The sequence below is a fragment of the Oncorhynchus clarkii genome, chromosome 4 (assembly GCF_045791955.1).
Source record: "Oncorhynchus clarkii lewisi isolate Uvic-CL-2024 chromosome 4, UVic_Ocla_1.0, whole genome shotgun sequence".
NCBI lineage: Eukaryota > Metazoa > Chordata > Actinopteri > Salmoniformes > Salmonidae > Oncorhynchus > Oncorhynchus clarkii.
This window is the reverse complement of record NC_092150.1, coordinates 29,796,219-29,918,650: the sequence shown is the minus strand read 5'-3', so window position 1 is coordinate 29,918,650 and position 122,432 is coordinate 29,796,219. Positions and strand designations below refer to the sequence as shown.

Here is a 122,432-nt window from a genome sequence, read left to right as displayed (position 1 = left end):
ACAGTTCAAATTTATTTCAATAAATCTAATTTATTTATAAAGCCCTTCTTACATACGCTGTTGTCACAAAGTGTTGTACAGAAACCCAGCCTAAAACCCCAAACAGCAAGCAATGCAGGTGTCGAAGCACGGTGGCTAGGAAAAACTCCCTAGAAAGGCCAGAACTTAGGAAGAAACCTAGAGAGGAACCAGGCTATGAGGGGTGGCCAGTCCTTTTCTGGCTGTGCCGGGTGGAGATTATAAACCTAGAGAGGAACCAGGCTATGAGGGGTGGCCAGTCCTTTTCTGGCTGTGCCAGGTGGAGATTATAAACCTAGAGAGGAACCAGGCTATGAGGGGTGGCCAGTCCTTTTCTGGCTGTGCTAGGTGGAGATTATAAACCTAGAGAGGAACCAGGCTATGAGGGGTGGCCAGTCCTCTTCTGGCTGTGCCGGGTGGAGATTATAAACCTAGAGAGGAACCAGGCTATGAGGGGTGGCCAGTCCTTTTCTGGCTGTGCCGGGTGGAGATTATAACAGAAAATTGCCAAGATTTTCAGGACACCGGATAAAACAGGAGAAATACTCCAGACATAACAGACTGACCCTAGCCCCCCGACACATAAACTACTGCAGCATAAATACTGGAGGCTGAGAAAGGAGAAATACTCCAGACATAGCAGACTGACCCTAGCCCCCCGACACATAAACTAATGCAGCATAAATACTGGAGGCTGAGACAGGAGGGGTCGGGAGACACTGTGGCCCCGTCTGACGATACCCCTGGACAGGGCCAAACAGACAGGATATGTGCATCCTTTTATGTGCATCCTTTCAAGCACACCGTTCTCATTAACCTGTGGTGAGTTATTCACAATTTTCGATGAACAAATAAAGTTTTACATGTAAGATGGCTAAATAAAGTGCAAAATTATTGATTATAATTATATTATTATTTGTGCCCTGGTCCTATAAGAGCTCTTTGTCACTTCCCACGAGCCGGGTTGTGACAAAAACTCACACTCATTCTTATATTTAATAAATGTATCATATGTGTGTGACAGGCTTACAATGATGGCAAAAAAACAACATTTGAGAGTGAGCTGACCCTGGTGCTAGAGGGGGTACGCAGCTGGAGGTTGAATGTTTGAAGGTGTACGGGGGCTATAAAAAGTTTGGGAACCATTGCCCTAGTGGGAAATTTCCTGTTTAACCAAACACGACGTGGACTCGCCCAGACCAGACTTTACCTGAAGATACCTGATCCGTGAACCTCTGAGGGACATGTCTTCTGAATTTCAGTAAGTCAATTTAAAAGAATCTGTAAAAATAAGGTAAGCAAGTAACGCACAAAAAGGCACCCATAGTCTTATAGAGAGAAGGCTATTCACTAGTTTTATGAGAAGACTAGAGCGAAGACATAACGGTACCATGAAAAGCCCCGCTAACAGCTGTCTGTAGGCATTTATAAGAAATGTCTACGTGGTGTGGCAGACCAGGGGGTTTGGTCAAGACGTTTACACAGATCAGACACGGACAGAGCTGGATTAGCTCGGTTTCAACTGTGTTTATTTAAATAACAAACAAAAGAAAAAGAATAGGTCTCCTCCAGGAGACCTCCTCCGTGATACCATCTTCCGGGCTGTATCCTGGGGGAACCAAACTGAGCTCCCTCCGTTATCCCTGTGACTGAGCACGACTATACGGGAGTAACCTCTCTTCCCCCAATCAGCCACTTGATTACTCATCTAGCACAATCAGCTCCAATTACTCCTGGCAGGAGAGCCATAGAGACCTGGCATGTCCAGCAGAGGGAGCCATCGCCTTGAGATGTAGACTCAGTCTGTCACCAGGCCTCGACAAGTCTCCCCCTGGTGGCTGACCTGTTGTACACCACAGTGGACTGCAGCCACAACAAACAACACAAGGTATTTTTGAATATGGGTTGTTATTTATATGTATAGCAGTGTACATATGGTGCATAGCAAGTAATGACAAGAGAATTGTTGAAGATGCACATAGGGAAATGAAGAAGATTACCTAGTGTGTTTGAGAATAATACTAAGTGAATGTGGATGTGAAAGTTGTGTGATTGTGAGATATTACATATTAAGCTGATTGAAATTTGGATAATAAAATGATTGAAATTATTACTATTAAGATTGGAATTTGGATAATAAGAGTGACATTTGGATGAGATTGATTGGAATTTGAATATTAAACTGATTGAAATTCGATAACAAGATAATAAGAAATTTAGCTATAAATACGTTTTTCGATCTGCAACATTCTCTAGGGTTTTGTCCACCAATGCCCGTTGGATCTCCAGGTAGAGGATAACATGTCTCAGAGGATAACATGTCTCGATTAGTAACGAGATAACATCTCATTAGTAACGAGGATAACATGTCTCTGAGGGTAACATGACTTCCGATGACATGAGGATAACATGACTCATCAGTGGAGTTTGATGGTATAATGTTATTATGTAATTGGAGATATGAAAGGAGAAAGTACTATTCCCAAATGTGCTGTTAAATAGAACAACTAGTGTAAATATCTAAACCCCTGTATGAACAGAACACTAGTCTAAAGGAGGAATTGATGAAGGAAAGAACAAATAGTGTATAAGAGGAATTTGACAAAGCAAGGTATGAGAGTATTGTGTACTTGACTAATTTACTGGAGATTAACGGGAGATTAGCTTCAGCGTGAAAGCTGTGGTTGTGAATGTAAGTGTTAATTTGAGAAACATTTCTAGAAGTTTTTTTTAACACTTTAAATATGGGTAATGGAAATAGGAAGAGCAGGATGGACGATCCGAGCTGGGAACCAAAGGGGTTTTGTAAAAAGATGGCTAATAAATTAGGTAGGGGGGTACTGAACCAAATAGAAGATTGGACAAAATGGACAGATGGAGATTTCCCAACTGACGGGACACTGAGCACTGATAAACTGGAGTCAGTGAGAAGTCAACTTGAGAGAAAAGAAAGACGAATGAAAATGAAACTAAGGACCGAATAACACTGAAGAAGGCACAGCTGATGTACTACTCTGGAAGAGGAAGAGAACATCAATGAAATGGCGGTAACCGTGGAAACCAAAGAGGTAGAGGCCAAGGGGCCCCTGCTGGAGCTGACATAGGGAGAGACTGGAGCTGCTACAACTGTGGGAAGTTAGGGCATTTCTCAACAAACTGTCCTGAAGGAGGAGAAAAACAAAACGATTGGCCTAGCCCACACTGTTGGTGTACAGGTTGACAACCCATTTGGAAGAGGAGGAGGTCAAAGGGCCTACCAAACTTAGGATGAGGTGGAAACAGAAGAAGAAACTAATGAAGAAAACAATGATGAAGAACCAGAAGAAACCTGTTAAAAGTTCAAGTTGACCACCTTGTCAACCCAAAAGCCCCTGATTGACATTTAAGATAACAACCATAAAACTATATTTTTGGTGGACACTGGGGCCGCGGTCTCAGTGTTGAAAATGCCTGCCCTGACTGGTTCCTCCATCAAAGAAAACAATGCGCACAGTTGGAGCTTCTGGAATTCCCTCTGAAGAATGTTTGACCTTACCCGGTTTGCCCGGTAAATTTGATGTGTAAAATTAATTTAAATCGGTTGCATGTACTGAAGAAGGATTGTCATTGGGATTGAGAGAAAATTGAATATTCCTGTACCTAATGAACTGTTTCTATGCCTGGCACTTGAATGATCAGCATGTTGAGGGACAGCTGAGAGAGCAATTCCCCTCTTCCCCATTGCATGCTAACTGGGAAGTGTCTGAACACCTACATTGTACTGCTGCTGTTCCCTCATTCGAAAGAGACCCTGAATACCAACAGAGATTGTTAAACAAAAAAAAGAAAGTTGAGAAATCCATGAATGGGATATACGGAGGGGTAGACTTCGCAGCAGCTGGAGTGGTATTGACGGAGTCTGTATGAAGTCCCTGGCTCTGTTCCCCATCGTAGCTTATCAAAATCTCATGGAAAGCAATGGAAAGGTGTGGGTGTTTGGGTGAAGACAGTGATGGAAGCAACTGATTGGGTGGCTTGGGAAGGAGAAGGAAAGTGGTCAGCTTCAACAGCTACTTTCTATTCCTCATTCTGGGCTATTGCAATGACATGACCAAGAAAAGAACCAACTCCCATTGAAACCATGCCTGTGGTATTACAAGATCATTCACACATTGATTGGCGAAAAGACATACCTGAAGAACTGTGGGCTAAATTAAAGACTGACATTGGAAGCACTAAAGGAGCTGCGCCAGTTGTGGTCATTCCAAAAAGCACCCCGAATTCATAGTGCATTGGTTGAAAGAGGCGCTTTGATTCCCTGTCTGAAATTCACCCTGTAACACACCAATTTTACCTGTTAGTAAACCATCTGGTGTTATTGTGTTGTGCAAGACCTTAGACTAGTAAACAATGCTGTACATCCTAGAGCACCCCTGGTGCCTAACACTGTAACCATTTTATCCCAGGTGCTTCCAGGTAGTTATTTTTCGTGTGATTGTTTTGGCAAATGCTTTTTTCAGTATCCTGTAGCTGAAGAGTCAATGGAGTGGTTCTCATTTACATTTCTTGGTAAAAAAAAATGGACTTGGACGTTGATGCCCCAGGGTTATGTTGAATCACCGGCCATCTATGTTGCCCCTGGTGGAAGCATTTTGGTTCATTATGTCAATGATTTGTTGGTTTGCTCACAATCAGAGGAGAGTTCTCACGAGGACACTCGAGCATTGTTGATTTTCTTAGCAGAAAATGGGCATAAAGTTTCCCCAAATAAAATGCAGTTATGCCGGAGCTCCGTTAAATATTTAGGTCATGACATTACTTCTGAGAGTCGCGCCCTCTCCAAAGATGGATTACAGACAATTAAAGTTTTGCCTAAACCTGTTTCTAAGCAGCACATTATGTCTTTGTTGGATGTGGCTGGTTACTGTCATCCATGGTTGAAAGACTATGCAAAGATCGTTTTTTATTTAACTAGGCAAGTCAGTTAAGAACAAATGTATTTATTTACAAAGACAGCCTAGGAACAGTGGGTTAACTGCCTTGTTCAGGGGCAGAATGACAGAAGGTTAACTTGTCAGCTTGGGGATTCAATCTAGCAACCTTTTGGTTATTGTGTGTATGTGACAAATAAAATTTGATTTGATTTGATTTGATTTACAGACAATTAAAGTTTTGCCTAAACCTGTTTCTAAGCAGCACATTATGTCTTTGTTGGATGTGGCTGGTTACTGTCATCCATGGTTGAAAGACCCAATGCTCTAACCTCTAGGCTACCTGCCGCCACCATTGCAGGACTGTATTTATGGGAGAAAGATGGAGGTGAGTGAAGTTGTGGTCTGGACAGATGAGGCTGAGACGGCATTGGTAAAATTGAAACAAACTCTGATGTCTGCCCCTTGCCTTGGCCTGCCAGACCATATGAAATATTTTCATTGATTTGTTTCTGAGATGAGTGGGTTTATGTCAGCAGTTTTGACACAGTATCATGGTGTGGGATATAGACCTGTTGGTTATTATTCTAAACGTTTGGATAGTGTCATCAGGGGAATGGTTTCCTGTTTGAGATCGGTAGCGGCTGCTGTTTTGGCATGTTCTGATATTGTGGCTATGTCTCCCCTAACCATCCATGTGCCTCATGCTGGGCAAGTAATTATTACACTGGCAAGAATGGCTCCTTTGACGCCTGCGAGAATGCTAGACAATCATTACATTCTGTTGACCATGTCCCATGTTACTCTGAAACACTATAATCTTCTCCCCACAGCAGAGGCTGTTGAAGACCATGATTGTGACTTGGCTATTGAAATTGACTGTAGGACTAGGTTGGACTTGAGAGACACCCCATTAGAAAATCAGGATTTTGAGTTTTTTGTAGATGGGTCTGCTCAGAGTAATGATAAAGGTGATGATAAATCCTTTAGTTGGCTATTCTGTTGTGACTAGTTCGGAGATGGTGGAGAGTGCAAGGCTCCCATCGCATTTGTCAGCTCAAGTAGCAGAATTATTTGGTTTGACTAGATCTTGTATTTTGGCTAAAGATAAGCTCTGTTAACATATACAGTGGCTTGCGAAAGTATTTACCCCCTTGGCATTTTACCTATTTTGTTGCCTTACAACCTGGAATTAAAATAGATTTTTGGGGGGTTTGTATCATTTGATTTACACAACATGCCTACCACTTTGATGATGCAAAACATTTTTTTATTGTGAAACAAACAAGAAATAAGACAAAAAAAACAGAAAACTTAAGTGTTCATAACTATTCACTCCCCCAAAGTCAATACTTTGTAGAGCCACCTTTTGCAGCAATTAAAGCTGCAAGTCTCTTGGGGTATGTCTCTATAAGCTTGGCACATCTAGCCACTGGGATTTTTGCCCATGCTTAGGGTCATTGACCTGCTGGAAGGTGAACCTCCGTCCCAGTCTCAAATCTCCTGAAGACTGAAGCAGCTTTCCCTCAAGAATTTCCCTGTATTTACTGCCATCCATCATTCCTTCAATTCTGACCAGTTTCCCAGTCCATGCAGATGAAAAACATCCCCACACAATGATGCTGCCACCACCATGCACCACCATGCTTCACTGTGGCGATGGTGTTCTCGGGGTGATGAGAGGAGTTGGGTTTGCGCCAGATATAGTGTTTTCTTTTATGGTCAAAAGGCTACATTTTAGTCTCATCTGACCAGAGTACCTTCTCCCATATGCTTGGGGAGTATCCCATATGCCTTTTGGTGAACACCAAATGTGTTTGCTTATTTTTTCTTTAAGCAATAGCTTTTTTTCTGGCCACTCTTCTGTAAAGCCCAGCTCTGTGGGGTGTATGGCTTAAAGTGGTCCTATGAACAGATACTCCAATCTTCGCTGTGGAGCTTTGTAGCTCCTTCAGGGTTATCTTTGGTCTCTTTGTTGCCTCTCTGATTAATGCCCTCCTTGCCTGGTCTGTGAGTTTTGTTGGGTGGCCCTCTCTTGGCAGATTTGTTGTGGTGCCATATTCTTTCCATATTTTATTAACGGATTTAATGGTGCTCCGTGGGATATTCAAATGTTTTCTATTTTTTATAACCCAACCCTGATCTGTACTTCTCCACAACTTTGTCCATGACATGTTTGGAGAGCTCCTTGGTCTTCATGGTGCCGCTTTCTTGGTGGTGTCCCTTGCTTAGTGGTGTTGCAGACTTTGGGGCCTTTCAGAACAGGTGTATATATACTGAGATCATGTGACAGATCATGTGACACTTAGATTGCACACAGGTGGACTTTATTTAACTAATTATGTGACTTCTGAAGGTAATTGGTTGCACCAGATCTTATTTAAGGGCTTCATAGCAAAGTGGGTGAATACATATACACGCACCACATTTCCGTTTTTTTAAGAATTTTATTTTAAACAAGTAATTTTTTTCATTTCACTTCATCAATTTGGACTATTTTGTCTTTGTCGATTACATGAAATCCAAATAAAAATCTATTTAAATTACAGGTTGTAATGCAACAAAATAGGAAAAACGCCAAGGGGGATGAATACTTTTGCAAAGCACTGTACACCGACAGTAGATATGCATTTGGTGTAGTGCATGATTTTGGAACATTGTGGAAGAATAGAGGGATGTTGACTTCCTCTGGAAAACAAATTGCTAACAGTAAGCTTGTGTCCTCTCTGTTTGAGGCATGTTCAACTCCCCTCGTCAATCTCGTGATAAAGTGTCAGACCCATACTCCCTCTAAAGATAACATTTCTCTGGGAAATGCCAAGGCTGACTGCAGCTAAACTGGCTGCATCTTCTTCTGTTTCCCCTCTCCTACAGATGGCAGTAGTTCCAGCTCCCACCAACTTTTTCTCTGTTAATTATATTGTTGCTTTACAGGCCACGGCTGATGCTTCAGAGAAATGCAGGTGGGCTGCGTGCTGTCATAAATATGCCTCGGGTGTATGGCTTGATGAATGGAGCAGACCTGCCATGCCCCGTTGTACATTCCATTCTCTTGCAAAATTATCACATGGTCAAGACCATGTGTCAAAAGTAGGGATGGTGAATTTTGTAAATAAATATTGATGTAGGTTTTACTGTGTTTGATTTGTATGTGGCGGCATTTCAATATTCACTGCGTCCCAGCCACGGCCTGAAGGACATTTTGAGCACTTAATGATGGACTTCACTGAATTGACCCCTTGTGAGGGGAATAAGTATTGGTTGGTGATTGTTGACATGTTTTCTTAATGGATTGAAGCTTTCCATTGCAGGAGAGCCACAGCTCGCGCTGTGGCAAAAGCACAAGTGAGAGAGATCATACCCAGGTGGGGTCTGCCATCAAACATATCGTCTGACAATGGTTGCAGATTGATTTGAGAAACCATTTTACCTATCATCCCCGATCAGGGGATAGGTAGAAAGGGCAAACCGATGTTTGGCTGTGCCATGCGGATGACAAATACACCTTTTTCCCCAGAATGCTTCTTAGCCAGATCTAGCAGGTGAGGCTGAACACTGTTTGAACCCAGGTGATTTCGTGGTGGTGATAGACTTCAGGAAAAAGAGTTGGAAGGACCCCCATTGGAGAGGCCTGTACCAAGCTCTTCTGACCACCCTCACTGCGGTGATGGTTGCTGAGAGAGATTCCTGGATTCACGTGTCACACTGCAGACAAGTTCCTGATCCAGAAGATGATGGGCCAGTTCCAGTGGTGCAATCTGGCCCTCCTCTGCATTAGCACAGGAGTGCTAATAAGAACAGTAGGTTGTCCTCTTGTTGGAGACCTGACAGAGGTTGAAAAGTACTGAGCCAAAGGGGCCAACGCCGGCCCGTAGTTGTGGCCCAGAAGGAGATGGTCATCATCGAAAGAGAGCCCTGTAAGGCCCACAACAATGAGGACAACTTGTTCTTCTCTAGAGCAGAAATTGTTGCTAATCTTACATCTGGACAAAAAGAGTGTTGAGTGTGTGGTTTGGGGCCAGTTAAGGTAGGAGCAGGTTTACCGCTTGTGGGAGTTCCCATAGGACTTATCATTCTTAGTGGAGATGCCACGTAACCCTGACCCTATGACGTTCTCTGCATTACACAACCACACAGTCCCATCGTTGTTGGCTAGGACAGATAATGCTTAACTCCCACCTAATTCAGTAGCAGGAGTGATTACAACCCCTTGGTGTATTAGAGGAGGTAATCATTTGGGTGAACTAGAATGTAATTGTATAATGTATTACAATGGATCCAATACCTGTAAGTTAACTGTTAATGCCGACACCTATGGTACTTCAGTCTATAATGACATTATCCCTTTCAGAGGAGCTCCGAATGGAACCTATTGGTCGTGTGGAAAAATGGCTTACTATAGCATTCCCTCAAACTTGGGAGGTACGTGTACTGTTGGGTTTGTGGTGACAGCTATGAGAACCATTCCGAATGATGAGAGGGATCTGAAGGCTTTGTTTAAAGACTACAAACCCCCTGGAATGAAGAGGGATAAGAGATCCCTCACCGACATCACTTGCACTCTGGCACCCGCCTCCAAGTTCAAAGTAACATCTATCCTGGAACCCCAGACAAAGATTTCCCCAAGGCATAATTTCCCCCCAATCAATTTAACATGTAATTTGGGCTACGATTAGCTTGCAGTTTTTTTATGAACGCCCACGAGTCACCACTTAATTCTGGCGCATTATATATTTGAGGAAACATTACGGTTTCATTGATAAAGACTTAAGAGTATGTGAATGTTGCTCATCCAATTGATATTCAGTGTAAAAAAGAAAACCCCATCCATCTATGGTTTTAATACTTTATCAACATTGTATTATGTCCAACAGGATGTAATGTTGCTACATATTACCACATTTTCAAAATAATGTCATATTATTGCACATGTAGAAAAAGTCTTAAAACAGACACCACAGTTTATATTAATCTCTTTATTTATTTTTTATTACCTTTTTTAACTAGGCAAGTCAGTTAAGAACAAATTCTTATTTTCAATGACGGCCTAGGAACAGTGGGTTAACTGCCTTATTAAGGGAATGATTAGAGGAATGCGCTGTAGTGCTGATTTTACAGTTAGTAAACTATCATGGTAAACATTTCATGAGACATGACACACAGCCAGGCAGGGACCCATGATAGTTCCCATCTTGGAGGCCTGGCAGGGTCTGGAATGGTACTGGGGCTCCTCACAAGCTGCAGGCCTGCAGCTTCTTGTCAGCCTGCTTCAGAGACACCCAAGTGTTGAGCATGGAGGCTCGCAGTTTGGACCACACCAGGTGGTCACTGAGCCCGAAGATCTGAGCAGCAAACTGGGCCGCAGCTTCTGGGGAGAGGACGGTGGAGCAGCCAAGACCTGCGGGAGAGGAGCTCACAGGGTTAAGGTAAACACACAGATACAATAAGAATTGAGAATTACCACACATTACTGAATACACACAGCAAGAAAGACCGCATGCAGGGATGTACTCACCGCTTGGCATGCGAAGGGATGACCAGATGTCCTGTGCCCCCCAGTTGGGGGTGATAGGAGGGCAGTTGATGACTGGGTAGACGGTGTTTCCTGACATCACTGGACCAAGGCCGTTGCTTCTGCCCGCCACAGCCACAAACACAGTTGGTACTCCGTCACCTGGGAAAATACTGCACATTAGCTCATCCATCCTAATATAATGTTTTATATTAGATAGCCACTATACTACACAGTTACTCCACATACCAAGCCATTATTTAAAACACTTTCAGAAAAAAAAATGTATAGATCAGAATCTTCCACTCTCAATAAACATAATAAGCAAGCAATGGCTTTTACAATGCATGAACAATCTACGTAGAGGGGTAGCTATATTTGTAGGGGTGCCCAGTAAGCTTAGGGCTAAAAGACTGAGCTCAGCCCACCTTCATATTCAGCTTTGATGCGGAGAGTTTCATCTGGTCCTTTGTGTGCCGAGGTGACTCTGAGGTCACAGGGGATTCCGTAGGAGCCACAGGCCTTCCTGATCTTCTCACAGTGGGCCGTGTCAGAGATGGAGCCCATCAGAACCACCACTCTGCCACTGGCCTGGGGCTCCAGCAGCCGCTAGACAAAAACACACTGCCTGTTAGCCTCTACTGAATGCCTATTCCACTATGGGCTGTACTTGTACCGGGTCTGCATGTCATTTCATGACAGATTAAAACAAACTTGGTTAATTTGACAGAAGTTGTGAAGGTCACCGATGGTTCACCTGATAATGTCTAAGAGATGACACTGGATTGGAACACAATCAACAGACACAACCAGTTAATGTTAAACATTTTTTAACCCCTTTTTCTCCCCAATTTTGTGGTATCCAGTAGTTACAGTCTTGTCTCATTGCTGCAACTCCCGTACCGACTCGGGAGAGGCGAAGGTCGAGAGCACAACCCAACCTACTGCTTCTGCTTCTCGACACAACGCACATCCAACCCAGCCAGACGCACCAATGTGTCGGAGGAAAGACCGCATGCAGGTCACACCTGGTCAGCATGCACTGCACCCGGCCCCGCCACAGGAGTCGCTAATGAGCGATGAGACAAGGATATCCCTGCCGGCCAAACCCTCCCTAACCCGGACGACGCTGGGCCAATTGTGCGTCGCCCCATGGACCTCCCGGTCAGAGCCTGGGCTCGAACCCAGAATCTCTGGTGGCACAGCGACGCAGTGCCTTAGACCACTGCGCCACCCGGGAGGCCACCAGTTAATGTTAAACTACCTGATTCTCTATCAGTATGGTATGTTGATTCAACACAAACACTAGTGCTTGTCCTCCTGATAACAGATACAGCTGGTCAGCTCAGGCTCTTTTAGGCTAGAGGGTAATAGGGCACAGGAGTAGTGGGATATACAAGGTTAGCTTACCTTCACGCTTTCAGAGACCCACTCAAAGTTCCTCTTCACCATCTGCATAGCTTCAGGAGTCACCTCCTTCAGGTCCCGGTACACCTGCAGAGAAGAGCACACAGTTTTACACTACAGCTAATGTGGTGTAACTCAAAATCTGAGGTGGTTAAATAATGGCAACATTAGTTTTTTTCCATTAAGGGATGGCAGGATGGGAGAATTGAACAGAGCAATGCGGGAGATCACCTCACCTGTTTGTCTTTCTGCTGACTCCGATCTCCCGCTGGCCACAGCCTCCAGGAGTCATTGTCAATCACGTCAGCAAGCACTATCTCTTTAGTGCTCACATTCACACCAAACTCAATCTGTCAACAACAAAAAAATACAAAAAACATTCAAAAGCAATGTTTTACGGGAAGACATTAAATTAAAAATGCCCCAACATGACTTCCACATCTAGCTTGTAGCACTGTGCTACCCCCCATGACCAGCAGAGGGGGGTGCTGAGCTGCATACCTTCATGTCCACAAGGGTGCAGTTCTGGGTGGCCCAGGCCCTCTCCAGGACCTCAAAGATGGCCACAGTGCTGCGGTTCATGATGTCCACCTCACAGCGGCCAATGGTGAGCCCAGCCAGAGATAACTTAGTCTCCAGCAGCTGCTCCTCTGACCATTGAGGGTCATTGTTGGCATCGTCCTGGGACAAACACAAATGGTGACCAAGATAGGACATTGATGTAAATTGTAAAACACAGAAATATTTGTATGAAGGAGGATGAGTTGATGCACCTAACTTTCAATGTTGTCCCCTGAGCGGACAATGAATGTGTGCAAATCAAACCGGAAGATTGGATTATGGGAGAGGATATGTTTCTACTGGGCATGATTGGACAGAGAAATACACACACACCTTGAAGAACATTTCCATTTTCAGAGGGTAGAACCTGTAGCCCTCCTTGACCCCTGGGTTCCTCTTGAGAAAGGATCCGGTGGCCACCCTCCGACAGACCCACTCGATTGGTATCATCTCACAGCGGGCCGCCACGAATGCCTTCTCCGACTGCTGCCTCACAAAAGCTGTCTTAATGCCTGAGGGATAGGGACATCACAAGGTCTTACTCAGCCATAATGATTAAATCAAATGCACTACTACTAAGGCCACGAAGCCAATTAACAGCCAGTCAGATATGCCATTGTCTTAGATGAAGGGGAGGAAAGAGGACTAGGGACACATTCTGAGTTGCAACAAATTAATTTCCACAGTTAGGCTTACAACATTTATTTAAAAATAAACGCAACATGGAGTTATTTCTGATCAAGTAGTGTTTAGTAACAGACTACTGTGATTACAATGTCAAACACAGGAATGTAACATGGCCTGGATACTCAGGACAGCTGGCCACTGTGCTCAGTTACAGACAGAACAATCCCTGATAATAGCTGTTTAATTGCATTCTAGCCTGCAGACGAATCCACTCATGAATTGTTGGCACACTTAAATGTCCCAGGACAATGTATATTTCTCACAGATCCAAGAAGCTTTCGAATTGATTACAAAACAATCTGATGTTCTCGACACTTGAAAGGATGAGAGGAGGTATGACGGAGGGCACATCTAAACAAAGTATCACAAGCACCCACACATGCATACATTGCCACACTAATCATAACATTTACATGTCATTAGCACTTACTAACTTGCATAATTGATAACAGTGTAGCCTGACGACTCACCCGCCTCCTGCAGCAACTTGAAAACACAGCTCGTGGTTCTGTTTGCTATCGCGGCCTTGCCCTCCATCTGGTCCTTCCTCGCTGCATTCCCTGCTGTGATTTGGTCCTTCGACTGGACCAAAACATGGCCTGGCTCATCCGCGAGTTCGAAAATCTGCTTGGTCTTTCCCTCGTTTAGTTTCTGTCCCAGTTTCAGCTCTTCAAAACCAGACAAAAATGAAACAGTGAATAACCCCAAACATTGGTTCATCGATTTTTACGATAAACGCGTGTTTACAATAGACATCTGATTGCATCATCATTTCAATTATCCATCTTGAAATTACTTGATGTAGCGTTTTGCAAATGAACAAACATAAGTAATGGGCCTACAAGTTGTACTTTGGTGGAAAACATACCTGATGGAGACGCCATGTTGGAAGACGATCTGCAACCCTGAAAAGTAAAGCAAGCAAAAATATATTAAATCAAGTGTGGGAAATGTACACCCAAAATATCTTATTTATAATTTTCGCAACTTCACCCGCAACCCGTAGAAAAGTCAGCACAGAAAGAGGACTCTGCACTGAGCGAGTTCGTTGTGCAAGGCTTGTTCACTGGGTGGGCGGGGTTTGTTGATTTAGACTCGGTCAAAGTAATGAAGGCCTCTCCACGTGGGGGGAAGTTATGCCTCATCACTACATATATCAGCGATACAATGGTTTATTTTGTCGTTTTTTGATTAGTATCTCTTGAATACTTTCAAATAAATCTCATTGCACCTTTATCACACACAAAAAAAAACCCAGGGCGAATGATTGGAAATCTTGGACTAGCTGACATCAGTCAGTCATCAAATCTATATACTTTTTTTTCGTTTGTAAATTGTCGGCCTAGTACTTTCGCAATCTGCCACGGATGATTCCGTCTTGTCAGGGGCTGTCAACTCGAGGTAACGTTACATTTTAGCGAGTCAATTCAATAGGCTTCATAGCAAGCATCCCCATTTTGTAGCCCTGTACTAGGTTGAGCCCGTCTGTGTGTAGACGCTAACCAACAAGAGGAAGCATACTTTCCCGCTAGCACTATTTTTAACACGTGGTCAGTGTGTAAAACGTGGAATTGCACTGCTGTGAGTGTGAAGTATACAAGCTGAGACGCGCAGGGACTGAAGAATGAGCGAGTTCGAAGAATCTGGCATCGGAGAAGAGTGCGGAGTGTTTGGCTGTGTTGCAGCAGGGGAATGGCCAACACAACTAGAAGTTGCCAAAGTGTTAACTTTGGGTCTTGTAGCGCTACAGCACAGGTGAGTTTGTTTTCTAGCTAGCACGTTTACATAGCGCCGTCAACTATTTTGTATACCCATCCGCTAAGCACAAATTCCGACTATCTTTCCCATAATTGATTATACACTTGCTTTATCAAACCCTCAAACCCATTGTGCAACTTTCACTGAGAAAATACATTGGAGGGAGCGGTCCATTTCTCAGAACAACACATGATGTGACGTCAAACTTTCTTGATCACTTCTTGCTAAATTTGACATTTTAAGTGTTACTTTGTTTCCCGTGAAAGTATGGACATCTCGTCCTTGGATTCCAGACTAGCGCTGATACATTTCTCCAATGGAGACTCAACTCAATATCTTTCGTAAAGGTATTGTGTACCACGACTTCCAGACTCTTATTGTATACAGCAGTCAACTGGTTACTATGATGCTAAAACATAATTTTTCACATTCTGACGCCTACCTGTTTTTCTCGGAATGAGTCAGAGGCTGCCATGGAACAGACTGAGTTGATCTCTATAATAGGAATGTATTGATCCTCCTCTTTGTACTGGAAGTCAATACTCTCAGCACAGCTGCCCCCAGTGTCATGCCTTTTCACAGGTCTATGTGTATCTATAAAAATAAAACAAGGAATCAATAGGGTCAGTACATCAGAGATTGAGTTGAGGGGTTAAATGCCTTTACTCACTTTTTACTGTGTGTAGAAGTCTGTGACACATGGGTTGTGTTCATATAGGGCGAATATATAGGCAGCCCAATTCTGATCTTTTTCCCACTAATTGGTCTTTTGACCAATTTGGATCTGACCAAATATCTGATGTGGTTGATCAAAAGACCAATTTAGTGGAGAAAACAAATATCAGAATTGGGGCTGCCATGATGTACAAAAGAGCTATCTGGCGCAGATTCTTGACCTTGGTCCTCTCAAAATGATCGTGCTAATGTGCTCGAAGAATATTTCAAAATGTGTACAAAAGAATGTGATCTCTTCAGATTTTGATGACAGATTGGTAATCTTGATTTTACTGAAAACACTGTTCTACTTTTTGAACAGATGGGATACACATAAGCCATATTGCAAAGGCCAATGTTGTAGTCTTTTCTCAGCAGTTTCCTGACTCTTTACCAACCCACCCTCTCGTGATTTGATTAGGAGACTCCTTGGCAAGTCACTGGACTGACTCACTCAGTCACACTGTCCATCATTAGTCTGTTACTGAGCCTTTGGTCATGTGTGGATTTTAAAATTAGATAAGACATTCTCGTGATGTGACAAACATAATTGTTGATGGAGGAGGTACAATTTAACCTTGATCCAATGCTTTCCTCTTCAGCCCTCTTTTTGCTGTCGCGTCCTCTCTTTTATCCATCTCAGCATTGCCTGTAAGAAACCAATAGGCATATGACAAATCAGTGTTAATGCACAATATCAGAACCTCTTTTCCTCCACCAGGTTCTGCTGTCTCTGACCACCAGCTTTGGGGCTGATGGGGGTTAATTTTTAATCTGAGAAATTAGCTTGTTATAGGCTATAACATAGAGATGTGGGATATGTCTGAAGATGTAATGGCTTGTCTGTTATCTTTTATATGGTCACCACTAAATTATATTGAGTGACATTCGGTTTAACTACAATTGCTATCTGAGTCACTTTTTATTTTTTTACCTGTGTATGCTCGTTTGTCCTCATTCCTGGGGATAACCTCATAACTTTGAGCTGTGTAAGAGTTAACTGGACGAGTCCTCTCTTCATGTCCCATTCTTGCAGTTGCTCTATCTGACGACATGAAAATGGCATCTTTGCCATCCTCGTACCCCATCATGGCCGCCCCAGCCAAAATGGCACCAGCCTCTGTTTGTTCCTCATATCTCATGGCAGGTCCACTATCCGACCTGGTCAAAATGGCATCCACCTCATCATAGAACCTCATAAGGTGGCGCGGGTCTGTGCCGTCAGCCCTTCCCCTCTGTAAGGAGCGGTACAGGTACTTGAGGTTCTTGTATTTGGTGTGACACTGCTTCCAGTCACGCTCCACCCCTTGCTGCAGTAGTCGGCAGGAGATCTGCACAAAGATGTCCCTCTTCCTGGTGGAGCTCTGCAGCTGCCTGCACACGCCCTCTTCAGACCACACCTGGATCAGTGCACGCACCTCCTGGTCACTCCAGTTCCGTCCTGTGTCAGACACCGTTACCACGTGGAACTGCTCGGCGCTAGACTGGTCCAGTGGTGATATGTGGGCCTCTATTAGGGTGGGAGACAGAATAGTGAGTGGGCGACGGGCATAGCTGTTAAATTTCAGAAGGCATTTCTGCTGTAGGTTATTTGATTACACATACCTAATTCCCTTTGATTTGGGTCTGTGTCCAGCTCATAATCGTCACTATTGTCATCTGAAAGAGACATTTGTTCCAGGACTGTAAAAAGTAGAACTAAGACTATGCAATGTACTCATTCAGTATCATCATTCATTAAAACCTCACCATCTATCTCAATGACCAGGTCTCCTGCAGGTGCTGTTGACTGTGTCTGGCCTCCAAGAGTTTCCAGCCTCCCAGCTCCCTGGTCAACATCAGGTCCTCTCCTCTGCATATCATGGTTCCCATCCTTCCCATCAAGTCCCCTGTCCAGCAATATGGCCTCCAACTCGTCGAAGAATTTCATGTACCTTCCTGGGCCACTGCCGCTGCTGCCTGCAGCGGCCTGGGCGCTCTTGGCCATCTTGTACTCATACTTGAGGTTCTTATATTTCGTGCGGCATTGTTTCCAGTTGCGCACCACTCCGAAACCTCTTTGCATGCGGCGGGCCATCTCCTGGAAGATGGCCTTGTTGCGTAGCGTCCCTTTCAGACGCTGCCGGACGTGGCGGTCAGACCAGACGCACAGCAGAGCCCGCACCTCCTCATCTGTCCAGTGGCGGCCCCCCTCCGGGCCCACGCATTGGGCGTAGGGGAGAGCCCCATGAAGAATCTGACCCGGGCCTCCTAAACGAACACACACATACGCTTACATTTTTAAAGGAATGTGAATCAAGGGATACTTTTTTGATATGGTCTGTTACAGATACTCGGGTTTATTTAGATTCAGTGTAATCCTTTTTCTAGGCTACTGGTATGTGACTCCAGTTGTGTCCGAGTCAACATCTTGGTCACAAAGCAGCCTCTGAGGCTTCTTATTTAGATGAGGGATCATTTAAAGACTGCTAGTTAGACTACTGCTGCATATACTAAACAACTTAAGATTTGGTACTACATTTATTAAGCATAGTCTATGGTCCACTGTTTTTCTGACATTATCTTAACAATCCATCACTCACAGCTAGTGTGTTGGGATGTCGCAGATCGTTTTATTTCATTGCTTCCTATAACCTACGCCAATTGCTATATACTGTAATTGTTTCAAAGTTTCCATATACAAATATTTTGTAAGCACTTGTATATTTCTCTCCCAATATAACACTGTTCCTGTAACTCCGAGTTACCTTCCTGCATTGTGACTAAGGAAGAGTGGGCCTCTTTCTCACTGGTCAGATCTTCCTCCTCTTCCACCAAGTCACTTGGGGTCATTTGGGTGTCCATCATGGCTGCTGCCCCCTGATTGTAGTTGTTGAATGTGCCTGGTGATTCAGCCTTCCTGGCTTGCAGTCCCAGCCTCCTGCACTGGGCTTGACACTCCCTCCAGTCCCGCAGCACGCTGAGCCCTCTCAGCTGCTCTGAGATGCATTCAAATGTGGCTCTGCTGCTGACGCCTGAATGCTGAGCTGCTCCCAGCTCCCCCCACACTGACAGAAGTGCCAGCACCTCCGCTTCCCCCCACTGTCCTGCTGCTCCTGTCTCCTCTACCTCTACCGTGTCTTCTTCACCTCTTCTTTGTCTCCCTGCTCCTCTCTCCATGTTTGAGCTGACCTGGAAACGCTTCTTTCTCTCCCAGCCCCCCTTCCTCTGCTGCCCGGTTCCCTAGGCAACCAGGCGTTTAAGCCTGAGAGGAACGCCCACGCAGCCTCACTACTGGCTTAAGCTTTGTGATGTGGGGGAGGGATGGACTGTAATCCGAGAAGCAGCTTGGCAAATCGTCTGCAGCGCAAGGCCACTCCATATAAGGAAACTCCACTGCAGATACACACAACCCCCATTTCTCCCCCCACACCACTTCTCCTTCACCAAAACGGTTTAGTCTGCCCCAAGGCATTATGCATGAATAAAAGCTGGCCTCAAACATGTTGCATCAAGCAAAGTCGAGTAGGTTTGGCTGTAAGAGATTTAAGGACTGCTGTGTCATTGTTGCAAGTGTTTCTACCTCACTAAAACTGTCATTCAAGCAATCTATTTGTTTTTGTTTACCTAGGGGTCAGGAAAGTGCTGGGATTGTCACAAGCAATGGAGTCAACCCACCAACGTACAACACCCTCAAGGTACAAATGTGTGACAAACAGAACCATTCAGTATGGAAACATGAAAGAGAAATGGCTACAATCCTACTCATTCTAGATTACAAAGATACTCAACTTGTCCTCTAATTTACACAACATCCCATCAGTGGCCTCAAACTAGGCATAATACTATCACCCCCCCCCCCCCCCCCCAAACAACAAAACACATTTTTAAACCCTTCCATCTGTGGGAGATTCAGTCCTATTAGTTAACTAAAATCTCAGAAGTACAAGGAGAGAACACACTGTATAGAAATGAGACACTTGTAGCATAAAAACAGGCATGTGATATCATCACTTAAAGCTTTACTAATCACAGTTTGGCTACATTTATTTTTATTTTTAATGCACAGGGTTTTAGGAGAGCAAAGTTCAGTGTGTGTGTGCCCAAGATGTCCCTGTCTGCCTATGTGTTGTGATTAGCTACGTCTCTTCCCAACTCAGGGAATGGGCTTAGTGAACAACGCCTTCCCACCTGAGAACCTTTTGAAGCTGCGCTACGGTAACCTGGGCATCGGGCACACGCGCTACTCCACCACGGGCATCTCTGAGCTGCAGAACTGCCAGCCCTTTGTGGTGGACACACTGCACGGCAAGATCGCTGTGGCACACAACGGGGAGCTGGTCAATGCAGCCGCACTGCGTAAGAAGGTGGGTTGTGCTGTCATATCCACCGACCTTGTGTGTTTTTCTGTTTTAAAGGTACATTACTGTGTGTGTTATGTGTATGGCAGGTGATGCGTCACGGCGTGGGCCTGTCCACCAGCTCAGACAGTGAGCTCATCACCCAGCTGCTGGCTCTGACTCCACCCATGGAGGAGCTGGATGCCCCTGACTGGGTTGCCAGGTTGGTTCTAGAACCTTCTATTCTAATAATACCCCATCTCTTGTGACACTCTTCTTCATCTTGATTGTTTATTCTCGCCATTGCAGGATAAAGAACCTGATGCATGAGACCCCGACATCCTACTCGCTGCTGGTGATGTACACAGATGTGATCTATGCTATCCGTGACCCGTATGGAAACAGACCCCTCAGTATTGGGCGCCTCGTCCCCATTTCTAAACTCCACACTGCAGGTATTTTTGGTCCTTCCTTAGCGCTGCATGGTATTTTTGGATCTCTTGATTTGTGCATTATCTATGAGCAGGGTTACTAATCTATAATCAAATATATTGGCACCCTTAAAGAGGTGGAAGAGGATGGATGATTGACAGGCCATACTCTGTCCACTGTCAGGTGCTGGCGAGGGGGAGACAGAGGGCTGGGTGGTGTCATCAGAGTCCTGCAGCTTCCAGTCCATTGGTGCCAAGTGAGTGCTCTCATCACCATGGTTACCGTTCTCTTATTGCCATGGCAATGTGTGGCTCACAAGCCTCTTTCTGCTCGGTCTGGTCCTCAGGTACTACAGAGAGGTGATGCCTGGAGAGATAGTCCAGATCTCCAAACACGGTGTGAAGTCCCTAAGCATCGTCCCTCGCCCCGAGGGAGACCTCCCTGCATTCTGCATCTTTGAATATGTCTACTTTGCCAGACCAGATTCCATATTTGAAGGTAGGCATATTTAGAAGTTGGCCTGGCTAATAACACTAAAACTGATTTAGTACTTAGTCGGTGAGAGTAGTGAATAGTTTGACTGGGAGATTATGGCACACAATGTGTTTTTTTATTTTTATATTTAACTAGGCAAGTCAGTTAAAACAATCATCTTATTTACCATGACGTCCTACCGGGGAGCAATGCCTTGTTCAGGGGCAGAATGACAGATTTTCACTGTGTCAGCTCGGGGATGTGATCCAGCAACCTTTTGGTTACTGGCCCAATGCTCTAACCACTAGGCTACCTGCCTTTGACCTGATGCCAGAGCACCTATAGTTTCCTCCTGGTGTTTCAGGTCAGATGGTGTACACGGTGAGGCAGCGCTGTGGACGTCAGCTGGCCGTTGAGGCCCCTACAGAGGCAGACGTGGTCAGCACTGTGCCCGAGTCTGCTACACCGGCTGCACTGGGATATGCTCAACAGGTGAGGCAGCAAAAACACACTGATCAGGTCTTCTGTCTGTTTTCCATGACCATTTAGTAGTCGCCTATACGTTTTGATAAGTTGCATGTCTTCACTATTCTTTCATTTTTTTATGCTTGGTATGTATGCATGTGCTCCTCTTGGGCTTCAGTCTGTACTATGCTGTTCCATCTCTGCAGTCGGGACTGCCGTACGTGGAGGTTCTGTGTAAGAATCGCTATGTTGGGAGAACGTTTATTCAACCAAACACACGCCTCAGGCAGTTGGGGGTGGCCAAGAAGTTTGGGGCACTGACAGACAACTTTATAGGCAAGCGAGTGGTGCTCGTTGATGACTCCATTGTCAGGGGCAACACCATCTCCCCCATAATAAAGCTCTTAAAGGAAGCAGGAGCCACAGAGGTGAGTGGCCCAGAGTTGGATCATTATCAGCCCTCTTTCTATCAATTATACTGCAGGTAATCTCTCCTTGTTATAATGGTTGAGTACTATACTAAGTTTGGTCTCGCGTTGTCTGTAATGACCACCCATTTTGGTTGCTTACCTCCCTCCTATAGGTTCACATCCGTGTTGCCTCACCACCCATCAGGTTCCCATGCTACATGGGCATCAACATCCCCACAAAAGAGGAGCTCATTGCTAACAGGCCAGAGTTTGAGGACATTGCGGGCTACATTGGTGAGATTTGGAACGCTACAAAGTTCATGTTTTTGAGAGTAGTCCCCTCTACATTCACATTTTGATCTGTGACTTGAGACATGGTTGGCTAACACCAGTTGTGTGTGTGGCAAACTGATGTGTTCTGTAGGTGCAACCAGTGTGAGGTATCTGTCGGTTGAGGGCCTGTTATCAGCGGTGCAGGGAGGAATCCCCTCCCTCCAGGGGAAGGATGAGAGGATCAACACCAATGCCAGCAGGAGAGTGGGCCACTGCACCGCCTGCCTCACAGGCAAATACCCTGTGGAACTGGAGTGGTGACCGTTGACCACAACCCTCTCAACAAGTCATCAGACACAGCTGAAGCTGCCATAGATGACCACAACCCTCTCAACAAGTCATCAGACACAGCTGAAGCTGCCGTAGATGACCACAACCCTCTCAACAAGTCATCAGACACAGCTGAAGCTGCCATAGATGACCACAACCCTCTCAACAAGTCAGACACAGCTGAAGCTGCCATAGATGACCACAACCCTCTCAACAAGTCATCAGACACAGCTGAAGCTGCCATAGATGACCACAACCAAACTGTTCTCGATCACACTACTGCTGTTTATTGTACTTAACCCTGAATCATTTGGGGGCATTAATGCTGCCATTCTGGCAACACAACCGTATGCATGTCAATGTATTACATTTGAACCCAGCCTTTTAATTCCACGTAAGATTACATTCCATTGTTACTGAAAAGCAACATTTTGTGAGGTGAAAGTAGCTGTGGAACACGGAACGAACGACCCCTTATTTCTATCCTCTCATAGGAGAGATGTTACAAGTTGCCTTATCAGCTGTAAGACGCAACAATGTTTAGTGGAAACAACTTGCCTTCGTTTCATATAGCCAAAAATCTTTAAATAGGAAAATACATATGCAGACCTGTTTAAAGTAGTTGAATCCTTTGTCTCCCTTATTTACATGAATCCTCTTGTAAAGTACATTTCAGATTCTTTTCTATGTTGATCATAATTAGATTTTCCCTATTGTGATATGTGATAAAATAAATGCATACAGCCAAAAAGTTTTCAAGCTTGTTTTATTACAAAGTCATTTAGTATGTATTTTATGTATCTATCCGTTCAAAAAACAGCTATTGTTATCCCAAGGGGGCATAAAAAAGACCTCGTGGGAACACTGTTCATTGTAACTAATGAGTAATTGGAACATGTTTTAAAAGCTGATATAAAACAGCAACATATTTAACAGTCATATCATCTAGAGGTGCAGGCCTTTCTGTGGGCTGACATCATTTATACAGAAGCTGTCTCCTAGAGAAACTGGGGAAAGAAGGGAGGCTGGTTAACATGAGAAACAAAATGAATCTTCAACGACAACACAGAACAGACTGAATAAGGTCAAGGTTACCTTGGCGAACAGCCACATTGGCACTCTGCCTTGACAGGTGACTTTCCTGGGGGGAGAAATGGTCTCATCAGAACTGAATACATTCATTGCGGTGGTCAAAGTTCAGAATTTTATTTTCCAAGAAACGAACCTGGATGAATCCCAACAAATCTGTTGTATTTCGCTCTCTAAAACAGGAGACAGGACAGCAATGTTACAAAATATAAGGAAACAAAATACTGGTATTCTGTGTGTACATTGTTTCTGTGGAAGACCCTTACACAAGCAGGAGAGGGCTGATCAACATGCAGGCGAGACCAGGAGCCTGCAGCTTTCCTGACTGCTGCGTCTGAGTGGTGATGGGGGCTGTGGCGGATCTGAAACAGGCTGGCCCTATGCGGGCTCCAGGTGTGGGAGTCACAGGAGATGTCCCTCTGGATGGAGGATAGATGCGTGGAGGACAAGTGGCTGTCTAAGCGATTCTGGCACCTGATCATTTCTCTCCTCTGGCGGAGAGATCCTGGTGAGTACACGCAGGAGTTGTCTCTGAAGCGTTTGGACTCTGGGGAATGTTTCTGGACCAGCTCCCTGCGACGCTTCCTCATGACAGAGTGGTGAGGAGACAGGGCCAGGGCAGCCAGAGCAGAGGAGGAGGGGCCTCTGGTGGTTTCTGCTCTCCTCTCACACATGCGACAGGAGGGGACCGATTTGCCCTGACAGACAAGCTTGTGGTATTTGCCCTGACACACAAGCTTGTGGTAAAGCTTCTGGAAGTCCTCATCGATCTGCTTAGTGGAGTTCCTTAGACTGATGGATGGGGAGAATGAATCCAGGGAATAGTGTCGCTGGAGCTTTGGCTGAGCTGCCCCAGCAGTAGACTCCTGATGTGTGACTCGAGATGAGTGGACTTTCAGTTGGGAGGTACTGCAGGCGTCTAGGTGGTGAAGCTTCCTGGGTGACATCAGAGGACTCTGAAAAGAGGGGGAAAACGCAGGGGAAGATCTGGGTTCCACCGTCACCATGTTTCTCTGATGATATCCAGCAACGCCTGATTTGAGGCTTCTATGGTCAGTGTTAGGAGATGCACGCTGGCCTTCCCAGCTCAGCAGTCTGGCTCTGTAGGGACTCTGTGCTGCTGAGACAGACCTCTCTGTGTCTGAAGACATGTCCATACTGACCACAGGGCGTACTGCTGTGAAAATCCTCTGACTGGGGACGGCACACCTCAGAGATGGGCTGCTCAACCCTCCTGCTGTGAAAGGGCCTTCAGATCTGTCAGGACTGAAGACAAGGGTAGTATACCTAACCCTGGTGGGTGGGGCAGAGGACATAGACACCGTGAAGGTTTGGTTTAGGGGGGCCTCATCTAGCTCAGGGTTCTCCTGTAGGGAGGAGTCTGCAGAGGGAGGGGAGGAGGCTGCAGAGAGAGGGGAGGAGGGAGCAGAGAGAGGGGAGGAGGGAGCAGAGAGAGGGGAGGAGGGAGCAGAGGAGGCTGCAGAGGGAGGGGAGGAGGCTGCAGAGGGAGGGGAGGAGGGAGCAGAGGAGGCTGCAGAGGGAGGGGAGGAGGGAGCGGAGGAGGCTGCAGAGGGGGGAGCGGAGGAGGCTGCAGAGGAGGGAGCAGAGGGAGGCTGCAGAGGGAGGAGCAGAGGGAGGGGAAGAGGGAGGAGCAGAGGGAGGGGAAGAGGGAGGAGCAGAGGGAGGAGCAGAGGGAGGGGAAGAGGGAGGAGCAGAGGGAGGGGAAGAGGGAGGGGAAGAGGGAGCAGAGGCGGCAGGACTGGAGCATGCAGAGGAAGGACAAGAGGAGAAGTCCATCAGTGGAAAAGAGCGAGACGGTTGTCCATTTCCTGAATTTGTCCGCTTCCTGGGTGACTGCCTCTCTGCTGGCCACTTCTGGAGGATGACCTTGGTCTGTGGAGGAGGATGGGTGCCGTTTGTCCTTTTGAGGTTAAACTTTGGACTCTTGGGATTACTCACATTCAGTGTGGTGTTCTGAGATGTTGGGAGGATGGATTGGCTAATGTTGAGGTCAGGTTTTCTGTGAGCTGGTCTCAGGGTGCTGTTGAAGTTTCTGTTAGACGACCACCTGAGTCTGTGGTACCTCCTTAGCACCCCTACAGCCGCGTCGGACACATGTTGGCGCCTCCAGGCCTCTCCTATCTGACTGAGCATGCTGGGATACAGCTCCTGTAGAGTGCTCCGTTGACCGCTCAGAGAGCGCTCCAGCTCCCCATCCTGCTCCTCTGGTGCCCCCCACAGGTTACTTCTAGTCTCATTCACCTTGGAATTGTCCACCCCTGTTGGAGGCGATATAAATCCAATTTATTCATCAGAAATGTCAAAAACAAAAAAAAAGTGCTGCAGTTGTATTTCATAAGTCACTGGGGTTTATGTTGAAATCATTAACGTACAGTGGCTGTTCTCAGCAGCCTGATGCATAACAGAATCGTTACTGGGGGCAGCGACAGCACTCGTGTCTACAGCACCCTCATCGACACAATCACTGTTGGCATCATACTGGTGGTATGAGATGTCCATCTGTTGGAAAACACGAGAAGTACAGTAAGATTTATTTTTCCATGGGGTTTTGTTATGTGTATTTAAATATTATTCTTGACAAACGCTACTATTATTTCTACTAGTATAACATTGCATTTTAACTACACTGCTTATATATTTATATACTGGATTCTTGACATATCTGGATTACTGTTACGGTGCCACTTGGGTTAATTGACTCATTCGGACATTAAGATTTTATATGTATTGATTATTCGCATAATTGTTGACCTTTTACTACATTGTTAGGAGCTAGTAACATAAGCATTTTGTGGCACTCGCTATAACATCTGCAAAACGGTGTATGTGACCAACAACTTTGATTTTATGCTATAGTAATGTGAACTGTTAACATCTGGTTGGACTCTAGTCTCCAAACAGACAGATCTGTTCTGTCCACAATCAGTTTTCTGTGTGTGTAGGTCATTGCTCGATAGATTTTTATTTATTTATATATTACCTTTATTTAACTAGGCAAGTCAGTTAAGAACAAATTCTTATTTTCAATGACGGCCTAGGAACAGTGGGTTAACTGCCTGGCTACCTAGGCTACCCTGCCGCCCCAGATTGGGAGAACTCCAATTAGATGAAGTAAAAGCAATTTACCTTGAAGTATCCAGTGGTGTCATGTGGCCTGTGTATTTCAGAAATATCTGAAATAACAAAACATAACGTGAATATAGATTTAGATCAATTGAACAAGTGCACATCTCAGAGAAACAACATGTTGTAGTTCCCTACCTCCTAGTGACAGCTCTGCCAGGCCAACATCACTCTAAAGAGAAGGTAGATAAGAGGTGTGATCCAGAAAGAGATTCCTCAGAAAAATGTAAAGTCGACATAAACAGAAAATGTACAAAGTGGATGTAAAATAATTAGCCACAGATCATTTACAAACCTTTGACAATTCCAGCTTTGACAGCGCCAACTCTGACTTGAACATGCAACGGCTCACATCTTCTCCATCCAATGACAGGATACATGAAAAAAAAACAAGAAAACATCAAGGCATGGAGCCAATTCTTTTGAGTCCAGATGGTTTACCCATCAACATAAAGCTGGCTACTTGTTGTTGACAAGACTAAACAATTATTCTTCAAGCACTGAAGGTCCACAGTGACACCATAAACTGAATTGTGTTTACCTTGGGGAGTTATGTCCTCCAGGTTCACCTCAGTCCCATCATCATGCAGCTTTGAATACTGTTGAGCCAGAAAGAGTAAATACAGGCACATTTGGATGTTTCCCTATAGGGGGGAGGTCAGAGACCTGGCCGTGTGGTGCCAGGATAACAACCTCTCCCTCAATGTGATCAAGACGAAGGACTACAGTCGTGAAGAGGGCACGACAAAGCCTATTCCCCCTCAGGAGACTGAAAATATTTGATATGGGTCCTCAGATCCTTAAAAGGCTCTACAGCTGCACCATCGAGGGCATCACTGCCTGGTATGGCAATGGCTTGGCCTCCGACCGCAAGGCACTACAGAGGGTAGTGCGTACGGTCCAGTACATCACTGGGGCCAAGCTTCCTGCCATCCAGAATCTCTATACCAGGCGTGCCAGAGGAAGGCCCTAAAAATTGTCAAAGACTCCAGCCACCCCACCCATAGACTGTTCTCTCTGGCTGGTACCGCCAAGTCTAGGTCCAAAATGTTTTTTAACAGCTTCTACCCACAAGCCATAAGACTCCTGAACAGCTAATCAAATGGCTACCCAGACTATTTGCATTGTCACCCCCTACACTGCTGCTACTCTCTGTTCATTATCTATGCATAGTCACTAACTCTACCTACATGTACATATTACCTCGACTAACCTGTGCCTCGTTATGTTATTTTACTGCTGCTCTTTAATTATTTGTTGGTATTTTTTACTCATCCATCTTTTTTTTTCTTTTTTTTTACTTTTTTTACTCTTATTTTTCTTAAAACTGCATTGTTGGTTATTAAGGGCGGGCTTGTAAGTAAACATTTCACTAAGGTCTAACTAAACCTGTTGTATTCGGAGCATGTGACAAATACAATTTGATTTGGTACATGCTTAGTAGTCCTGAGTGCCATTGATGAGGGGTGTGCATTGTTGGAGCATTTCGTCCCGTGGCCATAAGGGGGATGTTGGCGAGAAAGACTAGCTACTACCAAAGTGAGTCGCTACATACGGTTTGAAAACTGCATCTGCTCTGCTACTACTAGTTAGTTGGCGAACACCAAAAGAGGGTGTCTTTTCTAACTATGATCATCATACAAAATCGTCAGAAGAATACGGTCTACAAAATAAGCAAGCTTCTAGTTACAGTCACGGGCTCACGGCAGAGTTACAAGTTAGCCAACGTTAGCTAAACTAACGTTCCCTAACGTTAACTAGCTACCAGTCCATTTCCACCTACCTTCTGAACGATTCTCTCCAGATTATCAGTGTAAATCTTGACATTGTTCTGAAATTTATTTTTTACGAAGTCGTCCATGTTGTCAGTCTTTATCAATCAAAACACTAAAACGAAAAAAATGTATTCCCCTCATTTGTTTGCTTCTCTCCGGGTCAAGGGCTCTGACTAGCGGAATACAGCTTCGACCGGAAGTCGTTTTTTTTGTAGCAGGTTAGGAGACAGGTTTAGGTTATGAACATTTTTAGGTTTTATGGTTGGCTAAATTGATATCCTAACCTGATGCAAAAAGTCCCTTCAGGTCGTAGCTGTACTCCAGCTAGTCACGAAAATATTTTTAAATTTCCCGCAACAACATACTGAACTATGATTGGATGTTTCACTATGTGACACGGTTTTTTTCTACATGGTGTGATGTCATCTTCATGCGACAAAACATCGACCAGCCAACAACAAAATCAGTAGTTCTGTAAAGTAACTATGTAACATGAATTTGATAGTGAATAGCCATACTTTAGATTTTCCGTATTCACCCGGAGATGGCAACGAAAACACTACAAGACATGGTGCTCGCAGCTTCCTCTTTGCATAGTGGCAAAATAGCTGTCACATTTGACAATGGAATAACAGAAGGATGTCCTATGTTGCTTTATTACCACGAACTTGTTGCTCTTGGAAATGAATTAACACTTTTTCTACAGATACAGTGTGTGCAAAATACAAGAGCAATTGCATTATATTGTCAGCCAGATATCAACCTTCCTGTGTGGATTCTGGGGTAAGTTTAGTATTGGAAATCAAAGCAATTGTCTATTTATACAATAGATGATCTGGAACAGCACCATCCAATTAGCCCAAATTAGATCCATCTCTATGGCAAGATATTATTCACTGCTCTCTTTTTAATGGTGTGCAGATAGCGAATGACTCAATGGGGGTTGATCCATTTGATCAGCTGTTGCATACCATAGATTAGTATTACCCAAGTCTACTGTAAGTTCTCGGCTTGGACTACTGTAAACACAGCTCTCAAGGGGATCCTCTGTCTGTCAGCATCCTCCAGTTACCTGCTGCGTATGTACCACTGGACCCAGATGCCCCAGCACTCTTGTCTGCCCGTGTCATGAAGCAGTGTGGGCTGAAGTACTGTGTTCTACAGAGTGACCTGTTGCAGGTAAGAGTGGACTTCACAGAGCATTATGAGAGTGGTTTATATTACAACTGTGGCTTACAATTATGATTACTTGCTGACAGGTTTCACCTTCTGACTATTTGACTCTATCTTTCTCTCTCTTTCCCTAGCAATTCCAGATGGCATTTTCCAACCTCATGTCTATAGAGGTGTGTGCAGTGTGGTCTGCTCACAACCTAACCCTCGTACTAGTACAGCACAGACCAACTGCAGCCCGTAAAGAGGAGCCGAATGCTGACCTTTTTACTCCTGCTGCAGTTCCAGAGAGTGCCAGCCAGGGGGCACTGGCATATATATTACACACATCTGGAACCACAGGGCTTCCCAAGACCGTGAGGGTACCACATAAGTGTATAGTGCCCAATATACTGCACCTCCGGTATGTCCCTTTGGTTGGATTGGTGTAATGCATGTATTCCTGTATATCAATGTCCAGATTACTGATTGCATTGAATGTTAAGAATTTCATTAAATGTTGTTTGTTAAACAGCATTCTGTCTTTATCTCTTCAGATCTCTGTTTCAGATGACACCAGATGATGTGGTGTTCCTGGCCTCTCCCCTGACTTTTGACCCTTCAGTGGTGGAGATATTTTTGGCGTTGTCATCAGGGGCACGTCTCCTCATCGTCCCCACTGTGATTAAGAGAATGCCCAACAGACTGGCTCATGTGCTGTTTAAGAAACACAAAGCGACCGTCTTACAGGTAACTATGACAGTGGGATGAGAGTAACTTATCAAGCCTTTTGTTGCTTTTTGTTGTTGCGTGTGCTAATTTTTTGTCTCCCTCAGGTGACGCCCACTCTGCTTGGGCGTTTTGGAAGGCGTGTCCTACAGGAAGAGGTCCTCTCTGCTGGCTCTTCTCTACGTGTGTTAGCCCTAGGGGGCGAGGCCTGTCCCTCCCTAGCCCTGCTCCGTAGCTGGAGGCAGCAGGGGAACTGCACTCACATCTACAACATCTACGGCATCACTGAGGTTTCCTGCTGGGCCTGCTGCTACCACTTACCAGAGAGCCTCCTGCAGTCTACTGACATGTGAGTGACCACTGAACCCTAAAACCCTGACTGTGGCATCCAACTGCTGCCTAAACCAGCACCTCATTTTATGAACCTTTTATCCAATTCTCTGCACCGTGGACATATAATTGATTTGACTCTGTTGTTTAACGGGATGGATATTTCACAGGGCTGAATCCTCTGTGCCGCTGGGTCCTCCCCTGATGGAGACCACCGTGGAGCTAAGAGATGAGGATGGCTGCGTCATCACTCAGGGGGAAGGACAGGTGTTTATAGGTGGGATGGACAGGGTGTGCCTTCTAGATGACGAGGTGACTGTTGCTCCTGGTACAATGCGGTCTACAGGAGACTGGGTGCAGATTAGAGACACACATCTCTACTTCCTCGGGAGGCGGGACCGACTGGTCAAACGCCATGGACAGCGGCTGCATCTGGACACCTTACAGCAAGTCAGTACCATTTCAGACAGCATGTCATGTCAGGCACATATCACCAATTTTCCTGTGCTATCCCCACCTCCAGTCATTTATCTTTCAATCCTCCATATCCCCCTTCAGGTTGTAATGAGTCTACCCCAGGTGGAGGCATGTGCTGTGGGTCTGTATGAGGGGTCTCGGCTGGTGGCCTTTGTCGTAGCCTGCTCTACGTCTGGAGAACAAAAGGCAACCCATTCCTCCTCCCCTGTAGAGCACCAGGTAGAGCATCTTGAAGAGACTGCCCCCTCAACTAGAGGCCTACAGAAGGCCATCCTCCACAGGTTGTCTCATGTCCTACCCAGTCACAGTGTTCCAGACACCCTAGTCCTGGTCCCGGCCCTACCACTATCCTCACATGGTGAGTGACACTGTCCTCTGTAGCTGAGCATCGCTAGACTCTACTGTAGATGCTGCATTCTAAAACATTTTCTATCAGGGTTTTACCATTCGTTTTTGATCTTGGTAGTATCTGAAGTCTGGTGTAAATGAAATGGTGTTTCTTCAGGGAAAGTGTCTATGGGTGAACTTATGAAGATCTACCAGAGACAGAGAGCAGGTTCAGAGTCCCATAGTGCACTGGGGGACATGGAGACACTGAGAGAGAGACTCCAGTCTCTGTGGAGGGTACAGACAAGCCATTATGTTGTTTTATTATGGTCACATACAAGTCAGTATCCCCTTTACATCAAGAGTTTACATATTTGTACCTGTATATTTGTGTGTGTCAGGAGACTTTAGGTCTAACGGAGGATGAAGCCATCCAGGAGGACTCCAACTTCCTGTTAAGTGGAGGCGACTCTCTGCAGGCCCTGCGTCTCTGTGATGACATCACCACTGCCGTTGGAGTGACCTCATCAGGGCTTCTGGAGGTTATCCTGGACGGATCCTTCTCAGAAATACTGCGCCATGTTGCCATAGCAACACTGCCTTTCCCATCTGAGCACAGCCGGACATCCCATCCTGTGTCCATGAAACGCCCAGCAGACCCTGTCTCCTCAGCACAGCCCAAGAGACAGCCCTACTCTAAAACAGCTGCAGAATGGCCTCTGGGAGTTGTAGTTTCTTCTTTGAAGAAGGCTGTAAGATGTACAGTGGTAAGGAGAGCAGGGGAGGTTGTAGAGATGGGTCAGTCACACTCTTTGAGGACCAATGAAAACTCCTACTCAGACTCAGAGGGACCAATCAAAAGAACGAGAAATACACAGGAAAAAGGAGCCAATGAGAGTATAGAATCCAACCACTCCCAGACATTTGGATCCAATAAGTGGACAGAAAGCAACCATTCCCAGGCTGTGGAAACCAATGATCCCAGTGCTAGCAGTGTTACCCCTCCCTCCAGAGAGGCTGGTGGTCTGGGGCTGGTGGTGAGCTGGGAGTCAGACACAGGGAGGTGTGTAGACGCCTCTCCAGTCCTGCTGGTCCAGAGAGGAGCGGACGGATCCTCAGGAGGCACCAGGGCCACAGTGTTCATTGGCTCCCATTCCCACAGGATGCAGGCCCTGGACCTGACCACCGGGGGTCTGCTGTGGGAAAGGGTTTTAGGGGACAGGATCGAGTCCTCTTCTGCTGTGTCCCGATGTGGAAGACTCGTCGTGGTTGGTCAGTATCCACATAAAGCATCTGCTTTTTTTGGTTATGATAAATTGTTTAGTCTATTCTACTCTACAGTGTATATTTGGGGGCGGCAGGTAGCCTAGTGGTTAGAGCGTTGGACTAGTAACCAAAATGTTGCTGGATCGAATCCCCGAGCTGGCAAGGGTAAAATCTGTAATTCTGCCCCTGAACAAGGCAGTTAAACCACTGTTCCTAGGCCGTCGTTGTAAATACGAATTTGTTCTTAACTGACTTGCCTAGTTAAATAAAGGTTAAAAATAAATATTGAGGGTCTATGTTGTGTGTTTGTTCTCAGGGTGCTATGATGGTGGTGTGTATTTCCTGTGTGTGGAGTCTGGGGAGACACAGTGGGTGTTTGAGACTGGAGACGCAGTGAAGAGCTGTCCTACTGTGGACCCTCTCACAGGCCTAGTGATGGTGGGGTCGCATGATGGCCACGTCTATGCCCTCGACCCACAGGTGTGTGTATGTGCATACCTTTCCAGTGTAAATCTTGCATCACATGCTTAATAGTTATGTGTATTCTAGGTTCGGCAGTGTGTTTGGAAGCGCCACTGTGGGTGTGGGGCGGTGTTCTCCTCACCCTGTCTCCACCCCTCTCTCAGGCAGCTGTATGTAGCCACCCTCGGAGGACATCTCCTCTGTCTCAATCCTGTGAGTGTCCATGCTTCCTTACCTGCACAAATCACACTTAGTAGTAATACCCGCGCTTGTTTACTGACATGGCTCAGAAGCACTAGCACTGTTTGAGTGAAGACAACCGACTGACTCAATGTTCTTCTGTTAGGACACTGGTGCTGTCCTGTGGACATATTCCAGGAAGACTCCATTCTTCTCCTCACCAAGTTGCTCCTCGGGTCACATCATCATCGGCTCTGTGGATAGAAACATCTGCTGCTTCAGCCACACAGGGGAAATGGTGAGAGGAAGAACTGGCACTAAGATAATGGCAGTTTAGTGTCTTGATCATCTTCATTTTCCTCACTGAAGTGTTTCATTTGTGTTAATGCTTTGTGTTTTCACAGGTCTGGCAGTATGTGACCAATGGACCAGTTTTCTCATCCCCATGCATCACACCAGACAAGCAGAGGGTTGTGTGTGGGTCACATGACGGGTGTGTGTACTGTCTGAACTGTACTGACGGCTCATTGGTGTGGCGCTATCAGACCCCCAGCAGGGTGTACTCCAGCCCCTGTGTGTTTGAGGGGTCAGCATGGGGTAAGGAGGGTACATTGGTAGGCCTGGCCTCCACAGACGGGACCCTGTGCATTTTGGATGGAGAGGATGGGACTTTGAGAGCATCTCTCTCTCTGCTCGGGGAGCTGTTCTCCTCTCCTGTGGTGTGGGAGCGCTCCCTGGTGGTGGGATGTCGCAATGACTTTGTGTATTGTGTGGCGCCGACAGGGGAGCTCAAATAGATTCCTGAGATGATATCGTGTTTTTGTACCCTATTATAATATTAAAGAATAACATAGGAAACAAATGCGTTGACACTCATTTGAAGGAGGAATATGATTCTAAGCTTTGAGTTCAGACATCAGTATTTAATTTACATAATTCATAACATTTGCATCACTTTAAGATGTTCTCATGAATACCTTTTAAGTCAGACAAAAAAAGTGCAAATATTATCAAACAATATGTTGTTACATACAACACTGTGTACACTACACTATTGCACACAATCAAAGTTAAACAAAAATGCCAAAGTGACTGAGCCTTGGGGTCCTCTTTTTGACCAACGTTCTGGTAAAACCGCCTCTAACAACACACATACAGGTCTTTACATTGAGTAGTGAGAGCAAGGTAGTGATGGGAGAAATAGCCATAGGATGTCTGTCATCAACAGACAGCCCAGCAGATGTTCTCATAGCAAGGCTGGCTGGTTCACATGACGTTGAGGAAAATGGAAGAGGATGTGATATAGCTGTAAGCTTATCCCATGATGGGATTCACAGAATGTGACTTTCCAAATGCTGGAGGAGAAAAGGCCTTATTATAGGTCAACACATTAGCGGTGACATGACATATGTTACAGCCGGTAGGTTGTCTCTTTCCACAGCAAAGCAAAATACAGGACACAATTAGAGTGGTAAGAGCATTGTGCAATTCACAACCACCTGAAACCTGGTCTTTAATGGTTTGTTTCAGTACAGTCGACATTTGATTATGACAGACCTAGTGTTATTGTACAAACTGCGGTGAGATTCAAAACAACTCTGTAATGGCAATGTATTTATCTTTTTTACAATATAGCATCTTTGACAGCTGTCACAGTCATCACGGACACAGTGAGAATAGTTCTATACTAAGTACTGCTTTTGAATACGTGTTTGTTTGTTTTTTAAGAAAAAAAGAAGCTTATTCTGTACATTGCAGACAAGGCTCAGAGATGACAAATATATTGTTTCAACATTGTTAAAACCAGTGCTTGAAATAAACCCCACGAGATCAGGAAATGTTTTTATTTTAAGGGAGATAAACCAGGGGTGATCATCTGTCATGTTGGGTTATTGGCTACTGGTAGCCCTTAAAACACTGTCCCCAAAGTACCCTTGAAATGAAGAATCTTTATCCTTTTTCAGACCTGTCAAGACACATCTTTCCAATACATCAGCATTTTTATCTTGTATTATGTTTAGTGTATGATCTATTTACAGCTGTGGAGCTTTGATTGGCTACTGAAGGGAAGGAAGGGTTGGGATTGGCTAATGCAATGGCCAGCAGTGGCCATGATTGGCTGCTATAGGATCTTTTGACTTGTTGGAAGATATTATATAGTTGATAGTATACAGCCAGGTAATCTTGAAAAAATAATTGAGTTTGTGTTCATGTTTTCGTGTAAGAGCATGCTTGAACTGAGTGTTCATGTTTGTAAACGTGTGATCATATTTATATTATGAATGTGAAACACACTTTTGACATAATCAAACAAGTGCATGGTTATTGTGGCATGAGAGGAGAATGACTTGGTCTGGTGGCTGAGGTTAGAATGCAAGGTCAGGTGCACACCAGAGAGGAGAGGTCAGGGGATGGTTTGGGACAGGGGTCATAGTTCATGGGCAGTGTGTGTGTGTACTGTACTGATGCAGTGTAGAGGTTAGAGAGTAGGTTATTTGATGATCTGAGGGCAGTCACTCCAGGCTTTAGCCTTGCGCTTGGCCAGAGCCAGCCAGGCCGGCTCAGTGGACACCTGGGGAGAGTCAGTGGATGGGAAGCGCTTGGTCAACTCCTTCACTGCAGGGGGCGATGGAGTGGGGTCTGTAATCTCAACTGGAACACAAGACCCAGAGAGAAAGGGTTATAAAGCACGCCGAGGACGCCATAAAAGTGTAGTCATCCATGCAATTTACATAACAGATTGGTTTGATTATGATGATCCAGATGTAATAGATGTGAGATATCCTAACTGTCCGATCTGATCTTGGGAAAGTGTGATGTCAAACACTTGTGAATATGCTAGCTCTTACCTGTGACAGAGCTGGGCAGGGTGTTGGCTTTCTTCAGGAGGTCCCGGCGCTCCAAGCGGCCCAGGAGGGTGTCTGGTCTCTTAGCTTCCTCCGGTGTCTGTGGTTTCGGAGGGTTGGTGTTTCTACTCCCCTTACCCTCCATAGGACTAAGCAACACATCCTATGAAACACAGTTACCTTTCAGCTGTGCTCTCCTACTGTTATTAGTACAGGTGACTACTGAGAACGTGCATGTCTTTCTCTACATAAGCACATGTGTGTGTATGTGCGGCATTTGTGTATGTTAAAGTGCAGTAACATACGCTGTCTTTGTCCTTGGTTTGCTTCTCAGACAGTTTGTGGCTGCGGCGTTCGTCTCGGCTCTGCTGCTGCTCCCTGAAGCCTTTCTGTTTCTGCAGCGCTAGCGTGATCCACAGAGGCCCTGACTCCTTGTCCTGGACCCGCGTACTGTCCAATGAGTGCCTACTCTGCAGTGATGGCTTTCCCTCTGTAAGGGGCGAGACGAGACAACTATCATATACTGAGACATTCACACAAAATGACTCAAGTAATTAAAATGCAGGAGTGACTTTCCTACTCGCTTAAAAAAAGAAATCCATCAAATCTCTGTCTTGGACTAGCAGCACAGGCGTTTCCCAAGGTGACACTGACCTCTTCTGATGAGCTCCGTCTTCCTGTCAGCTTTCTCCCTCCAGGGGATACTGATGGAGGGGAAGAAGGACCTCTTCTCCTTGGGCTCCCCCTCCCCCTGGCCCTGGCTCTGTCCCTGGCCGTTCCTGTGGAGCTGGGCCACAGCTGAGGTCTCCTCCCTCCTCCTCTCACCTCGCTCCTCATGGCCAGCTGAATCAGCCTCCACCCAGCTCCTCTGGACCACTGCGTCACTGGAACTCTCTCTGCCCACTTTGGGGAGTGGAGAGGGGGGAGGGGTTGCAGGTTTAGGGGATGTGCTGGGTCTCTGGTAAAGTGAGGGTTTGGACGGCAGCTTCTCCCCCTCGCTGTGCATGGAAGGGGTGGGAGACTTGCCTGCTTTGGCCCGGGGCTCTGGAAGAGATACAATCACATGTCCAGGCTTGACCCCAGGAATGCTCTCTCTGAGTGGAGATGCAGGGCTGGAGCTATTAGAGAACACTGAGGTGTCAGAGTCGCGGTCAATGGGGGTCAGAGGTGAGGGGACCCCATCAAAGCTGTCGCCGGCACTGTACCTCTTCTTCCTCTTGTCTGTCGACTGATCACTGTGGAAGCGGAGGGAGTAGTTGGTCCTCCTCAGCTTGATCCCAAACGGAGATGGCTGGCCCTTCTCCTCCCCCTCCTCCCGGCCATCAGAGTCCTCTGATTCTCCTCCCAGGCTCCCAGTATCTGTCTCAGAGCCCTTGGGTCTGGGTGAGGCCTGGGAAGAGCTGGGGACTATGAAAGACGGGAGGTCTTTGGCAAACATGCACTCCCCTGTTCCATCTGCAATCCGGACAGTCTTACCGCCCCGGCTCTGGGTCTTGCTGTCTGGGGCTGGTGAAGCTGCAGGGGGAACAGAGGCACTGGAGGAGGTGTCGGAGACAACAGATGCTGGCCTTCCTCCTTCCTTCTCTTCCTGACTCAACACCTCAGAGTTCCTGTTTGAGTCGGCAAACTTCTTCCTGGCCGGGGTGATGGAGAACTTGGCGCTGGCGGACATGGTCTTCCTGAGGTTGCTATGGAGGAACGGACTCTGGTCCTCACTGCTGGGTCGGCTCTGGCTCTGGTGGTCTGGGTATTCCTCATACTTTCCCTCCCCCGCCCCCTTGAATATCTTGGAGCGGATACTGGCCCACTCTGCAAGGACGGCTGCACTGGACTGGTCTGTGGACTCGCTGAGGGATTTGGTTTTCCCAGACTTGCGGTCTGGTGAAGTCTTGCTCTTGGTTGGTGGTGGGGTGCCCATGGCAGCTTTCTTTTCATCTGCCAGACCCAGGAGAGACTTACAAGCTGTTTCTTTGATATGGTCCAGGTTGACAGCAGTCCCACAGAGCTGGGCACCCGTCACCAGGATGGCTGTGTGGGGGACATACTGAGAGGACGGGAGGGTTGGGGAGTCAGCTCCTCCAGGGGACAAGGCCTTGACTCCCTCTTTTTGTTCAGTCACAGCGCCCCCCTGCTGGCTGGAGGCCGGCGTAACAGGCGTCAGGTTGACCTTCTGGAACAGAATCTGCTTCTCCCCAGAGGACACTTTAAAGGTGAACGGCCTTTGTCTCTCCTCCATCTCTCTCCAGCGCACCTCCTCCGCCCTCCTCTTCCTTTCAGGGTCAGAGCTGCTCGCAGCCACTTCTGCACACAGTCTCTTCTCCTCCTCCTCCTCTGCAAGCAGTTTTCTCTTTTCTTCCACCTGCTTTTTCTTCCTTTCCTCCTCTTCTTCTGCCTCTTTCAGTATCTTTTCCTCCTCGACACAGAGACGCTCTGCCTCCAGTTCGTGCTGCTTCCTCTCCTCTTCCTCTTTCCTCATTCTTTCCTCTTCCTCTTTCCTCCTTTTCTCTTCCTCTAGTGTCCTCTGCTCCTCCTCTCGCTGCATAAGCTCCAATTCCTCCCTCATCCTTCTCTCTTCTTCTCTCTGTATCCTCTCTTCTTCATCTCTGATTCTCATCACTTCCAGTTCTCTCTGTCTCCTTTCTTCTTCCTCCCTAATCCTCCTTTCCTCTTCTTCTTTCATCCTCCTCTCCATCTCCTCTCCCTGCCTTCTTTCCTCCTCCTCTTTGCGTATAAGTTCCTCCTCCTGTTGGCGACATCTCTCCTCCTCTAACTCACGCAGCCTCCACTCCTCTGCTTTCCTCTTCCTATCCTCTTCTTCCTCTCTGTGCCTTTGTTCTGCCAGCTCTCTCTTCCTCCTGGACTCCTGTCTCTCGTCCTCCTGCTGTTTCTGCTTCTTCGTTTTCTCTGGGGGTGTCTCTTCCTCAGCGGTTCTGTATTGGACGTCGGCTGCATCTGTTTCCTCCTGCAGTATGCCAGGGAAATCCACCTCTTGCAAATCCTGGAAAAAAGTATGTATTTTGATTTCTATTGTTGAGCTCCATCTCACTCTATTCCATCTACATGACAATTCTATGCATGCACATTCATACCAAAGAAAGACCACCAACTGTAAGGAACCTGAACCCCTCTCACCTGTGTGAATCGGCGGTGCTTGCGGGAGATCCTCTGGTTTTTGGGTTTGACAGACAGTTTATGCTTGGCAGCGGTGTTGTCCAGCCTAGGGACAGACTGTGGGACTCCGTCCAGGTCGATGGACTCGATGGTACCGGTGGCTGGAAGAACTCGTTTGGACCTAGGAGATTTCACTGGAGTACTTGGAGTCCCGGTCTGGGCAGCTCCGTGGCTCTGGCTGGGCCCTTGGCTCTGGCTGGGCCCTTGGCTCTGGCTGGCCCCCTGGTTGTCATGGAAAGAATACATTGTCAATCTCTTCCTATATTTCCAACACGAATTCTTTAGGTTACTACTGTAGCATTATAAGCTAACAGTGAACCAAAGAGTATGCAATTAGTATGTATACCAATGGTGCCCAGTCCTGCCATTAATAATCCTGCCTTTACCTTTGTCTCTGTGTCCACTGGCTCAGCTTCCACCTGGGCTAAGACCTTCAGGGGGCTCCTGGGCACCTCCTCTTCATCTGAGCTGCCCTCGTCTCCCTCACTCTTCCTCAGAGAGGGGGGCCTCTGGCCAAACTTGATATTCTGTGCTATCTGCCTCTGCACATTCAACACATACACACACATTTTGGGTTTGGTGTTAGACATTGACGAGAGCAGTAACGCTAAAGTGTCTGTTAGATTGTTAGATAGATTGTTAGATAATTGATTGTTACCTGGGGCAACGGTTGACTTACGAGTCATCAACCAAGACTGTGAACATACATCTGAATGTGTGTGTGCGCGTGCATGTGCGTGTTTAAGTCCCACCTGCAGGTTCCTGACTTTATCGGAGACGTTTTCCTGGGACATGGTATGTTCTGGACTGGGCTCCTGTACTGCTTCCTCTGGGATAAACACACTGTCGTGGGAGAGGGCTCGGGAGCCAATGGGGTTCAGCTCCCTGCAAAGACAAAACAGACTCTACAGATATAGTATGTTATTACAGTCAGTCATTCATTTCTGACAGGGTGTAGTGTCCCTCACACACTCTAAACTCCATAAATTAAAAGCTAAAAGTCAGTCAAGCAATTTATAGACCACATTTCAACTGAACCGCACCCCTTTCTCACCAGACCTTGAGATTTAATCGACTCTGCTGACATGAAAATAGATAAACAGATCCATTGCAATCGAGAAGCCACATGGTAATACAGTGTCTTCAGAAAGTATACATACCGCTTGATCTATTCTACATTTTGTTGTGTTACAGACTGAATTCAAAATGAATGTAAAAAAAAAAAAGAATCTAACCAAACTACATACGATACCCCATAATGACAATGGGAAAACATGTTTTTATACATTTTTGCAACTTTATTGAAAATCAAATACAGAAATATCTCATTTAGATACATAAGTATTCACACCCCTGAACCAATACTTTGTAGAAGCTCCTTTGGCAGTGATTACAGCTGAGTCTTTCTGGGAAAGTCTAAGAGTTTTGCACACCTGGAGTTTACAATATTTGCACATTTTTTATTTATTTTTATTCTTCAAGCTCTGTCGAGTTGGTTGTTGATCATTGCTAAACAGCCATTTTCAAGTCTTGCCATAGATTTTTAAGCCGATTTAAGTCAAAACTGTAACTAATCCATTCAGTCAGGAACATTCAATATCATCTTAGTAAGCAACTCCAGTGTATATTTGACCTTGTGTTTTAGGTTATTGTCCTGCTGAAAGGTGAATTTGTCTCCCAGTGTCTGTTGGAAAACAGACTGAACTAGGTTTTCCTCTAGGATTTTGCCTGTGCTTAGTTCAATTCCATTTATTTTACTCTTAAAAAAACTCCCTAGTCCTTTCTGATGACAAGCAACCCATAACATGATGCAGCCACCACCATGCTGGGAAATATGAAGAGTGATACTCAGTGATGTGTTGTGATGGATTCGCCCCAAACATAACGCTTTGTATTCAGAACATCAAATTCATTTCTTTGCCACATTTCTTGCAGTTTTACAAACAGGAATCACAGGATGCATGTTTAGGGATATTTGTATTCTGTATAGGCTTCCTTCTTTTCACTCTGTCATTTAGGTTAGTATTGTGGAGTAACTACAATGTTGTTGAGCCATCCTCAATTTTCTCCTATCACAACCATTAAACCCGGTTTCCTTCCTCTCCGGCAACTGAGTTAGGAAGGATGCCTGTATCTTTGTAGTGACTGCGTGTATTGATACACCATCCAAAGTGTGATTAATAACTTCAGCATGCTCAAAGGGATATTCAATGTCTGCTTTTTTAAATGTATTACCCATCTACCAATACGTGCCTTCTTTGCGAGGCATTGTAAAAACCTCCCTGGTCTTTGTGGTTGAATCTGTGTTTGAAATGCACTGCTCGACTGAGGAATATTACAGATAATTGTATGTGTTGGGTACAGAGATGAGGTAGTCATTCAAAAATCATGAAAAACACTATTATTGCACACTATTATTGAGTCCATGCAACTTATTATGTGAGTTGTTAAGAACATGTTTACTCCTGAACTTATTTAGGCTTGCCGTATAACAAAAGGGGTGAATACTCGACTCAAAACATTTCAGTTTTTCATTTTAAATTAATTATTAAACATTTCTGAAAACATATTTCCACTTTGACATTATGGGTTATTGTGTGTAGGCCAGTGACACAAAATCTCAATTGAAATTCATTTTACATTCAGGCTGTAAAACAACAAAATGTTGAAAAAGTCTAGGGGTGTAAATACTTTCTGAGGGCACTGTGTATATGTGGGATATAAGTTGAGTCTTCGTGGGAATAGTATCATAGGCTTTCTCTGTGGTCTGGGTAAGTGTGTCTTACTGAAAGGGATTAAAGACATAATGTGCTCAAGGCCATGCAGACTAAATTATTGATAAGACCTGTGTTTAGAGTTTGTTTCATTTTGAGGTGGAGGCCTGTACAAGCAATAGGGAGGAAACTGCAATGGCGGTACAACTCAACTCTTTATGACAACATTATGAGCAATGTATAAATGCAATCTTGACTGCTGGAGTATTTCACAGCATCAAACAGAATGCATAAATGTCCTGTTTACCTCAGATGTTGATTGGTCTCCTCATCATCTGAGACGACTCCGTTGCACACTTCCCCTGTGGAGAAGCTAGCTTTCAGCTCTACTGCATCAAAGCCCCTCTGCACTGCCTCCCTCTTCTTCCTCCTCCCAAACAGGCGTCGGAACGGCTGGAATTTGCCCTGCCGTCGCCTCTCTGCACGCAGAAAGAGAAATTATAACCAAAGCCACTAGCCACACACTATCAGCTTATCTCTCTTTATATCACACCCATGAACATGTTTGATTACATATAAATGTGTGGGCCGGAGTGTGTGTGAATGTGTGCAATTTACACAAGGTGTGTGAACGGATACAAAAGAACTCCACAGCAGATGAAGTGAAGAGAAAACCTTGGCTCGGTTGATAATACTTACCTTCAACAACAGTATGTTTATGCGAACGCCTATCTGAAAGCCTATGTACAGTAGTAGGACTACTCAGGAGGACATGGTTGAGAACCAACATTCTGATCACATAACAGGCTGAATCATTCTGTCCTGACTGGACCTTTGGGAGTCACTCAGTAAATAAATCACTCACTCTGACTGACTGACTCTGTCCTTCCCATATCCAAACATATACTGTAATCCGTATGTCTGCATATAATATCACGTGTTTCACTTGAATACTGAAACGCTCTTTGGATAATGTAGAGACACAGGTGAGGAGCACTCCTTTGGTTATAATCCATGAGGTGATCTTTGATCAAGGGATGAAATATTATAAAACAGAAATACTATAAAACAAAATGGCTGTTGTAGCCTCAACGGTGCATTTTTTATTCTTGCAATGCATAAGCCGAGAACAATAAAGTTTTTTTTTTTTTTATCCACAGGTGTTCTAAAAACTTTTGGCTGGTATTGTATATTTGTGTTCTTTTGTTGAGGAAGTATTTTTTTAAATCAAATAAATGCACTATTATTGATTAAAATCACACAATTTAGCTCTATCCCTCAGTGTACACATAAAAATGGTCAGTCCACCCTTATGTGCCATCATTAACAGGAAGTGACATTATTCAACCATTTTTAACTGCATGGTACAGAAACAGATACGTAATCACATTCTTTTATATCTTTGTTTTCTTGTTTTTTAAAGACAGGTGGGGATTGTTGAGCAGACCAACACAACCCCATTACATGAAATACAGATGGAAAACTAGTACTTATCAAAATGATACTTTAACCCATAAAAACATACAATAAATTCATTTCGTTGCACACCATGTGGTCTCCTGTCCTTCACCACATGAGGAGCCATTTTGAGCCCCCCCAAAATTAAACCCCGTCACACTCAACCCATACACGTTTCATTGTAACTGTCACGCCCTGACCTTAAAAAGCCTTTTTATGTCTCTATTTGGTTTGGTCAGGGTGTAATTTGGGGTGGGCATTCTATGTTCTATTTTCCATGTTTTTGTATATTTTTGTTTGGGCCGGGTATGGTTCTCAATCAGGGACAGCTGTCTATCGTTGTCTCTGATTGGGAACCATACTTACAGTAGGTAGCCCTTATCCCTCCTTTCTGTGTGGGAAGTTTTATTTGTTTGTGGCACTATAGCACTTAAGCTTCACGGTCGTTTTGTATGGTTTATTGTTTTGTTGCCGTCATTTTAAATAAAGGAAGAATGTAAGCTCACCTCGCTGCGCTTTGGTCTTCCTTCAATGACAGCAGTGACAGTAACAGGGGTTGTAAACCTGTGACAGGGTTGAGTTATATACTTTATTTATGAATATTGCATCTAAACAAATTCATTTTTTAATATATTATACATTATATATAGTTTATATTCACTTATGAAACATGCTGTAATGTGTTCCATGTGAACAAAAAATATATTTTAAGGCAGGTATACTAGGGGTAGGAGAGTTGGCCAAGGCTCTTAACTTCCGTTGTTCCTTTAAGTCGCTCTAGATCCTAAATGACTCAAGGATTATAGTGTAGACATGCATATATTCTAAGAATCTTTGATTTAACGTTATCCACTGAAACATCTAGGGAATGGTGGCACCCACATCAACAGCAGAAAGACAAAGGCAGTGTCGAGCACGTCAAAATGCTGACCCAGAAAAAAAGGAACAATACTTTGAGAGAGAGCGTCAGAGATGGAAAAGAAATGTTGAGGCAGGGAAAAAGAAAAAGATCAGTGATTTAAAGTGAGAGAGACCAGCGTCAAAAGCGTAAACAGTGGAGAACAGCATACAAAATAAGCAATGAGGGGAAAGGAGCACTGAGGAACTTGACCACTCCTCCACAAAGTCCAGATCATGTTCCAGAGCAGTCCCCACAGACAGGATCTTCAAGGTCAGGGCAATGTGGCAATGGTACATGGAACTTTTTTTTGAGTCAAGCCATGGAAAAGGGGCTCCTGATGGTGTGGGAGGAACGTTGAAGAGAACGGCGGACGGGTTGGTGGCTAAGGGCCGTGATATCAGTGATGCATAGGAGCTTTACAAAGCCCTCCGTGAGACAAACACGTCAGGGAAGCTGTTCTTTGGGAAGTGTGCCGATGTCGAACGTCTGATGGAGATGATGTCAAGCCCGATAAAAGCGGTTCCCTCCACCATGAGAATACACCAGGTCATCACCCTTTCTCCTGGTGAGCTGATGTCTGGGGATACACCAGGTCATCACCCGTGCTCCCGGTGAGCTGATGTCTGGGGATACACCAGGTCATCACCCGTGCTCCTGGTGAGCTGATGTCTGGGGATACACCAGGTCATCACCCGTGCTCCTGGTGAGCTGATGTCTGGGGATACACCAGGTCATCACCCGTGCTCCTGGTGAGCTGATGTCTGGGGATACACCAGGTCATCACCCGTGCTCCTGGTGAGCTGATGTCTGGGGATACACCAGGTCATCACCCGTGCTCCTGGTGAGCTGATGTCTGGGGATACACCAGGTCATCACCCGTGCTCCTGGTGAGCTGATGTCTGGGGATACACCAGGTCATCACCCGTGCTCCCGGTGAGCTGATGTCTGGGGATACACCAGGTCATCACCCGTGCTCCTGGTGAGCTGATGTCTTGGGATACACCAGGTCATCACCCGTGCTCCTGGTGAGCTGATGTCTGGGGATACACCAGGTCATCACCCGTGCTCCTGGTGAGCTGATGTCTGGGGATACACCAGGTCATCACCCGTGCTCCTGGTGAGCTGATGTCTGGGGATACACCAGGTCATCACCCGTGCTCCTGGTGAGCTGATGTCTGGGGATACACCAGGTCATCACCCGTGCTCCTGGTGAGCTGATGTCTGGGGATACACCAGGTCATCACCCGTGCTCCCGGTGAGCTGATGTCTGGGGATACACCAGGTCATCACCCGTGCTCCTGGTGAGCTGATGTCTGGGGATACACCAGGTCATCACCCGTGCTCCTGGTGAGCTGATGTCTCGTGATGTCAGCTGCCTTTGTTCAACAAAGAAGGACCGAAACTGTACATGCTTTAACACACCCTACTTCAGTTTCAGGCAGAAGTTCCTGGCTGCTCCAGAACAGCCAGCCAATGAGGAAAATCCACAACCTGTGGACGAAATCCAGTGGGGAAATCCAGGTCTTCTTAGGCAGTGGTGTATAGTGGAATACGATGATGACCTTTATCCAGGCTTCATCCTCTGCACAGATGAAATGAGTGTACAAGTGAAATGTATGCATCGTGTAGGACCAAAAACATTTTTCTGGCCTTTTGGAGACGACTGGTCCTTGAGATGATTCCACCCTCACAGCGTGTGACATCCCGCCACGTAGAGGTTGAGAGAGACGTGTGGATCAGACTCTCAGGAAGAAAACCATGAATGAATATGGTGCTCCTGAGAAGAAGGATAGTCATGCTGACACTAGTGCTGTAGTTACAGCTGTTCTAGCATTCTAAATGCCCTTGGAAAATGTTCCTACAGTTTGATGACACGTTGAACTTTTCTGATGAAACGTGTTAAATGTTATTAATTACTCTAATTACTCTTAAATTCCTTTTTAGATATTTACTGCAGTTTGGTTAATAAAAACCAGATTGTTCTAAATATATCTAAATGTCCTTATTACATGGTTGCATCCAATGAAGTGCAATGTTTCCGGGTAAATCTTGAAGGGATTTTGATAGTAAACTAAACTAGTTTATATAGAAACCGATGTGTCTCTTCAACCCTGTTACAGTATCCAACCATCACCCTAGTCTCAACCCTGTCACATGACAATATTTGTTTAAAGAAATGTGAAAGATGAATAAATATGAATTGAATGTTTTCTGAGCTCAGTCTGAAATGTTAAGGACAATCCCAGGGTGATTAGATTTATGTTCAAATTCTGACTTGAAAGCATTCTTTTATTTAAATGATGAGTCCCGTTGACACGTGTCTATTTCAGGGTTTACTATAGCAACATTGCGATTTTGCATACATTTTAACGTGTTTTTGCTTCGTCATTATGGGGTATTGTGTGTAGATTGATGAGGATCATCAATGATCGGCTATGAAAAGCCAACTGACATTTACTCCTGAGGTGCTGACTTGTCGCACCCTCGACAACCAGTGTGATTATTATTATTTGACCCTGCTGGTCATTTATGAACATTTGAACATCTTGGCCATGTTCTGTTATAATCTCCACCCGGCACAGCCAGAAGAGGACTGGCCACCCCTCATAGCCTGGTTCCTCTCTAGGTGTCTTCCTAGGCTTTGGCCTTTCTAGGGAGTTTTTCCTAGCCACCGTGCTTCTACACCTGCATTGCTTACTGTTTGGGGTTTTAGGCTGGGTTTCTGTACAGCACTTTGATATATCAGCTGATGTAAGAAGGGCTATATAAATAAATCTGATTTGATTTGATTTAAAAAATATATATATTGTAGAATAATACTGTAACGTATCAAAATGTGGAAAAAGGAAAGGGGTCTGAATACTTTCTGAATGCACTGTATTCCAGCTATTTATATATCAATTCCAGTTGTACTTTATCAAAAGCCTTTAAGTCAGCTATGAATACCAGGCCTGGTTTCCCTGATTATTCATAATGTTCTATTTTTCCCAGTACTTGTTTTATATTACCTCCAATGTATCGTCCATGTAAAACATCTGTCTGATTAGGATGAATAATATCCAACATTTTCTTAACACCTTTTTAATTCTATACGCCATGGAATTTGTCTGAATTTTTGCATCACAACACTGAATTGTAATGGGCCTACATTTTGTTTTATGGACTGGATCTTTATATTTACCACTTGGGTCCTGTTTCAGTAGTTGAGGTTGAGTATCTGATAATCTACCATTTTTATAGGAGTGGTTAAAACGGTCCTCTGAGTACATCAAAAAAGGTTTGGTATATCTCAACTGGTATGCCACCTATCCCTGGATTTTCCCCAGACTTAAATGCTTTAATTGCATCAATAAGTTCCTCCTCTGTAGTTTGGCCTTCACATTAGTCTTTCTGTACAGTTGTTAATTTTACATTATTAACAGAAAAAAAAATCCATACAATTAACTTCAGTTAGTGAAGATGGAGGAGACTGAGATGAAAACATATGCTTAAAATAATTAGCTTCCTCTTTAAAAACATTGTTTGGTGAATTATGGATGACTCCATCATTCGTAACAAGTTTCAGTAAATTATTTTTGGTTGCATTTCTATGTTGAAGATAAAAAAAAATATTCTCCCATATTCCATCAAGTTCACTTAATTTTTTTAATAATATGTTGCATTTGATCTTTCTTGAATAAGTTCCTCTATTTCTTTTTTCTATAACGTATCTGTGCCTCTATTGCTCTCTATCTGTACTGCTAGTCCTTTTTACTTCGTTAATATGAACTATTTTGACCTAAATTGCTTTTGTTTTAAAGATGAGTACGAATTGCATGGCCTCTAAAGGCACATTTAAAAGTGTCCCTTACAATAAGGGGATTTGCTGTACCTATGTTATGTCGGAAAATGTCAGTTACAAATTATTCTGTTCTAGTTAAAAACAAGTTATCATCCAATAGGCTTTGATTAAAGTTCCAATATCCTTTCCCACATGGAAATTCTGTAAGAGTAAGGTATATGCCAATTATTTGATGATCCATTAAGCCAAGATAGTGCAGGTCCACTTAGGCCATGGCCCAGTGAGCCCCAGTAGCCGGGCCATGGAGGTGAAAACACAAAAGTCTGAGGCTTTTTGGTAAAACACTAGGGTAAATCCTCAGTGGAAATGCAACATTATTAAAGTGTAGGGAGTTCCTAATGTGAACATTGGTGCTCAGCATGCCCACGGAGCATTTTAGATCTGCCAAGTGGTAGAATGCTAGCACACCAGACCAGCTAGGCCACAAACAAAACAAACCAATATGATATCTACAGAATCCCCTACTATAATATTGAATGATGAAGCTCTACTACAGTGAAGACAGGAAATGACATTGACAGCCATGCTCAAGAGAATTTCCTGTTTATCAGATAATAAAATGCGGTTCCCTGAGTGCCGAAGCTTATCTCTGGAAATGTCAATGTCAGTGTGTAAAGGACACACATCTAATTTCTTCTCTCTACAAAATTCATTAGAGATTCGCACCCTGAGACCTAACCTCATAATGCACTTATGGACAAGAACGTCTCATGGACAAGGAAGCTTGTTGTTAATTTATCTACAAGGCAGTTGCTTACTGCTACTATAACAACATAATGATTACAATATAATTTTGCTGGTATTGGCCATGTGAATTATAGACCAGTATCCAGGCTTGAAATATTGATTCAGTAAATTACCTTTGTCCAAAACATAAATCATAGTGTACCTACCTACCACACAACCACGGACGATGCAAACCCCTCCACTGGCTCACACTGATAGGGCATGATTTCAGTTGGTCATGATTGAGTCATGGCAACAGAGCAGTTTTAAATGCCACAGTGTTGAATTGAAGATAAGACGAGGACCTTTGATTCCAATCTTTATCGCCTTGTTAGCTTTCCTTGCCAGTCAGATATAAACTTGAAGCCATATAATCTAAACATTCCCACATCAGGGGTGGTTAAGGGGTGTGTTTTCCTGGATTAGTGCATGTGTTCCCATGTGTGTCTGCATGAGCAAAAGCTGAAGAACATACGCACATCCAGGTACTTTTTTTGTATGTGCTGGAGTTATGGTTGAATTGATAAAAATAACAAGGAAAACGCTGCTGTTCATGCTCCCAGGTGATTTTATTGTTACACTGTTTCGACCCTTAGGTCTTTATGAGCGGCCATGTGTCTGTACGAGCAGCTATGTGTGTATCTATGTCCGTGTGTGTGTAACTATACTAGAATAGTAAACTTTTTTTGTTGTCGACATACTGTGTACATGTTGTTAGTCCCCACAATATGAAATGCTATTTCTAGGGGGTTTAGGGTTAAGGTTACAATTAGTGTTAGAATTAGGTTTAGGGTTAGGAGCTAAGCTTAATTTTTGGGTTAGAGTTTGGAGCTAGGGTTAGGTTTAGGGTTAAGGTTTTCGGGTTAAGGTTAGGGGTTCAAATCCTCCCTGGATTTTGTGTTAAAAGCTCTACAACAAAGCTTTCTTAGTGTCCAACAAGCTTTCTCTGCCCTTAACCTTGTTTTGAACACCTCCAAAACAAAGGTCATATGGTTTGGTAAGAAGAATGCCCCTCTCCCCACAGGTGTGATTACTACCTCTAGAGCTTGAGGTAGTCACCTCATAGAAGTACTTGGGAGTATGGCTAGACGGTACACTGTCCTTCTCTCAGCACATATCAAAGCTGCAGGCTAAAGTTAAATCTAGACTTGGTTTCCTCTATCATAATCACTCCTTTTTCACCCCAGCTGCCAAACTAACAATGATTCAGATGACCATCCTACCCATGCTAGATTACGGAGACGTCATTCTCAAGTGGCTAGATGTTCTTTACCATTCGGCCATCAGATTTGCCACCAATGGTCCTTATAGGACACTGCACTCTATGCTCCTCTGCAAACTGGTCATCCCTGTATACCTGTCGCAACACCCACTGGTTGATGCTTATTTATAAAACTCTCTTAGGCCTCACTCCCGTCTATCTGAGATAGCTATTGCAGCCCTCATCCTCCACATACAACACCCGTTCTGCCAGTCACATTCTGTTAAAGGTCCCAAAAGCACACACATCCCTGGGTCGCTTGTCTTTTCAGTTCGCTGCAGCTAGCGACTGGAACGAGCTGCAACAAACACTCAAACTGGACAGTTTTATCTCAGTTTTATTCATTCAAATAATCAATCATGGACACTCTTACTGACAGTTGTGGCTGCTTTGCGTGATGTATTGTTGACTCTAAATTCTTGCCCTTTGTGCTGTTGCCTGTGGCCAATAATGTTTGTACCCTGTTTTGTGCTGCTACCATGCTGTTGTCATGTTGTGTTGCTACCATGCTGTGTTGTCATGCGTTGCTGCCATGCTATGTTGTTGTCTTAGGTCTCTCTTTATGCAATGTTGTGTTGTCTCTCTTCATGTGATGTGTGTTTTGTCCTATATTTTTATTTAATACGTTTCATCTGTCATCCCAGCCCCCGCCCCCGCAGGAGGCCTTTTGGTAGGCCGTCATTGTAAGTAAGAATTTGTTCTTAACTGACTTGCCTAGTTAAATAAAGGTTAAATAAATGGGAAAACTAGGATTTTGAATGGGACTGAATTGTGTCCCCCCACAAGGTTAGTTATACAAGACTGTGTTTGTGTGTGTGTTAGTGGGAGGTCCTGTGATGAACTGAAGTGGGTTAGAGTTACCAGGCTACTCTACACCACTGTGAAGACAAACACTTTCTGGGCTCTCTGAGTATCCCTTTCAGGGCTATAAGTAGCAACCAGTGTGGGATTTCACTCAGTGTGTGTTGCTGCACAGGGGCATTGTGGGAAATGATACAGTAAACTCCATATCATCATCTCTGGCAGCTGTGTGAGTTTGAGTAGTGTGTTATGCTAAAAGCATCAGCAACTACATCCATCTATCCTTAGTGATTCAAATACTATACTGTATGTTGACTCTTCACTCGTGACCATGTAAATCTTATCAAAATGTCCACCTTTACCAAGACCTCAGCCAAATCATAATCTGTCCTCATATCCAAGTGGTATAAATCAATCATAGAATTTGTGTTACCTTATCATTTATTAACAATGGTGCAATTTAGAAAAACAAAGGCCTTAACAGAACAGTGCACCAACCGTTTACCAACAGGATGTCAACAGTGTGCCAGTCTGTTGAACCAGACTGCTGACTGAGCCAACCCTGAGAGTCTACTGGACTCAGTCTATGTGTTTTAGCGTGTGTTATTGAGTAAACTGATGAGCTTCTCTAGCCTATTTATCTCTGACTGTCAGACTGTTTCTCACTCCCTCTGTGGAAGTGCTGAGTGTTATTGTACTGTGGCACCGATATCCTATTTCCCCACAACGTGCTCTGCTCTCCCAGCATCAGGACCTGTCCTGCACTGCTTCTGCTCTGTTTCGCTAGCCGGCCCATACTGCACTCACTGCCTGTGGCGTGCTCACACACTCATGCGTGAAACTGTAAAGGACAAGTTTTCTGCAGAGTAGAACACTCAGCAGCACTCCACACGTCTACTCTAGCTAGCCGACTCCCGGGTTAAGTCTATGAATGGTCCACATAAAACATCTTGTACATAGTAAAGCTATTACTACTAATATTCTGCTCCCAACACATACCGACATTTTGAACTACAGCGCAACATTACATTAGACTGTTAGTGATAGGAGAAAGGAAATGCTTAAAGCCCGAGCATAAAGTGGAGAGATGTGGGCCGTGTATTGATTTACCAAGGCCTGAACCATAGTCAACTAAAACGATCCTATTGATCCATTTTTGTTATTTACCGTAGCTCGTATATCAACAATCTACTGCCATTTACTGCTCGCTGTCCTGATTCCTGTTGTTTTCATCCCTTTTGTTTTTGTCCTGACAATTCAATCAATTCAGAATGTATCAGTTCACCATGGTACATATCAATAGGAGATAAAAGAGCAGCTCTTCGAGCGGGAGCATAGTGCAGAGAACACATAGGGTCAAGCAGAGGCCTTAGCACATCACACACATCTAAGACAGGCCTATGTAAAGCTTTTGATATCAGTTACTGTACTACACATCATCACACCATGCCTTTCTTAAAGAGACACTTAAAAAGAGCTCTAAATGTAACCCCATAAGGCCTCGTTGTATCCTGACGTTATCATTCATTCTAGTCTAAGTCCTGTCTCTTTAAGGCTGTGTCTAAAATCACTCTTGTTTTCCTATTTACCTGGGCTTTCGGATACGGTTACCTCTAAATGAGTTTCACTGGCGTCCGTAGCCATGGTAATGGCACACCTTGTCTGTGGTGAGAGAAAAAGGGAGTGAACATGGGGGTTGTAGTTGTCTTTAGTGGGAGAGTCCCTTGTCAGGAAAGAAAAAGAGAAAATGCTGTGGACAGAGCAGCACTCACTTAGTGAAGGGAGAAACATGAGAGTTCACGCAAAGGGCGCACTTTGAATGGCACACTTGTCCCTTGCTCTCCTCTATCTAGCTATGCTCCTCTCTCCCCTCTTTCGGAGAGTCCCTTGGTGACTAGCTTGTTAATGGCAAGGGGAACCGCTCAGAGACCACTGTGCTACACACATTTTGTGTACCAACATCACTGCTATTATGAAGCCAAACAAACACCCAAGATAGCTGGAAAAAGTTTGGCAATTATATGACACTAACACACCTTTCAAATGACACCTAACGCACCTTTCAAATCAATATAATCCCAACCGAACAAAATCACAGGATACTCACAGTATAATTTCCCTCTGCCTCTCCTCGCCCCACTGCAGCTGTGAATAATGTGTTAACCCAGCAGGGAAGCACTTTGTTGCTCCAGACCTGCATTTGATTACAGACCCTCCACGTAAGCACAACGTGGATATTACTCGTCACACATGACTGCAGTGCTCCCTCAGATCAAAACCACATGGTACACCCACCAAGACCACCGCCACTTCTAACAGACACCATTTAAGAAACATAATGTATGGACATGAAAGATGCTGGTGTTATCTTGCACCAGAGAATGGCTGCAACACCTCCATCATACACATGGCTCTCTGGCTGCAACACCTCCATCATACACATAGCTCTCTGGCTGCAACACCTCCATCATACACATAGCTCTCTGGCTGCAACACCTCTCATCCAACACCTGTCAGTCTCTAGACACCATCACGTTGTTGAGCCACAGATTATCAGATGTACAGTGGAAACACACGGTGTGTAAAATTCTAAGCACTTGGGCCAGAAGCCTGGCATGGTGAGACAGTCCTGAGAAAGAGATGGGGAGAAATAGAGACAGACATATAAAGACGGGGGGGGTAGAGATAGAGGGAGCGAGAGGGATAGAGACAGAGAGAGCACAAGGGAGAGAGAGAGGGAGGGATAGACAGAGAGTGAGATCAACAACGTGCTGTACTCTCTCTGCTACATGCTTCTCCTTTCTGAGGATGACAGGGTCTGACAGAGCCTCTCAGAAATGTCTCACCAAGAATGGCTCTTTGTTCTGACTGACTATAGTTAGGGCAGGACAAGGAGCCAGCAATCACGTGTGGAGATGTATAAGAGGGAATGTGTATATTGTGTGTATTGATGTGGGTGAGAGTATGCTATTGGTTGTAAGGGAGTAGTGACTGTGTTAGTGTATGCCGGTATTCATGTAATTGGTGTGGAAGTGTGTATGAGTGTTTGCATACGTGTACAGTATGTGCGTTGTTATGGATGTACAGTGCCTTCAGAAAATATTCATACCCCTTGACTTATTCCACATTTTGTTGTGTTACAGCCTGAATTCAAAATGTATTAAATATATATTTTGTCCTCACCCATCTACACACAACACCCCATAATGACAATTTGAAAATATGTTTTTAGACATTTTGGCAAATTTATTGAAAATGAAATACAGAAATATCTAATTTACATAATGTGTCTTTCTGGGTAAGTCTCTAAGAGCTTTCCACACCTGAATTATGCAACATTTACCCATGATTCTTTTCAAAATTCTTCAAGCTCTGTCAAGTTGGTTGTTGATCATTGCAAGACAGCCACATTCAAGTTTTGCCATATATTTTCAAGTAGATTTAAGTCAAAACTGTAACTCAGTTACATTGTGTCTTCTTGGTAAACAACTCCAGTGTAGATTTGGCCTTGTGTTTTAGGATATTGTTGTGCTGAAAAGGTGAATTCATCTCCCAGTGTCTGTTGGAAAGCAGACTGATCCAGGTTTTCCCCTAGGATTTTGCCTGTGCTTAGCTCCATTCCGTTTCTTTTTTGTCCTGACAAATTCTCCATTACTTAATGATTACAAGCATACCCATAACATGATGCAGCCACCACTATGCTTGGAAATATGGATGGTGGTACTCAGTAATGTTTTGTATTGGATTTGTCCCAAATATAACACTGTGTGCTTTGCCATATTCTTTGCAGTATTACATTAGTGCCTTGTTGCAAACAGGATGCATGTTTTGGAATATTTCAATTCTGTAAAGGCTTCCTTCTTTTCACTGTCATTTAGGTTAGTATTGTGGATAAACTAAAATGTTGCTGACCCAGCCTACATTTTCTCCTATCACAGCCATTAAACTCTGTAACTGTTTCAAAGTCATTATTGGCCTCATGGTGAAATCCTTGATTTCATTCCTCTCCTGCAACTAAGTTAGGAAGGACGCTTGTATCTTTGCAGTGACTCAGTATATTGATTCACCATCCAAAGTGTAATTAATAACTTCACCATGCTCAAACAGATATTCAATGTCTGCTTTTTAATTTTTTTTTATCTACGCCCTTCTTTGCGAGGTATTGGAAAATCTCTCTGGTCTTTGTGGTTGAATCTGTGTTTGAAATTCACTGCTCGACTGAGGGACCTTACAGAGAATTGTATGTGTGGGGTACAGAGATTAGGTGGTCATTCAAAAATCATGATAAACGCTATTATTGCACACAGAGTGAGTCCATGCAACTTATTATGTGGCTTGTTAAGATGTTTTTATTTTTTTACTCCTGAACTTAATTATGCTTGCTATAACAAAGGGGTTGAATACTTATTGACTCAATACATTTCAGTTTTCATTTTTTATTAATTTGTACAAATTTCAAAAAACACAATTCCACTTTGACATTACGGGATATTTTGTGTAGGCCAGTGACAAAACATTTGAAATTCAGGATGTAGAATAACAAAATGTGGAAAAAGTCAAGGGGTGTGAATACTTTCTGAAGGCACTGTATGTGACTGGGCATATTTTGGGTGTGTGAGTAGAATAGCTTTAGCTGAGCTGACCATATGGGTGTATGTTGAGCATGTGTCTGCATGGCAGTGTGTGTGTGTGTGTGTCTGCCTGTCTATGCTGTGGTAGACAGACTTGAGAGCAGAGCTGCAGATGTGATGAGAGAAGCACGAGGAGCGGCCATGTGCTCTGCAGAAGCAGAGAGAGAGATGCCTTTGACAAGGGTACAGCTGCAACACAGTGTGACAGTGGCATAGCATCACGATGCTGTGTTGCAGTGGAGCTGCTGTGTAGCCACTGAAGAGCTCAACATCACTCCACTGTGACACAGCCCTGTGCAATGGCTTAATAGCACAGCTCATTGTCATAAGCACAGTGGGACAGCTAACAGCTAACTGCCATAGCTCAATGGCATAGCTCAGTGCCATGATAAATAGCGCAATGGGTTGGCTAAAGTGTCGTAGCTTGACAGCGTAAACAGCTTGTTGTCGAAGCAGACAGACGAGGTGGAACTGTGCAACCCTTTACCTATTTTAGCGGCACAACTTGACAGGGCTGCGCACCACTGCAGAAAAACCTTAGGGAACATCGATCTGCCCTTCTGCACAATGTTTTACCCAGACCAGCGGCGTTGCTGCTGCTGCTTCCTCTCTCTGCGGCTTTGGGAGAAACAAAGGGAAATCAAATACAAACAGAAAGATAAACAGCAGCTTTGGGGTTGTTATTAAAAATATAGGATGGCGATCAGGTATGAAATGGAGGGCAACTAAGGTATTTGAAGGTATGGATGAGGATGAGGGTTGGAGCCAAATTCCCTTACTTTAGCAGATACCTGTAGCCTCAAGGCAAGTTTTTAATTGGATTACAAATGTCCCTTATATTGAGGAAGCAAACCTAATAAGTAGTACTACATAGCAAGGTGGGCGTGGGGGACAAGGACATAGAATCCATAGATTCAGGTCAGGGCCTCTAGTTGGTTACAGAATATTGGTTGTTATTGACTAGAGTGCCAATAACGTCTGCAATGCATTACAACAGGGTTGTTATTGTCACATTTACCCCTCTCTTTGTCTCACTCTCTCTTCTCTCCATCCTCTGATGAAAAATATCAGAAGTTTAGCAACCACAGGTTCCCATGGCAACAGAGTCTTGGCAAATCAGAACCGAAGGAGACGCCAAAGGGATCTACCACCACAAGAGGCTTGTCCCTCCTCACTCCAAGGAAGACTCAACTATCACCACTGCTTCCGTAACACATAGAAGCTGACGTCACAATGAGATCGTCAGGAATATGATGGCCAGATGATGTTCCCTGTCACCATACTGCAAGTCTTACCATATGCAAGAATATATCATCTATAAAACCGAGAGCAACAACATCAGCTATAATGACAGCAGGAGTTGGAGTGAAAAAGAGGATGATAGAAGGGATCAAACAGAAGATGGACTAAATTGAAGTCTAGATGTGAAGAGTAGCAGAAGACAGAGGAGACAAGGTTGAATGGTGGGACAGAGCGTAGATACACAAAGCAGCAGTCACATGACCAACAGGGTTACACTTACCCTACTGACCACTAGTGAGGTAATAGGCTTCCATCCTGTGCCATGCAATAACAAAAAAACTAAACAAATTGGCCTTTTTTCCCCCTCACACTTGCCATCTCACAATGGCACAGTGATGTGAGGCTGACACATCATGTGCAAACTGTTAATGTTACCTACTGAAGCATATTTGCATCCTATAAACTTGGACAATACAGTATAGCATTATTCATTTACCAGGAAGAAATGTAAAATGCTGTTCCATTCAAATATGATTGAATGTTTTTGGGTGATGAGCATTACACCAACCTGCTACAAGTTGAATTCCGTCAGGAGCAAGCTAACAGTAATTATATCATTCTACCATTGTGCTCCAGTACTACACATACAGGACATGTACTTTACAATTGACACAATGGATGTTTAAAGAGAAATAGTGTTCGTTACTGTGTAAGAATGCAGTCTTACCTTGCTGCTATTGTGTCTGTGTGCAGAGATACTGTATCTCTATGCGAGTGGTGTGTGTGAGCGTGGCCGTTCAACCTGCCTGCTGTCACTGTGCAACTAGGGCATTACCTGGAGTCAGGTGTCATTGCGCAGATGCAGTGAGGGCTTGAGTGTGTCCGTGTGTGTACCCCTTGCATGTGACCGTGTGTTTTTGTTTCCAAATGTTAAGACTGCACAAGTGCACGCAGTGGCTATTTGTTGTGATTGTCGGCACATGGCATCTGCAGTATGGTTGCATGCATATAGAACATTCTGTGGGACTGTGTGTAGACACGTTCATGTTTAAGTGGAGGTGTCTCTCTGAGGGAAGGGCGTGAGGAAGGGGTGGCCTGTCAGCCTGTGATAGGAGAGACGCTGGGTATCCTGCTGTGTCAGTTGCTGCTGTGCCAGTTGCTGCGAGCCTAAGGAGGAACAAAGTGATACTTTGTTTCCTAGCCTGATCTGCCAGTGCAGGAGGAGAACAGAGTGGCATTTTGTCATTTCAACTGGCTGACGCACACAAAGCCAATCACTGTGAATGAACTGCAAATGTGTGTGTGTAACTGTGTGTGTGCCTATTATAGTACATGTGATACAGTGGGTCTCGTGTTGTAGCAGTATTTCAGAGCTATACAAGTTTTATTGAGAAATACGTTGTATTGCAATCTGAGATCATGTACAGTAATCGCATCAGATAAAAAAAATAATTGTATTTGGCTAGCAGACAACTAGCCATCACTATTTCAAAGTTAGAAGGGTCTCCCCCAGCAGCATAATGGGGTGTCGCGTTACAGCCTAATAGGCCTGTATGAGTCACCTATAAAGCCCCTCAGAGCATTGGCAGTATTATCACACTGCAGTCTCATAAGGATATGGTAATGATGGGGCTTTACCAGCCTGGAGGCTGGCTTCATTACAGCAGTATAACACATCAAAGACTCACTGCTCTCGGACTGGCTTTATTAATAGAAACTCCCACAAAACACACACACACAGGGGAAATGTGAGGAGAAATAAGTCTAAATCATTTAACATTATACGAGCAAGGAGATTTATCAACAGCCTGCAGCGATGACTCTCAGTCATACAGTAGCAGCCATTGCTCGTATATCGTAAAATGTGGCTTTTAATTTGAATGCAAATGTGTATTGATCAGAATGAAATTCCTCCAGTATGACTGGCCTGTTAGATGATGCTTTATGAAAAACTGGTCCAATTCTTATTCAGGAATATCATGTCCTGATGGATTGAACTATGTGGTTCTACAGGAATTGTGCAGTGTTTGAATAGTGTGATTGGATCGGATGCTGTGGTAAGAGGCTCATGGATAAAATTGTGAAAATTGACTAAAATCTATTACAGGAATGGCTCAGATCCATTTATGGAAGAGGAAGCCAGTACTGAATGCAGACAAAAACAACCCTTCATAGAGTAGTTTGTCGACAACGCTGGGAAAACAGGATGCATATCAATTCATTCCATTCATTCATTCCTAGAATTCCCTCGAGGATGCTTTCTCTGACTGCTATTTTAGCTTGAACCAAATCTATGAAAATGCACTATCATACTATACTTACAGGCCAGAGGGTCAAATTACAATTTGGACAGACCTGGGAAGGAATCAAGTGATTCAAGTGATTAAACATCACTGATTACACTGTGTGACACAGAGACATGTCCTCATCCTCCCAAAAAGATGCTGTTTGAGCACATTTCCATGTGTAATTTCTTACAGTATATCAACAATACTTTTTGTTACATGTAATCTCTCTCACCATAGATTGCAGGGAGTACACCCTGTTTATATGGCAAAGCCAAATGTATAAACAAACAACATACCAATACGGTATGGTTTTGACAACGGATTTGATTTCTGTCTATTAGCAAGAGACGACTTGACTAAGCTACTGTATCTGAGAAACCACAAAAACCTGTCAAAAGCGGAGGACCTTACACCGTGGCAAGGTACCAAATACCAATGCAGTATTTTATGTTCTTTCTAAAAAATAAAAAATGTATCCCCTGCCCCATGAATTATTGACGGTGAAAGCGACGCTTTGGGAAATTGTTTCTCTAGTTCCCACTGCAAAGGGTACAGTACAGACTACAGGGCTACAAAATGCAGCAACTCATTTTGATGACTCCAAACATTCAGTGCTACAGTAGGGGGGGAGCATCCATCTGTCTATGTGCCCACTTATCACCTACCCAACCATATACCATAGACTTTGAGCAGGGATATAATTACTTTTGCCAAACCACTTTGGTCTCATTTAAGACATGGAAGTAGGCACTCAGAGCTCATTTAGGGTTAGATGTATGAGCTATGAGACATGTAACCCTCTCAGAGGTCTATTGTCAACAATGCTCCCCATCTGGGAGACAAACAAGGCTGGGCAGTTAAAAAAAAAAGTCTACACATCCAGGCATGGGGTTTTACTGGATCTTCTTATTGCTCATTCTGCAATGAGTAAGCTAATGAGATACTCGAAAGAAGCCAACCATACCTGATACGTAGACAACGCAGCATGAGCCAACTGTATCTTTACTAGAGATAATAAACCTGAATGTCAATTTTTGGCTAAATTCATGGCCTAAAATCAAAGGAAAATTGCAATACATAACGGTAAATGCTGCATTGGAGAACGAGGCCAAAATCTTTGACTGAAACACCACAGATCCGTTGTTACAACGTTTGAGACAATGATTTCTGTTTTATACATATATAAAATATAAAATATATATATATATATTATATGGATAAGGATCGAAACAATAGTGTGTGAAATGCATAATGGTATCTCTCGGGTCCATGGCAAAATAAGATATGTCACAGGTAGGCCCTACGTCATGGAAGTGATGCAGGGATGGACCCAAGAGACCGTGGGGGGTCGGCAACATAGTAAAGATTTTCACTATAACAGAGGCGCTGCATTCTTGGTTATATATACATTGCTATAAGAAGGCGCATGTAAGCATGATATGGAGCACAAAGCATCTATCTTTTATGTAATATGTTATCACAAATATGCCGACTGTATATTGAGACAGTAGCCAACAGACGAAAGCTGTAGGATGAACATCCAATTGATGCAATCATCGAAAATATAATGAAAATGACAAATAGCCAATTATCGGCGCAATTCGAGCCATGCCAAATATGTTCACGCATTTATAATTAAATAAAACAACATTGCCCATTTCCAGCGCACAAACACATCTGTAAAGGATGGAGCAATCGTCAGCAGGTCAATGAAAACGAGAGGCTGTGACAAGGTCAGCAGCCTATTGAAAATAAAGACACCATTTATGACAAAGAAAATATGCCAGAATAAAGAACAAGTTCCACCACCTTATAAGTGATCTCGTTTCCCCCGCGAATCGGCCTTGAAGTTGCCGGCGGCGCCTTGTATCTCCAATCTAACAGCTCATCGACCCTCTTTGTGTTGCTGATGCTGCTGGTGCTCGCGACAGACAAGCACGCATGGCCAAGCGTACAGACGGCTCTGGTGAGAAATAGAGTCCCGCACAGTTGCACGCACGTGAGGGTGTGGCTGGCGGAGGCTGCGCTTGGCAAAAAATCACCCAACGTCCACAAGCGATCTCCTTCCTCAAGGCTCTCCTGTTTGTTAAAAATCGTTGCCTAGCCTAGGCCTATATAGTATATGTTCACACAATAGCTTTGGCTATTGATCTAGTGTAAATAATGTCTGGATAGGCATAGTATATGTCTTTGATTTGATTCGGAGTGGAGGTGCTTGTTTGTCATTGACAGTCTTCACGGTCTGTCACAGTGAAGTGGCCTATCACATTCTGTCTGAAAATGATTACTATATTAGTATAGAAAATCTCACTTCAATTAGCCGCAGTGCGATGGATCTCAAATATTGGGCTAAAATTTGATGTGACGAATATGCGCTCTCTCTGTATTTATATATGGAGGACATACGTGACACTGTTATTGTTCGTTGGCTGTGGGGCAAGACTGGCATGACTGACTTCTTTGTGCATCTTGAGCCAGCACTTGCAAAATGACCAATGAGTGGGTGCTTCCACAATTCACGAAGCATAAAGGCTTCCATAGTTGGAGACGATTCCAATGATTTAGCACCACCCTAAAAAAAAATAGGCCTAAAAATAATACAAAAATGTTACTTCTTTATCAGAACAATGTGCAAAACTGCTGTTGGAAAGACAGACATTCATAATGCAGTTATAAACTGAAAACGAGTTACAACTGTAGGTAGGCTGGGCTTCCAGTAGGAGTCGGCATAGAATTCGTAAAGTCCTTCCCTGCTCCCTCCCAAACCCAGCGGGACAAAATATACTCCACAACTACAGTTCCCACAATCCCCACCGACGCTTTCTTCTTTTTACAGGAACAGGAGTATTTTTGGTAGTAGTAGCCTACTTTACTGAGAATACGATATGTGTACGTGGTAGTTTACACACTTTTTTCTCCTCATAAAAACAATATATCACATATCCAACGGACATCATTCAGAGATCGATGATGCCTCCGCGAAACCAAGATTTCGGACTGAAAAAGGCTGGAGGGGCCAGGAGCGGGTCCGTGATAAACTTCAGAAAAACTATTAATTCCGGCTCTTTACGCCGCAGCTCTGCTGTCTTGCCATCTGTGCTGACGTTCGCTGTGATCGTGGCGTCCGGGGGCCTTCTGCTCATGATAGAGAAAGGAATGCTGAATAGTATGGAGACACCACCACCTCTGGGATACAGCAAGAGGTCAGGCTACCCCAGACAAGCCCGAAATCTCGATCCAGCTGTGGACGCAGAATCCCAGGTAAATTGAAGCCACGGTGTGTAGATTCCCAGTAGCCCACCACTCGATTTGGCTGGACATGTTTTGGAAGAATATGACTTTAAAATACCTTAGGCCGACAAATGTATTCATAACCAAATAACTAAAGGACTTATTACTCCATTAATGTTTTTGTCACAGGACACTTTGTGTCAACAAATAATGTAGGCTATAACTTCAAAGTCATTTTATTTATATAAAAGTACATGATGCCATCTCGTGATGAAATGTTAGGCCTTGCTTGAGCACTACAGATATTTAATAGAAATCAAGTGCCGTTTGCCCATGAACATTTCATGGGAAGCATTATCTTAGTGGTCTACTCTGATGGAATGCATATCATAACATGTTGTGTAGGTATTAGATTGATATTGAGTGATATTGTACTATTATCTTAAATGTCTTACATGAACTCAGCAAACAAAAAGAAACATCCTCTCACTGTCAACTGTGTTTATTTTCAGAAAACTTAACGTGTAAATATTTGTATGAACATAACAAGATTCAACAACTGAGACAAACTGAACAAGTTTCACAGACATGTGACTAACAGAAGTTTAATAATGTGTCCCTGAACAAAGGGGGGAGGTCAAAATCAAAAGTAACAGTCAGTATCTGGTGTGGCCACCAGCTGCATTAAGTACTGCAGTGTATCTCCTCCTCATGGACTGCACCACATTTGCCAACCAGTTCTTGCTGTGAGATGTTACCCCACTCTTCCACCAAGGCACCTGCAAGTTCCTCGAACATTTCTGGGGGAGAATGGCCCTAGCCCTCAGCCTCCGATCCAACAGGTCCCAGACGTGCTCAATGGGATTGAGATACGGGCTCTTTGCTGGCCATGGCAGAACACTGACATTCCGGTCTTGCAGGAAATCATGCACAGAATGAGCAGTATGGCTGGTGGCATTCTCATGCTGGAGGGTCATGTCAGGATGAGCCTGCAGGATGGGTACCACATGAGGAAGATGTCTTCCCTGTAACACATAGCGTTGAGATTTCCTGTGTAACGGATGTGAAACGGCTAGCTTAGTTAACGGTGGTACGCGCTAAATAGCGTTTCAATCGGTGACGTCACTTGCTCTCAGAACTTGAAGTAGTTTTCAAGTAGCGGCTTTTGTGGAGCGATGGGTAACGATGCTTCGAGGGTGACTGTTGTTGATGTGTGCAGAGGGTCCCTGGTTCACGCCCGGGTGAGGGGACGGTCTAAAGTTATACTGTTACACCTGCAATGACAACAAGCTCAGTCCGATGATGCTGTGACACACCGCCCCAGACCATGACGGACCCTCCACCCCAAATCGATTCCGCTCCAGAATACAGGCCTCGGTGTCAACGATAAACATGAATCCAACCATCACCCCTGGTGAGACAAAACCGCGACTCGTCAGAGAAGCACACTTTTTGCCAGTCCTGTCTGGTCCAGCGATGGTGTGTTTGTGCCCATAGGTGACGTTGTTGCCGGTGATGTCTGGTGAGGACCTTACAACAGGCCTACAAGCCCTCAGTCCAGCCTCTCTCAGCCTATTGTGGACAGTCTGAGCACTGATGCAGGGATTGTGTGGAACTCAGGCAGTTGCTGTTGCTGTTCTGTACCTGTCCCACAGGTGTGATGTTTGGATGTACCGATCCTGTGCAGGTGTTGTCACACGTGGTCTGCCACTGCGAGGACGCTCAGCTGGCAGTCCTGTCTTAGGCGTCTCACAGTACGAACATTGCAATGTATTGCCCTGGCCACATCTGCTGACCTCATGCCTCCTTTACATTCACACAGATGAGCAGGGACCCTGGGCATCTTTCTTTTGGTGTTTTTTTAGAGTCAGTACAAAGGCCTCTTTTAGTGTCCTAAGTTTTCGTAACTGTGACCTTAATTGCCTACCGTCTGTAAGCTGTCCGTGTCTTAACGACCGTTCCACAGGTGCATGTTCATGAATTGTTTATGGTTCATTGAACAAGCATGGGAAACAGTGTTTAAACCCTTTACAATGAAGATCTGTGAAGTTATTTGGATTTTTACGAATTATCTTTGAAAGGCTGGGTCCTGAAAAAGGGATGTTTCTTTTTTTGCTGAGTTTAGTTTTAAAATGTATTTTTTCTTTTACATCTCCCCCAAACCCCATTCAGATTCTCCAGGAGATCCGTAACCGCACCATCCGGACCATGTGTGGTCAGAAGAACATGCCTCACAGTGTGTGGTCCCTGAGCCCCCTGCAGAGGAAAACCCTGCTGCAGCACATCCTGGTGAACGACGAGCACCGCTTCCTCTACTGCTACGTCCCCAAGGTGGCCTGCTCCAACTGGAAGAGGGTTCTGAAGGTCCTTAGTGGGGCTCTAGAGAACGTGGACGTCAACATCAAGATGAACCACAAGAGTGACCTGCTCTTCCTGTCCTCCCTGAAGCCTGAGGAGATCCGCTATAGGCTGAAACACTACTTCAAGTTCATGTTTGTCAGGGAACCCATGGAGCGCCTTCTTTCCGCTTACAGGAACAAGTTCGGGGAGATCAAGGCCTACCAGGAGAAGTACGGTGCCGAGATCATCAGGCGCTACAGAAAGGGCCATGCCAAGGATACAGCAGTGGCTGGGGATGATGTGACTTTTGCTGAGTTTGTGCGCTACCTGCTGGATGAGGATGTGGACCGCATGAATGAGCACTGGATGCCCATCTACAACCTGTGTCAGCCATGTGCCGTGTCCTATGACTTCATTGGCTCCTATGAGCATCTGGAGAGTGATGCGGACTATGTGCTACAGCGTATTAGTGCACCTCCACACGTCCACTTCCCTGAGCGACAGACGTGGTACAAGCCTGTCACCAAGGAGACGCTGCACTATTACCTATGCAGTCTGCCTCAGAAGCTTCTCAGGGAACTCCTGCCCAAGTATATTCTAGACTTTTCCCTGTTTACTTACCCCTTCCCCAACACAACCACTGAGTACTGCAGACATTAACTGCAAGATGGTATTTTATACTTGGAAATATTATTTTTCTACAGCATCTTGTTACACATTTGCCATGCCTTTTTTTATTTTTTATTATTCTGAGGGAACAAGCAGTATTTTGATATGTTACTTTTTACATTAGATGTTACAGCATTGGGAAATATGAATTGTGTGTTTGAGTATATGCATAAAACCACTGAACTCGAAAGGAATTGTATTTTTAGAAGGAAAGAGGATGTTACTGAAGCAAATCAATTAAGTAATTAAACTGTTACTGTCCAATTGCTCTAATTACTGTGCACTCCATCTGGGCTTCAACCAAACAATGACCCAACAAAGTATTAAAGCCCCAATAACACATTTGTATTTTGTATATACATTTTCCTCTACACTTTTATGGAAATCTCTTATGTGTTGTCTCTGATGTTAGGTACAGACGAGTTCAGTGAATTTGTTTGTACAAAACTTTATTTGAAGGAATAAGTTATTAATTTAGGCATAATGGGAATAATATGTAACATTAAACATGTAAAAATACCACAGAACACAAAGCTGAACTAATGACCTATTCTCCTATCAGTGGTCTAATAACCAAGTCCAGTTTCTTATAAATACATTTGGTAAAAGTATCTCAGTCCAATCACCTATGGATCTCCCAAGTATAAGCAGAAAATGTACAGTACCTCCAAGGCACACTTCAACTTGACAATACTATTAGTAGCTCAATTAGTCTATTTTTTTCCATGGAGAAACATAATATAGACAATCAAATTCTTCAAACAATTGGCACTGGAATTATCTTTTGGTGAGAGGACGGCATGATTTCAACTTTGATCCAAGTTATTGCATCCTTCATAGAGAAGGACGGTGGCATTTTAGACCATTAGAAGCATTTTTGTTGGACACAAGAGTTGCTAAGTTGTGTGTGAATCGTTTGTGTGATGCGTCCAAACTGATACCCTTACAGGCTTCTCACGCACTCACTCCAGCTCCTTCATTTCCCGGTCTGTCGGGTGTCTCTACTCCTTAAAGCTCACAATTCTGTGGAGGAAAAGGGAAGTCGCATCAATTACAGGCTTGAATACAAATCAGTGTGATCTATAAAGTCTGTTTTATAGATGCTAGGGGATTGCAGTGATTGCAGAATGGATATAAAAGTAGGAAGTGGTGTGATGTGTCTGTGCAAGCACGTACGTAGTATTGTGAGTGTAACTCACTTCTCTGGTGACCGGTCGGTAGAGCGCTCTGGAGTTCGCAGGATGGACCGTTCCGGGGAGGGGGGACGGGGACTCAGAGATCTGCTCAGGGGGGAGGAGCTCCGCAGTGAGGAGAAAGATATACCTTGCCTGCGCATCTCCTGCACAGCCCTCTCACTGAGGTAGAGACACAACAAGGGCATGAGGGACAGATAGTAGCTCTCAGCCTTTTCAATTACACGCAAACAAACATTTGGATAATTGAGGTAGGTGACTGATAAGCTGGGCACATAGAGTCATTCAGCTCACCGCTCAAAGCGCTCAGTGGTCAGCTGTCTCTTCAGCACGTCCATCTCTGTTTGCAGCTGAGAGACTTTCCCTCGGAGTAGTGAAACCTCCCTGGCATGCCCTGCCCTGCACACACACACAGTTACTTATCTTTATTAAATCAGTAAGACTCAAGATTGTGTGTAATCAGTGGGTCTGTGAAGAAGTACATTCGTTGGCTCAAGGATTCTTTAGGACCTTCACTTACGTTTTGCTGTCAGCTAGGGCGAGTCTGTCCCGCAGAACCTTCAGCTCCGACTCCCTCTCGCTGGCGCTCAAATGCGTGTGGAACTCCTTCTGCCGATTGGAGGAGAGAAGTGTCTCTAGGTTACGGACAGTCAGCCTCTCACTGGCCAGCTGCTTCTTCATCAGCTCTGCCTCCGAGCGCACGTCCTCCAGCTCTCCTGTCACCTACGAGAGCATCACAAGCTCATAGACAGACATAATGCACTACACAGACAGGGCACATTTTCTTATAGCTGAGGTTCCTGCATTTAGCCTGTAAGGCCTGTATCGCAAATTATTGGTACATGCATTGTGTGTGTGTGTGTATGTGTGTAGTCAAAAGTTTGGACACACCTACTCATTCCAGGGTTCTTTATTTTTACTATGTTCAACATTGTAGAATAATAGTGAAGACATCAAAACTATGAAATAACACATATGGACTCAAGTAGTAACCAAAAAAGTGTTTGAAAAATCTAAAATATATTTTAGATTCTTCAAAGTAGCCACACTGATGACAGCTTCAAATCAAATCAAATTTTATTTGTCACATACACATGGTTAGCAGATGTTAATGCGAGTGTAGCGAAATGCTTGTGCTTCTAGTTCCGACAACGCAGTAATAACCAACAAGTAATCTAACTAACAATTCCAAAACTACTGTCTTATACACAGTGTAAGGGGATAAAGAATATGTACATAAGGATATATGAATGAGTGATGGTACAGAGCAGCATAGGCAGGATACAGTAGATGGTATCGAGTACAGTATATACATGAGGTGAGTATGTAAACAAAGTGGCATAGTTAAAGTGGCTAGTGATACATGTATTACATAAGGATGCAGTCGATGATATAGAGTACAGTCTATACGTATGCATATGAGATGAATAATGTAGGGTAAGTAACATTATATAAGGTAGCATTGTTTAAAGTGGCTAGTGATATATTTACATCATTTCCCATCAATTCCCATTATTAAAGTGGCTGGAGTTGAGTCAGTGTCAGTGTCAGTGTGTTGGCAGCAGCCACTCAATGTTAGTGGTGGCTGTTTAACAGTCTGATGGCCTTGAGATAGAAGCTGTTTTTCAGTCTCTCGGTCCCAGCTTTGATGCACCTGTACTGACCTCGCCTTCTGGATGATAGCGGGGTGAACAGGCAGTGGCTCGGGTGGTTGATGTCCTTGATGATCTTTATGGCCTTCCTGTAACATCGGGTGGTGTAGGTGTCCTGGAGGGCAGGTAGTTTGCCCCCGGTGATGCGTTGTGCAGACCTCACTACCCTCTGGAGAGCCTTACGGTTGTGGGCGGAGCAGTTGCCGTACCAGGCGGTGATACAGCCCGCCAGGATGCTCTCGATTGTGCATCTGTAGAAGTTTGTGAGTGCTTTTGGTGACAAACCAAATTTCTTCAGCCTCCTGAGGTTGAAGAGGCGCTGCTGCGCCTTCTTCACGATGCTGTCTGTGTGAGTGGACCAATTCAGTTTGTCTGTGATGTGTATGCCGAGGAACTTAAAACTTACTACCCTCTCCACTACTGTTCCATCGATGTGGTTAGGGGGGTGTTCCCTCTGCTGTTTCCTGAAGTCCACAATCATCTCCTTAGTTTTGTTGACGTTGAGTGTGAGGTTATTTTCCTGACACCACACTCCCGAGGGCCCTCACCTCCTCCCTGTAGGCCGTCTCGTCGTTGTTGGTAATCAAGCCTACCACTGTTGTGTCGTCCGCAAACTTGATGATTGAGTTGGAGGCGTGCGTGGCCACGCAGTCGTGGGTGAACAGGGAGTACAGGAGAGGGCTCAGAACTCACCCTTGTGGGGCCCCAGTGTTGAGGATCAGCGGGGTGGAGATGTTGTTGCCTACCCTCACCACCTGGGGGCGGCCCGTCAGGAAGTCCAGTACCCAGTTGCACAGGGCGGGGTCGAGACCCAGGGTCTCGAGCTTGATGACGAGCTTGGAGGGTACTATGGTGTTGAATGCCGAGCTGTAGTCGATGAACAGCATTCTCACATAGGTATTCCTCTTGTCCAGATGGGTTAGGGCAGTGTGCAGTGTGGTTGAGATTGCATCGTCTGTGGACCTATTTGGGCGGTAAGCAAATTGGAGTGGGTCTAGGGTGTCGGGTAGGGTGGAGGTGATATGGTCCTTGACTAGTCTCTCAAAGCACTTCATGATGACGGAAGTGAGTGCTACGGGGCGGTAGTCGTTTAGCTCAGTTACCTTAGCTTTCTTGGGAACAGGAACAATGGTGGCCCTCTTGAAGCATGTGGGAACAGCAGACTGGTATAGGGATTGATTGAATATGTCCGTAAACACACCGGCCAGCTGGTCTGCGCATGCTCTGAGGGCGCGGCTGGGGATGCCGTCTGGGCCTGCAGCCTTGCGAGGGTTAACACGTTTAAATGTCTTACTCACCTCGGCTGCAGTGAAGGAGAGTCCGCATGTTTTCGTTGCAGGCCGTGTCAGTGGCACTGTATTGTCCTCAAAGCGGGCAAAAAAGTTATTTAGTCTGCCTGGGAGCAGGACATCCTGGTCCGTGACTGGGCTGGATTTCTTCTTGTAGTCCGTGATTGACTGTAGACCCTGCCACATGCCTCTTGTGTCTGAGCCGTTGAATTGAGATTCTACTTTGTCTCTGTACTGACGCTTAGCTTGTTTGATAGCCTTGCGGAGGGAATAGCTGCACTGTTTGTATTCGGTCATGTTACCAGTCACCTTGCCCTGATTAAAAGCAGTGGTTCGCGCTTTCAGTTTCATGCGAATGCTGCCATCAATCCACGGTTTCTGGTTAGGGAATGTTTTAATCGTTGCTATGGGAACGACATCTTCAACGCACGTTCTAATGAACTCGCACACCGAATCAGCGTATTCGTCAATATTGTTATCTGACGCAATACGAAACATGTCCCAGTCCATGTGATGGAAGCAGTCTTGGAGTGTGGAGTCAGCTTGGTCGGACCAGCGTTGGACAGACCTCAGCGTGGAAGCCTCTTGTTTTAGTTTCTGTCTGTATACAGGGATCAACAAAATGGAGTCGTGGTCAGCTTTTCCGAAAGGAGGGCGGGGCAGGGCCTTATATGCGTTGCGGAAGTTAGAGTAACAATGATCCAAGGTTTTTCCACCCCTGGTTGCGCAATCGATATGCTGATAAAATGTAGGGAGTCTTGTTTTCAGATTAGCCTTGTTAAAATCCCCAGCTACAATGAATGCAGCCTCCGGATAAATGGATTCCAGTTTGCAAAGAGTCAAATAAAGTTTGTTCAGAGCCATCGATGTGTCTGCTTGGGGGGGGATATATACGGCTGTGATTATAATCGAAGAGAATTCTCTTGGTAGATAATGCGGTCTACATTTGATGGTGAGGAATTCTAAATCAGGTGAACAGAAGGATTTGAGTTCCTGTATGTTTCTTTCATCACACCATGTCTCGTTAGCCATAAGGCATACGCCCCCGCCCCTCTTCTTACCAGAAAGATGTTTGTTTCTGTCGGCGCGATGCGTGGAGAAACCAGTTGGCTGCACCGCCTCCGATAGCGTCTCTCCAGTGAGCCATGTTTCCGTGAAGCAAAGAACGTTACAGTCTCTGATGTCCTTCTGGAATGCTACCCTTGCTCGGATTTCATCAACCTTGTTGTCAAGAGACTGGACATTGGCGAGAAGAATGCTAGGGAGTGGTGCACGATGTGCCCGTCTCCGGAGTCTGACCAGAAGACCGCCTCGTTTCCCTCTTTTTCGGAGTTGTTTTTTGGGGTCGCTGCATGGGATCCATTCCGTTGTCCTGGGTGAAAGGCAGAACACAGGATCCGCGTCGCGAAAAACATATTCTTGGTCGTACTGATGGTGAGTTGACGCTGATCTTATATTCAGTAGTTCTTCTCGACTGTATGTAATGAAACCTAAGATGACCTGGGGTACTAATGTAAGAAATAACACGTAAAAAAACAAAACACTGCATAGTTTCCTAGGAACGCAAAGCGAGGCGGCCATCTCTGTCGGCGCCACTCTCTGCTAGCTTTGCACACTCTTGGCATTCTCTCAATCAGCTTCATGAGGTAGTCACCTGGAAATATTTTCAATCAACAGCTGTGCCTTGTTAAAAGTACATTTATGGAATTTCTTTCCTTCTTAATGCATTTCAGCCAATCAGTTGTATTGTGACAAGTTCAGGGGGTGGTATACTGAAGATAACCCTATTTGGTAAAATACCAAGTCCATATTTGCTGAGTTAAATATATAATGGTGGAAATATACACCACACACACGTGTGTGTGTGTGTGTGTGTATGTGTATATATATATATATATATATATATATATATATATATATATATATATATATATATATATATATATATACACACACACATACATACATACATACATACATACATACATACATACATACATACATACATACATACATACATACATACATACATACATATATACATACATACATACATACATATATATATATATACACACACACACACACACACACACACACACACACACGTGTGTGGTGTACATTTCCACCATTGCTAAATTCATGAAGGGAAAAGAAAAGGGTGGAGGACTGAGATGCAGTCAGTTTGCTCACCCTCTCCAGCTCCATGCTCTTGGAGGTAAGCTGGCGCGTGCTGAGCTCTTTGCTTGAGTCCAGTTTGACACAGAGCTCCCTGACAGAGGCCAGGTCAGACAGCAGGACAGTCTTCTCCCCCCGGGCCGCCTGCAGCTCCTCCTCCAGCCGGGACATGCCCCGGGCCAGGGACGACACCTGGGCCTCGTACGCCTGCAGGGCATTCATGTGCTATAAGGTTGGGACAGAACAGGCATCCTCGTCACCAATTGCAGCAATGCAAGTGAATTCAGTACAGTAGATATTGGGTAGAGGTAGGCAAGAACAGATATCATAAGCTATTGGACATTTTAAACAAAACTCAAACTCTACCCATTTTAAGCTTTATCTACAGCATTTTTCTCCACCCACATTGCCCCCCTCCCCCAGTCTCACCTCCTGGATCTCTCTCTCCTGATGACCCACAGTCTCTCTGAGGTGTCGTCTCTCTGTGTCTGAGGAGAGCAGCTCTAGGCGGATGGAGTTGTTGAGGCCCTCAGCGTGCTGCAGCTTCAGCTCCCGGTCCTCTGACTCCCCATGTGCCATCCGGAACCGCTCCAGCATCTCCCTGTTCTCCTTCTCCTGGAAGACAACATTATTTAAATCAGTTAAAAACTATTGGAAGGACTCCATAGCAACTGGAGGATGGCTAAACACTGGAAAACAGCCATTATCAATTCCAGTAGATACATAATAATCCAATTGTAATATCTACACTAGAATACAATCCCTTTGAGGGAAACATCTAGTGTGAATATACTACTGCTGTGTAGAGTGTTACTGCTTACCTTCGCAAGCATTATATTCTCTATCCTGGCCACTTCTGAGATGTAGGAGTGAACTCTCATCTTCAGCTCGTCTTTCTCATGCAAGGCCTCTTCCATCTCGGCATGCACAGCCTGGACACACAACACGTGCAAATGAGACCCATGAAAACGGAGTATGTATGAAATGTTTGCATCCCAATTAAATAAAATAACTTGTAGGGTAAACGTGCCCCCAAGTTAGATACGTCTATTGTGGTTCACAAAAGCTCTGTTATCCAACTGTGCTCTGTACCTGGTTCTCCCTGGTCATAGTGGCTAGGTCATCCTGTAGTCTCCGGTTCTCTCGCAGGGCGATTTCTCGGTCTCTCCCCACTCCAGACAGCTCCTCCTGGGCAGAGTCAAGTTGTCTGCGTAGACTGGCTATCTCCCGCTCACGGCTGCTCAGTGCCCCCTTCAGCTGACTGCAGGTACAACACAATATCACTGATCCACTCGCTCGCCACACACACACATATTCGGTAGACATGCCTCTCACACAAATGCACGAACAGACAACTCAAAACACACAAGAAGAGTGTACACTTACTCTAGGGAGTTCTCCATGTCTTTAACAGTAAGTCTAACTTCCTCCAGTGTCTTTTCCTGCAGAACGAGAGACGGAACAGTGCTCACTCTGCAGGACTGCCTAATCCTATAGTTCTAGTCCCTCTAACATGTACAGGCCAGTCACTGGTATCTAGTGCCCTACCTTCCTGGACAGCTCGTCCTGCAGCAGGGCCAGGCTCTCAGTCTTCTGGTCCACGTCATCCTGCAGAGCATCCTTCTCCCTGTCCAGAGCAGAGACAGTCTTCTGGAGCACAGTAACTCCGTCTCTCTGGGTGGAGCCATGGCGACTCAGCTCAACTGATGGAATTATTTATTTATTAAAAAAAATATATTTTAAAAAGCATCTCAGTATAAACAAAGGGAAACAGTGTGTAAGATATCCAGGTCTAACTAACCCCTGCATCCACAAACCCCTCACCTATTTTCTCCTCCAGTTTCTCCATCTGCTGGTGGGCAGCATGGAGCTCGTTGGTCTTCACAGAGAGCCTGTGTTGTGTGTCAAACAGAGACTGTTCCATCTGCTCCTGCAACAGCCTGAACATAGAGCGGGAATTAGCCATTTCCCATCACTACATTACATAAATGACATCACATCCACACAAAGAAAGACAGACGGACACCGACAGACAGTACCGTAGTGCGCTGGACTCAGCTCTCTGCTGGGCCGTCTCCTCTGCAGTGTGGACCAGGGCAGTGGAGCGAGCCTTCAGCTCCTCCTCTATAGCCACCCTGCCATCCTTCAGCACTGACACCTGAGACCGCAGGTCCAGACGCTCCCTCTCCAACTGGGGACCAAAAACACACACCATAACACACTCTACTCCTGGTACATCATGCATGTAAGATCAGCTGAGGTGGTAATAATGGCAGAGGCAGACATGATTGACAGCGCAGTACACGGTGGTTGTAAAATCTGTGTAAGGTGTTCTATCTACAAAAAGTAATATGATCAACTGCGACAGGATCATTTGGCTTTGATTTGGTGAGAAGTTGATCAGTCTCACAGTCTTGATGGTGTTTTCCAGGTTCAGGATCCTCCGCTCCTCTTCCTCTCGGTCTGTGAGAGCACAGGTCTGGGCAACTTTTAATCTCTCTCGGAGTGTGTCCCTCTCGGAGGTGATCCTTTGTAGGACAGCATCAGCCTGCTCCCTCTCCTCCTTCAGCCTCAGGACCTCTGTGGACAGCTCTGATCCTGTACGGACCCGCCTCAGCTCTTCCTGAACCTACAGTAAAAGACATAGATATTAGAGGTTGACCGATTAATCGGCATGGCTGATTAATTAGGGCCGTTTTCAGATTTTCATAAAACGGTAATCTTCCTTTTTGGCTGCCGATTATGGCCGATTACATTGCAATCCACGAGAAAACTGCGTGTCAGGCTGACCACGAGTGCATCGTCAAAAGGACCTTGTGGCTGCAAGGAGCCAAGGTAAGTTGCAAGCTAGCATTAAATTGATCTTATAAAAAACAATCAATCTTCACATAATCACTAGTTAATAACACATGGTTGATGACATTACTAGTTTAACTAGCTTGTCCTGCGTTGCATATAATCAATGCGGTGCCTGCTCATTTATCATCAAATCACAGCCTACTTCAACATCGCCAAACGGGTGATGATTTAACAAAAGCGCATTGGCGAAAAAAGCACAATCGTTGCACAAATGTGCAGTTTAAGTCGGAAGTTTCCATACACCTTAGCCAAATACATTTAAACTCAGTTTAACTATTCCTGACATTTAATCTTAGTAAAAATCCCCTGTCTTAGGTCAGTTAGGATCACCACTGAGTCAGGTTTGTAGGCCTCCTTGCTCGCACATGCTTTTGCAGTTCTGCCCACAAATGTTCTATAGGAATGAGGTGAGGGCTTTGTGATGGCCACTCCAATACCTTGACTTTGTTGTCCTTAAGTCGTTTTGCCACAACTTTGGAAGTATGCTTGGGGTCATTCTCCATTTGGAAGACCCATATGCGAACCAAGCTTTTAAGTTCCTGACTGATGTCTTGAGATGTTGCTTCAATATATCCAAATAATTGTCTTTCCTCATGATGCTATCTATTCTGTGAAGTGCACCAGTCCCTCCTGCAGCAAAGCACACCCACAACATGATGCTGCCACCCCAGTGCTTCACGGTTGGGATGGTGTTCTTTGGCTTGCAAGCCTCCCCCTTTTTCCTTCAAACATAACGATGGTCATTATGGCCAAACAGTTCTATTTTTGTTTCATCAGACCAGAGGACATTTCTCCAAAAAGTACACTCTTTGTCCCCATGTGCAGTTGCAAACCGTAGTCTGGCTTTTTATGGCGGTTTTGGAGCAGTGGCTTCTTCCTTGCTTTCAGGTTATGTCGATATAGGACTTGTTTTACTGTGGATATAGATACTTTTGTACCCGTTTCCTCCAGCATCTTCACAAGGTCCTTTGCTGTTGTTCTGGGATTGATTTGCACTTTTCGCACCAAAGTACGTTAATCTCTAGGAGACAGAATGAGTCACCTTCCTGAGCGGTATGACAGCTGCGTGGTCCCATGGTGTTTATACTTGCGTACTATTGTTTGTACAGATGAACGTGGTACCTTCAGGCGTTTGGAAATTGCTCCCACGGATGAACCAGACTTGTGGAGGTCTAAAAAAAATGTCTGAGGTCTTGGCTGATTTCTTTTGATTTTCCCATGATGTCAAGCAAAGAGGCACTGAGTTTGAAGGTAGGCCTTGAAATACATCCACAGGTACGCCTCCAATTGACACAAATTATGTCAATTAGCCTATCAGAAGCTTCTAAAGCCATGACATCATTTTCTGGAATTTTCCAAGCTGTTTAAAGGCACAGTCAACTTAGTGTATGTAAACTTCTGACCCACTGGAATTGTGATTAATTGAAATAATCTGTCTGTAAACAATTGTTGTAATGTAAACAATTGTTGGAAAAATTACTTGTGCCACATGGCACAAAGTAGATGTCCTAACCGACTTGCCAAAACTCTAGTTTGTTAACAAGAAATTTGTGGAGTGGTTGAAAAACGAGTTTTAATGACTCCAACCTAAGTGTATGTAAACTTCCGACTTCAACTGTACCTAACCATAAACATCAATGCCTTTCTTAAAATCAATACACATAAGTATATTTAGTTAAAGAAATTCATGTTAGCAGGCAATATTAACTAGGGAAATTGTGTCACTTCTCTTACGTTCAGTGCAAGCAGAGTCAGGGTATATGCAACTGTTTGGGCCGCCCTGGCTCGTTGCGAACTGTGAACTAATTTGCCAGAATTTTACATAATTATGACATAACATTGAAGTTTGTGCAATGTAACAGCAATATTTAGACTTAGGGTTGTCACCCGTTCGATAAAATATGGAACGGTTCCGTATTTCCCTGAAAGAATAAACATTTTTGTTTTCGAAATGATAGTTTCCGGATTTTACCTTATTAATGACCAAAGGCTCGTATTTCTCTGTGTTTATTATATTATAACTAAGTATATGATTTGATATAGCAGTCTGACTGAGCGGTGGTAGGCAGCAGCTCTTAGCAATGCTTGAAGCACAGCGCTGTTTATGACTTCAAGCCTATCAACTCCCGAGATTAGGCTGGCAATACTAAAGTGCCTATAAGAACATCCAATAGTCAAAGGTGTATGAAATACAAATGATAGAGAGAAATAGTCGATGCATAATTCCTATAATTAACTACAACCCAAAACTTCTTAACTTCTTTGGGGTACCCCCCTTCTTCTCAATTTCCACCTAAAGACATACCCTAATCTAACTGCCTGTAGCTCAGGCCCAGGAGCAAGGATATGCATATTCTTGGTATCATTTGAAAGGAAACACTCTGAATTTTGTGGAAATGTGCATTGAATGTAGGAGAATATAACACAATAGATCTGATAGAAGAAAATACAAGGAAATAACATATGTTTTCTGTTCTTTATTGTTGCTGCATCGTATTTCAAATGACCAAGAACAGCCAAACATATAGATAGGATGCTGGGGATGATTTTAATTAAGAACTTTTTTAACCTTTATTTAACTAGGCAAGTCAGTTAAGAACTAATTCTTATTTTCAATGACGGCCTAGGAACAGTGGGTTAACTGCCTGTTCAGGGGCAGAACGACAGATTTGTACCTTGTCTGCTCGGGGATTTGAACTTGCAACCGTTGCAATCTTTCGGCAGGGTAGCCACTAGGCCCCAACATAAGATGGCAACAATAGCCGAGCAAAGTTTTAGACAGATAACTTGAGCGAGCTACATGACATTGAAAATGAGCGAGCTACATGAAAAAATGAGCGAGCTACATGACATTGAGCATGAAGTCACCCAGGTGTCCCACACAAATGTAACCAAATGTACCCAAGTGGCCGAATTGGTACAGTGATACATTTTGAAGGTAATAACTATATACAAAATACATAAATGCTATTCTAACACACACCAAAAAATTACATATAAAAACTATTATTATTATAATTTTTTAAATAACAAGGGTAAATATTTACTCGGTCTCGCTTTCTCTATCAATTTCCTCTATAATTTGGGTTAAATCTGTATACCTAAACTTTGTTTTAGCTTTTCCTGATTTATTCGCCATAATTTAAAATTTATATAAAACTTGCTGAAAATGCAGTTGACTATGTACTGCTATGCGTAACACTCAAGTAGGATTTGCAATGGCGAATGAACCTCTTTTACGTCAGAGATTACGACAAAGGCTGGTCTTCGAACGTATAACCATTACATATTGCCCTTTACCTCAACTCATTGGCTATCTTCCAAGCTAGATTTCAAGATGATCAGTGGTCATTGGGCCAAAAAAACAGTCAATCAACGATAGACCGGTCCTACCATTGGTGCGCAATGAGGTCATTGATTGGTGTCTTCAAATCGGTTTGTTTCGGTCAATACGTCCCGGGAAAAGAACCATCACGTATGGTTGTGTTAGTAACAACTAGAGGATTACAATGAAACCAACCATGACTGGATAAACGTTTGTTTAGTGTGTGTAATTACCACGAACGCTTCGTCCAAAGTTGAATGAGACGGAAATCACGACGCAAGCTTTTACAAATGTTTTGTGTAAGGCTATAAAAATGGATGTTATCAAACAAAACGAACATTCACTGTGTAGTTAGGACACTTGGCATTGCCACCAGAGGAAGATCTTCAAAGGTAAGCGATTTATTTTATTGTTATTTCTGACTTTCGTGACGCTAATGCTTGGTTGGAAAATGCTAGTAATACTTGTGTGTGCGGGGAGCTGTCCTCATAAAATAGCATGGTTTGCTTTCGCAGTAAAGCCTTTAGGAAATCTGACACAGCGGCTGGATTAATAAAATGCTCATCTTTTAAATGATGTAAGATACATGTACAGTGCCTTGCGAAAGTATTCGGCCCCCTTGAACGTTGCGACCTTTTGCCACATTTCAGGCTTCAAACATAAAGCTATAAAACTGATTTTTTTTGTGAAGAATCAACAACAAGTGGGACACAATCATGAAGTGGAACGACATTTATTGGATATTTCAAACTTTTTTAACAAATCAAAAACTGAAAAATTGGGCGTGCAAAATTATTTAGCCCCCTTAAGTTAATACTTTGTAGCGCCACCTTTTGCTGCGATTACAGCTGTAAGTCGCTTGGGGTATGTCTCTATCAGTTTTGCACATCGAGAGACTGAATTTTTTTCCCATTCCTCCTTGCAAAACAGCTCGAGCTCAGTGAGGTTGGATGGAGAGCATTTGTGAACAGCAGTTTTCAGTTCTTTCCACAGATTCTCGATTGGATTCAGGTCTGGACTTTGACTTGGCCATTCTAACACCTGGATATGTTTATTTTTGAACCATTCCATTGTAGATTTTGCTTTATGTTTTGGATCATTGTCTTGTTGGAAGACAAATCTCCGTCCCAGTCTCAGGTCTTTTGCAGACTCCATCAGGTTTTCTTCCAGAATGGTCCTGTATTTGGCTCCATCCATCTTCCCATCAATTTTAACCATCTTCCCTGTCCCTGCTGAAGAAAAGCAGGCACAAACCATGATGCTGCCACCACCATGTTTGACAGTGGGGATGGTGTGTTCAGCTGTGTTGCTTTTACGCCAAACATAACGTTTTGCATTGTTGCCAAAAAGTTCAATTTTGGTTTCATCTGACCAGAGCACCTTCTTCCACATGTTTGGTGTGTCTCCCAGGTGGCTTGTGGCAAACTTTAAACGACACTTTTTATGGATATCTTTAAGAAATGGCTTTCTTCTTGCCACTCTTCCATAAAGGCCAGATTTGTGCAATATACGACTGATTGTTGTCCTATGGACAGAGTCTCCTACCTCAGCTGTAGATCTCTGCAGTTCATCCAGAGTGATCATGGGCCTCTTGGCTGCATCTCTGATCAGTCTTCTCCTTGTATGAGCTGAAAGTTTAGAGGGACGGCCAGGTCTTGGTAGATTTGCAGTGGTCTGATACTCCTTCCATTTCAATATTATCGCTTGCACAGTGCTCCTTGGGATGTTTAAAGCTTGGGAAATCTTTTTGTATCCAAATCCAGCTTTAAACTTCTTCACAACAGTATCTCGGACCTGCCTGGTGTGTTCCTTGTTCTTCATGATGCTCTCTGCGCTTTTAACAGACCTCTGAGACTATCACAGTGCAGGTGCATTTATACGGAGACTTGATTACACACAGGTGGATTGTATTTATCATCATTAGTCATTTAGGTCAACATTGGATCATTCAGAGATCCTCACTGAACTTCTGGAGAGAGTTTGCTGCACTGAAAGTAAAGGGGCTGAATAATTTTGCACGCCCAATTTTTCAGTTTTTGATTTGTTAAAAAAGTTTGAAATATCCAATAAATGTCGTTCCACTTCATGATTGTGTCCCACTTGTTGTTGATTCTTCACAAAAAAAATACAGTTTTATATATTTATGTTTGAAGCCTGAAATGTGGCAAAAGGTCGCAAAGTTCAAGGGGGCCGAATACTTTCGCAAGGCACTGTATTTACAAGAATGTTTACTATAACAAATGGTGTATTTAGAATGTTAGCGCTCTGCAGTTTCACCGGATGTTGGCCTGGTGGGACGTTAACCTCTCTAGGGTAGGTGAGACGCTAACTGGGAATATTGAAGAACTGGGAATATTGAACCAGCAGCTTTCATATGTTCTCATGTTGGGGAAATTGGTGAGAAAAAGTGTAAAAAAAAAAACATTTAAAAAGGGTAGATTTGCAGGAAATTAGCTTTAAAACAAAATTCTCTCCGCCAACAAGAGGGGTGTGAACAGTTTGGGGTCGCGAGGTTGGAGTTTGTTACTATACCGATAAACATGATTATTATATGACAATATAAGATGTGTATTTGACACCTGAATTGATAAGTATGTTTAGACTTTAAAATGTTTGGTACTACACTGAAACAATCTTTTTCATTTGATATGCCACGTCCTGGCCTGTCTCACCTTTTTGCACTGTAAACTAAGCTGGTCCCGCTCAGCAGTAAGGGCCTTGACGTTGGTTTGGATGTCCTCCATGTGTCTCTCAAAACCCAGCAGTACAGCCTGGAGCTCATCTCTCTCCTTCACTGTCCGGGAGAGCTCCAAATCAACATTGTCCCCCTAAATAACACAGAAAAATAAATTATTTACCATACATGCAAACAAAATAATGATATAAGAGGCTTACTAGTACTATGAGTTTATGTACGTATGTATATACAGTAAATAAGAACATAACTATGTATTCTTTGCATTAGTATAAATGGCTGGCTCTTTCACCCTGCCATGCCAGCCTGTTCTCCCCCTGGGGCTCCTGCCCCTGCCTGGGCTGCTGCGGGTGTTGGTGTGGTCCATGACGCCTGGTCCCCTGGCCCTGCGGTAGCGCTCAGCCTCCTGTCGGTAATAGTCCCGCTCCTCTTCCAGGCTCCTGACAAATGCGTCCAGGCGAGATGGGGAGCGGTCCTTCCCACACACACCATGTTTAGACCTCATGCTCTCCAGCTCAAGCACCAGCTCTTTATCTAGATACAGCAACCAGAGTCAGTTGGGCTTAGGCCAGCTCAGGCCAACTATAATCAATGAGAGACATATGAGTCCCAAAGTTCCAGTGAAACAGGAGAAAAACACTGCTACTCACCAGCATCAGTCATTTTCTCTAGTTTGTCCTGAAGCCTCCTCTTCTCTTCCTCCAGGAAGTTCATCAGTCCCTCCATCTTCTCATTCTGCTCCCCGAGCTCCCCCAGCTGGTTCCTCAGACGGTCCTTCTCGTAGTCTCCCTCAGCGTGGTCCTAAAACATCCAGTCAGAGGAGTCAGATACAACTATGATATTGTGAGTAAAATGCTGCACAGATTCAAGTTTCCCTTTAACAACTATCTAATGTGGTACTGTAACAGATAGACATTCTCTAGTCATTGAGACGTTAAGTTTTAACAGGAACGTGAAGGCTACAAGCCTTTATAAGCCCAATAAATAAATAAAAAGTCATACCCTTCTTAACTTTGTGATTACATCTTCCAAGTCCTCCAAGGCTCGGTGTTGCTTTTGGATTTCTTTCTGAGGAGAAAAACAGGCCACAGATTTTCCTCAAATTGAACCCCCTGTCTGTCTTTATACAGTACTCCTCCTGTTCCCATTTATCATCTTCCTCCTTTCTCACCTTGGCCTCCTGTAGTTCCAGGTCAGCAGTCTCCAGCACCAGGTCCTTGTCCTTCTCCAGCTGCTTGGCCAGGTGGTCTATGTGGGTGAGCTCCTGACACAACTCCTGGTTCTTGGCACTGAGGTCCGCCACCTCGGTGGATGCATCCTGCTTTCTCTGCTGCAGCCCCTGAACCTTCTGCTCCAGAGTCCTGTTAGTCTCCTGCAGGTACTCGATCTGGGAACACGACACCGAGAGGTCAATGTGTGGTAAGTGCTCAAAGGACTTTGGCAAGCCTGAGTTGATGGTTGTTGGTGTTGACAGAAACAAGTAAGTTATTTGTGGTCAGTTTCAATTTGAGGGTAGGTTGCGGAGATCAATTCAATGTGTGGGTAATACCCATTGTGTGAAGTGGGTCAGGTTTCAGTTCTTACCTGCAGGTTAAGGTGGGCAATCAGTTTCTCATTGCTGATGGTCTGAGCCTCTAGGGAGATGACATCATAAGGACGCCCTCCATCAAGTGCTCGACTAAGACGCTCAATCTCTTTGTCTCGCTCCTCAACCTGTATGTGCAGGTGTTTGATACCGCCCTGAGCTCTTTCAAGGTCTAATTTCAGTTTGGTTACGTCCTGCTGCAGCTCCTGGATCCTAGGGTAAAATTAATCACAAGTTATTACTAGGAGTGTAATGGTACACATATTGTATTGGACTGGGGGTGTATATAGATAGATATTCTAAAATGGATTAAGAAATATATATCCTCAATCTACACACAATACCCCATAATGACAAAGCGAAAAATATAAAAACAGAAATACCTTATTTACATAAGTATTTAAACCCTTTGCTATGAGACTAGAAATTGAGCTCAGGTGCATCCTGTTTCAATTGATCATCCTTGAGATGTTTCTATAACTTGATTGGAATCCACCTGTGGTAAATTCAATTGATTGGACATGATTTGGAAAGGCACACACTTGTCTATAAGCTGACCGTGCATGTCAGAGCAAAAACCAAGCCATGAGATTAAAGGAATTGTCTGCAGCTTTGAAGGTCCCCAAGAACAGTGGCCACCATCATTCTTAAATAGAAAAGTTTGGAACCACCAAGACTCTTTCTAGAGCTGGACGTGTGTGTGTAATCCATTTTAGAATAAGGCTGTAACGTAACAAAATGTGGAAAAAGTCAAGGGGTCTGAATATTTTCCGAATGCACTGTATGTATGTACACACACACTAAGACCTGCTTTTTCCATGACAGACTGACCAGGTGAATACAGGTGAAAGCTATGATCACTTATTGATGTCACTTGTTAAATCCACTTCAAATCAGTATAGATGAAGGGGAGGAGACAGGTTAAAGATGGATTTTTAAGCATTGAAACATTGATTGTGTATGTGTGCCATTCATAGGGTGAAGAGGCAGGGTGAATAGGCAAGACAAAATATTTAAGTGCCTTTGAACAGGGTATAGCAGTAGGTGCCAGGCGCACCGGTTTGTGTCAAGAACTGCAGCGCTGCGAGAGTTTTTCACGCTCAACAGTTTCCCATGTGAATCAAGAATGGTCCACCACCCAAAAGACATCCAGCCAACTTGACACAACTGTGGGAAGCATTGGAGTCAACATGGGCCAACGTTCCTGGGGAACACTTTCGACACCTTGTAGAGTCCATGCCTCAAAGAATGCAACTCAATATTAGGAAGGTGTTCTTAATGCTTTGGACACGATCGATAGTGTCATGACTCTCCTGGCTGAGGATCCAAGGCCTCAGATCAGCTTGGCAAATGGCTGACGATGACCAGACCCCTCTCACCACAGAAGTGGGGGGGCTGGGCCGGTTTTATGACACCTCACGGCAATCGTAAATTTTATGCAGCAGAGAACCCGCACTTGCTCTTTAGTATCAAGATTGGAATGTGCTTTGTTAGAGACATTTTGCCACCAAAAAACTCTTAACGTCCAAAAGTGAACACTGCAACAATATTTCTAACATCCAAATGTGGGAAGTGGTCTATGGAACATGTCTGTTTTGTGATGCGATTAACAAATTGTATATGGTATAACAAAAATACTGTAACTTGGAAAGTGTACGCACTGTTTATGTCAAGATTCCATCCAATACGTGGTGTAGACAATATGCAAAAGGTTGAAACTATTTTTGTAAAGATAGGAATGTGATTTTAGTTCTCTAACGAGATCATAGTTTTTGATTATACTTTGCACAGCAACTAGCCATGCCCCGAATAAGGTCAGAGAGCTTGTCAGCATGATGGAACCGCCCTTTTCAACCAGAGCGCTTAAAAGGACTGGGTAAGAATGAACATTTCATACCAGAAGACGTGAGACCGTGGTCCATACGTTGAAATGGTTGGAAACTCTAAGGAGATAACCTCACCTACCAGACCAGAAAAGCGTGGAGCGTTAGCTACATGTGGGAAATGGTTGAAACGTTGAACCAACACGAGGTGAAGATAACCTCACCTACCAGACCAGGGTACCGCCAGTCTGCAGCTGCGTGTGTAAAGTGCTTCAAACTCTGACTAAAGACATGAGGTGTGAAAGAGAAAAATCGCATCTTAGACAACCATTGGTGCATCTAAGTAGCTGCTCTGAGGAAACAGCCCATTGAAGCCAGGACAACTAAGAAGGACATTGTGACCTCTGGTGGACAACCAGAGCCTTACACCAATCGACCCCTTCCTATAGAAGAATTGATTGGTTTCAACAAAGATATACAACGAACAAAGACATCCACACGTAAATACATTCATTACTTCTTATTCCAAAACAGGCGGTGGTTCGTGTGCAAAGTAAATGGTTACTGTGAGCGTAGTTTCCAAATGTACGATAAGTGTCTCTTTCGCTCTCACCTTTTCCCCCTTCCCATCTATGATGTAACAAGCCGTCATGTCTTGTCAGTCCACTTGGAACTTTTGTATCGTAAGTGTGTATGTGTATTCTATTATTATTTAGTTAGTAAATAAATAATTAAACCAATTTGTGTAGTACTGAATAATCAGCAAAGGTTGGGGTTCATGCAGAGCCAAGAAGGTTACGACTGTTCAGAATGAGAACTGATATAAGGTAATGATTAATAAGTGACAGTTATCAATATACTGTTTTAACTTATATCTTCTAGATTTTCGGGAGATGGTAACTCGTTAAACAACCTCTTCGTAGTGCCACAAATTCCTAATGAGTTAATTGTTACATTATTAATTTAATCGGGTAACAATTAAACATAGTTAGTGGATTGAATAAATAACAGTCATCACATTAATGAAAGTCACATCACGACAATAGATTAGATAGTCAAGTGCGCTCCTTTGTATGCCGAGTAAATCTCAGCTGAAAAATTAAAACAATTCAGGCTATTCCGTTAAAACAACTAGAGCCTATGTGCTGATTGCAATTAAAATTAAAATCTTAAAATTGGTGCATTTCAAACTGTCCTTTTGTGACACGCAGCCGGGAACTAGTTCTGTACAATGGCGAGTGGTGGGGTCGTTAAACCAGGAGAATCCTCCATCATCGTTTAGATATCCAGTTTGGGAACATTTTGGCTTCCCAGTAGATTACAACAGTGATGGACAGAGAGTTGTGGATAAAATGTAACAGTATTTGCCAATGTTCAATGACAATAGATTGTGCAGCTGCCTACATTTCAGTATTCCTACCACTGGAGCAAGACGGAAACAACACAGCTTCGTTTCCCCTTTGCATTCAAGCAGCTCGTCGTAGCTGATTCTGCGCCAAAGAAATTACAAGAGGGATAGGTATGTTTATAGCAGTTGATACGCGCCCATTCTAGGTGGTTGAGAATATAAACTTCCCCCAAGCACCCATTTCAGCACACAGGTATTACACTCAATAGCCTAGAAAGCAAGCCAAATTCGAAGTTATCAATGAATTGGCCAATGCACCCTGTGTTGCGCTTACTACAGATATATTTATATATACAATTTAAACTAGGCAAGTCAGTTAAGAACAAGTTCTTATTTACAATGATCGTCTAGGAACAGTGGGTTAACTGCCTTGTTCAGAGGCAGAACTAGAGATTTTTACCTCAGGGATTCGATCTAGCAACCTTTCGGTTACTGGCCCAAATCTCTAACTATTAGGCAAATTGCTGCCCCTAATGGATGTATGGACCTCCAAGGCTACAGAGAAGCTGTGACAGCCCCATTACATTACCCCGGAGTGGGAGATGAGAAGTACCGTGCTACAGACACGCCTCCTTTATGAGAGTCACAAATGCACATATTTTTCTCTTTGTAAGAAAACATTATAGCATAAGCCTATACAATGTCTGAATCATGTTTACATATTGATTTCACATGCATATTGCACATTATTTTAGTGTTGTTATTGAGTAATTGTGCATTTTGATTTAAGAAAATACTAAGTGTTGATATGGCTCCATATACCTGATGAGAGCACAATCAGGAACACCAATACTTTCTATTTTCTTAAATAAATAAATATTAACTACAGTAACGTCTGGAATTGAATTTTCCACTGTACCGAAAGCGAATCGTGACCCCCAAACCCACAATACGTACTGAACCGTGGCTTTGGTGAACTGTTACACCCCTAGTTATTACAAAGTTAAAACATTGCAAATATCCCTTTGATGCATCTTGATGTGAATAGCACCAGCATACTATTTAATTGTACATTGTTAATATGTTTAAATAAATACAAAATAAATTGCTTGAAAGTGATTAAACAGCTACAAGGAGTATCCCACCTGTCATCAGCCACCTGCAGAAGATCTGCAATGTACGGGTCATCAGGCTGCGCCACAGGTTGAGTGGGGCCAGAGGAGGGCGGGATAAGGTCATCAATCTGCATCCGCTGACGTCTGAAAGGAATGCTGTGCTTTTTCCCTCCTGCCAAATCATCATTAATGGAAACATCCTGGTGTGTGGTTGTATAGAGGCTGGATGTACACGTTAGAAAAACAGGACATGTAGTGGTGCTCTAGCTTAAGAACTTGAGTGAATAACTTGTGGGTGAGTAATAGAAGTATGAGGTGGATGCCAGTGGATGTTGGGTCTATGTCCTACCTGGTGTCTGCACCACAGCCTGCATGTTCTTCTCCTGCAGCTGCTGAATGCGCTCCGTCTTGGCCTTGCTGTCCTTCTCCAGGGAGCGGACCTTGTGCACATACTGGTTGTTAAGGAACTTCAGGTCTGATGTCTCATGGTCCAGCTTTCTGATGTAGGCTTTGAGCTCTGAGACAAAGGGCAGTGATAGGTTTCATATCAAAATATATGTATTGCCAGTGATAACAGAAGGAGTAAAAATGAATGGGTTAGACCAGTTATTTATGTTACGAGAGGACAGTGGGATTCATATATGAATGGACTACTGCTTCACTGAGTGGCATTGTGTGGACTGATACCTCTGCTTACTCGCTCTTTCTCCTCCCCGAGTTTGAGGAGTCCAAGGTGCAGCTCGTTGTTCTCCCGGACCAGCCGGGCATTCTCCGTCTTGTATGGCTCCAGGAGGGCATCTAGATTACGGCTTTCTTTCTCAGTCTTCCCTGCATTGAGCTTGGCATTGCGCAGACTTTCTGTGGTGTGGACCAGATCACTGCAATAGAGGCAGAAACACACAAACCTCATTCACTATAACATGGGACGCAATATCTCCCTATACAACTGGTAATTTACTATCATGTCCCAGAGGTGAATATGTATTTACCTGAACAATCTTTCCACCAGTGGCAGGGTCTCGATTCCCAAAGGCTGTCTGTATCCCAGTTGATCCAGACGTTTCCGAAGGTTGATAAACTTCCTCTCTGCATTGGTGCTCATTGTTGCTGCAGCAGTCTACAAAACAGGACATAGTAAAGATTCGGAGACAACTCCATCTGTGGTTATAGCTAGTTTATTTGCTGACTACAGTTTATTGACTACATAGCTAGCCAATACTATTGGACTAGCCAAAGATGGACAGGTAGTGCATTGACAACTGAAACGGGCTACTATTGCACCAGAGCAAGTAACGTTAGCCAGCTCATTCATCCTATCAACCTGCAGCTAGCTAGCTAACGTTAGCTAGGTCGTTCAGGCCAGGTAAAGTTATGGCAAAAGGAAAAACAGGATTTCAGTGACAGTCTAGCTTGCTATAGCTAACTTATATATTCTTGCCAGTAAACTTTCATCAATTGTTAGTCGCTAAATTATACTCACAAATCTACGGTCCGGTTAGCTAAATAGCTAACTTAGTTAGCTAACGTTATCTGTGATTGTTGACATGACTTCTGTAAACAAAGTTATAGAACAAACAACGCTGAAAAGACTGCATGAGACTCTCACGTATGTGCCAGGTGGAACACCGTGTAGAGGTTTGCGAAGGTGGTCAGTCAGTACATGGATTTTTCATGAATGCAAAGCTGTCGTTCGACTCGCCCTGATCTGAACTAGCTAGCTAGCTTGTTCTCTGTCGGCGGTAAAGTAGTTTGAAAATGGCGCCGAAGCTCATCCCACTTCGCTTTAACTTCTCCATGGAAACGAGACACATGTCACCTGAACCTGTGCCAGTGAACATCTCCAAAGTCTCCAACGAGTTCAGTAATAGCCTACATTCAGTTCTACTTCGCAGTTGTAGTTATCACTACATAATGAATGAGCTCAGTGCTTCTAATCTAATGCCAACTATAAAATAGAAATATTAAACAAATCCATGAAAAATTTGACATTTTAACATTTATTTGGCAATATGGCATTCTGTTGAAAAGTTTGCAATCACACAAAAATATTCCAGTAGAAGACTGACATTATGTGACTATACAAAGTTCAAGACATCAGTGTGATGAAGGGGGCTTTAGATTTTGAGTAGTGTCAAACAAGCTAACATGTATTTGGCCCACAACATCATAATTTTGAAGAGTTTATCATGTACAGAGACAATGTGCGTTATAACAAAGGAAAATCACTTACAGAAGAAATCAGTAACATTGTGATCTCTGTGCAAATAAGATCTCACTCACTCATTCACTCACACACATTTACATAGGAGTCATTTAGCAGATGCTTTTATCCAGAGCAACTTACAGGAGCAATTAGGGTTAAGTGCCTTGCTCAAGGGCACAACGGCAGATTTTCACCTAGTCGGCTAGGCTTTTGTGCCTGCTACACACAAAACTTTTTACAACTGTTAATTCATTCCCATCCATACCAGTACTGCAGACAATTTCAAGTGCCATTTATTCAATTTCAATTAATGTACTTCGTATTGGCCACACAGCAATGATGGATTGGTTTCAGTAAATAGTGTTTCTTCTGTGTGTGGCACTATGAAGCAATAGAGAGCATGTGTAAAGTTATAATGGGACATATGAGCAATGAGAGCATATGTTTGTAATTAATGGGACTGGGCAATGCTTGAGAAGTACTCCAACATGTCTCCAATGGTAAACTCCATGGTGATACCAGACCCAGGGTAGCAACGGCCAATCAAGCCTTCAAAGTGTTTGTACTGACGAATGAACTCATCCTGCATGGAGTGCCACACCACCTATTGGAGAAATGGAAAAGTACACAACAACAAAAAAACAAGACCAGGATCAACCACTGAAACTACCAGCTGTTAAGTGAAACTAGTGAAACTACCAGCTGTTAAGATAACATATCTACAGATCTATAATAGATCAATACAATAAATGATCATTATAATAATCTATAATAGACACACTGCAAACTTCCAGTTTCTCTATCACTAACCTGTAACAGGCTCTCCTCCTCACACAAGTGCTTATCCACCTTCTTGTACAGGTTGTCCAGGCCCTTCTTCACCTCCTTGCCGGGGTACTCCTTGATAACTTTACGCAGCTCCTGTTTATTGAAAGCCAACTGGTAGCTGACCTCCTCCTCACGCACCCCCTGGGCCACACGCGCCTCCACTCCCTCAAAGAAGTGCTGCAAAGCATAGAGGCGTACTTGATCAACTTTGTGCATTTTTATTTCTGCACATTCAAGTATGCATGCCATGTAATATGTGAAATCACAATGCGTTACAGTTATCATATAACATGTATGTTACATATAAACATGAATCAAATGTACATTAGCTTTGTCAAGTGTAAACCCCCTCTCTTACATTGAGTTTCTCCAGGGGCTGGCCCAGGGAGTTGATGACGTAGGACTGCAGATGGTCTGTGTACTTGTGTTTGGCCTCTCGCCTCTCTGTCTCAAGGCAGGAGATCTTCAGGCGGGACTGTGTGGAGAAGATGTGGTGGAAGTTCTCCATCATCACCACGTCCCGGGGCGTCTTCTGACTCTCATTGGCCACTTTCTCCACTGGATACACGCCCAGCAAGACAAACACCAATCAGAGCACAGACTATCAGCCAACCACATTACTCAACATACACACAAAACAGTCACCAATCATAATATTCGATCTTCCTGACAACACAGGGCAAGTATTAGACCTACCATTCATAAAGACGGCTCTGATAAGCTTGACATATGCCTTGTCCAGATCCCCTCTGCGCTCTGCATTACGGAAGATGGTTTCAGCCAGCTCTGCAAACTCCTCGAACCCAGTGACAAAGGGCAGGATGCCCACCTTGCTCTTCTTAGAGATCTTCACCTCCTCCATCTGTCTGATCTGACCAGACTGAGAGAAACATGAACAGCTTCACACACACATCCAACAGTCTGTAGCAGTACTAGATACACAGATCAACAGACTCAACTGTTAACCTGAACTCTACTCACAATGCACTTGTCAAAGTTTCTCTTGACGGTGACCAGCACATTGCCGAGGGTGGTGCTGAGGTAGGAAGTGGGGTCCACATTCTGGGCTGTCCACACGTGGTGACTCATCTTCACCAGCATGTACAGGGAGTGGAAGCTGTCGATCTTGTCTCCCAGGGCGATGAGGCTGTTGAGTTCCGTCTCAATGCTCTGGAAGATCTTGTTCATCATCAATCGCACCATGTCCTTCCTGAGGAGGACCAGACGGGTGATAAGACACAGAACAAAAGATCATAATATGGTAAAAGTGAAGAGGAGGATAGAAGTGGACCATGAAAAATGGTATTTGGACTTGTCATATTTGTCGCATGTTTACTGCCCCAAGTACAGTGGTTACCAACCGGTTGATTGTGATCTTCAAGGCATTCCTAGTCGATCACCAAACATTTCTGAAGAAAAGCCAACAATAAAGGCTTGCGCTCCTTTTTCAATGTATTTTTTCACTGCTGGCGGGAGGTGCACATGATTCAGAAGCCATGTGCACCGGGTAGGCAAAATGTCCCAATTTTGAACCTTTTCAATTGTCTGAAAATACAAAACTCTGGGAGCTCTGTGGCTAAATCAAGTGTGCCTACTGCGCTGGCCAATCGGATAGCTCACAGCCTACAGCTTCCAGCAAAGTGTGATACTAGCCTACATGAGATTTCGTAACATTTTAAAAGCCATGACTAGAGAGAGAATACAGCAAAGTGCTGCTGTTTTTAAGAGTGAGTTCATGTTTACGTTTTTATTCAGCATTGACAACACTTTTTATTCAACACTATTACATAACAAAAAACATGCTTCTCCATACTACCACTTGCGCTGCACTGAATTAGTAGCCAGGTGTATCGATAGCCCTGTATTTGTATTATTTTGTGCATGAGGCAGATGCGGTGAGACTCGAGTTTTGCCATCAGGTGGAAGACTGTGTCCCCTCTGGTCAGTCTCACTGGAGAAAACGATTGAGAGAACAGGGACCGTGAGAGGAACCGTGAGAGGTGAACCCTCTGCTGCGCTCTCCCTCCGCTAAGACTAATAATGTGTTCAAAACAACTGTGAACTAGGACATCTCCGACTCGTTTTGAAAGGTCATCCAACTCGGAATTCCAAGTAGGAAACTTGTGCATCTTTCTAGAGTTCCGACCTGAAGATCACTGACATGATTTTACCTCCTTGTTTTCCAGAGTTCCCAGTTCTTGAAAGAACCATGACCATCAGATGCAGGTACCACCAGTCCAGTAAAATAAAAAAAGCGAATTATTTGCAAATTATTTCAAATTATACTCAGCTGTGCCTCACACGTGCTAACCAACTGATCTATTTTGTTATCAAAGCTGGAGTTTTGAAATATGATATGGTCTGAGAATAAAAATATTGTAAGGACAGGCATATAGCCAATATGCTGTGATAATGTATTTGGCCTACTGCACAAACCTCATTCCTACATAACTGTTATAATTAGGTTAATGTTACATTTTTTTAAGTCATGTTAAAAAATACAATCTGAGCAGTCGATCATGGCTTACTTTTTGACTGAGAAAGTGATCTTGACTCAGAGAAAGTTGGTGACCACTGCCCTAGCACTATTGATGGACATTCAGAGCATACAGTAAATGTCAGTAAGAGATGAGAGGCTAGCTACTCACTCAGTCAATGACATTGAGTGTCTGTGTTCCCCTGGAGGGGGCTGTCTGGAGGGCACCCCTCCATCAGACTCCACTTCTCCCTGATAGAACAAAAAAACTGTGGTTAATCATTTAGAAGTTACTCATAATCTCACTTGCAAACACTCAGCCAGTCAGACTAGCATGGAATTCACCTGAGCCAGGGTGGGGTGCTGCTGTAGCTTGAAGAACTTGCTGATGAAGTCTTGTTCTGCTAGACATAGAGGCTCCAGCTCACTAAGAACCTGCTCAAAGATCTACAGAAAGAGAGACACCTACATCAATTGATCAAACATAAATAAAACACACAAAACAAATGGTGCATCTAAAACGATAAAGAGATCTACAAAAAACCACGGGTAGTATGTGCAATATATAGACTGTAGTATGGCCCTGTCTGTGAGCATCACCTTGTCGAACTTGGTCCTGTCGGCCACATCCAGGTCTGAGGCAGACATGTTGCCCATGTCCAGCAGAGAGGAGGACTGGGAGCGCCTGCTGCTGGAGCCCTGCACTGCCAGTTTATTCAGACTGGAGGTGGAGCCCGTCAGCTTCCCAGAGCTACCATGCAGGCCTGGGGCACCAGAGGGGAAACAGTTGAAGGCTCGTTCTAACCACAGGCTAAATACTAGTCTGTGGAACATTTCCCTATCTATAGCCCATGAGACCAAAGCTGCATTCACATGGACTTATTTTCAAAGCAGAGCAACTGTGCTGTTAAAAATAAAGAACTTTGTGGCATCTCAAAAAAAAGTGTGCCACAAAGCCCACGTGAATATGCATCTTTAAAACATGTTAGTTTAGCGGTAATTACACATAACATGAACAGCTGAAAACAATTGAGAGACAAAAACATATGCAACATTGAAACGTTGAAAGGCGTGCTCGGTGATAAAGACCATTAAATATCTTATTATGGATGTTGGACATTCATTATCAGAGAACCTCGCTGGATGAGTAGGATCCTATGCCATACAGAATGTACATGCTCATTGTTTTTAAATGTCTGATCGGTGTTAGTTTAGGTGCTCTTTAAAAAGTGGCCTGTAGAACGTTCTATGGATGGCAGATTGGGGTTACTCTAGGTGGAAGGCTGAGGGAAGGGCCCTGGCTGTGCAACAGTATCAGGGACACAGTAGTGGGGAGCAGGTGGGGTGGGTGTGGGTGGGTGGCAGGTTACAGGGGTCTCACTGCGTGACCCGTATGGGATACTTACTTTCCGTTTCCTGTTTGAGAGCACTCTCTTTCCGTGGAAGCGTGGCTGGCGGCCAGTTAGAACGACAGGCATCAGAGACAGAGACATGTTAGGCTCATGACATGAAGAATGGGGGCACGTTAAGGAGGTGAGAGTCAAAGGTAACAGACTGAAATGCACTGCAGAGGCTGTGGTTGGCCTTAAGAAAGCCTTTTTGAAAACAAAAGTTTTGCTCATTTTGTTAACTAGAGAGAAAAGCTAAGACTGAAATTCAGAATTCAGGAAGCAGAGCCTTATATTCCTCCCAAATGAAAGGACCGTTTTTAGAGCATTAAATACAGTATATTTCAGTTTACTTTACAGGTAAACTTAAATGAGGGATTTCATTCCCCATGTAATGTTTAGGCTCCCCAGTTAGTCTTAAAACACTAAATTAGTGAAGTCATACTCTGCAGTTAAAATGAGTAGCAGGGTTAATTTTAGGCTCTTCATACAGTAAACAGACAAATAGGGAAATAACAATGAGCAAAACAATGACATCACACAGGGGCCTTTCCTAGGCAGTGAAAGCTATGACACAGGAAGCAGTACAGGGCAGTTAACTACATGTAGTTGTGAATGCTGTTACCATATAGTCCAGGAATACCGCAAGGGGAACCATGCAGAAAAAGCTGGTGATGTTAACAGTATAGATGGACAAATATTGAACAGAATTACACACACTTACCTCAAAACCAAATCACATAAATACAGTACACACACACCACAAATACAAACCATACGCAAAAACCCAAGGGGAAAAAAACAGCACCTAATTGGCTAAACAACACCACAAACAAACCCCACAGCAACTACAAGCTCTCATAGGGAAAAGAAAAGACAAACAATCACATAAACATCACACATTTAAAAACACGCCAAGGTCTTACCAAACTTATTTCCCTTCCCCTCTTTGGTTGTGCCCGCCATTTTGATCTTCGCCACCTCAAAGAAATCTTTGATTTCTCGTTCATATAATCTGGTCATGTAATCAACATAGGTCTGAAAACAGAGGGAGAAAAATACCTGTCTACTTGTTATGAGACACAGTAAGCAATGATGGTAGGGCTGCTGGTGATGGAGACGTTATAGTAGTGGTGGTAATGGTGATAACAATAGAATATAGCTAGGGCAAGGGCAGTAATAATGATGATGATGATGATGATGATCTTTGAGAAGAAGCCACTCACCCTGGACAGGCCGTCATACTTCTCTCTCTGGGTGTTCTTGAGCCACTCCATGAGCTTGGCGTATCGCAGCAGGTCCCTGTGCAGGGGGCTGTGTTTAGGCAGGGTCAGCTCTGCCGTGTGTTGGGAAAGCGTGGAGCTCTGGTCATGGCCCTGGATGTAGGGAACACAGGTAGTTAACACAGCTCATATAGAGAAACACCCTCTCAAACACACACACACAGGCAGGGAGAGACTTTTTCTTGAACCATCTTGGTCCCTTTAAGGACATCCCCTGCATTCATAGGGACAGGTTGTGTGGCCCGATGGACCACTGAGGTAGTATAAGATTAACTGTTCAGATATTCAACCTCAACATTCAAATAACCTCATCGACAAGAACATCCCGGCATTTGTAGATTTTCAAGCTTTTTTCCCTTTCTCAGTTAACTTATGGCTGGGGGCAGTATTGAGTAGCTTGGATGAATAAGGTGTCCAGAGTAAACTGTCTGCTACTCAGGCCCAGTTGCTAATATATGCATATTATTAGATTTGGATAGAAAACACTCTGAAGTTTCTAAAACTGTTTGAATGATGTCTGTGAGTATAACAGAACTCATATTGCAGGCAAAAACCTGAGAAAAAATCCAAACAGGAAGTGGGAAATCTGAGATTTGTAGTTTTTCAACTCATTCCCAATTGCATACACAGTGTCTATGGGGTCATATTGCACTTCCTAAGGCTTCCACTAGATGTCAACAGTCTTTAGAACCTTGTTTGATGCTTCTACTGTGAAGTGGGGGCGAATGAGAAGGGAATGAGTCAGAGGTCTGCCAGAGACCATGAGCTGACCACGCGCGTTCACGTGATAGTTAGCTTGAGTTCCATTGCATTTCTACAGACAAAGGAATTCTCCGGTTGGAACATTATTGAAGATTTATGTTAAAAACATCCTAAAGATTGATTCTATACATCGTTTGACATGTTTCTACGGACTGTAATGGAATTTTTTGACATTTCGTCTGCTCCTAGTGAACGCGCGTCATGAATTTGGATTACTGTGCTAAACGCGGTAACATAAAGGAGGTATTTGGACATAAATTATGGACTTTATCGAACAAATCAAACATCTATTGTGGAACTGGGATTCATGGGAGTGCATTCTGATGAGGATCATCAAAGGTAAGTGTATATTTATAATGCTATTTCTGACTACACAACATGGCGGATATCTGTTTGGGTTGTTTTGGTCCCTGAGCGCTGTACTCAGATTATTGCATGGTGTGCTTTTTCGGTAAAGCTTTTTTGAAATCTGACAACAGTTGCATTAAGGAGAAGTGTATCTATAATTTCATGCATAATAGTTGTATCTTTTATTAATGTTTATTATGAGTATTTCTGTCAATTGATTGCAAAATCACCGGATGTTTTGGAACTACTGAACATAACGCGCCAATGTATACTGAGATTTTTTTATATAAATATGAACTTTATCGAACAAAACATACATGTATTGTGTAACATGAAGTATTGTGTAACATGTAGCATCAAAGGTTAGTGATTTCTCTCTATTTCTGCTTTTCGTGACTCCTCTCTTTGGCTGTAAAAATGGCTGTTTCTCTGTGACTAGGCACTCACCTAACATAATCGTTTTGTTTGCTTTCGTCGTAAAGCCTTTTTGAAATCGGACACTGTGGTGGGTTTAACAGGAAGTGCATCTTTAAAATGGTGTAAAATACTTGTATGTTTGAGGAATTTTAATTATGGGATTTCTGTTGTTTTTAATTTGGCGCCCTGCACTTTCACTGGCTGTTGTCATATCGATCCCGTTAGCGGGATCTCAGCCCAAAGAGGTTAATTCACTTGCTTCTAGGGCTGCTACCAAGCATGCAGACAGGCAGCAGTATTATGACATGGCACCCCAGCACAGCAAAGTCACAGCAGCACTCTGACACAGGAAGGAAGCAAAGTGCAAGGGGAGCCCAGTCAATCCTTCAATGGAGGTGGTGGAGCAAGGTCTGAGACGTTTCTGAGGCGTTCAGACCCATTGAGATGAAAGAGAGGAGGGTTAGCTAAGAAGTCATGAGCAGCACAACTCATGCGGTCAGTAATGCATTTTGTGAAGAAATCAGGGGCGTGTAGATAAGTAGGAAAGGTCAGCGGTAAGAGGGGAAGGGTCAATGGGGTTGCTGTGAGGGTACTACTCACTGGAAGCGACATACAGGAGGACCTATAGAACTGAGGGATGGTCATTTTGAAGTGACTGAAGTGGTTGAACTGACAGGGACAGAGAGCAGAGTGGGGTGGTTCAGAGTGAGGCAGAGAGTGAAGGACAGGAGGACCAGAGTAGTACAGGAAGGAAACAGCATAGAGACAGGAAGTGACACGATCAGAGGAAACAGAGCTTAAACTAGGAAGTGGATGAGGAGGACAGAAAAAGCCGCCTGCCAAAGGCAGGAAACATTCAAATACTGTAACAAGAAATGTGTACAGCACTCTGTTATGCCTCATTTCTAGTCATAAATGTTGTTCAATACGAATCTGAATATAAATCTTGAGACCATGTTTAAATTACCTAGAGGACTAGTGAAGTGTTACTGTGTTGTGTGGATTACCTGGTGGACGAACACGTTGTTGAGGTGATTGGTGAGGCGCCGGGCAAAAGTATCTCTGAGCTCAGTGAACAGGTGCTGCTGCTGTTTCACAGCCATCAGTTTCTCATGACCTGGTCTAAGTGCCACGTTCATGCACTGCAGTAGAGCCTCAGAAGCATTGATACAGGCCTCAATGCCTTTGGGCGAGGACAAGTCTCCATCCTGCAGGGCCCTGATGTGTCCCTTCGACAAGTCCATATAATTCTGAGGGACAGGTATTCATCATTTACATTTAAATTGTAGTCATTTAGCACACTTTTTCACTCAGTCCCCCTTTCCAGCATTGGGGAACATCCTCCATCCTCCCTGTGCGAGCGCACCATGTCTATTTGTATGGTCACAAGCTCTGTTCATGACACAAACTGTTCATACATGACACAAAATGTTGCAGTTTTGAACCTACATTTTCTTGCAATTCTATAACATGGCCATGTCTAATGTTTATTCATGTGATATCTGAGTGACTCAAACATCACAACAAAATCTATGGGCTAAAAAACCTAGCTAAAAAAAACATTAGCTGACATGGGCTAATTGATCTTTATAACTTTCTGACAAGTTATAAACAGCTCTCTAAGTAAGGTTTGCAATGAGTAACATGACAAGACGAACTGATGCTGCACTATCCAATTTCGAAATCGCACCTTGTGCATTCTACTATTATAAGCCAGACTGACTTTTGAAAAAAAAAAAAAACATTGAACCACCGCTTTAGCAGATGCTCTAATCAACCATGTACAGCATCAATTGGAGTTAAGTGCTTTGCTCAAGCGCAACTCAAAAGATTTTTCACCTAGTAGTCTTGGTGATTCGAACCAGCAACCTTTCGGTTACTGACCCAACGCTGTTAACCGCTATGCTACCTGCCCGCCCCTCATCATTCAACATCACCTCATTAATTCAAACCAACAAGTCAAAGAAAACGAGCCATATCTTGTGGTACTGCATTGTAATCGTACCAAATAGAGGCAAACCATTCATCCAAACAAACCAACAGCAACAGGAAACCTCCCCCCACATCAACCACAATGCTCACCACCAGGAACTGGATCTCGTCCAGCAGCTTGCCATTGTTGGTGTTGCTGATCTGGATGAGGCGGTTGCTCTGGGAGATCTGGTCCATCTGCTCCTTGACGCTCTGCAGCATCTCCTCATAACTGCTCAGCTTGCCCTCGATGGTGTCCACTTCCGACAGAGCCTCGTCCAGCAGCTGCATCAGGATGTTCACCTGCTTCTCAGATGCCATGATGGACTGGATGTTGGCCTGGGATTGGGGGGATTATTGGAGGTGGTCACTTTAACTACACTGTTCATCAAATCACAGTGAGCCAAACCACACTGTAATGTGCTCAACCATAAATCACAAAGGGCAGTAGTCTGCACATGTCAGGCAACTCAAGTCTATGTTGTCCTCAAGAAGACCCAAGTCTCAATGGCGCTGTCTACTTACCCCATCCAGAACCTGTAGCTCCCTGGAGAGTTTCTCAGCAAAGGCCTCTGCGTTAGAGATGGCATACTCGCACACCTCCATCATGCCTTCAATGTCTTGCTCCTCACGGGCATTCAGCTCTTGGTAGTCATCCAGAGCATCCTCGTCACCCCCGGCAACACTCTGGCTCTCACCACTGGGGACTGACTCTAAACCAAGGACGGAGAGGATGGTTTAACATTGTGCACAGCGCATACAGTACAGTACACACACATCCACACAAACAAACGTCACCCTTCCATTTGAACAAATATACAATCAAAAACACACACTACCGGTCAAAAGTTTGAGAACACCCACTCATTCAAGGGTTTTTCTTTATTTTTACATTGTAGAATAAAAGTAAAGACATCAAAACTGCAAAAGAACACATATGGAATCATGTATTAACCAACAACAAAAAAAGTGTTAAACATATCAAAATATATTTTATATTTGAGATTCTTCAAATAGCCACCCTCTGCCTTGATGACAGCTTTGCACACTCCTGGCATTCACTCAACCAGCTTCATGAGGTAGTCACCTGGAATGCTTTTCAATTAACAGTTGTGCCTTGTTAAAGGTTCATTTGTGAAATTTCTTTCCTTCTTCATGTATTTGTGCCAATCAGTTGTGTTGTGACAAGGTAGGGGTGGTATACAGAAGATAGCCCTATTTGGTAAAAGACCAAGTCCATATTATGGCAAGAACAGCTCAAATAAGCAAAGGGAAATGACAGTCCATCATTACGTTAAGACATGAAGGTCAGTCAATCCGGAAAACTTCAATTTTGCAGTCGCAAAAAGCATCAAGTGCTATGATGAAACTGGCTCTCATGAGGACCGCCACAGGAATGAAAGACCCAGAGTTACCTCTGCTGCAGAGGATAAGTTCATCAGAGTTACCAGACTCAGAAATTGCAGCCCAAATAAATGCTTCACAGAGTTCAAGTAACAGACACATCTCAACATCAACTGTTCAGAGGAGACTGTGTGAATCAGGTCTTCATGGTCGAAGTGCTGCAAAGAAACCACTACTAAAGGACACCAATAATAAGAAGAGACTTGCTTGGGCCAAGAAACATGATTAATGGCCATTAGATCGGTGGAAATTTGTCCTTTGGTCTGGAGTCCAAATTTTAGATTTTTGGTCCCAACCACTGTGTCTTTGTGAGACGCGGTGTGGGTGAACGGATAATCTCCGCATGTATATTTCCCACCGTAAAGCATGGAGGCGGAGGTGTGATGGTGCTTTGCTGGGGACACTGTCAGGGATTTATTTAGAAATCAAGGCACACTTAACCAGCATGGCTACCACAGCATTCTGAAGTGATACACCATCCCATCTGGTTTGGGCTTAGTGGTACTATCATTTGTATTTGAACAGGTCAATGACCCAACACACCTCCAGGCAGTGTAAGGGCTATTTGACCAAGAAAGAGAGTGATGGAGTGCTGCATCAGATTGAGATGGTTGGACCGCAGAATGAAGGAAAAGCAGCCAACAAGTGCTCAGCAAATGTGGGAACTCCTTCAAGACTGTTGGAAAAGCATTCCAGGTGAAGCTGGTTGAGAGAATGCCAAGAGTGTGCAAAGCTTTCATCAAGGCAAAGTGTGGTTATTTAAAGAATCTCAAATATAAAATATATATTTGTTTAACACTTTTTTGGTTACTACATGATTCCATATGTGTTACTTCATACAATATAGAAAATTGTAAAAAATTAAGAAAAACCCTTGAATGTGTAGGTGTTCTAAAAAAAAATGACCGGTAGTGCATACACTATAGAAAATGTCTATACAAAAACAGGACATACTAATATTCATACTGACTTGCCTAGTTAAATAAATGTTAAAATATTTAATAAACATCTAGTAACACCCATTCAGAAGCCACTCACTCAATATCCAAATAAGGCAAACAATAGCAACAACTTTCAAAGATGTGCGAGTCTACTATGAGAATAGTGAATCAACACCATGAAATCACAATGAAGAGGAAATGGGAAAAGAAGTTAAGTGCTACCAACCTTCCGCTTTAGGAAGCTCTGGCCATTGACAGTTTAAGAGAGAAGAGTGAGAATAAAGACGTGTTAAGCCACAGAAAGCCACACCAAAGGCCAACTCACAGGTTAAATAGATTTATCTGGAAACACTTCAGGTTGAGTTCAGGAGATTGGGAACAGGCAAGAAAGAAAAGTATCACAGATGCAAGGTACAGGGATCAGCGAGGGTCACTAGAAAAACATACATGCTTTTGATCCTACCCCATAGTTAGAGAGCTGTCATACCTTCGAGCAGCTGGGAACTGACATTCACAAACTCCACCTTCTTCCGCAGGTAACGCTGGTTCAGCTTCCAAATGCAGGAGATGAAGGAATTCTTCTCAGCTGTGCTGCTGGCCACCCATCGATACACCTTCTCAAAATGGAGGTCAAACTCTGGATTCTCCTGAATGACAAGAGCAGAAGAGATGCCATATGTGAATATCAATACAATTAGCAGGAGGATAAAGCATATGAGGAAAGGAAGGAAAAGAAGAATACCCACGTTAGGAGGAAGAGAGGGAGATAGAGACAAGGTTCTATGAGAAATTACATTCAGGCAGTGAGAGGAAGTTGAGAAAAATGACTCTTTCCCTGACCTTGCTGGCATCTTTTGCATCCACTTCAGCCAGATCCCTCAGTTCCCAGGCCATCTGCCGTTTGTAGAAATCCCCTTTGTCTGACTTCTTCACTTTGACCACTCTCACCTGCACCGGCCTCTCTGTGGTGACTGATGTAGAAGCATCAAACCGTTATAATAGTCTAATAATGGGGTAAAAGTGATATGTGGATCCATTTCTGTAAGCCTTATCAGTGAAATCACTGTTTCTGATGTTAAATCTCTGACAGTGGTTTTCAAGTCCGGAATGTTTACATCATGACACTGGTGAGATGGTGAAAATAGCTGATTTGTGTTAGACTTTAAAGGCATTTATGCCACACCTGTGGCACACAGGAAGCAGTTCTTCTTCTTTTTCCCCGCCTTGCAGACGTTGACGATGCTGAGGAGACGCTCATCATTGGGCGTAAAGATGTCCCTCTGGAGGGCGTGCTTGATGGCTGTCATTGTTGTTACTGTAAATACAAATCAGGCAGACATAATGCTAGCCTGACGGCTCGCAGTAAATTCGTCTGCTACAAGAAACGAACGTCCGTGCGCGTAGCGTTTGGCCGGAGCAAGAAGTCTGGGTAGCCAGGCAAACTCAATGCAACCTTTATATAATTACGTTTTACTGCAGGAAAACACACATCATTGTATTCCTCCCAGAGGGACACAAACTATGACACTATAATTTACAAATAAGTTACAACTATAGTATAGTACCATATTACTCAAGATTTGTACCTGTCTACCTGATCATTTTCCGACCTTCCTGCAGTATACATTAACACTATGGTAAGAACGTTTGCACCGTTTACATCACAGTATTGCTGGTCAATGGTGCAGTCAAAATAAGTAAACAACGGTTAGCTAGCATGATGTAGTTAGCCAAAATGGTTCTAGACGTGTCTAGCGATTGACAGCTAGCTAGCTATACAGGCCAGACAGCTAGCTACATGGAAACAAAAGGGCCATCCTGTTGGCTATATCGTTCTGCAAAGTGAGGACAGTGTCCTTCAGACAGCTAGTTAGCTGTCTCGAAAAGCATGAGAAGCAGGCCATTCCTCCTGGCTAACTGCTAACGTTACTAGGTTAGCTAGCAAAGTTGTTAGGCTAGCTTGGTGTCTTATACAGAACATACGTACCTTAAATTGGATGTTGATAGAGAATCTAATGCACTAGGGATGTTCTACACTCAATCACTATTTATTTTAATTTAAACGTTATATATTTTTTAGCGCTATTAAAGCAAAAATATTAAGCAATCTTCTCCACTGCTATAAAACAGGCAAGAATAACTAACTACTTCCGGGTCACGTATTTTTGGAGTCCTTCAGAATATGTCCCGTTCTGTATACTTTATAAATTAATAATGAGGGTGAAATTATGGAAAATATGCACAATTATCTATATATTTATACTAGCTATCATACATATAATAATTATAAGTATTTATATGAAATATTATGTGATTATTTTTTATAAAAAAACGTTGAACCCTAAATGTTTTTGGTGTGTAAACTTCTATCATGTATTGCACTGTACATACTTTTCTGTACAAGGGGGTCCATTCTGAAGTACATTCATGAAGAAACATAGTGTGAATAAATATGTAGGACATTTTCTATTTTTAGTGTGTAGGCTGTACGTTTTCTGTAGGTTACATATGCCTACATGTAGTTTACAGACATCAATGTGAGGAATCAATCCCCAGAAAATCTAATCAAATTGAGATTTACACATACTGTAATTGATTTATGGAAATAAGTGGGAATTATTTACTTTTCCATGTTATTAGTGAAGAATCACATTTCAGTGGTTGTGAGGAATTAGGAGGTTTCATAAACTGGCAAAACCTCAAACATGTAGCTCTGATGTTACTCAGTGAAATCAAAATGTATAAGTGTGTCTTTATTGAGTATGGTTGTGTGCTGGTGACTGTTCCTGAATCTCTATGACTGGCATGGTCCAGGTGCTGGTTTGTTTGGTTTCTGCTGAAAGTGTTAGAATGAACCAAACAGACACCACTTTTACAGGCTAGCTCATCCCTGTGGAAATGACACAACACATTACTCTCACCTCTCTACCTACACCTCTGATAACTCACAACAGGACCCAATTACCATCTAAGAACACCAGGTGGCAACATTCATCTGTTTCCGCACTCATATTGGGTACAGATGTCAATTCAATGTCCATTCCACATTGGTTCAATGTATGTCATTTAATTGAAATGACGTGGAAACAATGTTGATTCAACCAGTGTGTGTGCCCAGTGGGTTATGTCATATTGTTAACTATCTACAATAACAAATGTCTTATTAATTATCTATAATTTCAAATAGCTGAATATGAATATTGAAATATCTCAAAAACACATTATTTTATCTCTGTGCCCAGGATACACTAGACAAGCTATTATATATATACCAAATCAAAGTGGGTGGTCTGCATCATCTTTAGTTTAGGGGGGGGGGGATCTGTAAACCCCATCCACATACTGTACTTGTCCCTCAGAAACATCGCTTGATTCAATCAGTTGTGTGGGTTGGTCAGATAGAGAGTGTAATATAGCAAGGTAGTGCAGAGGTTGCTATGTTTTGTTTTCTACAGACACAATTGTGTCTTGTCTCTGTCATTGTTTCATCGGTGCCCATTATCAATATTCACCATAAGCAAGGTGGCTGACTGTGTTAATTTTGTACAAAAATACGTTTTAGATCATTTTGTAATTTGATGTATTGCTGCTATGAGCGTGTTTTTTGCTCTTTCACAGTAATTAGTTTAGACGTTGTATTAAACATGTCCTATCTGTCATGGCGTTGCCCTCTTTGGTTATAGCAAAAAAAAATAATAATAAATAAATAAAGAAGACTATGGATCAAATATGAAAATATCTGAAAGGTTATATTAGGAAATTATAACCTTGTAATCTGAATATTTTTCCTTGGTGCCCCGACTTCCTAGTTAATTACAGTTACATGATTAATCAGTTGATCGCGTAATGCTAATTACAGAGAATCTTTGATAAAAACTATAAGTCTTCAATTTAATGATAGTAAAGACACAACATATCTAAAACATAGATATGTGTCCTTATAGATCCCGACAGTGATCTAAGGATTTGCACTTCTCACATGTTGACCCAGAAGGTTATGTTTACATCTGTTTCTTTGGTTACATGTACATATTACCTCAATTACATGTACATATTACCTCAATTACTAACCGGTGCCCCCGCATATTGACTCTGTACCGATACCCCCTGTAAATAGCCTCGCTACTGTTATTTTACTGCTGCTCTTTAATTATTTGAAACCTTTATTTTGAATTTTTTTCTTAACTATTTTTTACTTAACACGTATTTTTCTTAAAATGCATTGTTGGTTAAGGGCTTGTAAGTAAGCGTTTCACTGTAAGGTCTACTACACCTGTTGAATTCGGCGCAAATTAATTTGATTTAATTTGATTTAATTAGAGATACATAGACATAGGAGATAACAAGCTGATAGCCCCAAAGGACTGAAGCAGATTCAGGGAGGTGAGTAATTCAGAAGTGTGTGAGAGAGGTCAAGACTCTAGGGTAAGGGTTTTTAAAGGGAACAACCACACTTTAAGCAGCAGTTTTTACCATGGTGCCTGTGTATACTGTGTGTTTTCTCGACAAGTCATTTTCAGCTTTCTGGCATCGTTCTGGCCCCTGGGTACCCATGACTCTCCTGGAGCCTTTAGAATGATGGGAAACTAAAGGCCTAGCATGGCTGTTTGAGATAACTGGATGTTAGAGTTGGCAGTGTTGGAGATTTGATTATAGGAGTGCACTGAGATGTACGGAGCTTCTCACATCCCACAGCAAGGCTTTGAGAACAGTTATTGCTTTAATATGAAAATAAACATTTTGTGTGATATAACATTTTCTTCAGAGAAGAAGTGAAGTAGAACAGTGTTTATACAGTAGCCTATGCGCGTTTATCATGTAAAGTGCCTTCAGAAAGTATTCAGACCCCTTTACTTTTCCACATTTTGTTACATTAAGCCATAGTCTAAAATGGGTTAAATTCAACATTTTCCTCATCAATCTACAAACGATACCCCACAATGATACATTTTGCAAATGTATAGAAAATAAAAAAGATTTACATAAGTATTTAGATCCTTTGCTATAAGACTCGAAATTGAGCTCAGGTGCATCCTGTTTCCATTGATCATCCTTGAGATGTTTTTACAACTTGATTGGAGTCCACCTGTGGTAAATTCAATTGATTAGACATGATTTGGAAAGGCACAGTCCTGTCTATATAAGGTCCCACAGTTGATGATGTTGAAGGAATTGTCTGTAGAGCTCCGAGACAGGATTGTGTCAAGGCACAGATCTTGGGAAGAGTACCAAAACATTTCTGCAGCATTGAAGGTCCCCAAGAACACAGTGGCTTCCATCATTCTTAAATGGAAGAAGTTTGGAACCACAAGACTCTTCCTAGAGCTTCCAGAAGGACAACCATCTCTGCAGCACTCTACCAATCAAGCCTTAATAATAGAATGGCCAGACAGAAGCCACTCCTCAGTAAAAGGCACATGACAGCCCACTTAGAGATTGCCAAAAGGCACCTAAAGGACTCTCAGACCATGAGAAACAAGATTCTCTGGTCTAATGAAACCAAGATTAAACTATTTGGCCTGAATTCCAAAAATCACGTCTGGAGGAAGCCAGGCACCTCTCATCACCTGGCCAATACCATCCCTAAGGTGAAGCATGTTTTTCAGAAGCAGAGACTGGGAGACTAGTCAGGATTGAGGGAAAGATGAACAGAGCAAAGTACAGAGAGATCCTTGATGAAAACCTGCTCTAGAGCGCTCAGTACCTCAGACTGGGCCAAAGGTTCACCTTCCAACAGGATAACGACCCTAAGCACACAGCCAAGACAAAGTAGGAGTAACTTCGAGACAAGTCTCTGAATGTATTGAGTGGCCCAGCCAGAGCCCAGACTTGAACCCGATCGAACATCTCCGGAGAGACCTAAAAATAGCTGTGCAGCAATGCTCCCCATCCAACCTGACAGAACTTGAGAGGATCTGCAGAGAAGATGGGAGAAACTCCCCAAATACAGGTGTGCCAAGCTTGTAGCATCATACCCAAGAAGACTTGAGGCTGTAATCACTGCCAAAGGTGCTTCAACAAAGTACTGAGTAAAGGATCTGAATACGTATTTAAATGTATGATGCATTTTTTTATAAAAAATACATTTTCAAAAAATTCTAACTACCTGTTTTTGCTTTGTCATTTGGGGTGTTGTGTGTAGATTTTAGAATAAGTCTGTAATGTAATAAAAGGTGAAGTGGTCTAAATACTTTCTGAAGGCACTGTAAATACCGCTACACAATCATTTATTGTACCAATAAATCTCCCTACAAGGATGAAGAGATTGCAGTAATTGCATAAAGGACGTGTGCATGCGTCAAATGAGCAGCTGAATAGGTTGTCCTAAATAACTGCATGCCTGATGATCATATTTGGCGGTGTCACTTTACATGGTCTTGACTCTTTCAATGTGACATGCTGACGCGTGTGTTTGGCTCAGAGCTTTCGAGGAAAATGAGCCTGTTTTAGCCCAACATGTTTAATGTGTATCCTGTGGTATTGACAGCCCACACATACACAGCCATTAGCTTTTACCAACGCACATGTCTTTTATTCCACAAACTCTGCTTGCCTTTGGTCATGATTCACTCACTGGTCCTGCTATTTTGGTGCTTGATCTCACTTGTCCACATATTTATTTATTTAGAGAAAGTCAAAGGAAGATGTTAGTGCCCACGTAGACAATCTGTCGATCGAAGCGTTGACACAAAAACAAAACCCCAGGTGGCTAGAGGTTACAATCAATGCCAGCTAGCTCCACTCCATTTTCCCATCATTAAGAGTGTGATAAGGAACTTCCCACAGTGGGCTCGACCACCACGACTCCGGGGACAAGAGGTGTCTCTAGTAAGTGAACCTGTCAGGAGTGTACTACGGTGCTGAGGGAGCCCCCTATGACACGCACAGAAAATGACGTGCAGATGTGACCTGCAAACAAAAGAGCTTTTCACACCGGAACTGCAGCGTCGAGGGAGAATGGTGGCATCTGTGTAATCTACATTGACATTCACAATGGTGATGAAATCATTGACAGCCTTTCAATATTTGATAAAGAATCAGAAAGGTCTCTAAATATGCATTTTAAGCAGGTTGACATTTTGGGTAGCCTTGTTTTAGCATGCTTAGAGTCAAATCTGTTTCACCCATGTCTTGTTCTATTGCCAGGACTAACATAGGGGGTAGTAAACCAAATTATCTTAATAATTATAATTAATAACCCTAATAATATGAGTACTCTGATACTATGCTGCAGACCTAAAAGAAGAACATATACAATTGTTCAAGAGACCAGCACAAGATTCATTAGATGTGTGAAAGTTGTCCAAAACATGTACTTTCTGTGTAGGAAATGCAATGAGTAGAGCATAAAATCAAGTCTAAAAAAAGAATTACACTCACAAAATAGGAAAGCAAGTGTAAGTACCATTGGCGCCTGTGGTCTTGGCTTCGTGGGTGATTAGTAAAGATTTTTGTTGATTATATGAATCTCCACTTCACATTCTGGATGGAAAGTGATCTGGCAGATATAATAGTGGACTTGTATCTCCTCTCATCATTTATATTGAAACTGTTGCTTCTCGAACAAAATGTTCTGTTGAGGGTCTATTTGTGATCCAAAACACTGTTGAATGTTGTAGCTTCAGAATTACATTCATGTGGTCCGTTTTTGACCTGATGGAGGGTTAAAAACGTGCTACTTTTGCAGCTCTGTTGACCATGGGTTCTTATTGCTCTCTTCAATCAACAGGTATAGTAAAATCATAGTTGTTTGGGGAAAATTATTATTGTACTAGTGCAATTACTCTATAATTAAGTGAGACCAAGATAAAGGATATTAGTCTGACCATTAACAATGATTTCAAAACAATGAATGTCTCTATCCTGGAGTCAAGAATGCCCTATGGAAAATCTTAGAGCTAAAATAATATTTAAGGTATAATATACCCTGTTGTTAGTAGGATGAACTCGTAAATGGAGATCAGCGGGTAAAGGATGAACTAGTGTTGATATCTTATTATAGTGATAATAATCAATCATATTCTATGAGAGTGAAATCTGTTATTTCTCTGTTCTTTGGGTTCTTTGTATTGAAATCCCTCATCAGTCAAATGGCTCTTGATAACAGCCTTCTCACCCCAAAGAGACAATGAGGGCTAAATTATCAGTGTTGAACATCAGTATTTACTGGCTCACAAGGAGGGGCTTTTCCACAGATCACTAAAGACGGAAACAGACGATAATTGCAGATACTCACAGGATACTGGTACATGAGCTATGTACAGAGGTTTTCTAAGCATTGATTTTCCTGATTTGCACAATGTGAAAAAACACAGTGACTTGCCATATGCACTCTTCTTTCTATGAAGACAAGACCCGTCTGTGGCCGATTTTTTCATCGCGTTTATTTATCCTTGTATTTATTGTTTCTAATTGTAAACAAGAGGTCAGGGAAAATGGGTTGAATGGAAACATCTCTGCTTGTTGTAGAATTATTGCAGAGTAAAATTATATTTTTATTTGATTGAGAAAATCACCTTTCTGTATCCTATGATGTCAATTTACTGGCTTACTGCTTATAAAAGCAACATGTCTGCATATAAAAAGTTTTGGTTCACTTTATGACAATCTCTCCCATGTGGTTGTCCTCTTTAATACTGAGGTAAACCATGTTAAGCCCAGGCCTAAATTGAGCAAGCCTAATTACTCCAGTGATACAAGCATTTCGCTAAACCCGCAATAACATTTGGTAAATATGTGTATGCTAACCATTAAAATGTGATTTGATACATCACAGGGACAGTAACCTTCCCACAATACCTCTGGGTCCCGTCTCAAACAAGCCAATTAGGGCTGGGCATGCAAATGCCAATCTAGATCCCCCTACCATCCCCAAACTCAGACTGCAGTGTGATCTAAAAGGTCATGACATTTCACCACTTCTTCCATGAATGGTTAGCCAAAGGCATCTGTCTCAGACAAAAACAGGAGGTTTTACAAGTCAGGTTTGGATGAAACAAAAACTGTAGGCCTCCACATCAATATCACATCCAGATACAGTGCCTTGCGAAGGTATTTGGCCCCCTTGAACTTTGCGACCTTTTGCCACATTTCAGGCTTCAAACATAAAGATATAAAACTGTATTTTTTTGTGAAGAATCAACAACAAGTGGGACACAATCATGAAGTGGAACGACATTTATTGGATATTTCAAACCTTTTTAACAAATCAAAAACTGAAAAATTGGGCGTGCAAAATTATTCAGCCCCTTTACTTTCAGTGCAGCAAACTCTCTCCAGAAGTTCAGTGAGGATCTCTGAATGATCCAATGTTGACCTAAATGACTAATGATGATAAATACAATCCACCTGTGTGTAATCAAGTCTCCGTATAAATGCACCTGCACTGTGATAGTCTCAGAGGTCCGTTAAAAGCGCAGAGAGCATCATGAAGAACAAGGAACACACCAGGCAGGTCCGAGATACTGTTGTGAAGAAGTTTAAAGTCGGATTTGGATACAAAAATATTTCCCAAGCTTTAAACATCCCAAGGAGCACTGTGCAAGCGATAATATTGAAATGGAAGGAGTATCAGACCACTGCAAATCTACCAAGACCTGGCCGTCCCTCTAAACTTTCAGCTTATACAAGGAGAAGACTGATCAGAGATGCAGCCAAGAGGCTCATGATCACTCTGGATGAACTGCAGAGATCTACAGCTGAGGTGGGAGACTCTGTCCATAGGACAACAATCAGTCGTATATTGCACAAATCTGGCCTTTATGGAAGAGTGGCAAGAAGAAAGCCATTTCTTAAAGATATCCATAAAAAGTGTTGTTTAAAGTTTGCCACAAGCCACCTGGGAGACACACCAAACATGTGGAAGAAGGTGCTCTGGTCAGATGAAACCAAAATTGAACTTTTTGGCAACAATGCAAGACGTTATGTTTGGCGTAAAAGCAACACAGCCCTGAATACACCATCCCCACTGTCAAACATGGTGGTGGCAGCATCATGGTTTGGGCCTGCTTTTCTTCAGCCGGGACAGGGAAGATGGTTAAAATTGATGGGAAGATGGATGGAGCCAAATACAGGACCATTCTGGAAGAAAACCTGATGGAGTCTGCAAAAGACCTGAGACTGGGACGGAGATTTGTCTTCCAACAAGACAATGATCCAAAACATAAAGCAAAATCTACAATGGAATGGTTCAAAAATAAAGATATCCAGGTGTTAGAATGGCCAAGTCAAAGTCCAGACCTGGAAAGAACTGAAAACTGCTGTTCACAAATGCTCTCCATCCAACCTCACTGAGCTCGAGCTGTTTTGCAAGGAGGAATGGGAAAAAATTTCAGTCTCTCGATGTGCAAAACTGATAGAGACATACCCCAAGCGACTTACAGCTGTAATCACAGCAAAAGGTGGCGCTACAAAGTATTAACTTAAGGGGGCTGAATAATTTTGCACGCCCAATTTTTCAGTTTTTGATTTGTTAAAAAAGTTTGAAATATCCAATAATTGTCGTTCCACTTCATGATTGTGTCCCACTTGTTGTTGATTCTTCATAAAAAAATACAGTTTTATATCTTTATGTTTGAAGCCTGAAATGTGGCAAAAGGTCGCAAAGTTCAAGGGGGCCGAATACTTTCACAAGGCACTGTACAGTGTAAAGAAGTCCATGGTCATTGTATCAAATTTGTGCCACTGAGTGTTATGGGTAACCCTTCATTTAAAAAAAGGTTAATTATATGAATTTACGAGGTAAATACTTAGTAACAATTTAATCTTAAACAGACTAACTAGGAACTAAGAAAGTAAGTACTACATACTTGTTTAGTAATAATATAGGTAAGTACAAGTAAGGTAAGTAGTAAGTACCAGCACATTACTATATAAATACATGGTCACTCCAGTCTCTTTTAAAGTATACCTAAGAAACACAACAGAACATGCATGGTCATTTATCATTAATTACCAAATAAATACCTTCAAGCCATCCTCTGGTGTTGATATTCTCTCCCATTGTTTCTATGCAATTTCCTTTTAGTTACTGTGTATGTTCATAGTAACAGGGCTATAAAATTAAGTGGTGTCTGTTTCCCCTTAGACCCTTTGACTATTTTCAAATGTTGTTCATTTACAGCCTTATTCTAAAATCAAATCAAATCAAATCAAATTTATTTATATAGCCCTTCGTACATCAGCTGATATCTCAAAGTGCTGTACAGAAACCCAGCCTAAAACCCCAAACAGCAAGTAATGCAGGTGTAGAAGCACGGTGGCTAGGAAAAACTCCCTAGAAAGGCCAAAACCTAGGAAGAAACCTAGAGAGGAACCAGGCTATGTGGGGTGGCCTGTTCTCTTCTGGCTGTGCCGGGTGGAGATTATAACAGAACATGGCCAAGATGTTCAAATGTTCATAAATGACCAGCATGGTCGAATAATAATAAGGCAGAACAGTTTAAACTGGAGCAGCAGCACGGTCAGGTGGACTGGGGACAGCAAGGAGTCATCATGCCAGGTATTCCTGGGGCATGGTCCTAGGGCTCAGGTCCTCCGAGAGAGAGAAAGAAAGAGATAATTAGAGAGAGCATATGTGGGATGGCCAGTCCTCTTCTGGCTGTGCCGGGTGGAGATTATAACAGAACATGGCCAAGATGTTCAAATGCTCATAAATCACCAGCATGGTCAAATAATAATAAGGCAGAACAGTTGAAACTGGAGCAGCAGCACGGCCAGGTGGACTGGGGACAGCAAGGAGTCATCATGTCAGGTAGTCCTGGGGCATGGTCCTAGGGCTCAGGTCCTCCGAGAGAGAGAAAGAAAGAGAGAAGGAGAGAATTAGAGAACGCACACAATTCACACAGGACACCGAATAGGACAGGAGAAGTACTCCAGATATAACAAACTGACCCTAGCCCCCCGACACATAAACTACTGCAGCATAAATACTGGAGGCTGAGACAGGAGGGGTCATGAGACACTGTGGCCCCATCCGAGGACACCCCCGGACAGGGCCAAACAGGAAGGATATAACCCCACCCAAATTGCCAAAGCACAGCCCCCACACCACTAGAGGGATATCTTCAACCACCAACTTACCATCCTGAGACAAGGCCAAGTATAGCCCACAAAGATCTCCGCCACGGCACAACCCAAGGGGGGGGCGCCAACCCAGACAGGAAGATCACATCAGTGACTCAACCCACTCAAGTGACGCACCCCTCCCAGGGACGGTATGAAAGAGCCCCAGTAAGCCAGTGACTCCGCCCCTGTAATAGGGTTAGAGGCAGAGAATCCCAGTGGAAAGAGGGGAACCGGCCAGGCAGAGACAGCAAGGGCGGGTTCGTTGCTCCAGAGCCTTTCCGTTCACCTTCCCACTCCTGGGCCAGACTACACCCAATCATTTGACCCACTGAAGAGATGAGTCTTCAGTAAAGACTTAAAGGTTGAGACCGAGTTTGCCTCTCTTACATGGGTAGGCAGACCATTCCATAAAAATGGAGCTCTATAGGAGAAAGCCCTGCCTCCAGCTGTTTGCTTAGAAATTCTAGGGACAATTAGGAGGCCTGCGTCTTGTGACTGTAGCATACGTGTAGGTATGTACAGCAGGACCAAATCATAGAGATAGGTAGGAGCAAGCCCATGTAATGCTTTGTAGGTTAGCAGTAAAACCTTGAAATCAGCCTTTGCCTTGACAGGAAGCCAGTGTAGGGAGGCTAGCACTGGAGTAATATGATATTTTTTTGGGGTTCTAGTCAGGATTCTAGCAGCCTTATTTAGCACTAACTGAAGTTTATTTAGTGCTTTATCCGGGTAACCGGAAAGTAGAGCATTGCAGTAGTCTAACCTAGAAGTGACAAAAGCATGGATTAAGAGCATGATAAACTGTAAACCACACTATCTACCAAGATAATTTTCATTTCTATATTTCGTAGCCATCTATTTACCACAACAAACCGATTCAGGCACTAAGGCCACACTCAACGAGCTGTAAAAGGTCATAAGCAAACAAGAAAATGCTCATCCAGAAGTGGCGCTCCTAGTAGCCGAGCTGCCTCTCTAGCCTTTAGTGGGACATTAATCTGGGCGCTTATAAGAAAACCCGCTATGCCCTCAGACGCAAGGCCAGACGGATTACCAGGATGTGTACTCAGAGCATGCGTGGACCAACTAGCAAGTGTCTTCACTGACATTTTCGAACTCTCCCTGACCGAGTCTGTGATATCTACATGTTTCAAGCAGACCACCAGTCCCTGTGCCCAAGAAAGCGAAGGTAACCTGCTTAAATGACTACCGCTGTCACATTGTATAAATGATTGGAGACAGGCGCAGGAATTCATAATAGGGGGGTTTAATACTCCACCCAAAATATACAACATGCCATGGAAAGGCATGGGGAGGAAGCCCAAAACAAACACGTACACAAAAACACAGGGATGTAAGCCAAACAAAAGAGCGAGGTAAAACCTGTAATAAATACACAGGATGAGCCCCACAATACACTACACGGGGGGGGGGCGAAACCTGTAATAACAAATGCACAACAATATATGGGACGAGACAAGTGCACGCAGCACGAAAGCCGAAATAACAAAGCACAGGTACTCACAGGCCAATGGACATGGGAACAATAACCGACAAGACAACAGTGAACAGAGGGCACATATATACGGTTACTATCAGTGGAATTGGAATCAGTTGTGCATAATGAGACAGTTCAGTGATGCCTAGAGGCCTGTGGCATAGACCTCTGGAACTGATGCACAGAATGAGCAGCATTACCGGGGGAATCTGTGACAACCGGCCCTTAGGAAAAGAAGGGCTGAACACGCCCCCATTCACATCAACGATGCTGTAGTGGAGCGAGTCGAGAGTTTCAAGATCCTTGGTGTCCACATCACCAGCAAACTATCATGGTCCAAACACACCAAGGGTGTCGTGAAGAGGGCATGACAACGCCTTTTCCCCCTCGGGAGATTGAAAATATATGGCATGGGTCCCCAGATCCTGAAAAAGTTCTTCAGCTACACGATGGAGAGCATCCTGACCATAAAGCGCTATAGAAGGTAATGTGTACAGCCCAGTAAATCACTGGAGCCAAGATTCCAGCCATCCAGGACCTACACTACCGTTCAAAAGTGTGGGGTCACTTAGAAATGTCCTTGTTATTGAAAGATAAGCACATTTTTTGTCCATTAAAATAACATAAAATTGATCATAAATACAGTGTAGACATTGTTAATGTTGTAAATGACTATTGTAGCTGGAAACGGCAGATTTTTTTATGGAATATCTGCATAGGTGTACAGAGGCCCATTATCAGCAACCATCACTCCTGTGTTCCAATGGCACGTTGCGTTAGCTAATCCAAGTTTATAATTTTAAACGGCTAATTGACCATTAGAAAACCCTTTGCAATTAAATATGTTAGCACAGCTGGAAATTGTTGTGCTGATTAAAGAAGCAATAAAACTGGCCTTCTTTAGACTAGTTGAGTATCAGTATTTGTGGTTCAATTACAGGCTCAAAATGGCTGAAACAAATAACTTTATTCTGAAACTTGTCAGTCTATTCTTGTTCTGAGAAATGAAGGCTATTCCATGCGAGAAATTGCTTAGGATTTGAAGATCTCGTACAACGCTGTGTACTTGTATGGTCTTGTATGTAATCATTTCACGGAAATACCTGTTGTATTCAGCGCATGTGACATTTTTTATTTGATTTGATGTATTTGGATGGATGCTCTAGTAATCTAATGGCACGTCCAAAGTGTTCCTGTGTAATACACTCAGGTAGGCCATTTTGATTCACTTTCTATTGTTTATTTTGGGATTGAGTGCTGAAGTGTTGCAGAATAATATATTTTTTAAGTGCTCCTAGATGCCAGTGGGGAAGTTAGATCTTCTTAAAGAGTCATTGGTTGAAACAAACAAACAAACATTTTAATCATATTTTTCTTTGATTTTCTTTAACTACCTCTTATTCTTCTTGATCAATATCTCCTTCCTTCATCCTTATCAGTTATAAATGCAAATCATCAATGTGACCTATTACAGCTCAAGCAATAATCCTCTTTTAAGGGTTCTTCTCATATTTATTAATTCATTTGACATTTGAGCTGTATTTCCCTGTGGCTCTGAACATATTGTGTGTATCAGATATTGTTCCCACGTGTGTCAGTTACTGTATAACTGCAGTGAGACAGTGAACACACACACACAGACACACACAGACGTAAATGCCTTAATCTTGTTTGGACTCCGGGAAGAGTAGCTGCTGCCTAGGCAGCAGCGAATGGGGATCCTAAATACATACAAAATACACACGCACACACGCACACAAACAAACAAAGGTTAGAAATGTTTGCATCATTAGTCACCTGAAATATTTAACGAGGATAGCATTGATGAGTTGTAGTTTAGTTTGACATGTGGCATGTTCAGTATATGCATAAGGGTTATTTAGACCACTGTGAGCCCAACATCCAGAAGAGATCATACTAATGCATCTGATTGCACATTTTTCCCTCATGATCTCCTGAGGCATCTGACACCAATTAAATATTAAATCACTATGCAACAGTGTTGTGAAGATGAACATTTCTGGTCTGTCCTTTTCCAGTAGTTGTAGCATACTATTCAGTTGGTCAATGACGCGCAGTGGGGTCGGTGGCTGGGTAAGCACAGGCTATTATCAAAGACAGATTTATTCACAAACAAACCTTGATGAAGCCAAAGTTCACCATACAAGCGATAGCCTCTGATGACAGCATATTTCATATCATCCAGCAAAATGGCACACTTCTCAACTCAGCTCAGCCATAGATCGATGTAGCATCCACAGTTACAACTGATAGGTGGCACTAAAGACCAATATATGGACACATTTCATCTGAATAATTTGCTATGCAAACTCCATAGCCTTTCACAATGGATTTACAATTCTTCCAGCGCAAACACACACACACACCACATAACATTAACAGCTAGCAGTGAGGGAATTGGTGGTTGCCTTGCCTGTCATGAATAATGTCATGTTTTGTATGCTGTATGCTGCTCTGTCTGGTCTTAACTTTCATTATAGTTGACGTTCCACTCTTTGAATCCTCCAAATGGTGCATTACATTATTTCAGGTGCAGTATAGTAGTGTCCATTTGTCAGATTGTTTTTGTTAGCTAGCTTTGTTCACTTCAAGGGAATGCAATGGCAAATTATGTAGACACAACATTGCCCTGGGGACTTGCTTCCATTCAGCCACAAGAGCATTAGTGAGGTCGGAAACTGATGTTGTGCAATTAGGCCTGGCTCGCAGTCGGAGTTCCAATTCATCCCAAATGTGTTTGATGGGGTTGAGATCAATGCTCTGTGTAGGCCAGTCAAGTTCTTCCACATTTATCTCGACAAACAATTTCTGTATGGGCCTTGCTTTGTGCACGGGGGGCATTGTCATGCTGAAACAGGAAAGGGCCTTCCCTAAACTGTTGCCACAAAGTTGGAAGCACAGAATAGTCTAGAATGTCATTGTATGCTGTAGCATTAAGATTTCCCTTTGATTGGAACTAAGGGTCCTAGCCCAAACCATAAAAAACAGCCCCAGACCATTATACCAACTCCACCAAACTTTACAGCTGGCACTATGCATTGGGGCAGGTAGCATTCTCCTAGTATCCACCAAAACCCGATTAATGGACGCTTCCAGATGGTGAAGCGTGCGTGATTCATCATGCCAGAGAACGAGTTGCCACTGCTCCAGAGTCCAATGACGGCGAGCTTTACACCTCTCCAGCCAACGTTTGGCATTGTGCATGGTTATCTTAGGCTTGTGTGTGTCTGCTCAGCCATGGAAACCCATTTCATGACGCTCCCAATAAACAGTTCTTATGCTGACATTGCTTCCAGAGGCAGTTTGGAACTGAGTGTTGCAACCGAGGACAGACGATTTTGACACGCTACGCTCTTCAGCACTCTGCGGTTCCGTTCTGTGAGCTTATGGCCTACCACTTCGTGGCTGAGCCATTGTTGCTCCTAGACATTTCCACTTCACAATAAAAGCACTTACATTCGACCGGATAGCTCTAGCAGGGAAGAAATTTGACAAACTGACTTCTTGGAAAGCTGGCATCCTATGACTGTGCCAGGTTGAATGTCACTGAGCTTTTCAGTAAGGCCATTCTTCTGCCAATGTTTGTCTATGATGATTACACGGCTGTGTGCTCGATTTTAGCAACAGGTGTGGCTGAAATAACCAAACCCACCAAGTGTATGTATTAAACCTAACCCTAGCCCTAAACTTAACCTTTATCCTAACCCTAAACCCTTACCCTAACCCTCTAACCTTAACCCTTACCCTTATTCTAAACCTCACCCTAACCGTAACCTTAGCATTCAGTTGATTATCAACAGATAGTTGGACCATCTGTAGAGTAAATTTTCCAGATGGACTATCCGTAACATAAAGTTATCTTACACAGGTCAACCATAACCTCTCACATTAACTTACAGTAATATACAATACATGGCTATGTCCTGGTGACCCTTGGGTGGTGGTATGTGAGAGCTAATGTATATTAGCTTATCTACCTGTGTTTAATTACTTTCTCTGTTCACCTGGCTGCCTTGTTATTTGGGTTCCTCAGTTGGCCTGTATCTTTGCTTAGGTCTCATGTTTTATTAGTGTGCGGTTGGCTTGTTTCTGTTAAGACTCCAAGGAAATGTTTTAGATTTTCCCTTATCTCTGCTTGCTGTGTTTCTCTGCGCTTGGGGACTATATCGCACTAGCGTTATTGTTACAGTATACCGAAGCCAACAATGGACCCAGCAGAGATTGCTCAGTCATCCAAGGAACATTCTGAAAACCACCATTTATGGTCGGCTCTCACCCACCATGGATCTGTGATTAATCGCCATGAGGCGCGGCTGCAGACATTGTCAGATTATTGAAGAACTATTGTGTCCGCTCTGTAGGCAGGACAGATGGGAGCAACAGCTGCTGTGGCTGTTCCTAATCCTCCACTCCCTACCAGCTCAGTGTTTTCCTCCCTTCGGAAGCCTCATCTCCCGGCACCAGAGTGAGGGAAATCCTGGGAGGGGCATCCTGGGAGGTGTCGTGGGTTCCTGCTCCAATGCTCGCTGAAGCAATTCACGGTGAAGCAGCGCTCGGTGAAGCAACTCACCATGCCTATTCAGCTATGGGTTCTGGATTATCATGTGGAGTTTTTCCAGTTACATTTGGTAGACTCTCCTGAGCTTCCCCTGGTTCATGGATATCTGTGGCTTTCTATCCATAATCCTCAAATTGACTGGCCCTCGGGAAGAGTTCTGGGATGGAATCCTTCATGCCAGTCCACCTGCCAGCAACTCTCTCCACATCTTTCTGGCCCTGCTTGTCTGGAGGCTTCCGATTCTCCTGTTCCCCCGGCTGAGGATAACAAGCCTGATCTTTCACACGTACCTCGGGATTACTGGGATGTGGGTCAGGTCTTCAGCGGCTGGTTTTATTCGGCTGACCACTTCACTTGCAGAAGCAAGGGTTTTTCTTTGTTGGAAATAGGGATGGGGGATTACATCCCTGTATTGATTATCGGAGTTTAAATAACATTACCATCAAGAACCGTTACCCTCTTCCTCTTATGTCGTCAGCCTTTGAGAGACTCCTGGTTTTCTCAAAATTGTATTTACAGAACACGTTTAATCTGGTGCACATCAGACAGGGAGACGAGTGGAGACAGCGTTCAACACCCCAAATGGACATTATGAGTACCATTTGGTACTCATTAACCAGGGCCTGCCATTTGGACATACAAATGCTCCAGACGTTTTCCAGGCCCTGGTTAATGATGTGTTGCGCGACTTCCTTCACCAGTTTGTGTACCTGGGTGACATCATCTTCTCCGGGTCCATGGTTGAACACATCCAACATGTTTGCCAGGTTCTTCAAAGACTCCTCTCTCCCCACTTGTTCGTGAAGACCGAAAACTGTGAGTTTCACGTTCCTCAGATCTCCTTCCTGGGGTACATCGTGCCTCAGGACTGTGTACGGATGGACTCCCAAAAGGTAGAAGCGGTGGTCAACTGGCCGCGGCCCAGCACAGCCAAGCAAGTCCAGCATTTTTGGGGTTTTGCTCATTTCTACCAGAGATTTGTGAGAGACTTTAGTTCTGTGGCTGCGCCATTGACAGCGCCCACCAAGGTCTCGGCTGGGCATGTAAGCTGGGCCACTGCTACTGAGAAGGCGTTCCAGGACCTGAAACGTCTTTTTTCTTCTGCACCCATTCTAGTTCATGCGGATCCTTCTCTTTCCTTCGTGGTAGAGGTGGATGCCTCTGATGTTGACGTTGGCGCTGTTCTGTCTCTGCACTCGGCTGAAGACCAAAAGCTTCATCCCTGTGCCTTCTTCTCCGGGCGTCTCACTCCAGCTGAGAGGAACAATGAAATCAATGAAATCGGGAGCTTCTTGCGGTCAAACTGACTTTGGAGGAGTGGCGGCATTGTTTGGAGGGTTCGGAATATCCCTTTACAGTTTAGACTGACCTGGCTTTTTTCCTCTTGAGGCACGGTCCAAGGTACTTCAGTGGGCTCACTCGCCGCATCTCACCTCTCATCCGGGAGGGCAGCAAATGCTAGAGTTTCTGAGGAGGTTTTGGTGGCCCTCGGCGGAGGCGGACACTCAGACCTTTGTGGCTGCCTGTCCGACATGTGCTCGGAACAAGGCTCCCCGTCAGCAGCCTCTGGGGCTTCTTCATCTGCTGTCAACACCTTCTCGACCTTCGTCTCATCTCTCTATGGATTTCATCACGGTTCTTCCATCCTCAGGGGTCCACACTGTCATCCTGGTCATTGTGGAAAGCTTTTCCAAGGCGGCACATTTCATTCCGCTGCCTAAGCTTCCATCTACTCGTGAGACTGCTCAGCTAGTTATTCAGCATGATTTCCCCTTCAGACATTCTCCCGGTCTCCAACCGGGACCCCCAGTATGCCTCCAGATTCTGGAGGGTGTTCTGTATTCTTCTGGGGTCATCAGCCAGTTTGTCCTTGGGCTATCACCCTCAGTCCAACAGTCAGGCGGAGCAGGTGAACCAGGATCTGCAGACTGCTTTACGGTGCTGTGTGTCCACCAACCCCGCCACTTGGAGTCAGCATCTTCCCTGGGTGGAGTACGCACACAACACTCTCCAGTGTTCCTCAACTGGCCTGTCACCATTCCAGGTTTTGTTCGGATACCAGCCTCCTCTGTTTCCAGATCAAAAGATTGAAGTGGCGGTTCTATACGCTCAACTTCTCATCTCTCGTTGCCATCGAACCTGGAAGAGGGCTTGGTCAGCACTCCTGATGTCCTCAGCTTGGGTTCAATAACAGGCCATCCGTCATCGCCATTTGAGTCCTCTCCTGTGTCCAGGCCAGATGGTCTGGTTGTCTACTAGGGATCTGCCTCTGCGCATGGAATCAAGTATGTTGAATGGCCCAACGTAATGGGGTACCAAGGATCTACGGCACATTAATCCAGTGGCCTATTGTCTTCATCTTCCCTGGTCCATGAGGATTCATCCCACCTTCCACATCTCCAGACTCAAGCCTGTGGTGTTCAGTCCTCTGGTTCCGGACACTCGGCCTCCACCTCCGCCTCGCATGATAGTGGGACAGCCAGCCTACACTGTGCGATGCATCCTCTCTTGTCGCCAGTTCCGGCGTGGGGCTCAGTATCTCGTGGACTGGGAAGGTTACGGTCCTGAGGAGCGATCCTGGGTTCCGGCTCGGGATATTCTGGACCCCGGAGTCAACCACTCCACAAATTTCTTGTTAACAAACTATAGTTTGGCCTCCAGGGTGGCGCAGTGGTATAAGGGCGCTGCAGCGCCAGCTGTGCCACCAGAGACTCTGGGTTCGCGCCCAGGCTCTGTCGTAACCGTCCACGACCGGGAGGTCCATGGGGCGACGCACAATTGGCCTAGCGTCGTCCGGGTTAGGGAGGGTTTGGCCGGTAGGGATATCCTTGAGTCATCGCGCACCAGCGACTCCTGTGGCGGGCCAGGCGCAGTGCACGCTAACCAAGGTTGCCAGGTGCACGGTGTTTCCTCCGCCACATTGGTGCAGCTGGCTTCCGGGTTGGATGCGCACTGTGTTAAGAAGCAGTGCGGCTTGGTTTGGTTGTGTATCGGAGGACGCATGACTTTCAACCTTCGTCTCTCCCGAGCCCGTACGGGAGTTGTAGCGATGAGACAAGATAGTAGCTACTAACAATTGGATACCACGAAATTGGGGAGAAAAAGGGGTAAAATTCAACACAAACAAACAACAACAAAAAAACGATATGCCAACACTATAGTTTTTTTTGTTTTTGTTGTTTGTTTTTGTTGAATTTTACCCCTTTTTCTCCCCAATTTCGTGGTATCCAATTGTTAGTAGTTACTATCTTGTCTCATTGCTACAACTCCTGTACGGGCTCGGGAGAGACGAAGGTTGAAACAATGAAGAAGTGGCGGCATTGTTTGTAGGGTTCGGAATATCCCTTTACAGTTTAGACTGACAGATTATTTCATTTATAATTCACTGTATCACAATTCCAGCACAATTTACATACACTAAGTTGACTGTGCCTTTGAACAGCTTGGAAAAATTCCAGAAAATGATGTCATAGCTTTAGAAGCTTCTGATGGGCTAATTGAAATCATTTGAGTCAATTAGCGGTGTACCTGTGGATGTATTTCAAGGCCTACCTTCAAACTCAGTGCTTCTTTGCTTGACATCATGGGAAAATCAAAATAAATCAGCCAAGACTTCAGAAAAAAAACTTGTAGACCTCCACAAGTCTGGTTCATCCTTGAGAGCCTCACCCAATGTGATACAGAACCGTTATTATTTTAAATGTTTAGACCTTATAGCAAGAATCACCTAGCCATCAGAAGCCAACCAGCTAATTAGCTACAAGTCATTGTTTGCCACTGCTAGCGGCCTTTACCTTCTGCACAGATACCGGCCCTTTTTTTTGCCTGGATAATACTTGCCAGCCTACCAGTATCGGACTGTCTCTCCACTACAATGCCGGATTC

At 43.8% G+C, this 122,432-nt stretch overlaps 8 protein-coding genes across 21 annotated transcripts; 3 read left to right on the top strand and 5 right to left on the bottom strand.

Moving 5' to 3' along the window:
• Positions 1–9,889: 9,889 nt before the first annotated feature.
• Positions 9,890–18,861, bottom strand: LOC139406709 (phosphoribosylaminoimidazole carboxylase, phosphoribosylaminoimidazole succinocarboxamide synthetase). 2 transcript variants are annotated; one of them, XM_071149651.1, is made up of 15 exons: positions 18,315–18,861; positions 17,317–17,817; positions 17,173–17,226; positions 16,502–17,077; positions 16,145–16,216; positions 15,296–15,447; positions 13,964–14,000; positions 13,566–13,763; positions 12,742–12,920; positions 12,349–12,528; positions 12,084–12,197; positions 11,851–11,934; positions 10,869–11,049; positions 10,444–10,602; positions 9,890–10,326 (listed from the first exon to the last, which is right to left on the bottom strand). In XM_071149651.1, the coding sequence occupies exons 1-15, from the start codon at positions 18,724–18,726 to the stop codon at positions 10,160–10,162; spliced, it is 3,066 nt and encodes a 1,021-aa protein (XP_071005752.1). In that variant the 5' UTR covers positions 18,727–18,861; the 3' UTR covers positions 9,890–10,159. The 2 variants fall into 2 exon arrangements, with proteins under 2 accessions (XP_071005752.1, XP_071005753.1); XM_071149652.1 differs by lacking the exons at positions 15,296–15,447; positions 16,145–16,216; positions 16,502–17,077; ... (1 more) ...; positions 17,317–17,817; positions 18,315–18,861 and adding an exon at positions 14,089–14,196.
• LOC139406710 (phosphoribosyl pyrophosphate amidotransferase) lies at positions 14,188–23,024 on the top strand. The gene is made up of 11 exons (XM_071149653.1): positions 14,188–14,850; positions 19,178–19,244; positions 19,707–19,913; positions 19,997–20,109; positions 20,196–20,341; positions 20,502–20,574; positions 20,665–20,816; positions 21,157–21,284; positions 21,464–21,685; positions 21,841–21,961; positions 22,092–23,024. Exons 1-11 carry the CDS (start codon positions 14,720–14,722, stop codon positions 22,259–22,261), a joined length of 1,530 nt encoding a protein of 509 aa, XP_071005754.1. The 5' UTR covers positions 14,188–14,719; the 3' UTR covers positions 22,262–23,024.
• A 125-nt stretch (positions 23,025–23,149) lies between these two features.
• On the bottom strand, positions 23,150–28,364 carry LOC139407968 (uncharacterized). The gene is made up of 9 exons (XM_071151827.1): positions 28,287–28,364; positions 26,642–26,675; positions 26,507–26,553; positions 25,753–25,879; positions 25,106–25,638; positions 23,626–24,726; positions 23,496–23,532; positions 23,366–23,411; positions 23,150–23,277 (listed from the first exon to the last, which is right to left on the bottom strand). Exons 1-9 carry the CDS (start codon positions 28,362–28,364, stop codon positions 23,247–23,249), a joined length of 2,034 nt encoding a protein of 677 aa, XP_071007928.1. The 3' UTR covers positions 23,150–23,246.
• A 338-nt stretch (positions 28,365–28,702) lies between these two features.
• LOC139406708 (aminoadipate-semialdehyde dehydrogenase) lies at positions 28,703–34,162 on the top strand. Its single transcript, XM_071149650.1, has 13 exons — positions 28,703–29,061; positions 29,337–29,457; positions 29,586–29,854; positions 29,988–30,180; positions 30,267–30,508; positions 30,660–30,939; positions 31,048–31,324; positions 31,472–31,590; positions 31,695–32,565; positions 32,876–33,039; positions 33,109–33,234; positions 33,368–33,499; positions 33,606–34,162. Exons 1-13 carry the CDS (start codon positions 28,823–28,825, stop codon positions 33,996–33,998), a joined length of 3,426 nt encoding a protein of 1,141 aa, XP_071005751.1. The 5' UTR covers positions 28,703–28,822; the 3' UTR covers positions 33,999–34,162.
• Positions 34,104–56,103, bottom strand: LOC139406707 (capping protein inhibiting regulator of actin dynamics). Of its 2 annotated transcripts, XM_071149646.1 has the most exons (9): positions 56,039–56,103; positions 42,240–42,411; positions 39,971–40,103; positions 39,605–39,760; positions 39,180–39,440; positions 36,702–39,045; positions 36,353–36,537; positions 36,051–36,210; positions 34,104–35,853 (listed from the first exon to the last, which is right to left on the bottom strand). In XM_071149646.1, exons 1-9 carry the CDS (start codon positions 56,097–56,099, stop codon positions 35,693–35,695), a joined length of 3,633 nt encoding a protein of 1,210 aa, XP_071005747.1. In that variant the 5' UTR covers positions 56,100–56,103; the 3' UTR covers positions 34,104–35,692. The 2 variants fall into 2 exon arrangements, with proteins under 2 accessions (XP_071005747.1, XP_071005750.1); XM_071149649.1 differs by lacking the exon at positions 39,605–39,760.
• A 5,790-nt stretch (positions 56,104–61,893) lies between these two features.
• LOC139406706 (carbohydrate (N-acetylgalactosamine 4-0) sulfotransferase 14) lies at positions 61,894–65,653 on the top strand. Its single transcript, XM_071149645.1, has 2 exons — positions 61,894–62,342; positions 64,485–65,653. The coding sequence occupies exons 1-2, from the start codon at positions 62,049–62,051 to the stop codon at positions 65,310–65,312; spliced, it is 1,122 nt and encodes a 373-aa protein (XP_071005746.1). The 5' UTR covers positions 61,894–62,048; the 3' UTR covers positions 65,313–65,653.
• A 179-nt stretch (positions 65,654–65,832) lies between these two features.
• LOC139406705 (centrosomal protein 135) lies at positions 65,833–87,982 on the bottom strand. The gene is made up of 24 exons (XM_071149644.1): positions 87,864–87,982; positions 87,373–87,500; positions 87,071–87,261; positions 86,733–86,900; positions 86,414–86,555; positions 82,097–82,310; positions 81,684–81,899; positions 81,515–81,580; positions 81,163–81,313; positions 80,805–81,046; positions 80,490–80,645; positions 74,044–74,262; positions 73,673–73,824; positions 73,458–73,573; positions 73,182–73,336; positions 73,020–73,075; positions 72,726–72,894; positions 72,455–72,565; positions 72,063–72,248; positions 71,649–71,858; positions 67,035–67,237; positions 66,809–66,913; positions 66,521–66,676; positions 65,833–66,344 (listed from the first exon to the last, which is right to left on the bottom strand). Exons 2-24 carry the CDS (start codon positions 87,483–87,485, stop codon positions 66,323–66,325), a joined length of 3,519 nt encoding a protein of 1,172 aa, XP_071005745.1. The 5' UTR covers positions 87,486–87,500; positions 87,864–87,982; the 3' UTR covers positions 65,833–66,322.
• Positions 87,983–88,364: 382 nt separating this feature from the next.
• Positions 88,365–102,579, bottom strand: LOC139406704 (exocyst complex component 1). 12 transcript variants are annotated; one of them, XM_071149631.1, is made up of 20 exons: positions 102,392–102,558; positions 101,588–101,719; positions 101,245–101,375; positions 100,892–101,051; positions 100,631–100,648; positions 98,585–98,772; positions 98,171–98,398; positions 97,096–97,338; positions 96,689–96,757; positions 94,505–94,654; positions 94,205–94,316; positions 93,297–93,341; positions 92,491–92,654; positions 92,236–92,337; positions 92,063–92,142; positions 90,396–90,624; positions 90,111–90,294; positions 89,773–89,972; positions 89,397–89,591; positions 88,365–89,190 (listed from the first exon to the last, which is right to left on the bottom strand). In XM_071149631.1, exons 2-20 carry the CDS (start codon positions 101,709–101,711, stop codon positions 89,038–89,040), a joined length of 2,775 nt encoding a protein of 924 aa, XP_071005732.1. In that variant the 5' UTR covers positions 101,712–101,719; positions 102,392–102,558; the 3' UTR covers positions 88,365–89,037. The 12 variants fall into 12 exon arrangements, with proteins under 12 accessions (XP_071005732.1, XP_071005733.1, XP_071005736.1 ...); XM_071149632.1 differs by having other exon boundaries at positions 101,588–101,753; positions 102,392–102,542; XM_071149635.1 differs by lacking the exon at positions 93,297–93,341.
• Between the last annotated feature and the right edge of the window lie 19,853 nt (positions 102,580–122,432).

Coding starts and splice junctions, on each gene's coding strand:
- LOC139406710 (XM_071149653.1), top strand. CDS start 14,720: ATGAGCGAGTTCGAAGAATCTGGCATCGGAGAAGAGTGCGGAGTGTTT. Junction 14,851..19,177: donor CTTGTAGCGCTACAGCACAG/GTGAGTTTGTTT, acceptor TTGTTTACCTAG/GGGTCAGGAAAGTGCTGGGA. Junction 20,575..20,664: donor TTCCAGTCCATTGGTGCCAA/GTGAGTGCTCTC, acceptor TCTGGTCCTCAG/GTACTACAGAGAGGTGATGC.
- LOC139406709 (XM_071149651.1), bottom strand. CDS start 18,726: ATGGAGAGAGGAGCAGGGAGACAAAGAAGAGGTGAAGAAGACACGGTA. Junction 12,529..12,741: donor AAATGGAAATGTTCTTCAAG/GTGTGTGTGTAT, acceptor TGTTTGTCCCAG/GACGATGCCAACAATGACCC. Junction 10,327..10,443: donor ATCCCTTCGCATGCCAAGCG/GTGAGTACATCC, acceptor CCTCTCCCGCAG/GTCTTGGCTGCTCCACCGTC.
- LOC139407968 (XM_071151827.1), bottom strand. CDS start 28,364: ATGGACGACTTCGTAAAAAATAAATTTCAGAACAATGTCAAGATTTAC. Junction 26,676..28,286: donor TGGAGAGAATCGTTCAGAAG/GTAGGTGGAAAT, acceptor CCTTCTCTTTAG/AGTGATGTTGGCCTGGCAGA. Junction 25,880..26,506: donor ACACCACTGGATACTTCAAG/GTAAATTGCTTT, acceptor GTTTTCCAACAG/ATGGACATCTCATACCACCA.
- LOC139406708 (XM_071149650.1), top strand. CDS start 28,823: ATGGCAACGAAAACACTACAAGACATGGTGCTCGCAGCTTCCTCTTTG. Junction 29,458..29,585: donor TACAGAGTGACCTGTTGCAG/GTAAGAGTGGAC, acceptor CTCTTTCCCTAG/CAATTCCAGATGGCATTTTC. Junction 32,566..32,875: donor TGGAAGACTCGTCGTGGTTG/GTCAGTATCCAC, acceptor GTTTGTTCTCAG/GGTGCTATGATGGTGGTGTG.
- LOC139406707 (XM_071149646.1), bottom strand. CDS start 56,099: ATGTTCCCTAAGGTTTTTCTGCAGTGGTGCGCAGCCCTGTCAAGTTGT. Junction 40,104..42,239: donor GAGACCAATCAACATCTGAG/GTAAACAGGACA, acceptor TTGTCTTTGCAG/GGAGCTGAACCCCATTGGCT. Junction 39,761..39,970: donor ATAAAGTCAGGAACCTGCAG/GTGGGACTTAAA, acceptor TTGAATGTGCAG/AGGCAGATAGCACAGAATAT.
- LOC139406706 (XM_071149645.1), top strand. CDS start 62,049: ATGATGCCTCCGCGAAACCAAGATTTCGGACTGAAAAAGGCTGGAGGG. Junction 62,343..64,484: donor CTGTGGACGCAGAATCCCAG/GTAAATTGAAGC, acceptor AACCCCATTCAG/ATTCTCCAGGAGATCCGTAA.
- LOC139406705 (XM_071149644.1), bottom strand. CDS start 87,485: ATGAGCACCAATGCAGAGAGGAAGTTTATCAACCTTCGGAAACGTCTG. Junction 73,574..73,672: donor GCTGAGTCCAGCGCACTACG/GTACTGTCTGTC, acceptor CTCTATGTTCAG/GCTGTTGCAGGAGCAGATGG. Junction 66,345..66,520: donor ACCGACCGGTCACCAGAGAA/GTGAGTTACACT, acceptor TTTCCTCCACAG/AATTGTGAGCTTTAAGGAGT.
- LOC139406704 (XM_071149631.1), bottom strand. CDS start 101,711: ATGACAGCCATCAAGCACGCCCTCCAGAGGGACATCTTTACGCCCAAT. Junction 101,052..101,244: donor ATGCAAAAGATGCCAGCAAG/GTCAGGGAAAGA, acceptor CTTGTCATTCAG/GAGAATCCAGAGTTTGACCT. Junction 93,342..94,204: donor GGGGAAGGGAAATAAGTTTG/GTAAGACCTTGG, acceptor ACTGGCCGCCAG/CCACGCTTCCACGGAAAGAG.